This window comes from Lemur catta, chromosome 7, assembly GCF_020740605.2.
Source record: "Lemur catta isolate mLemCat1 chromosome 7, mLemCat1.pri, whole genome shotgun sequence".
Classification (NCBI taxonomy): domain Eukaryota; kingdom Metazoa; phylum Chordata; class Mammalia; order Primates; family Lemuridae; genus Lemur; species Lemur catta.
Genome location: NC_059134.1, coordinates 40,924,344 through 41,068,522, shown reverse-complemented (window position 1 = coordinate 41,068,522; position 144,179 = coordinate 40,924,344). Strand labels below are relative to the sequence as shown.

At 44.4% G+C, this 144,179-nt stretch overlaps 1 protein-coding gene across 1 annotated transcript; it reads left to right on the top strand.

Moving 5' to 3' along the window:
• The first annotated feature begins 34,670 nt into the window (after positions 1–34,670).
• On the top strand, positions 34,671–131,321 carry AMOTL1 (angiomotin like 1). Its single transcript, XM_045557099.1, has 13 exons — positions 34,671–34,968; positions 59,433–59,582; positions 63,913–64,828; positions 77,142–77,433; positions 85,037–85,181; positions 86,375–86,464; positions 106,205–106,350; positions 109,650–109,799; positions 115,178–115,368; positions 119,714–119,839; positions 120,953–121,179; positions 123,987–124,262; positions 125,385–131,321. The coding sequence occupies exons 1-13, from the start codon at positions 34,920–34,922 to the stop codon at positions 125,489–125,491; spliced, it is 2,865 nt and encodes a 954-aa protein (XP_045413055.1). The 5' UTR covers positions 34,671–34,919; the 3' UTR covers positions 125,492–131,321.
• Positions 131,322–144,179: the final 12,858 nt, after the last annotated feature.

Genomic DNA, 144,179 nt, shown 5'->3' with positions numbered 1-144,179 from the left:
GTTGACACCTGATTTTCACAGAACTCTGTTAAAAATGGAAGAATGAACTTTATGAGCCCTATTTCACACACCAGAAAAACTGATCTCCAGGGAGATAAGGTGATTTGTTCAGGGTCACTGTGTTAAGATCCCAAACCAGATGAAAACCTAGTTCTGTTGAAATGTTTATTTTCCTTTTTCTGTGCTCATCAGTGTGTCCTCGGGCATTGCACTGCCTGGATGGTAGAAATTTGTGACAAATCTTTTGTTGTGATGGCTGATTTAATCTGCATTATGTGAGGAGTTTGTAGGTATTGACTCACTTGAGTTTCTCAGCTGTAGGCATGTCAGTCTCTTTCATCCAACAAGCGTTACCTGAGGCCAAGACTGGCCACGCACTGTGCTAAAAGTGGGAATGGAAGGGTGGTTAAGACGTGACTTTGTCCTGAGGAGACCACCTTCTAATGAGAGAGTACTATCGTCCCATGGAAAAGCATTGTCCTAATGGGATATAAAAAACTGTGAGAAGCATAAAGGAAGAAGGAAATAAGTCTGCCTGGGAAGGTTTCATGGTGCAGGGGACTTCTGAGTTTGGTCTCAATGGACTGGGTTTAGAGATGAAAAGCCTGAGTTACTGAGAGTTCTGCAAAGGATCTCATAATTTTTTAACTTCCTTAGGTTTCCTAAAAATATGCTTATTGCCACAGCTCCTTAGAGAGTAGTAGCATAAATTATTTATTGGAATACTTAAAATATTAACATCAGTAAATTCCACAGTAGCTTCACAAATATTCTGCCCAGCTGGATAAGCCAATTTAAAATAATGGTTTTCAAGTTACTCAAGCTTTTCAATTCTACAAAGCTGATAAGAATTCTTGGAAACAAATAGGAAGCCGAGAATAATCATCTCAACTCTCTAAACATCAACCATTTCACATAGCGGAGGACTGTCTCTCTAGCATTTCATGTCCTTTTATTCATGTAAAGAGGTATTTTTTTCCCCACAATGGATAGTTAGAGTGTTTGTCTCTTCAAAACAAGTGTAAAATTCTTGTTGATGCCACTGAATTTTGTGAACTCAGTATCAAGAGCTCAGATGTATACTCTGATATATTTGGACTACTTAGAGGTAGAAGGAAAAAACTTTCCAAGTTTAGACATTGAAACTCATCAGAGCCAAACCCTTGGGGCAGCCCAAGAGGAGACTGCCCTCCCTTCTACTTATGACTGGGTTTTCTGGATGGCCGATACCAGGCTAGACGTAGATCCTAGACAATGGAGATCTTAGGTATTTCTGGCTGAGAAGAAAGATCATGTGACCTCTTCCCTTTCGTGCTTCAATGAGTTGTTTGGTTTGTCTTCTGGGTGTGACTAGATAGATTTACACCCTCTACTTGTGACCAAGATGGAATGTTTCTTCTGATTCCTGACTCATTGAAGAAGAAGGTCCAGATCTGCAAGGCTTGGAGAGCATCAGAACTGGGATAAAATTTTGATAGCCCTGGAAGAGCATCTTTCCCTCGAGCAGCCTTTGAAGGACAGAACAAGGGGCAAGAGGTCCTGGAACAGCTCATCAGCACTGAGGATTGTTGGTGAATATCAGTATTTTGTTAAGAATCTAAAAATGAATTGCTTGACAGAGGTGTTCACAAATACAATGGGCTACCTGGGGAGGAAGTGAGCTCCTTGTGACTGGTAGTATTTAAGTATAGGCTTGCCAGGCATATACTGGGGAGTCACTTATAAGGCAAGGGTTGAATTAAGGGCCCTAAGATCCCTTCCAACTTCTAGATTTTATTATTTGTAGGTCCTTAATTTACCCTGTGTGTGTTTCTATGCTTGCAGTTAGCATATTGTTCTATGATATATTCAGATATGTGACTCCTCCACAAGTTTGAAAACTCCTTGAAGAAAGGTAGAGACAATATTTATCCTTTTCTACTCCAAGAATTTAGCACAGTGTCTAGAGTGTAGGAGACACCAAGTAAATATTTATCAAATGAATGAGTGAATTCATTTTGTATATCTATCTATATATATTAATATTTATGTGTATCCTGATTATAGTGTCAGTTATCAGCAAGTAAACTTGCTTGCTGTGATGGTGTTCATATTCCTTAGAACCAAGGATTGCTTGAATACCTGAATGTTGGAATATGCCACCTGATTGCCCAAACATGGCACTTCTGGTTAATGAATTCCCTCTCTAACGATGGACCCATATAATGGTAGTTAAAGCAGAGTCAATGCATGACCAGGGTTTTTCTGAATTTGTGTTTTTACATCAAGTTCACAGTGCCAGAAATGGCCTTAGAAGTGGCAGTTAGAGGTCCAGATGTAACTTGGCTGTATTAGGTGTTCCTGTGGGTAATCAGGAGTATAGTTTCATCCCAAGCTTGGGAAGGAGGCAGGTGTGTGAGGGGCAGGGACTCCAGTGGCATGGCTGGGCAGAGAGGCAAGTATGCAAGCCGAGGTGGGAGCATAGGTGGGGGAATCTCAGCAAGTTAGACTGGATGAGGAGGTCAGAATGGGGCCAGGAAGCAGGGGCAGATAGGGTGTGGTTTGAGGTTGGAGAAATTGGCAAAGAAGCAGAGGAGGTGAGTGAGGTTGTAAGAAGAATATTTTTCAAAGTGACATGTTAAGCTGAGATATACTTGTGCCAAACACCATGATTCATTCATATATTCATTCACTCAACAAATCTATATTGAGTGCTTACCTTGTGACAGCGCTGTGCAAAAGCTAGGGATACAAATACAAATAAGGTAGGATCTCTGCTCTCAAATGCATGAACTATGAACTAAACTCTATAGACATATTAACAGACAATTGCAATACAGGGTGATCAGTGCTATGGCGGGTTAAGCACAGGGAGCCTATGGAAGCCACTGGGGAACACATAAACAAGTCTAAGATGAGATATGAAGGATAAGTTGTATTAATAGTTAGAAAAGTGAGGAGGGTGGGCAGAAAGAACAATCTCTCTAGAACTCTAGGAATGGCTGAATATACAAAAGACCAAAGAAGGGAGCTTATTCAGGGATTGCAAATACCTTGTAATAGTTGGGCCTTATATGCCATGTTAAGTAGTCCAGGCTTTTTCCTGGGAACAATGAATCACTGGAGCATTTTAATCCAAGAGTGACATGATCAGATTTGTGCTTTAGAAATACTATCACAAAGTAAATTGTGGAAAACTGGGCTGTAGGAAAGGAAGACCAGCGAGGTACTGAAGCTGTTACAGTGTCTCAATAAGAGATGATGGTGACTCCACAAAGGCTGACACAATGAAAACAGAAGCAGATGGATGCTTGAGACATTTGAAAGTTTGAATGGACAGAGCTTAGTGAACAATTAGATGGGAGTTGTAATCAATCAAGGATGGCCAGGTTTCTGGCTTGGGCAGCTAGGTGGATGGCTCACTCTAGAGGCAGACTGGCAAGAGAGGAGGATGTGTCAGTTTCAGGAGATCTCTGGTCTGGGGGAGCCAGAGAGCAAAACCTCCTTAAGTCCAAAGGATCAATTCAGATGGCCTTTCTCACGCCACTCTGTCAGGGTAGGCAAATCTCCTTTGGGAGCTTAATGATATCTAATACTTGGCTAGGGTCCTCACCCAGACTGGTCATCATCACTTATTCATCCATTCAATCAACCAATATGTGTTAAATGCCAATTATATATTCACAGTGTCCCAGGATTCCATAGACCCAGCGTCCATCTATGCAGGTAGTTTAGTTCTAAAAAAGTGATTCTCAAAGTCAGAATTATAACTGTTGAGTTTTCAATAATCTTTCCTATTCACCCAACCCCAACTTATCATGCATATTATTGTTTGTGCTGTCATGTGCTATTTCCACATTTCCTGTTCCCATGGTTGTATTACTTTTTTTTTTCATTAAATTCCCATGGTTGCATTTAATTTTAGTTTCCTGTTCATGGGCTTAGTCTTTGATAGAGTTTTGACTTGGATAGAGGTTAAAGACTTTGTAGAAAATCCTGAATAAGTTGTTTTATATGGCCTGGAGCCTAAAAACTATTTTCTAGACTCCAGAGTTTCCTGAGCAACTCTGGGGCTTCCTGTAACTCAAGAGATCGTTTCAGTAACAGATGCGATTGATCAAATTCTTCCTTGCAGTACTTGTGTTTGATGCAACTTCATTTCACTTTTGGTGCTTGGCTTTCTCAATCTGAGGTGTGAAATTCAAGCACTGGAGAAACCAGCAGGGGTTGAGGTTGAAGTTAATAAAACACTCAACTGAGCCAACTACATAGTTCAGATTAATAAAATAAAATGCATGGATGCAAGAGCCTAACCTCACACATGAAGAAGACAATCATCTCGCAAATCTGTTTCGGGGGGTGGGCAGGGGTGCCTAGGCCATTGATCCAAGAGGGATGGGGAATCTACACTGAAAATCACTTGTCAATTAATCAGTAAAGCCTATGTTTGTCAAACAAAGCTCTTAGAATCTCTAACTCACTTTTCAAGGATACTGCAAAGACTAATGAAATGATTTTTAATTATCAGTCTTTTGTAAATAAATAGTGCTTTTTAAGATGTAGTATTAGTGTTGTTATTTCATAATCAATAAAGATATAAAATGTTGCATATTTAGTTCAGTTGATTAAATGATGATGCTAGTGTGATTATGGCCCAGGGTTGAGTTTCTACTCCAGATATATTTTTAGTTTTGCACAGGGAACATGTCTTGTTCAATGGCAGACTCCCTCTTGGCCCAATCAGCCACTTCTCATGTTTTGATGCTGATGTCTAAGTTGACTAATGGATAAATAAATGGAGCTTCCTCACTCCACTGACATGGGTGTATAGGGTGCTTTTGTATGTAAAAGCATAATATCATAGGCTGCAAGTCTTAGAAGTCTAAACAGGTCTTTGACATCTAGTCCTAATTCTTTCATTTAAAGTTGGGAAAATTAAGCCCAGAGAAAGTAAGCAGCTTGCCCAAAGTCACCCAGTTAGTGCCAGAGTCAGTGCCCAAATCTGGATTTATTGATAAGTCCAATGTTCTCACTATCACATTGTGTTACATTTACTCTGGTCTAGGATTCCCTTCTAAAACTTCTGGATTAAACACAGATCTCTAGTGAGCTAGTACCCAAGGCATCCACTACAATCTTTGGAACCTCCTGGTATTTCATTAGAGCTTTTTGTTTGTTGCAACTCCTATGAGTACCACACTTCTCTAGGCAGACAGCCAAAAAGCAACAAGTCAATTTGCTTTGTCTGCAGTGCAGCAGGCAGCTCAAGAACCTGCAGGGCAACTGTGAACAGGATTCTAGAGACCAAATCAAGCCAGCTGGTCTGATTACAGCAAATGATAATTGGTGCCCATCCTAATTAGGGTGACAGGATTTCTGCCATGGTGGATGTCCCACTTGCTGCATTCACAGATGTGGTGAATCAGTCATGTTCAATTATTCAATGACTTTCATTTGAGGATCTGCTACAGGAAGAGTGTTATTGAGATCACTTTATAGGGAGGGCTGCTAATAGGATCAAAAGTTTGGCCATGAGTTGTAACTAGCCCAGATACAGTTTATACATAGAGATTCCCCAGGCTGGGCTTCTCAGAGTTGGCCAGTGGAGTGAATGACCTTTTATGAATGCCTTTTATGAAAGCCTCGTGACATGTGCCTTTCTGTCATGGTTTTCAAGAGGAAATGGAAAATTGGTCTCTATGGTCCCTCTGGGCTGTGGGATTTTCTTTTAAAATAATATTATTGCATACTTTTTTTTTCAGATTGCAAAAGCAATATATATTCATTGGTGCAATAGCAGAAAATTACAAAGAAAACAGAAGTAGCAACCTCATACCCACTCAGATCATGCCCAAATCTTGACAAGCTTTGCATGCCAAAGGAACGTGATGAGCTAGAAGCTGATCACTTCCTTCAAGAAAGCGTCTCTTTCCCAAGAGAGCATCAGTAGCAATTTATATCCATTTTTTATGCTCATTATGTATTTCAGGAGATTTCATTTGATCTGCGAGCTGTACATATAAGGGACTTGCTGGAAGCATGGACCTCAGTGAAAAATGGCCTTTGGAGGATGGAACCTGGTTGTCACATGCTGGAATTCATCATTTTGCCAACACCGGAGGGGGTATGGCTGCTTTTGATGTCCCTGATACGTGTGGTACTCTTCAACTCCTGCACCTCACTATGTCAACCCAGGTGTATACTCAGTGCGTGCCCAGTGCTGTCTGTCTTTTCAAAAGCAGCCAGGTGGAGAGGAGAGAGCATGAACTTTGAAACCAGATAGACCCAGGTTCAGATCTTGAATTTACTAGGTATAAGCTATATGGCCTTGAGGAAATCTGTTGTTTCCTGGGCTCTAACATGGGAATAAGAATGCTTACTTTGCAGGGTTAAGGTAGGTATCATCAGCTGTCATTTACTGAGCCCTTGCCCTGGCCAGGTGTGAAGTTGGTCAAACATCTTCGAGCAGCTAACATGTGTGAGGCACTGTGTTCCTGCTTTGTTCATCTCGTCCCCTGTCAACAACCCTGTAAGCATTCAAGCTGAGGATAAAGCAACCAGTGGAAACAGAGTAGGTCAGCAGCCCTTCCCTTCTTTTTCTTTGTCTAATCACTTGATTAATGTGACTCAGCATTAAATGATGGGGATATTGTTAGTTTCCTGGACTGGAGCATACAAATCTAAGAACCATACCCTGATACAGAGTTCTGATCCTCTATTGGATACAGGAGTCCACTCCCTCCCCCATTCCCCAAATCTGACGGAGATCTACTTTGGTGGTAGAAGCTTGTTTTCAACACACCTGTAGCATTTCATTCAATGACCCAAGACACTCCCTCATGTACCCCATCTCTAAAATGGGGTAACTTATACAGCAACAAACATTTACAGAGCTTCTGTACTGCACCAGGGTACATCTTCCAACCAAGACTACCACACACAATTGGAGAGTCTCCAAAGAGAAGACTGGATGCAGAATGGATGCTCCAAGGGGGAAATTTGGATGCATTCTATCCCCAAATCGACTGCTGTTTGCGCCTGTGCACTGTCATACTGTTATGCTAGCCACATTTTAGAAGTCTGTAAGGCAGTGTCTCCCCCCAGCCCATGGAATAAAGGTGAACCTCCTTAGCTCAATGCACAGTCCTTCCCAATCTGACCTCTGCCTGCCTCTCAAGACTAATCTCCTGCTGCCTGTCACTGAGCTACCCCCTTCCCTCATGCTGTGTTGACCTTCCTCGGCATCCTCGAACACATCATGCTCTTATACACCTGTGAGCCTTTGCAAAGGCTGTTATTACTATCATGCCTTCTACTTGGCCAGTTCCTACTCAACTTGAAGCTTCAGCTTAAATCATCTGTTCTAAGATCTCTTCCTGCTGCTGCCTCCTACCCACTCCCATCCTGGTGTGAATGAGAGGCCCTCCTCAGTGCTGCCACAGCACCTGTAGATTCCTGTGCCACAGCACTTATCACACGGTGTTGTGATTGTCTATATCCTCAATAGCATGTGAGCTTCCTGAGCAGACATCTTGTTTTGTTCATCTTTGCATGCCTTTCACTGCAGCATGGCAAATACTTGGTGTACAACTGATGGGGGGCTAGCTGGATGGTTGGATGAATGAATGAATGAATGATGGTCAGAACCTCATCCTCTGCATATCTCTGCCTTTCTTGAGAGCCTTTTCTGGCTGTGGCAACCCACCTAGTTGCACAACTGCTTCTGGCACCAGCACATCACTTCCCCTTGCTTTCAGCACACCTATAGCATTTCATTCAATGACCCAAGGCTTGTTCACCAAAGCTTGAAGGTAGAGAAGAGGCAGGAAGTGGGTGTAGCTTGCCCATTGGGGCTTTTGTAACCTAGGCAATAGAATCATCCATCATAGAATTTTAGAACTGCAAGTAGCCTTGGGGATCACTGTAACTAAGGGGTGGCTAAAAACCACTTATTGTGACCAGCTCCATGCACTACCACATCCCTCTGCGAGTTCATCAGGTCATGTATCTACAACCTTTGCGTAAGGCTGGCCATTAGGCAGGGGAACCAGACCAGTGTCTAGATCTGCCAAAAGGGGAGGCACTGCTCTTGAGTAAGTGGTGACCTTCTGATGAGTTTAGTTCTGATGGGCAACAGATGCAGTGATATCTGGTCCCAGTCCAGATAATCAGTCTGCAAGGATGGAGATGTCCAAGCCAGAGTGTGGCAGTGTTGTGGGCAAAGCACAATCCCAAGGAATCATTGTGGCTGACATTTGAAAATCCCTGTGTGGGTGGCCGGTACTAGGGTGGTTCTCAGAGGACTGGGCTGAGATTCAGAAAAGATACAGATCCTAAGAGGGCTGAATAGGGGGCCAAAACGGGAACCTGGTGAACCTTGAAGTGGGATAAGGAAACTTGCACTCAGAACCAAGTGTGCTAACCCCGCTGTGCCAGAGCTAAGTCAGACATGGGCCAATTATAAAGAAATATTTTAAATCATTTTTTAGGTATATACTATTGCCAGATAGTACACTAAGCATTTTTGATATAGATATAGACTGTCTCAGTTAGTTCTCACAACTTCACTCTCATTTTATGAATGAAGAAACAGCCTTCAGAGGCTGAGAAACTTGTGCGTGGTCATTCAGCTCATCAATGGCGGCGTTGATATTTGAACCTAGATCTGTCCGACCCCAGCCACCGGAGGCTGCTGTCCCTCAATTCACTCTCCTACACTCCCTACTCTGCCTTTGCAGTTTAAGGCTCTGGTGGTCCGTCACAAACTTTTATTGTGGGTTATTTGATTATCACAGTAGAAAAGAAAACCAGCTCTGAGCAGGGCCAGAATATAAACAGTGCTGTCACAACATGTGCATTATCATTCAAGCCCATGCAGGACTCTGTCCACTGCTGCCTCAGCTAAGGCCTTGACCCACCTGCTTGATGTCTTTCCTTGATACTCTGGTTCCCTAGCCCACCTCTCCCCACCACTGGCTAGCCCCAGCTGCTCTATCTCTGAGGCCCAATGTGGGCCAGTTTGCAGTTCTGGTGAAGTACCAGGGAAAGTCCTGGAGGTGGCCAGGCCTGGGGGTTTTGTTCTTGGCTTCAATAGGTCCTCAGAGAATTGCATTGTCTGCCAGGAAGGTTCACTCATCCTGAGTCATAGGCCTTGAGGCAGATCCACACAACATCTGCCCTTGTGTTAGCCTCAGAGCATCTCTAGGCTGCAACTGGGGTAAAATAGCCTCCAAGAATCTGGCTGGGAAGAACCTAGGATGTCTGGGAGTGACAAGGAGTTTCTGAAGGAAAGTCCCTCTGCCACTCCTACTTCCTACTCTCCTAAAAATGCCCCTGAGGATCTGAGTTTTCAAATTTATTATACAGATCTGGAGCACATTTTCCAAACGAAATAGCATGTAGTCCCTGACATATATACCAGAAAGGGGGGCCGTATTTGGCCAGAGTCCTGTATCTGACTGTCACATTACAAGTCGATTGGACTGTTCCTCTGATTTGCCAGCCGCCATGTCCCATGTGTGGGATTTGGTGTAGGATAAGAGGCCCTTCTTAGCAAATCCATAAAATATTTTTTCTTCCTGTTATAGATGTTCTCACTCAGCTGTTTGGGAAGCCTGCTGTCATCTACTCTTCCCAGGGGACGCAACCTGCTTAAGCTCCTCATTAGGGAAGAGGCAGGAAGCCTGAAAAACATAACCTGGCAGTGTGGGCCAGGTAGATTGTAGAAATTCAGTGGTACTAGTCCCATTATGGTTATAAAAACAGGAAGGAGCAGATTTCCCCTCTAGTGCCTCTTTGGGTCAGGGAGAGTTTTAACATTGGTCAGGAAGGAAGGAGCCACTTTTTCTGAGAGCAATCTGTGCGCCAAGCATTGCCATGTATATTACTTCATTTTATTCAAACCCTCATTGAAATCTTGTGAGGTAGTTATTGTTCACTGCATCTTGCAGATGAGGAAACGGAGTCTTGGAAAGGCATGTTCACTAAGCCGAGTTATACAGCAAATGGCAGCAAAGCTCACATTCAAGCTCAGGTCTTTATACTCCAGAGCTACAGTCTGTCCATTTCTGTCTGTCAGTTTCAAAGGGCAATATTCTTCTGCATTTCCACCTTTGGTGAAGTTTGATGCTTTTTGTCTATTTCTCTTGCATACTGTGTGGTAAAGCTATAACCACAGTGGAATCTGTTGTCCATGATCTCCCGTTGGCACTTGTTTCAGTAAGTTCCATAAAGGCTATCATCCATTCCAGCCCTTTCATTTTACAGAGAAGAGCATGGTCTACGTGGGTTTACAGACTCATCCAAGATTGAAGGCAAAACTACGCCTAGAGCCCAGGCCTCTGCCTCTCCTCCCACCACCTACATGATGCCGACTGCTGAGACAATAGCTTCCTGGGAAAACGACTTTAATGTGAAAGAAGGCAGACCCCGTGCAGTCCAGAAAGACTCTATTTGCAGCTCTGAAAAGAAGCAATTCCCTCTCAGGCCTCTATCTAGGATGCTGGGGTAGAAAATGTAAGATCAGGATGGTCTCTGCATTTCAGCAGAAACTCACATTCATCCTATAGATTTTGTTTTTTAATAGTTTAGTCATAGATTTCAACAGCAGCAAATGTTTTTGCCCTTAATCTTGACACAGGGTATTTTGTTTGATTTCACTCAATAGATCCAACTGAGTATAAGTTGGAAATGTATGATTTTCCTCTGCAGGGACCTTTTCCTGTGTATATTTTTGGAATCATTCTTTATTCTGATTCATGTCCGTGTACCCCTTCTAGTAGCTTCTTGGCTCAGCCAGAGCTTATTTCCTTTGATAGGATGTTGAGTGAGGATTCTTTTAAATCTTCCTCTCTATACCATACTTGGAAAAGGAATTAGGGTGTGGGGGGCAGGGCTGGATCAATCCAATTTGTTTATGTATTTCAAAAAACACCTTGCTTTTGTCAATAGCATTTCCTGTATTGGTATTTGGATATTCTTTTTTTTAGAGAACATATTTAGCATTTTTACCAGAATGAATTCTTGGCTTCCTGTCAAAATTACTATCATTTCATCTCTTGGGTTGTATTGTTTCTGCTAAGGATAATGATTTTTTTTTCAGGTGAGATACAGTTAACTATTCCTCCAATGGAGCTCACTGCATTCTTCTAGAAGTTATAAAACAAAGCAGTTATCTGAGGCTTGATTTTCATTAAGGAAAATAAAGCAACTATGTTTTATTTCTCCCTTTTATCAAGGATTATAATGAAATGGGGTTGTGCTAAAAGGAAAGAATATTAACCCTGAGAGAACAAGAAATGCTCTTTGGGCCAATTTGGCCTGGGAGTTAATGTTGTGGCCAATTAATTGCAAATTTCTTTTTGATGAAACCTTACTGGTAGGCATGCATTTGTCCTTGGTGTCATTGTTGACTTGTCCTCAGAGGTACAAACAAGAGACAAGGATAACAGAACACAGTCATGCCTTGGTCCCACTCCACCCTCCTAAATCAGTCCTGCCCACGCTCCCCAGGGAGCAGAGGGGAAGAGGGGCGGGCATTGCTTCTCCACTCTGTTCTGTTGTTAACTAGCAGAGGGCCTCCAGGAGACAGAAGGCTACCTGCAGAGAAGATGAGCAAAGGGCAATGCCAGGGAAGAGAGGAAGGCAGAGGGATGACTCAGCCCACTTCTTTCTGTCTTTCATGCTTGCAATTGGTGACCTTCCCAGGAGCTGGGGATGGGAAGGCCATGCACAGATGCTAGTGGGCTCTGGCTACCACCCTAACTTGTTTTCATGGCATTCGTGTAGCTCTTCCTTGCAAAGAGAATTGATAGCATACCTTGGCTGGAAAAAACTTCTCTCCATGTGGCATTTAACCCTTTACCCATCGCTTGGAGGAAGAAGCATATCTGTGTGGGACTCCATCTCTTCCGCTTCTCTACCTGACCAAGTGGCTGTCTAAGCCCTGAGGGGCCCCAGATTCAGAGCAGCCTATAAAGGCCTCTCCTCCAAATAGAGCCTGCAGTCAATGCACCCTGCCATCTCTGCAGCAGAGGGTGGCCAGGGGCTGATGGCAGTCCCAGATTGCTGCAGGTCATGCTCCCAGCCCATAGCTGGAGTCCTTGCACACTAAGCAGGAGATCAGTGATGGGCACTGTGCTAAGGATGTTTCTTCTAGCTACCCCAAAACCATTTAGAGTGTGCTATTAGCTCTAGAAATGCAGCTAAGAATTCCTTTGAATCCAGAGTGATGTCCAATGTTGCAATACAGCCATACATCATTTACTGATAAATGAAGATGCTGAGTTTTCCAGATGACTGAAGAAGAACCCTTTAAAAATGTACAAAAATGTACATTTTGTTTAAAATTTTACTGTTTTCTAATAATTGATATGATCTTTTTTTCTGTGACTTTTTAATACACTCTCTTGTCCTACTAAACAGGAAATAGTCATACCCCAGCTTACAATTGGGAGTGGAGCAAAATTTCATTTATAATTTTTTTGCTTTTGACTTGGAATCCATAACAACATATCCAGTTCGTTTAAACAATTCATATGCACATTTAGATATGCCTACAAAAATCTCCACTAGGACACCCAAGAAGTTGTGGATGGTGTTTCAGTTTGGGGATGGAGATTAGGATAGGGCAGGAAAGGAACTCAGTTTATACCCATCCATACTGTTTTTTCCTTTACTCAAACATACCTTATTTGCTTATATAATAAAAATAAATTTAAAACATTTAGAATAATATAAAGAAAGAAAGAATATTAAAGCTAAGAGTTGGACTCCCACCCAGACTAGCTTCCAAAAGCCCATTCATCTCATGATGCGTTGGAGCAATAGTAACAGTGGCCATTAGACACCAGCCCCTGTGTAATCTGTTTCTGTGGAAAACCTCACCCTGAGCCCCAGTAATATTTCCTTTTTGCTGCTTCCTCCCCACATATCCCACCCTCTAATAAATCAGCTGCCCTAGAAACAGGAGCAGGGACTCCCCCTTGCTGTCTGCAGAGGCCATGGCAGCAGGATGGCCACTCTCCACTTGGCGCAGTAAAAAGAGAGGAGTCCAGAATGTTCTCGCCCTTTATGTGGGAGGAAAATGAGCATTTATTAAGTACCCACTGTGTGCCAGACACCATGCCTGGTCTGTCTCATACCTTGCCTATTTTGTTCTCCCAACAATACAATAAGTATTAGTGTCAGGAAACTGAGGCTCTGAGAGGGTTACTAACATCCCTGAGAAATTGCCCCAATACCAACTGACAAAGCTGAGATGCTAACTTACAAACTTGTGTGCTGTCCACTGTAACTCAGTGACCTCCCCAACAGCAGAACCATTTCTTTAAAAGAGGCCTATAAAAGTCAAGAGTGGATAGGCACTTTGGACACTGCCCTGAGATTCAATAAGGTCTTGTGTCATGGAGTCCCTTATCAGAGGGCACCGGTCACCTCTGTATCTTCAGTGCCCACACAATGCCAGAAACATGGTCAATTCCCAATAAATGCTTGTTTGATTAACAGGAAACATTGTTCACATTGGTCTGCTTCCTAAGATAGAAAATTGAAATCATGTATTTTAGAAAACTTTCAACAGCAAATGTTGAAACAAGAGAAATGTTCTCTCATTAACCCTCAGTTGATTAGGAAATTCAAATACCTAAAGAGCTGTAAGGAAAGTTCCTGGCTTACAAGTCATCCATTTACACAAACAAATTGAAGGAGAGGGAGTCCCATGTGAGTTAGAATAGTTTGGCAGGCTCCAGAACATAACCACCCTTTGGAACACTGGCAACACTCTTCATAGGGGTGAACCTGTTGCCGGCTTCATATAACCAACTTTCAAGCCAGCTTTTATAACACAAACTAAATGTCATAGACAATGAACATTCCCCTAATTTAAACATACTCTGTGGTTAGTATTTTCTTTCAGAAACTCAAGGTTGTTGAAAGAAAGAAAAGAACCCATTTGTGTCAGCTGTGAAGGAGCATGGCATCCAACAATAACTAACATTTATTTGACTTTTATAATGTGACAGTCTCTTTTCTAGGAGCTCTAAATGCATTAGTTTATTGCACTCTCACCACAACCATGTGTTAGCTGTGATTATTATCTCCATTTTCACACAAAACTAAGGCTGGCAGAAATTAAGATACTAGCTAGTGTGGGAGCTCATATTAGAACCCAGGTCTGGCTGATCCCAAAGCCCTCTACAGACTTTTTCTTTTGGAACACAAAGGCTATTTGCTTTTTGATATGATAGGAAACTGGAGGAGACATTCTGCAGACTGTCCATCTGTGCCCATCCACTCACAGGATCGGGGGCCAAGAGCTGCTGTTAGGACAAGGAACTGACATTGCAATTGGCAATGGTAAGGCCTTTCTTGACCTGAACAAGAGCTACTTTGACAGAGTGAGGTAGAAACCCGTTTGGACTGCTTGGAAGAGTGAAAGGAAGAATGGGCATTAGCAGTGTAGACAATCCTTTCAATGAAATTTGTCATAAAAGGCAGCTGAGGATTTGTGTCATGGCTGGAGAGATGTGGAGTCAAGGAAGGATTTTTTTAAAAACACAGGAACATGGTAGGATGTCTGTATACTGATGGGAGTGATGTAGGATGGAGGAAAATATTAATCTAGGTGGGAAGGAGGAAAAGCCACATGAATGGGATCTGATCTATAATGCAAGCCATAATGGCCTTAGATGGCTCATCCATAGAGCAGGATAGAGAATAAAGCAGGCAAATGTAGAGTAATTTCTGGGCTGCACTAAAGTCCACTTGATTTTAGCGGTTATGAATCAAAAATAAAACCAGACAGCATAATTTTGTGCTTTTCCAATCATGTTTAGCTGTGTGTAGGCAGAGAGAAGATGGAGAATTAGATTTTTACAGGTAAATAGTATGAAAACAGTGTGGGACATGGATTTGAGGGTATATGTAAGAGAGAAATGATAACAATGAACCTGGAAGCCAGGGTGCATAAGAAAGGAAGGGAGGTCATGAGGAGAGTGACAGACAGAGAAAGGGTCAGGATAAGTCAGTTAGGGTCAAGGAGACATTGCATTAAAATAACAGAGGGAATAGGCTGGGAAAGTAGGAGGTGGTGGTTGGAGAGTAGAATGCTTGACATTGACACTATGGACTGTGGGAGCAGGGGCTGGGATGGTCGGAGCAGGTCAAGGAAGGGAGAGGATGTGGAGGAGTTGAGAGACCAGAGTGTGAGAAGAATCCACTATGTAGATAGAGAAAAACCAAGAATTATCACAGGAATGACACTGGAGGGAAGTGACAGTGAATCCGGTGCTGTTATCTTCAAGGAAAGAGGTGGAATAACCCAAAGGTCTGTAGATGGCCGAAATAAGCAGAGGTGGCAAGTGACATGGCCTGTTATTTTCAAGGAAAGTCAGGTTTTGGTCAGAGCAAGAAATCAAAAGAAATATTCAGAGAGGAAGCTGAGGATACAGGGGATTTTGCTGGTGATGAACCATGAGTTCCAGAGGACAAATGAGAAGATTCTAGAAGGTGGGAGGAGATGGAGTGATGTGTGCAAACATTGACCCAAGCAAATTCAATTCTTGGATTTCAGAGCTCAGATTATCAGGAGCAGGAAGAAAGAAGAAGCTGGAGAGATAGGCTAAGCAGCTCAAGAATGGCTGCGTTGGTGGGGAAGGACAGCCCCACCCCTGCTTCCCTGGGCTCTGTGAGCAATGCTGGCTAAAGTGGCTTCTTTCTGTCCTCTGGGGTGATTTATAAACCAAAAGCTGACAGTGGAAAAGCCAGAGATGGCTGAGTGTTTACAGGATGAGAGCACATTGGCACAGATCTGGGGCCTTAGGCTGCTGCAGCTGGTGCTTTGATCCCTTTGAGACAATAGAAGGTCCCCCAGGAGGCTGTCCAGGCTCTTGACCCTCCAGCAGCCAGTCCTCCAAGGACGAAAAAGGGACAACCATTTCTGTGCTTCCTCCTGCCTTCCCCAGACCCCTCTTTGGGTCATCAGCTCTGGGGCTTTCTCTCTGGAGAACATTCAAAAGCCCAGGGCCCTCCCAGGCAGAGAATTCACAGTCAGTCCTGGGAGGAAAATACATAACACATCTGCCCAAGTTATTAAGGCCACTGACCCAAGAGAGGGAGATTTCCACAATGTGACATTAATTACTTTAGGACTTACAGCTCTCAGAGCATAACTACTGTCTCTACATTCTGTAATTGAAAGCAGTTGATCTTTTATAGAGTAGACGGAGCACTGCTTTACTGCCCTCCCCTCCCTTCCCCGCCCAAGCCCCTCAGTTTCCCTATCTGTGAAATGGAGATCATTTACCTTGATTAGTTGAACCAGGTGGTCTCTTAGGAGGAGGAAATGGTGTTTGGACTGGAGTTAGAATTCAGGTTCAAAAAGGAGAGGCCTGAGGGCATTTGAAGCTCCTCCCTTGCTGCAATTCAAGCTCTGAAAAATCTCCTCACAAGAAGCCACAGAACAAACGATTTCCCAAGCACTGGAGGAGGGCGGACGTAATACAAAAGAGCAGGGAATCGTTTGAGAACTGGTTATGCTCTAATTTTTAAGAAATGGGCAAAGGGGCTGAGGAAGCGGGAGGACACCCTCCCTTCCCGAGTTGGGAGGCGGCGCGCGCGCCGCTGCGGAGCGTGACGGCCACGGTCGCCTAGCAACGGGCGGGGATGCGCGCGGGGTCCGGGCCGGGTGGGCGCGCGGGAGCTCGCCGCCGCCGCCGCGCGCCCTCGGGCCTCCGGGACCGCGGGAAAACTTTGCGGCTTCTCGGCGCTGGGGCGTCGGCTCTAGGCCGGGCGGACGGAGCCGTGCGCCCGGCGGGCTGAAGGCAGACGATGCTGTCGCCGCCCGGCGCGCCCCGCCCGGGGAGCCGCGGGGTCGCACCCGGGGAAAGTTGGCGCGCATCTGCCCGCGCCTGGAAGACGCTAGGTCCCTGGGCCGAATTGCCCCCCAAGTTTCTTTGGCAATTTCTTACCCCCAGTGGGTCAGGCCGCCTGAATCTCGTGTGGCCCCCGGTTCATGGATTCTGATCGCTGGGAGAGAGAAACCCGCGCTTTTCTAAGGAACCTGCGCTTTAATTGATGCTTAGTCGATTCGCCCTGAATGGTTGCGATTCTATTTTTGTCTTTTCCTCTTCTCCCAGATAGTGAGTTTGTGGAAGCCTCTCCCGCATCCTATGGCCCAGAGGAGTTAGGTAAGTCTGCCCCTTTTGTCTTTTTTTTTGGTCGGAATTGAGAACCACGCTAAGACGAAATCAACAAGACGGGTAAAGAAAAGGGGCCCGGGGGCGCTTCCCGGGCGGCCTGCGTGCTCCCTTCGCGGCGAGCACCGGCGCGTGTGCTTGGGAGTGGTGGGAAGTGTCCGACGTGGTGTGTGTGTGTGTCCAGGTCAATGGTGCTGCCCCGAGAATTGTGGCACAGCAAACTTCCAGACCTGGGGCTTCTGGCAGCAACCTGAACTCATACTACCTGGAAGGACACAGCGGTGGCTCGTTCTATCTTGCCAAGTACTGTGCAGGATAAGGATGTCATGTGGGTACTCCTTAACCTGAATTTAATGAAGTCAAGGGCCAAAACTCGCGGTGTAATCATTAAGCTACAGGACCTGGGAGCTGTTTCCCTCCTTGGTTTCTATTCCTCATTTGGCCTGTAGGTGTCTCGGAGTAGGACATTCCATCCTCACGCCTGTCGCTGTAAGTGGAGAGACGTGGTGGGTGAACGCAGACACTTGTCAGAGACAGACTTCCTTGTGTCAAGAGAAGGAAGTTCGAACGGTCAGGACCCCTCTAAGTCTTCCTGCTACCCATTTTCACTTGGTGGCTTAGTGGCTGGGTTCTTTTCTTCCTTCCTTTCCCCCACCCGCTCTCAGTGTTAGTTTAGCTGCTAGCAATCTGAGCTGTCAAGTCTGTCCTTGCTGTTCTTTTATCACCAACCTCAAAATCTTGCCTTCCTACCATAAAAGGATTTTTTTATGATGTAAGTTGACAGTAAAGGAGAAGGGAAATTGTCCACAAACAGCAGTTTGAAAATGTATATCTGTAATAACATTTGGCTTTGGGCACCTTGTTTCTGGTCAGCCTCTTGTCCTGGGTTGTATGTCCTCACCAAGTCCCACGGGACCTGAAGTAAAATTCTACCACCACAATGACTTTCATTCATTTCTATGAGCCAAGCACCCAAAATAAATGAATTCTGGCATTCTGAGGCAGGGAAGAGTACCTTGTTTTATTCAGAGGATGTATTTCTGACAAGTTGTGAGGCAGTCACATCTCTGTAAATGGAATCATAAATTGAATGCATGAGCAAAACTAGCTTTTAAAGACACTGTGGTGAATCTTTTTATGAAATGAAAATGACATGTAAACCATAGCTTTGCATGTAGTGATTTATTAAGAGGGCAGGTAGTTGGCGATCTGCTCCATGCGTGTATAATTGTGTATTAATGACATTGGCATTGACACCCCACAGTGTGACAGAAGCTATTTGGTCCTCTTAAATTAGAGATAAGCATAAGCAATGGCAGGATGATCACTGCTTGCTCTGAGAAACCCAACTGTGTACTAAATCGTTTGCATTCACGAAATGATCTACGTACCAGAAAAGCCCAGGTGTTTGGCCCTCTTTGATCTCCTTATCTCCCTCTGGGATTTGCAGACTGGACTGCACAGCTGAAGCACTGATAGATAGGGGGATCCTTTCAAATTATCTGCAGAGAAAAGAGAGCAATCTTTTCTCTCTTCAGCTCCCCTACGAGAAAAGCCCACTTTCTCATGGGGAGATTAGAGTGTATGTGTTAGTCCATTTGGGCTGGGCTGCTATAACAAAAGCACCATAGACTGGGTAGTTTATAAACAAAAGAAATTTATTTCTCACAAATTCTGGAGGCTGAGAAGTCCAAGATCAAGACACCAGCAGACTCAGTGTATGATGAGGGCCTGCTTCCTGGTTCATGAACGACTGCCTTCTTACTTTGTCCTCACATGGCAGAAGAGGCAAGGCAGCTCTCTGGGGTCTCTTTTATAAGGGCATTACTTAGATTATGATTATGACCTAATCACCTCCCAAAGACCCCACCTCCAAATACCATCACATTCAGGATTAGGTTTCAACATATGAATTTTGGGGGGGAGAGATAAATATTCAGTCCATAGCAGTATAATAGGAACCGGGGAGCTCCCTCCTGGTCTCTGAGTTTGCAGGGTGATAGAGAAAATATTAATAAAACAGAAGCCCGAGAGTCTGAGAACAGGGTCTAGCCCTCACTCTGTTCCAGCTTCTTTAGTAGACATGTTAACTAGCCTCAGTTTTCTTATCTGCAAAAAGCTGGGAGTGTGACAGGTGATGCCTAAGGTGTCTTCCAGTTCCAGCCTCACCTCGTAAGATGCTGTGAGGGTCCTTAAGCCAAAGAAAGCCCGTAGACTTTGGGTATTCATTGTTTATATTCATGTACCATGCTCTTTGGGTACATGGTGCTGCCAAAGGGTTTTTCTTTCTCTGACAGAGCAGCTCTTTGGATCAGACTGCATTGTTTCCATGCTATTCAGGTCAAAGAGGGAACTGTCATTTTACCCTTGCAAAGAGTCATGATGGTTTTTGGTGCTTTTCTTAGACACACAGCAGGAAAAATGCCTCTTATAGCAGTGGATGAGCTTGTCAAACAGCCATTCTTTCTGGAGCCCAGATGAGCACAGGTTCATATAAGAACAGGGAAGTTAAAGAAAAACTGTTTCTCCACTTACAACACTTCTGACATCCAGTGTGTGGGTTTTCAACGCCAAGAAATTCTCCAGGTCTTTGCAGACACTAACTGGGTATCTTACCATTTAATTAAATTCTCACAATACCCAGAGTTAATGCAGACCCCAAACCTCATCCCACAAGACTACTCATCATTTCAGATGCCAGCTGCCAGGTCCCCACGTAACTCACACTTCTGTCTGACTTGGCTACAAATCGAGGTTTTCCACAACCCTCTTTTTCATTTCTATAATTGCTATAATGGCTCACAGAACTCAGGGAAACACTTTACTTATGTTTACCAGCTTATCATAAAGGATATTATAAAGAATACAAATAAACAGCCAGATGAACATGTATACAGAGTGAGGTCTGGAAGTGTCCCGAGCATAGGAACTTCTGTCCTTGTGGAGTTGGGGTGCACTACCCTCCTGGCATGTGGGGGATGGGTGGGTTCATAAACCCAGGAAACTCTCCATACTCCCTCATTTAGGATTTTTATGGATGCTCCATTATGTAGGCATGATTGATTGACTCATTGGCCATTGGTGATTAGCTGAATCCCCAGTCCCTTTCCCCTCTCCAGAGGTCAGATGGGGGCACAGCGGAAAGAGTAGACGTGGGGGCTGAAAGTTCCAACCCTCTAATAACATGGTTGGTTCCTCTGGCAACCAACCCTCATCCTGAAGCTATCTAAGGACTTTCAGCCACCAGTCATCCCTTAACATAAATTCAGGTAAGGTTGAAAGGGACTTGTTATGAATAAAGAAAGATGCTCCTGTCACCTCTATCACTTGAGAAATTCCAAGGTTTTAGGAGTTCTGTGCCAAGAGCCAGGGATGAAGACCAATATATTCTTTATTATATCACAGCATCAGTGGATATAGTAAATGGTGTATGTAAAGTCCTAATACCATGTATTGAAGGTGCTTGGAAATCAGGAAGTGCTTTTATTTTATTATTTTATTATCATTATTTATTCGAAAAGCATTGATTCCCCATGCTTGAAGGATGGAGTAGATTTTATCAATTGTCCCACCTAGTAACCAAAGCTATTTTCATTTCTGGAAACTTTCTACAACTTTCCTAGTCTCCAAAAACTGTCAGGGATAGTAATCAGGTCAATTGAATTATTTAGTGATTTGTCCCTGGAACAGCTTGTGGAATGGTTTTCCATCTGAGGTTTTTGGTGATAGTGCCACTATTTTCTTGCCTTATGATTGGCAGTCTGTTCTGCCTCTAAATTTTCATATCAGCCTCCAAATAAATTAGAACTGGCTCCTTGGGGAACCTATTCTCAGTGTTGCAGCAAGGTCATATAACAGAATTAAGTCACCAAAAAAAGAGATTTTTGAAAAGGCAGTAGGAAGGTGTGTATCTCTGGATGAATGCTGTATTGAAGGTGGCCATGGTGGAGACTGAAGAAATATGCCTTCTCTCCTGGGGTGGTGGTTCCATTTTCTGAGGAGGCAAAGTCCATACCTTTCCATAGCCTTTTTGTAGTTCTCTCCATAGGTAGAAGTCCTGGCCATCTAAAGGAGTTAGAAAGAGGACATTGAGAGCTTCATGAACCCAGATGTAGCCATGTCTGCCCCTGGATAATAACCTTTACTGACTCTCCTCTACCTGGAGGATAGATATTTGGTTTGACATAGGAGGACCTCCGTGACCTGCATCACCCCCACCCACTGTGACCTTCTAGTTATACTATATGTCTAAATTCAGCTCTGTTCCCTCTGCCTGCATGCCCTTCCTCCTCCCCCTCCCTTTCTCTCCTCGCCAGCTCTTACTCATCCTTCAACTCAAAGTCCATGTGTCATATCCACCAAGGTTTTAAACCTTGGTGACACATTAGAACCAGGAGGAGCTTTTAAAATTTCTGAGACCAGGTCCCAACCCTGAACGATTACATCAGAATCCCTGGGATATGGGGGATCCCAGCATCAGTGTTGGTTTTTTTTAAAAAATTACATCTCAAGTGATTCCAATGTGCAGCCAAGGTTGTGAACCCCTACACTGAATTGTGGCCACCTCATTCTTCTTTGTAAATCTAGCAGCCAGCACAGTGCTCAGGACACATAAGTCTTCAGCAAATGCTTGTTGAATGAGTGAGTGAGGGAGTCACCCCTGAGAACCTTTATTTTTTCACAGTTGTATATCTTTAAGATTAGCCTCTCTGTGTGTCGTAACAGCGCCTTGGGGATTGGATCCTTTGACCCATGACCTGTATCTATCTCCTTTTTTCAGTCCTTGGGCTTATCCAGTTTATTTTCTATCTCTATTAAGAATTAAGGTTTTAAAACTTCAATTTTTAAACTTTAGTTTTTTTGTATAAAAACAATATGTACTTATTTTAGGAAATCTGGACATAAGAAAGAATGGGGGAAAACCCACTCTGACCATCCCAAAGCAGACTGATTCCCTGTTTCTTTAACTTTTCCTAATTTGTTGGCCCTTGAGATTGCTTGACCCTCTGGAATGCCTCAGTGAACTCTCTCTGCTCAGACCCTGTGAACTGCCCTCTGGGGGCCGGAAGAGGAGTGTCTCAAGAGAACAGCATTCTTGGAAGCCACCAGTGCCAACTCTCCCTGAGGGCCAATATAGGATGAGAAAGGGTTTTCTTGTGCTATTCTTGCCTTCTTCATTCAGGCAGGATGTATGGGTCTTATTAGAACACATGATAACAATTGTGCAACTTCTTTAAAATAATGTTTGCCAGTCCCCCCTCCTAAACTATGGGAAGAGATTGCAGCTCTGGATAATAAAGTTTATGCCTTAGTCATTATAGGCTAAATCCCAATGTCAGTAGCTTAACACAGTGAAGGCTTGTGTTTTTGCTTGCATTGTAGTTTAGTGTTGTGTTGTCAGAGGGCTCTGCTTCATGTAGTCATTGAAGACCCCAAGCTGCTTCTGTCCCCTGGCTTTGCCATCTTCTGGGGACTCAGATTCTTCCACTGGATGCTTTGCATCCATTTGGCAGACAAATGAGTCAGGTGAGCAAGGAAGAAAGTCTGTTCAACCTTGGCTGTCTCAGCCTGGAGGCAAAATATTCACTTTCCCTCATATTCCAGACATGAGAACTAGTCCCATAGCCTTGCCCAGATGAAAGGGGGCTGGGAAGTACAGTCTGTTTATGTGCTGGGAAGAAGAGAACATGTACATTGATGATCACTGTCAGTCTCTCCCAGACATATTTCTCTTGTTGCCAAAACCACCATGGCTGAGCCTCATTTTTGGTCAGTTAGGTGCTTGGTCTTCATATTACTTAGGATACAGGTTGGGCTGTTATAACAAAGGCCAAAATGACAGTTACTTAAACAACATATAAGTTAATTTCTCTTTCACTTAGAGCACAAGCGGTCTGGCTCTGAGCTGGTGGCTTCGTGGTGCTGTCTCCTCAAATGTGGTTTCCATGCAATGACCTAAGGCGGCTGTTTCAGCTTCCACCATCGCATCCACATTCCGGGCCATAGGAAAGGGAGAAAGAGAGTAGAGGGCACAGCCTGAAAGCTTCATGTATTTAACAGGGTTCACTTACATTCCCTTGGCCTGAATTTTAGTCAGATAGCTACACGTAGTTCCAAGAAGGCTGGGCAATTTGCGTGGGGGTTGGATGGAGCCTGTTACCAGAAGAGTGGTTGGGTAGGGAGCAGGGAGAAAGGTGCTGGATGACTAGTAACCTGTTTAGCAAGTTATAGAATGCATGTCTTAGTGGTTAAGAGCATGAACTGGAGTCACGTTGTGTGGGTTTGAATTTTAGCTCTACTTCTTACTTGCTTTACAACCAGGCTGGAGTGCAGTGGCATGATCATAGCTCACTGCAGCCTCAAATTTCTGGGCTTAAGTGATCCTCCTGCCTCATCCTCCTGAGTAGCTGGGACTACAGATGTGTACTACCATGCCCAGATAATTTTTTAAATTTATTTTGTGTAGAGACAAGGTCTCTCTATGTTGCTCAGGCTGGTCTTGAACTCCCAGCCTCAAGTGATCCTCCTGCCTTGTCCTCCCAAATTGCTGGGATTATAGGTATGAGCCACCACCCCCAGCCTGAAGTCTTGTTTTAAGGCTATCCTCAAATTTTGTATCGAGGAATCCTCAAGCAGCGCTTACTTGCATGCACAGAGTCAGTTCTGGATGCTCCAGCCTCTTGTCAGGGGAGCTGGAATTCACATCCACCTTATTGAGGTTGGTGGACGCTGCGATAACTGCTCCACGTCCTCCCCTCTCCAGAAAGCAGCGGCTATTCAACACTGGCCTTCATTGCTGCTGCTCTTCTCCCTTCCACCAGAACCTGGAGGCTTGGCCTTCACTTGCTGAGAGCCTGACTTGTTTCCCAGAGTCGCCGGGATGAGGACACCATGCTCCTGTGTACTCCTGCAGCCTCAGAGTGGGCCCAGCTCCTTCTAATTACTACACAGTTGGGTTGGCTACCTGCCTAGCTCTGAGCCAGCCTCCAACCTGCCAAGGGTGTTCACTCCACCCCAGATCTCTCCAGCCCATAGAATCCTATCTGTCCTGCCATCCTCCTCCTCAGTCCCTGAACACAGCTTCTGAGAGGGAGGGAGTTTTCACAACTCAGTTTGCCTTTTTCTCAGGATGATTGATCGTGGAAAATTCAATTCCCTTCACAGGAAACCTCACCCTACCATAGGGGTGTGGTCTGGCCTCCTGCTTCAACAAAGCAGTCACAGAGTATCAACACTGTTATGGTTCCTTCAATCTGGGTAACTCAGTCTTTTCCATGATTGATCTTGTTGGGCACATTGGCTCATTTGATCCTCAAAACAACTCAGTGAAGCAGATGGAATTATTTTCGTTTTATAGAGGTTAAATTATCTGCCCAATGTCACACAGCTAGTTAGAGGCAAAGCTTAGATTCAACATATAATCTTTGGCTCCAGAGCCAATCTCAGTTTCCTGGGAAGGGAAGTTGCCCTCCTGCTAGGGAGATTCCCTTGTGGGTTGCATAAAATAACATATGTAAAACTATCTACCACAAGGCCTGGCAGTACAGCATTCAGTACATATTTGTTGAACAAATAAATGAGTGGTAGGTGCTCAAAGCTACATGCACACACACACACACACACATACACAGACATATATATGTGTGTGTGTGTGTGTATATTTCCTTCTTTAGACTATCAAATAATGGTCAATGTGTTCCAAAGGAATTTTTCATAATGGTGTCTGCAGCCACCACCATAAAACTTCCCATGGTTTCTTTCATTTACTTCTTGCTTTTTCTGCTCTGTATTGCAGCACAAAGTCCTGGGACATGAAACCTCTCACGGTTTCCTGATAGTGCTGATGCTATTTCTAGAGGAAACTAAACCTTGGCATCAACACAATTTGGGGCTGGGCTGGAGAAGAATCTGAAAGCACAAGTGAGGGCAGGTGGACTCAGATTTGGGTGTCAAATTGATCACCGCTGGCCTAATACTTGTTTTCAAAGTGATACTACACATTGTCCAGAAGGTGAAGTCTTATTTTAGGGTACTCTAATTGGAAGAGAGAATGGAGTAGGAAGGGGAAAATGACAATAAATTCTGAGCCAAATACTTTGGCTAAAAAAAGAAAAAAGAGCAAGGGTAGGAGATAGGGAATAATGGGATAAAATGCACACACATAGAGGAAAATGGAAAGGCCATTTTGCTTGCCAAAGAGGCGTTTCTACTAGAAATAAATAGAACTGTAGCCAGTTTTTCCTGAAAATTAAACACAAGTGTGACTTCGTGTTAGAAATGATGACATTTCATCAACTGTTGAACACTACGGGAGTCTAAAGAGTGCATAAATAACCAGTGTGATCTGTTCAAGGACACTATGACTGTGGTTTCTGGGACACATTCTGACTGGAGGATCATTCTGGAATATGTCCTGTTTGTTTTTGTTTCTCCTACACTCCTCAAATCAGTTTTGCCCAGTGTAGGCACATTGAATTGATTTGATTTCATTTGTTTACTAGACCTCCCTGTCCCTCCCCCATCTCTGCCTCTGTCTGTTGCCCTAGGTCCATCCCTTGCCTTCTTCTTCCTCTTGCTCTCTCCTTCATTGTTCCATCTTAAGTTGGAATATGGACAGAAAAGGCAGTGTTTGCCTTCCTAGGGCCCTCTGCCAGAAAATGGAACAGGTCAAATTCTAAAAAGGGATAAAAAAAAAAGAATGTTCCTTGCCAAAATGGGGAAACAGATGTTCAGGGATGGTTTTGCTCTCTCTCACTGCCTGCTGCCTGCTGCAATATGCCCCTTACAGGATTGCTAGATATGGACATTCATCACTGGCACACGTGTGGTTATTTTAATGTCAAATATGTATATATATTTATTTTTGCTTAATTATCCTCTCTCTGTGACCTTTGTACCCCCAAATCCAGAGTTGGCAAGATTACTGACTACCTGGTAGCAAGATTTATTTTCAGCCTCTTTTCAGAGGGTTTTTTTAAAAGCCTACTAGGAAGAATGGACACTGTGGCTACTTTCAAGTCACTGTATTACAGTAAACAGTTTATGGAAACTGTAGGTTCTTAAGAAAATGCAGAAGGGTCCTGTGGGTGCAGAAGCTAGTCTGGAATGAACCCTGTGGAAAGTACAGGGTTTGAGAGGTGGCGCTAAATGATGCTCTAGTATCTGGATTTGTAAATCTGCCAGGGCTGCTTTGTTTCTGTCTCCCAAAGGTTTGCTGTTCGCTATCTGTGGACCATAAAGAAATGTCCATTATTGTTCTTGCAGTTGGCCAGTCCGAGGGCTTAGACTTTCTACTCCTTTTTAAAAAAGATTTTCCTTTTGGCTCTAAAAACCATTTTCTCCCCAAACTCAAAGGGGGACTTCAGACTCTGAATATGTGCTGTGAACTAAGGAGCATGGCAGGCAGTTTTTTGTCCCTGATAGACCCTTGTATGGGTTAACTTCAGGTGACCACCTGCTACCTCCACCTCCAGTGGTCCCCTTGCCATCTTGTAGGAGGGTGATTACAATCAAAGGAATTAGCACATCTAAAGCATTTAGAACAGTGCCTGACAAATGGCCAGCATTTAATAAATATTATTCTCATTCTAATGCTTTCCTTTTTTCCTGCCTTCCTTCCCCAACTTCCCTCATCACTCTCAAATCTGGTGTCTTTCCCTGAAGCCCATGTCGTTTCTCCTCCCTTACACTGTTTCTCTGCAGACATTGAAAGACTAGAAAAGGAAAAAGGAAATCAACTACAAAAGTGCAAAGCCAGAGCCACCACAAGCCCACATAAGTGCCATTGAGCAAATTTCCAAGAGGATAAAGAGCAGAAACAGTGTTCGCAGCTTAGTGAGTAGAATGCAAGCTAGATTTTAGCTTGCCACCCCTCCCCTGTTCACTCCCTCAGCCCAGCACTCTTGTGCAGTGAACAAGCTACACAACTGAACATGGTAGCCCTGATTCCCCACTCCCAGTGTTCTCATCTATATTTCTTCCTTTTTCTGGAAGCTCTTTCAGTGTTGTGTAAATACGAAAAATTTTCCTTTGAATAATTCTTTTAAAATAAAATTTCCCCCAATTATTTACATGACGGGGTTTATTTTTTCCAAATTCTGACCTTCTGAATAAAAACTATGTCTAAAACTTGAAATATTTATGCCAATAATTAACCAAAATTTATTTACTTCAGTTAAAAGGCATTGTTATATGCATTATAATAAAAGAGCTAATATTTATTGAGTGTTTTCCGTGTATTATGTATCTTGCTAAGAACTTTATGTCAATCATCTCAAAACAATCTTGTGAGACAGGCACTATTATTTCCCTCATTTTACAGATGGAGAACTGAAGCTTGGACAAGTTCTATAACTTGCCAATTCCCTCCTGGTAAGTGGTTGAACCTGGGCTTGAACCTAGCCCTGTTCTTCTCTACTGCTAGGATTCTTAACAACCATCCTCAATTCCAGAACAAGTCACTAGAACCGAAACTCCTGATTCTCGGTGGCAGATTCTCGGCAGACCCATAATTTTCAATGAGGACTATGTGAGTACAAAGCCTGACCCATTCACAATACTGCCTACAACTTGCCACACACTGCAAGCTGGGCTCAGGGATACAGGATGAATGAGACACAGTCCTTCCCTCAAAGAACTGGTAACCTAACAGGGAGAGAGAGACCCATTAACAGAAAAATTTACAACGTGAAGCTCTGGCTCCTTCAGACCAATACGCATTTCCTGACTGTATGACCTTGGACAGGTTATCTAACTTGAATGGGCTTCAGTTTCTTCATCTGTGATGTAAGAATGAAAATACCTACTTCATGGGGTTATTGAGAGGGATTAAATGAGATAATATACCTAAAGTGCTTAGCACATAGTTAGCACTCCACGAGTGATTGTAATTATTGTTTTTATTATGATGACTGCAAGCGGGGCCCCAGAGAAGAGGAACCTGACTCAGTCCTGGAGGTCAAGGGGAGGCCAGGCGGGCTTCCTGGATGAGATCAAAGAGCAAAGGTATAGAGCATGAACGGCATCATGTATGCCTTCAAACAGCTGGTGGCAGCTGTCGTGAGCTCCTCCTCTAGGGTCCATGCAACCGCATACTGAATAATACAGTGCATATCCATGAAGCTGAATCTTTTCTCCCATACGAGCCTGGATTTAGCATGGAAATTCTACAGAGTGGGACTGAAACCTCATTATCTCCTTCCATAAATGTAGTCCATGTGATGGTGCCTCACAGAGTCGGTCTTACTCTTAAAAGGCCCTTAAATTTGGCTCAGTGGGATTCAGTGGGACAAAGCTGTTACAGCATGCTCACTTGCATTTCACTCCTTTTCCCATTATTATCATTATTGCTTTTTACTGCTAGCAGCTTCTTGTAGCTGACATTCCACACTGCTTACCAAATGAGAGACTGAGGGATCCTCTAAAGCAGCTTTAGGGATGTAACCCAGTGTAGGTAGGTAGGTATTTGCCAGATGTAGCACATAAAAAGACAGGATGCCCAGTTAAATTTGAATTTCAGATAAACAACAAATGATTTTTTAGTGTAAATATGCAATATCTGGGGCATACTATAATCGAAAAAATGTTGCTTATCTGAAATTCAAATCCACCTGGTATCACGTGTTTTATCTGGCAGCCCTGGGTGTAGGAGCAACATCTAGGGATACTCTGGTTTTTGCATTCGAGTTTAGCTTACTCTCCTAGGTGTGATACAACATGGCTCAGTTCTGTGTCACCAGGTATTCAAGCTGCACCTGACTCCACTTAGGTGCTTATATCAATGAGACTAGATTGCTGACGGATTTATTATTTTATCACCTCAATTAGAAAATGAATGCTGGAAATTAACCCTTCCTACAGTAGAAATCCTAAACAACTTCAAAGATTTGATGTGTGTTTCATTTTGTATAATATGTAAACACAGAATAGTTCTTCCTCCTGGATTGGTTCCATGGCTTCTGGGGTCTGGAATTTAAGGTTTTGGTTTTTTTCCATTTTCTCTCTTAACAGAAGCTCATGTCTGATCTACTCCATTTTGCTGTTTTGGAGAGGCAGAGCATCTTCGTGTCCTCATAGGAGTGAACACCCAATGCCATCCTCCTGATGCATGGTCTCTCAGCCTCTGCTAGGACATCTCCTGAGGATGTGCTATGTGTATGGGGGAGGGGTTCCTATTTTCTGAGAAAATGTGGTCTATTTTTATACAGTGATCATTATGATAAAGATTTCTTTGTAGGGAGCTGAAACTTGACTTCCTGTTTCTTTCACCCAGTTGTCCATATTTTGCCTTCTAGAGCTTTCAAACATTTTTTTTTACTGTTACCCAACATAAGGACACATTTTACATTTAGACCCATACATACAAATACAACTATAACTAAACTAAACAGAAGTTTCATGAAATAGAAATTTCCCTCATTAGATGGGCTGCATCTAGTATTTTCTACTGTTTTATTTCATTTATTTAAAATGCTGGTCATATGGGTGATGGGCACACTTATAACTTTGACTTAAGCTGTACAAAAGCAATTCATGTAACCAAAACGTTTGTACCCCCATAATAATCTGAAATAAAAAAATGCTGGTCATTTAAATTTTTTATTTAAATGTTTTAATTGGCACATAATAATTGTACATATTTATGGAGTACATAGTGATGTTGTGATACATATAATGTATAGTGATCAGATCAGGGTAATTACCCTATTCATCATCTCAAACATTTATCAGTTCTTTGTGTTGGGAACATTCAATATCCTCTTTCTAGCTATTTGAACCTATATATTACTGTTAACTATGGTCACCCTGCGCTGCTATAGAACACTAGAACTTTTGCTAGTCATGACCTGTTGAATTGATTTCATGATCCACTAATGGGTTGCCAACTATCATTTGAAAAACACTGCTTTGAGTGTTATAGAGAAAATACAGAATAAGACTGTTCCTCCTTTCTTTCTGAAAGATCTTGAAATATTTGAAGATTGTTATTATATCTTAATCTTCTCTTCTCCATGCTAGGTATGATCCAGTTTCTCTGTCTATTCCTATCCTGCTCAACATCTTCTGAGTGCTTTCTAGTTGAGGAACGTTTCACTTACAACCCGACACTAGAACTGAGCATGTGATCTCACATGTATCTTGACCAATACTTGGCATGGTGGGATCATCAGACCCTTTGATCTCAGTCCCTTGCCTGAGTTGATTTCAATCCATTAATTAATACCCAGTGGGTATGGTTATTTAATTATTTGTTAATTTACCTAAAATACCTAACCTAGCCCATTTTTTCCACTGTTTTTGTCTATTAGAGTATCTTGAGATATTTTCCCTATTTGTAGGCTCAAATCAAGATGCTCATTATTCGCATTTCCTGGATCTATCCAAAACTCAAGAAATACAAACAAAAAGAAACTATGTGTCTATCACAGGCTAGCACAGGAATAATAATAAAGAATAACTCCTCTAAAATGACCACATAGTAAGAAACTGGCTAATAAGTTAATAATAATAGTTACTATTTATGGAGCACATGTTGCTTGCTAAGTAAGCACTGTACTAAGCTTTGTAGGCAATCAACTTATGAATTTCTCACAACCATGTGAGGTAGATATTATGGTAACCACTACTTATGAAAAGAGGAAAAACTGAGCATTTATTTAGCCAAAATCATATAATTAGTAAGCAGCGGGGTAGGGGGGAGTTGATCCCAGGCCTATCTGACTCCTAAGCCTATGTTTGACAATGTTTAACTGCCTCCCACAGAGAAGATACCATTCTGGTGGTTTAAAAAGAGAGAATGTCTGTAACATGCCTAGCATAGTACTTATGTGGGGAATAATCGATCTTACTCTCGCCCATAAGGAAAGGGAAGAACTTAGTAGCACGTTCAGGTCACTAACAGCTCCCAGGAGTCTGTGAAAACTGTCTAGATCTAGCACTAACCACACTGGGGTCAGGCCTCAGAGTGCATTCCAGTAAGGCAGTAAGGGGAGTTCTGCAGCTTCTCTCTTGGACAGGTGAGATGGGAGGCGACATAAAACAGTGGCTAAGAGCAAGAGATCTGCAAAAACAGGCTAGGACCCTGGCTTTGTCACTTACCAGCCATGTGGTCTGGGGTAATTCACACAACCTTGCCTCAGCTCTTTTCCTCTAGTGTACACTAGATATGGATAATGATACCTACCATACTGATGAAACAAGGTAATACACGAAATCATCTGGTACAGAGGAGACACTCCATACATGCTAGTTCAGGACAGAAAGCTGGATTTGGATCATTTTGTGCCTACAATATCACTTGCCTGTTCCCTTGTTTAGATATGGATTCTGAGTGCATAGAAATATGGGTCCCCAAATATCCTAAACCAGTGGTCTTCAAAGTGTAGTCCATGGACAAGCAGCATCAGCATCATCTGGGAACTTGTTGGACCACACCCAGACCTACTAAATCAGAAACTCTGGAGTGGGGCCTAGTAATCTGGGTTTTAACAAGCCCTACAGGTGATTCTGATTCAGCTAAAGCTTAAAAACCACTGCCCTGATAGCACTGAGGATTCTGGGTCCTGTTTCCAATAGGACTCAGTTGAAAACTCCAGAGAGACTTCATCTTTTGAGTAGGTATAGTGACCAAATACATAGACTTTGTAGTTTACTTTTAGCTTGTTTCTGTTTAATCCTTTTACTATTATTTATCCCAAATTGGTTATTTTCTGATGTTCCTTTTCTCTCCTCTGTTTACTTTGAAACCCATATTGTATATATTGTATATTATAAAGGCTGAATAGAAAAAGGACCACTACCAGACACCCAGGTAAAAGTAATCGGTAAAATTCCTAAAGAACTCTTCCTGGGCCATCCCTCAATTCTCAGTGTAGGACACCTGCAGGTACTGTACTTTCTTTGCCTCCTTTAAGATCCTTGCAAGCTGTGCCTAGCACTTCATTGGCAGTCTAAGAATCTGTAGCATTTAAAACTTCCTCTGGCTTTCATGCCTTTAAACTTCCCCAGCTCTTCTAGTTCTCTAGCCACTTCCTCTTCTTCTTCCTTCTTTCCCTACGTTTCAGTTGTGGGCATTCTCCAAGTGAATTGATCTTCATGGCTTCATCTCTTTCCCTACAACTCTGTCCTCGACTTCTCACCCAGGCCCTTGTTCTTTATTTCGTCTTTCTTAAAAGGACAGTAAGTCACTCAGCATCTTTTTCAAACCAGTTCCTCCTCTCAACTCTGCTTCATCTATTGTTGTTTCAACAACCTGTTCTTCTAAGAATGCCACATTCTTCCTATATCCCAGGCTCAAAATGTGGGTTAACTTGATTACTTTGTTCTTTTCCCCAGGATAGTCAACCGGTCGATGAAAAGTAAAATTTTGCTTCAAAGATTGAATATTTTTCTTCATGGGATTTGGTATTTTCAAAGACATAGTATCTCTCTTTCTTTCCATCTCCTTTATCGCAACCTCACATGTCATTGCTTTCTGCAACTATCCCAGATCTTCTCTTGAAATAATGATAGCAAATATATGTTGAGTACTTATATGCATTGTGTTAAGCATTTTACATTTGTTACTTTATTCAATCTTTACAACCATCCTGTGAGGCTTGGTGCTATTTTCATCATCTTGCAAGGGAAAATACTGAGGTTTAGAGGAATTAGGTGAGTTGGCCAACGTCACACAGATAGTGAGAGGCTGAGCTCTGATTCAGACCATGCCTGTTTTGTTCTAGAGCTGATGCTTGTTACTGGTAAATTCTGCTTCCTCCTTAGAATATGGTTGGTATCTAAGTAGAGGGGCAATTAGTAAATGTAAGTTTCCTTTTTCCATCCATTACTTCTTCCCTACTCTATACTAAATTCATACAATTGCTAGGTGAATCAGTGAATCAGTGGTCCTCTCCCTGCCTGTGGGATACCTTCTCAACTCCTAATTTGCAATTTGGGGCTTACAACAAGTAATAGAAAGCACAGGATGGCAGAAGTTGATTTGTCCCCTGGCTTTGCTACTAAACTTGTTCTGTAACATTGAATAAGGCATTCAACAGCTTGGCCTGAGCTTCCTCATCTGCCAAGTGAAAGGTTTGGTTGGTAATTTCTTCAATTCTGTACATTTTTGTGATGTCATTATTCTGCTTTCCCTTGTTTTCTCCTTTCTAGTAAAAACCCTTCCCTCCATTTATACATTCTTCCCAAGTACCCAGACCTTGTCTGCTCCCTCTTGGCTTCTACCACTGCTTGGTCAGTGCTGCCTTTTCCTCTTCCCACCGTGTCTTAGCCCCACCACCCTTCCAGGCTCTTTCTCCTGCCTAAAGTTAGTCCTTCTCTCTACCTTTTTCAGACACCTCCATGCTTGGATCTCCTGCCTTGTTGCTCTCCTGTTTTCTGTTCATACATCTTGTCTTCTCAGATAACAAATCCATGAAGGGCTGGTTAGCTGCTCTAAGTTTCTTTTGTGTACTATTAAGTACTAGCGTAGGTGACTTTAAATGGAGTACGTTTATATTATAAGCAATTGTTAAATGACAGCCTTTGGGCTTTATCTTGAGACCAGAGGGTCAGTCAAGGAATCAGAATACATGAATCAGGACAGAATTGACTGGAGGGGTAAAACTGCTGGCAGACTAGTTAGGGAATTGCCACAATCCAGAGAAGAGCCCTTGAAGGCCTGGCCTAGTGAGAAGGTAAAGAGAGAGGAGAGGCTTGGTTAGAGCTGACTGTCTCACTAACATCGTGGGCAGCGAGCGACCTCCTCTCCTATGAGGGGCAGAGCCCACCAGAAAGCCAGGCAGAGGTGCTATGGGGCAGGTTCTGGCATCCCAGATCAGGGCTCCAGAGGGCGATGACTATAACCCAGCATAATGGGGGGCGGGGGGAATGAGGAGGGTTACTTAGCACAGCCTGATTTAAGAGGTGGGGCAGAATCAGCAACATTTCCCCCCCTACTTTCTTTGCCCCTACTCAGTCGGATAACGGCATGGGGGTTTGTAGCCAGAGGATGCACGGTTCTCTGAACACATTTACTATCTAAGGCTGTAAGGTCTGTTTTGGCCCTTCTGCTTGTTAACGGAGGACAGAGTAGCAGTTTGTCGCCCAATCCCAGTGCCTGATGCAGGCATGGGGCCTGGGGAATGCTGAGAAAAGTGTGGCCACTTTCCACTTGGAAATTCCACTTAAGAAAAAAACCCATCCTAAGCAGAACCTAACCTGGACTTTGAGGCAGATACGGAAACAGATTTCAGCCGTGATTGGCATGGTGGGAAGGAAGACTAAGTCGAAGGAAGAACTGGTGAGTCTGAAATTAATTACAACGCGGCAAGGGACAAGCAAGGGAGGCCGTCGCCCTTCTAAGTCTCGGGGAGACACGTCAGCTCGAGCTCGGGCAGTTTCAGCCTGGCAGTCTGGCGGCCCGGGGAGGGGCGGCGGGTGGCTGTGGACGGGCTCTAGGGCCCAGCGGCCGGGCGCCGGGGCGGGGGTGGAGTGTAGGGTTACAGTGACGAGCCCGGCGACCCTCTCGGGCCGGCGCGCGGGGAGCGGGGAGCGCGGGCGGCGGCGGGAGCGCGCGGGACGCTCTAGGACCCAGCAGCAGTTGTCGGGTTTGGAGCTGGAGGTGAAGCCCTGGCATTTCTCTCCTTCCTGTGTAAATGGGGCTGATCGTCGGGCGCCACTTCCCCGCGCTGCCCCACGCCATGCCCAGCGCGCTGCCCGGCGGCCGCCTTTCCCCAGCCGCGGGACTGAACTAGCCATGGTCGCCTCATGTGGAGGGCAAAGCTACGCCGGGGAACTTGTGAGCCTGCGGTGAAAGGTAACCAGCCCCGGGTCAGGGAGCAGGGAGGGCGCCTCCGAGTCTCCCCCGCGAAGGACCCAGCTCTCCGGTGCTCCCTTGCCCTCTACTGCTCAGGGCAGGGGGCACCTCCTGGGGGCCCGGCGCTGACATCCCGGATTGTTTGTTTGTTTTTTTTTTTTTTTAAAGTGGGTTCCCGTGCCACCGTTTGCTGCCTGCGGGCTGGGCCTCAGCGCCGCGCCGCCCCGCGCCCCCCTGGAGACTGGGAAGTTGTGTTCCCGGGGTGCGGGTCCCGGGGAGCCAGCGCGCCCCGACGCGGGGGCAGGCCTATCCCGAGAGCGCTGCCATATGGCTGGACTCTCCGAGACGCGCCCGCGCACGGTCTCCGAGCGAGGGAGAGGGCGGAAGGGGGTGTCCGGTGGCTGCTTCCCTCGGCGCAGGACAAAGGCGCGCGCGCTGACCCGCCGGACGGGCTCCGGCGCTCGGGGCTGGACCCTTCCTGTGCGCGGGACGGGCTCGGCTCTGCAGGGCGGGGGCAGTGAAGGGGTCGCGCCCCGGACCTCGAGGCTCGGATTGCGTTAGCTGCTGCTCCTTCTTTGTTCTCCCCAGACAAGTTTCTTTGACAAACCGGGGAGTTAGATCCAGCTCTCCCTTGCCTGTTAGTGCTGCCTTGAAAAGAATCTGGTTTCAGGGGAAAAAAATTTAAACTTTCCAAGTGGAACTGGTTTTTCTTGGAATGTGACATTTGTGGCAGGAGGGAGATTGGCACGTCGGGCCGATGACAGCCGAGCGGAGCCGGGGCCCTGCGCCGGGGCAGGGGCCGAGCGTGCCCCATGGGCAGCCGGGCTGGAGGACAAGGCGGCAGAACAGACTAGCCCTGGCGCGCACCTCGAGGGCCTCCGCCACCTGGACCGAGCTCGCGGCGACGTTTCCAAGTTTCCCTCCTCAGAACCCCAGGCCGAGAATCCCGGTTCCTTGCGCAGCGTCCTCGCCTCGCCTCGCCCTACTCTTTTTGTATCTTAATTGGTGACTGGGAAGACATGCCTTTTCCATTTTTGTTTGACTGTTTTTGCCTTTTTGGCTTTGATGTTGGTTTTCTGTCTCCAAGTGGCAAACCCTTTTTAGCCCGTCTAGTGTGTGGATCGCTTGGACTGGTGCTTCGGTAAACCAGGGCCCTGATCCTGCAGCTTTGCCGTTTGGACCCAACATTTTATCCCTTGGTCTCTTAGCTCCCTTGCTCTGTGCAGTCACGGTTGCCCATTTTCTTCTTTTGAGACATGTTAGGAGAATCGAGACTGTTGTACTGCTTATAAAAGTCGTTGGTAGTGGTGGGAGTAGCTGGTCACCAGAGCCGCTATTGATACCTCGAAGATGCTTTTTGGCTACCCAAAACGATAACGTGTTAACTTGCTCATTATACACGAATAAAACCAAAATAGAGAGATATTAATAGCTACAATTCCAGAAAAATTCCTCTCTTTTCAGGAAGCAGAAAGTTAGGACTTGAAACGTTAAACAGTCATGGCTCCCTGCTTCCAAAACTGGCCTGTGGGTCACTGCCAAACTGGCTAAGGTTTCCCCTGGCTGCCTACCACTCCTGGACCCGGGCAGCTGGGAAGTCAGGCCCAGGTGGACGATTAAGGATCCCTCTAGATTGCAGATTCTCCCTCTAGATTGGGAGTCTAGAGCAATGTGAAATTTGCTTCTAGCAGGGTGATCCCAGCATTATATTGTGTCTACTATGAACGCTCTTTATGAGAATAATGTGGGAAGAATACTTAAATACATTTTGAACTGTTTTGAGGGGAAGTCAGAGGTCGGAAAGCACTGATTTCAACAGAATGAAGGATAGCACTGATTTGACCACAATGAAAAAGTGAGTAAGATACAGAAGGCTTTAGACAGCCTCTACTCTTCCTCATGGATGGTAGGGGTGGGGAGGGTCGGTGGAGGGAGGAGGATATTGACTTCCTGGATGGGACACTTTTGCTTTTGTGTGATGCATTTTTCGAGGTAAATAGGGAAACCTTTGTAAACCTCTCCCTTCTTTTCAAAATGCACAGGAATCTTCGTCTTTTAGGTTCTGTTCAGATGGTGGAGGATGGAGAATACTAATGTACTGAAGGGTATGTGGAGATCAAAGCATTTAAAAATACATCTTTTCATGGAAGCTAATGGAGGACTTTCAGTTTAAATGAGATTTTAAAGTGCTATCGTTAAGAAAAGCACATGAATGCAGAAATGTGAGTGATTTTATAGGAAGGCACTCTACTGATTAGACTTGAGAGCGTCTGCCCTTGGCCAGATAGTCTGGAGGCTTCTGTGGGTAGAGCTCTGCTTTTTTTGATGTCTACCCCTGTGGAGAAGTGGGGACCCAGGGCCTAGGGGAGAGATGGCTGAACTAATTGAAATGAGACAGTAGTCTGGCTGGTGAGAGTTCTGCTGAAAAGTGCAGCCTCTAGGTACAGTGCTACAGTTCTTCATAGTAATTTGTGAAAATGCTTTGAAAATGATAAAACACTATATAATGTAAGACTTTTTAAAAAATAATTAATGACGTAAAACAAGGGAATTGCTAGTGAAAATTGTAAAAATTAGATTTTGGGGGCCAATAAATTAAAAAGAAGTAACTATGTTAGACCTGTTAATATTTCTGATATGCAAAATTCTCCCAAAGTAACTTTTTTTTTTGGGGGGTGTGGCTATCTGCATTTTAAATGCATATGAAAGCAGCTCAGGTCAGGAAATTCTGCAGTGTTTTGAATAATTTTTCTTCCTATTTTTCCATTAATATTGGTAGGCTCTTATGACCCAGAATTCAATAGGTAATAGAATCCTTAAAAAGCACGGGGTAGCGTGGAGATCAAGTAAAAGGACATATTTGATTACAAGATTTGTTGGAAATAGTCTGAGGTTGTTAAGGGTTTGTTTTTTTTTTTTGTGGTTATTTTTGTTTGGTGATTTTTTTTTTTTAAATTTTATTTTGTTGGTTTGACTTTGTTTTGCCTTGGAGGAGAGGCACAATGTAAATCTTGGCCATTGTGAGTAGGTCAGTACTCAACTGGCTGGAAGGAAGCCACTCCTGCTCCTGGGCTTATGAGTTGGCACCAGGCCGAGGTCTTCTCTAACTTGTAAGGCCCTTGACTCCACCCTCATGGCCAGGCCTTGTGAAACCTTAGGGTATATTCATTTTGGACGCTTGAGAACGGAACTCCTGGACTCCCAAAGTGGCTCACACATCAGACATTTTTTCCCTTTTAGGAGAGGGTAGGAGAGTAGCTCTAAGGTGTTGGAAATGCATCCCTGTTAAGACTCTGGAGAACTGGATTTAACTTTTTAAAAACAAAGTCATGGTCCTATAGAATGTGTTTAAATCTGTGTTTGGGACCTTACCGGCCAATATTGCAGCTATATACTTCTTTTTTGTTTTTTGGGTTTTTTTTTTTTTAACTTTTTATTTTGAAATGATCATAGCTTCATAGGAAGTTGCAAAAATAGTAGAGAGGTCTTGTGTACCCTTCACCCAATTTCCCCCATTGGTAACATCTCACATAACCATAGTACAATAGCAGAACCACAAAACTGACGTTGTTTTAGTCCACAGAACGTATTCACATTTCACTGGTTTCGCATGCACACGTTTGTATTTCTACATGTATACTTCTATGCAGTTATTTCACGTGTAGGTTCAGGTAACCTCCACCATAATCAAGATACAGAACTATTCCATCATTTCAAGGCTCTCTCTTGTGCTACCCCTGTATAGTTGTACCTATTCTCTTTTTCCCACCTTCTTCTACCTTGTTCCTAAACTCTAGTAACCACTACTCTATTTACCATCTCTATAATTTTGTCATTTTGAGAATGTTACACAAATAAAATCATATAGTATGTGACTTTTTGAGATTGGCTTTTCACTCAGCATTATGCCCTTGAGATCCATCCAAATTTTTGCTCATCTGAATAGTTTGTTCCCTTTTTTGCTGAGTAGTATTATATGGTATGGATGTACCATGGTTTGTTTAACCATTCACCTATTGGAGAACATCTGGATTTTTTTTAGTTTGACTATTACGCATAAAAGTGCTGTAAACATTTGTATACAGGTTTTTGTGTGAATTTAAGTTTTCATTTCTCTGAGATAAATGCCCAAGATTGATTGCTTGTGTGTAGTTTTTTAAAGAAATTGCCAAACTGTTTTTTAGAATGGCTACACCATATTACATTCCTACCAGCAACATATGAAAGATCAGTTTTTCTACATCCTCACCAGCATTTGGTGTTGTCACTATTTTTTATTTTAGTTGTCCTAATAGGTGTTCTAATCTTATTGTGGTTTTAATATGCATTTACCCTAATAGCTAATGATGTTGAACATCTTTTTATGTGTTTATTTGCTATCCATGCTATCCTCTTTGATGAAATGTCCATTCATGCCTTTTGTCCATTTTCTAACTGGATTATTTATTTTACTGTTGAACTTCAAGATTTCTTTATATAGTCTAGATACAAGTGCTTTGTCAGATATATGTCAGATATATTTTTCTCAGGATATAGCTTGTCTTTTTATCCTTTTACCAGGATCTTTTGCAGAACAAAAGTTTTTAATTTTGATAAAGTCAGGTTTATTGATTTTTTTTCTTTGTGGGTTATGCTTTTGGTGTCATATCTAAGAACATTTTGCCTAGGCCTATGTCCCAAAGATTTTCTCCTATGTTTTCTTCTAAAAGTTTTATAGTTTCAAATTTTATTTTTCAACTCTAGTTCACTTTTATTCCTGTTAAGAATTTATATGTCTTGCAGTTGTTCTTATGGGCCATCTATTATGTGTTGAATATGTAGTGCTCTGGAAATGTAAGATGAACTATCGGGCATAGTTCCCACTTTCAAGGGCTCACAGGTTAGTGGGGGAGCATATGGGCCTTACCATGTGTTGAGTACTAAGATAGAGACATGTGTGATGGGCTTTAGGAGCTCTGAGCAGAGAGGGCTTGCTTTGGTCTAGGTGGTCAGGGAGGGCTTCCCTGGGCATGTTGCCCAGGCATGGTGGGAATAAAATTGGTCCTTGCCTTTGATCCCATTTTTGGATACCTTTATTGTCATGAATTCTTCATTGTGGGCTACTCTGATTCTTTAGCATTTGCTGAAGGACTTGGGGTAAACTGAGTGGTTGAGGGCTTTTTGAATGGCATGTGGCACAATAGCTTAAAAGAAGGTAGAAAGACAGTGCTCAAAATCAGTAACAAAGTGTGAATGAAGTTGAATAGACTGAGCTTTAGAATAGACATTAAAATGAAAAAGAAGGTAATATTTTAGATTGTTTAAGAACTACAGATAGCTCTGGTTTGCTTCCTCTGCCTCCTTGCTGTGTGACCTCAGGGAGTTTTACATGCTAAAGCTTTGGGTACAATGAGGACAATAGCAGTTCTTACTGCAGGGAGCTGCATGAGGGTAAAATGAAGTAGTGCATACAGTGCTGGGCACACTGAGAGCATTCAGTGAATGCCTGCTGCCGTTATTATTAGTAACACAGCAGAGCGGTAAATCATTTTATAATGTTGTATGTATTCTCCAATATCTACCTCTTTTCTCTGAGAACCTGGAATCCCCATTCTGCCTCACAGAAGCTTACCTTTTCAGTTGGGAGCACTGTATCATGTACCAAATATTACTTATTGAATGATATTAGAAGCTAGGGTGCTCTATTCACAATCTAGTACTGTCTATAAAATATACATTTTTCCCATCTATAAAATCAAAATTTTCTGAGTAAAGAGTGATTTCCTCTCTGCCCCTGAGCACAGGAGGTGGGGGAAGTGAGTTGGCTATGGTCAGGCTAGCTCAGAGTTTATGGTGCTTGTTACCCTAGGTACAGTAAGTCAGGGCTGATGTCACCAGGCTGTGTCCCAAATTTTATAACTGGCAACTCTGTTTCCTTTTCCTTAATGGTCATGCCGTTTGTTTCCCAGAGGAAGCTGATTGGGCCTTAGATGTAGAATTCTAGGGCAGTGGCTCTCCAGTGTGGGTGAGCACCCGAACCATCTGGAGGGATTGTTAAAAACACAGACTGCTGGGCCCCACTCCTAGAGAGTCTCTGTTTCAGTAGGTCTTGGGTGGGGCCTGGGACTTTGCATTTTTAACAAGTTACAAGTGATGCTGATGCTGTTGGTCCTCAGATCATGTTTTGAGAATCACTATTTTAGAGCATAGTCCTCTTTAAATTGGACCTAACCTGAGATGCTTACCCTTTGGAACAGAGTCTGTTCATCTTCAAATGATTGAGTTTGAAATAGATTGATTTCTAAGGTTATTAGTTGATGTCTATAACTATATTCTCTTCTCTAATCACTCTTCTGTGCCTTACTCCTTCCCAACCACGACTTTTCTTTCTCTCAGCTGTTTCTCAATACTTGGAAGACATGTGAAGTTTGGGTATATGGCTACCACATACAACCCATATTGCCTTGGGGCAGTCACTTAGCCTCTGTAAGATAAGTGTATTTACAAAATATTTATACTCTAAGGTTATCGTGGGGCTTAAACATGATACTGCATGAGAAAGGGCATTATAAAAGATAAGGCATGGTGCAAAATTTTTTTTATTGTTTTGTGCACCCTTGATATGTCTTTGGAGACTGGGGGTGGCTGCCTGCCCTGATACTAAGTTTCATCGCTACTGGGAGTGCTTGGTAACGATTGCATAGACATCTGCAGGGATGTTGTGGAGAAGCTTCCTCCAATGGGTAGATGATTGAGCTAGGGTCCTTCTAAACTGAGGTGTTTTGGAGGTACATTGATATGTAGTTGCAGTAATTACCAAAGGAGAGCTCAATGCTGGAAAATTGCTTGAGCAGATGCTGGAATATTAAGAGATTCGGGTTTCTCGCAATGGAGAAATATAATTCCATGAAATTTTTTTCTGGCAATTTAGGACAGATGTGGTCTGGCCCCCATCTAGTTTTTAAAGTTCCAGACCTATACTATTCATAGTAACCACTAGCCACTGGTAGCAATTTAAATTAATGAAAATGAAGTAAAACTGAAAATTCGTGTTCTCAGTCATACAAGCCACAATTCAACTGCTTAGTAGCCATTTCCATCATTGTAGCAATTTATGTTGTGCAGTGTTGTTCTACAGCGAGATTAGCTCTGTTTGGTGGCAACACCACTTGGCTTCAGGTGATAGGACAGGAGCACAATTTTGAATGAAATGTACCACTTCTCCCTTGGAAGTCTGGTCTGGTGTGCTCATTGGGATTGCTCTGTCAACTTGAACTTCACTTTGCCTCTTCTATTTTTGGAGGCTCGTTTCATTTGGAAGGTGGGTCGGCATGGCATCTGGGTTATGCCAGGGGCAGAGCTTACCAGGCTGTTATCAAGTGATGTTTACTGTTTCTAGGGATGTTCTGTTCATGGGATTCTCCCAGTAATCTGGTCCTTGACAAGAAGCAAATAGAAATGCCTGGGTGGAGTTAGGACTAAGAGGTCCTTCTGGATAGGATCATCCAAGGCCAGCCTGGCCTCCTCCACCTCGGGCCTGTTCCACTGTTGAACTGGCCTTTGTCGACCAGAGGCAGGGGCTGGCCGCTGTTCTCTATTCAGCGTTTGGGCTTGCCCAGATACCATTCCACTGCATCATCCCAACTGTTGTCTCCTTTGAAAGCATTCTGTAAATTGTAAAGTTCATTTCCTTGCCCTTCTTACATCTAGTCAGTCGCCAGATCCTTGCAGATGACCTCCAAAATACTTCTTGCATACTTTCCCTTCCTTTGCATGTCTCTACAACCCAGCTAGTTTACAGGCTCATTACCTGTCTCCCGGTTATTGTGAGAGCCGCCCATATAACAGGTCTTCCCACTTCTGTTCTCTCACACCTCTTCTGATCTATTCTGTCCTTCCTTTTTTCCCTCCTTCCTCCCGCCTTTCCTCCACCCTTCTCAGAACAGGCCAAGCCAGACAGAGATGATAGCTATCTTGTCTTCCAGGCTTCCTTAGCTTCCATTGTATGAGGTGGGGCTTTGCACACACCCTTTGGCCACATGCCAGGGAGGAAGCATCTCAGTTCAGCTGCTGCTTCTCAGCTGTGAGGGTTCCTCTGGGTGGTGTGGCCCAGGAATGTGACCCCTGAAAGCAGGTGTGAGGCATGCCTTTTCCTTCCTGTATTTTGAAGGGCTCTGAGAACCAAGTTGCAAGTGAGACTCCTCTAATCAGGGGGACTTGGGGAAAGGAGAGGATATGAAATTCTTTGGCAAGTCCCTGTTTCCTTAGGGACTGGCCCTTAAATATCACTGCAATTAGGTTGATTGTTCATCCTGGTGATGTGGGAAAAGGTTGAAAGATAAAAGGTCAGGCAAAGAGACTAGGAAATGTGCTTTTTTGGAATTATGGAAACTAGGAGATGTAGTACTTAATGCACAGCATTAAATTCATTGCCAAAAAACACATGTAAAACCAATCTCGTTTCTGAAAAGAGAAATGGTCTAATGGTCTCTTATCTAGAAGAGTCAAAGAAAATGCCTTCTGAAGTCACAATAAGCTTAAATTAAGACACCTGAGAAAGCAATTTAAAAAGCCTCACAAAACCATTTTCACAAACCTTAAAGATAAAAGAGGGTGTCAGGTTTGTTTAAAGGAGTAGGTTTGTTAAAGGACATAACCCTGTCAGGCGTATCTTCCCATGGCATTGACTGGCCCAGCAGATCAAAAATGAGGGGTGAGTGGCATGAAAAGTCGTGTATAAATTCACCTTAGCTGACTTTTAGATTTGCTCCTGTAAAACAGTCATCAAAACATTAAGAATATAGAGTCTAAAAGGTCTACTCCAAGACATGTATTACCTTAGCCCTGTGTTGAGACATAAAATGTTCTCAAATTCTGAAGTTTCGTACCTTCGACTTTCTCCAAAATAAATACCAGGGATTTGGAGGAAAAAATGGAAATAAATACAAATATTTATATTTTAATGGCATTTATTAAATGACTAAGATCACTTTATTAGTTTAGGAACACAAGACAGGTTATGTATAATAAAGTTTGTTCATAAAATAAACAGATTTTCTACTATTTAGTAGTTTAGGCAGCAGTCACAAATATGCTAATTGAATTTACTTTGAATATTTTCACTTTCTCTTACAGAGGAAGGTACGTGCTGGACATTAGGAGGATGATATTTCTTATTTTGGACAGAATATAAACTAGGTGAAAATTTGTATAAGCACTCACTCCTCTATTAATATCTGTTGAATGAATAACCCTGGACTATATAAGTCAATACTGAGGGGGAGAGTTTGATGAAGACACAATAAAAAAGATAGCTCAGCCATCTGATATTTGAGGGTATGTCATGTGCCAAGAACTGGACTAGGTGTGGGGTGTGTGTCCTTTGCTCCCATGGAACTTATATTCTAAAAGGAACATAATGTAGTAAGATTTTAGAAAACAGAAGGCAAATGAACCTGGTTTATTCCACTCTGAGAAGAGAAGGCCAAGAAACGATTTATAACTGCCTTTCAAGTATTTTATCTTCGTGTTGAAGATAAATAATATTTGTCAATTAAGAGGAAATGGGCTTGAATTGCAGATGTCATGACTTCTAGAAGCATGGAAAAGCTCCCTGCTGGGGAGGGTGGCTGAATATTGATTGGAGGGTACAGAGGGCATAGATACAACCAAGGAATTAATAGAAGTATGGGGCGTCTCATTCTATAACTCTCTTTAAGTGTGACATACGTGGTCCTTTCTGATGATGGGAGAGGGCCTAATGGGCTGGCCGTGATTTGCTCTTTGGATACCATTTTCTGATTTCAGTGATTATCTGTGGAGCTTCATGGTTAAGACTTCAGAGCTAGAAACTTGTATTCACATCCCACCTGTGCCTCTCACTAGCTTTATCATCTTGGGCAAATTACTTACCCTCTCTGTTAAGTATATTATCCTCATATGTTAAATAGGGATAATAATAACACCCACCTCAAAAGATTGTTATAAGGATTATATGTGAGGTACAAGAGCAGTGTCTGACACATTAGGAGAGTTATGTGTTAGCTATTGTTCTTGCAGTTACTATTGCAGAATTTTTTTATGCTTACAGATTTCTGTGAGTCTGGACTTCAAGCAGGGGACAGTGGAGATAGGCTGTCTCTGCTCCATCATGCCAGGGGCCTTGGGGAGAAGAAAGCTGGGTACATGGGTGATTTGGGACTGCATTCACGTGCCTGGCACCTGGGCTGGCATGACTTGAAGGCTGGATTTACAGACCGGAGTGCCAAGAAGTTGTCTTTCCATGGGCTTGGCTTCCTCACAGAATCGGGCTAGTCAGAATCCTCCATGGTGGCTCTGGGCTCCAGATGTGGGCATTTCAGCAAACTGCACAGCAGCTGCATTGGCTTTTATGATCTAGTCTTAGAAGTCACACAGAGTCACTTCTGTCATTCTCTGTTGGGCAACAGACTTAGGAGCCTGCCTAAATTCAAGGAGGTATACCCTTTTTTCTATAGGCCTGTCATAGAGTTTACAGACATGTATTAAACTGCTATAGTCATCATCATCATCATGTTATCATCATTAGAAAGAGAAAATATTAAAAATTTAGCACACAATAAATCCTCAGCTATTTGGACAGCCTGGAAACTGCAGTGTTCTGGAAATGTGAATTTTCTGTGGTGGAAGGTAAATATTTTTGGTGGTAGTTTTTCTGCAAGATTGATCCCTTCCCCACTCCCTCACCTTCTGCCTTTCGTAACCTTTTCCTGATGGTTCAGATCATCATTATAAATACCAGTTAATGTGATACGTTGTTTGTATTGGCTGTGGAGAGAGGCATACAGGTAAAACAAATATGTCCTGATAGTATATAAACAACATAGTTTCTTTCAAGAGGATGCTTTGCTATCCTTAATTAAGGTTATGAATCCAAAGTAGACTAACTGAAGGTACAAAATGATGATAAAATTAGGATAAAAGTGCATTTTTATGCTCTATGAGCAAGTAGTAATGGGTGATACACTTGAAAGCCATATGTTGATGACATTTTCTATTCCTTAAAGATATTGTTCTATGAGCGCCCTGGACACTTGCCGGGTATAACTTCATCAGCAACCACAGAATACAATAGAATCTCCAGAAATGTTATTTATGTTCTGGTCACATTGATTCAGACTTTTTTTTTTAAGGAAAATTATTGTAAATCAATTTTGAAAACTTCGACTTGGAAGAATTATTCAGTTATCTGTGCACAGGATATTAGAGAAAATGTTACAATGGGTCTCCAACTCAACTGGTACATCATATGCCTTGAAGTGAGGTCAGACTTTTTTGTGTTATATTATCATCTTCTCAGCTAGACCATTGCAAGACCCACTGCTTTGGGGATGAAAATAGGCTTTAAATCGCCATGTATGTTATGATCCTGAAGGAGTAGCCTTTCTCCCATTTTTGGTGGTAAAGAGTCAGTTTTTCACATGTCAGTGAAAGGGACAGATCACTGCAGTGGATGCAAAGAAGAGATTTGAAGTTTCCACCTTGACCTCTGTCCTATTCTACCACAGATAAAATGAAAGAGAAGTTATGGAACAAAGGTGCCAGGGAGAGGTCTTTTCTTCTTATTTATAATTCTCAGTTACAGAGGGCAAATCTGCCCCCTCCCCCCAGTAACTACCCTGTTGTCACTCTGAAGGTGAAGCCTCCTAGGCAGCCGAGGGGTATTCAGCTTAGACCCTGGTTTCTGATACCTTCTCCAGGGCACCTAGCCCTAGACTTACATGCCAAAGTGGCCAGATAAGAGGGCTTTGAAGAGCCTTTGGATAATACCATGCATTCTTTTATTTTTTCTTTGATAGTAGGACCACAATATTAAGCTTACTTTCAAAGTAATTGGGTATTTTAGGTCTTCTCTCATCCCAAGTTCTTGGAAAGTTGAAAATGTAATTTTAGTCTAGTTTGTCAGTCAAATAATCTGACCTAGAAGAAACTCTAAAAGCCTTCATCTCTGATCTGCTTACCACCTTGCTGCTGTTTTAGAAAGCGTACTATTCATCATCTCTTGAAAGTGAACTTTACAGTGGTGATACCTGTTCTACTTTCCTCTTTTCATAAAAAGAAACTAAAATTTACTGAGCACTTACTATGTGCTGAAATACTCTTTATAGCCCTTTCTCTTGTCTCAATTAATCTTCCTAATGGCCCTATGTAGTAAGTCCTATTATTACCTTCATTTGCCAATAAGGTAATGGGCACCAAGTAATTAAATCATTTGCTCAAGTTCACATAGCTAATCAGTGATACAGCCAGGATTCTTACCACATTGTTTAAAAAGCAGATTTGCCAAATGAAAACAAAAAGCATGGCATATCCTTCATTCCCACTTAGTGGATTTTTTCTCCTCTTTTTTGTTCTTTAAATCTTTCTAATACCCTGATCTTTTGGCTTGACAGCATCATTCACTTTCCTCTTCAGTCATCATGTCTTAACATCCTTCCTTGCCTTTGTCCAGGGATCACCTGCCTTCCTGCTGGGCAAGTTATTACAGTCTCTTTTCTCCTTACCTCCTAACGGTAATCTCATGGAACCTTTTTTTCTTTTCCTGGTGAAATAATCATTGTTAATTTATCTTCCTTCTTATAAAAATTCCTCGAGGGCAAGAAGGTGCTTTCATGTGCAGGTGTTTTCTGGGTGGGTGCCCATCTCTCTTGGGATACGTTTTCTTTAACCGGCAGGTGTCCATTCACCTGACAAATAGAGTTCAAGCAGTGCATTATATCAAAGGGCCTCTGAATGTCTTCTTCAGGTTTCACTGACTTCCAGGGGCTGTGGGCATCTTCCTTTGCCTGTGCAGGGAGATAACTCATACTCAGTTATAACTGGTTTTCAGCATTTTCATTTTAAAGTTCTTAAATGTCACGTCTTTTGGACTTTCTCCCATGGAAGAGGCTGTGTAATGTACAACAGTGTTTCTCAAAGTGTGGTCTGTGGAACCCTGCAGGGTCCTTGAGACCTAAAAACTGTCTTCACAGTAATGCTAAGACAGATTCTCACCTTTTTGATATTTGCACTGATGGTGCAAAAGCAACAACGGGTAAGAATATGGGTGACTTAGCATGAATCAAGACAGTGGCGCTAGACTGGGCGAGTAGTCAATTACACATTCACAATTAAAAAAAGCCCTTTTCACTTAAGAATGTTCTAGCTGAAGTAGTGTAAATGATTAATTATATTAAATCTCAAACCTTGAGTATGTCTTTTTAATATCCTGTGTGAAGAAATGGGAAGATACATAAAGTGCTACTACTGTAAAATGGAGAAAATCCCTTATGTGATTGAGTTGTGAGATAAATATTAAACTAGCTGCTTTTTTCATGGAAAGCCATATTTACTTGAAAGAACAACGGACAAACTGGTTATTCTGACTTGGGTATTTGGTAGATGTTTTCTCAAAAATGAATGAAGGGAACCTGTCACTTCAAGAAAAACAACTAATTGCTGAGTTTGATAAAACTCAAGCTTTCAAGTAAAAATTGGATTTTGGAATTTTTAAAAACTTGTTGCCACTGTGAACTTGTGAGCTTGACAGCTTTTCAATACATAGAAGATTTTTCTGATGATCAAGATCTATGGTATATTACTAAATGTGATTTTGTTGATATATATACTTGACATGTTTCAATGTATGGAAGATCTGCATAATTAAATGAACCATTATTTTCCAAATGACCAATGTCTCATACCTAGGACTGTCTTGCCATGGCAGGTACTCAGTGTCATATGTCTTTGTGGAATGAATGGACAAATGAATTAGTGAATAATGCTGCTTTTTTCGGCTAATCAAATTCACAAATCCACGATCCTTTGCAACTCATAGGAGTTACAAAGAACCTAAATACTATTGCAAGTACCTACGTGTTTTAAAATATCATTTAAATCCTGTGGAATGCTTTGCAGCAGTAAAAATTGAGTTTGCGTGTCAGCCTTATGGCCGTGAGCTGTGTGACCCAGGGCATGGCATTCCTGTTTTTGTTTAGGTACAAAGGAGATAATGAAACCTAATTCTCAGGGATGTGAGGATTACCTGAGATAATGTTTATATCATGTCATGCTCAGTAATATTACTTTCTATGTCTTCCTTCCCTGTGATTAGATAGTTACTTGTCTTACATGGACTCCTTGGCTGTAGTTGGCCACTATAACCAACTAATGTGTAGTTCACATTAACTCACTTAAATCCTCGTAACTCTCTGAGGATTATCCCTCATTCTTAGCCGAGGATTTGAGTTGCAGATTTATCAAGCATTTATGTATAGTGTGCTAGGCATTTTCACAGGCTTTATCTCATCATGTTATTGAATTAGATTTTTTTTTTGTATAATCATTTTGCTACTGTATCTTTGTAATAGTATTTTAGATGTAACTGAAATACCCATATTCCCATACCTGGTTATTCAGGTTAGCAGTTATAAAATACAGGGCACTAAAATAATTGACTTCAAATCTGAATTTATTAAAAAGTAATAAATTACATGAAGGATTCTTCACTTTACTAAAGGAGTTAATGCAGGTTGGTTGGTTGGTTGGTTAATTTTATAGAGAACTTAAGTCTCCTTTACTTATTCATCATTATTTGGATTTATTAAATCCAGCACATTTTGTACTTAAAACGTAATTGATTTACAGAGTTTCAGTTTACCACAGCTTTGCAGGAGTGCATGTGTTTGTTGTATAAGAGCTTATATGGTAGAAGAAGTACAAGCTTCCCAGACCTGACTGCATTCAAATTGTCTGTGAAGGATGGTCAACAAACTTCATTTCTGGTCTATAGTAGTGGTGAGGCCATTATTGCAGGTCTGACATGGGGACTTGGAGGTGACACTTTTAACAAGCTCCATGAGTGGTTCTGACACACTGAGGGTTTGGGTTCATCGTTAAAGAGGAAGCACCATGATGAAAATAGTATGTGGCCAGATGGAAAAGATGGAGAAGGGTGGTTTCGTCAGTTGTCTTGGTGTTCTGGTGATTGGCAAGGAGTATGCTGTGATTCCCCTAAGCTGTTGTAAAAAATTACACACATAAAATAGTTCTGGATCCTTCTCTGCCGAATCCATGTAGGGAAGGAAACTTTCCCAGTATGTTTCCCCTTTATCCACAAGCAAGAGCATTTTATTAAAACTCCCCTAATTTTAGTGTAAGAAATTAGGTGGGGAGAAAGGACATAGAATTAGTTTGCATTATTGAGGGGTCTTTGGAGGGCAGAATGGTGTAAAAAGAGCTTTGCTGAGGGAGGGGCTGTTCTGCCACCTGGTTGTGTGACTCTGGGCATTACTTAACTCTGTGACCCTCAGTATCTCTACCAACAAAATGGGAATAGGGTGGTGATAATTAAATAATATAATTTTTATAACATCTCTTCACTAATAGGCTTTCAGTAAATGGTAGCTCTTATTGTTATTAGCTAAGGAGATCCTTTTATTACTAAAGGGATGTTTAGTTTCATGGGGAATATTGGTTGCTTTAAATTAGGTAGTTCATTCATGAGCCTGTACTGACTTATGAGCTGGGTTGAGTGTGATTAGAAGCCGTGTACTTGCCTTGTGAGAGAGTCTCAGACCTTGTGGGATGCTGCTGCCTCACAGACATCCCAGTGTCGCCAGCTGCAACAACACACTCTAACAGGATCCGAAAAGCTGGAGGAATTTGGTGGGAGGCAGGAAATGTCTGAACTGCTCCTCTCTTAGTGGAGGTGAGAGAGGGAGCTTTGAGGAGCATAATTACGCGGACATACTGTCATTTTATGTCTGGGGTTTATTTTAAAGCTTTCCATCCTGTTTGTTTTCCTTTGTTCAAAAAAATATTAAGTGCTTACTGTCTGCATGCATATTCAAGCAACGGAGCTTGTACGTTAGCAATACTTGTTCCCTCAGTGGGAACACAGTGTGTCCCAGAGCCACCCAAAAGAATACTTTTGTGGTCTCAAGACACTTACTTCTAGAAAGGTATGAACAAACAGGTTATAATTAAAGATTATTTAAGTTTCAGTAATATTTATTATTAAAAGTTATCTGAGGAAAAGAATCTGTGGAGTCCAGGTACTTTTAGTCTTTTTGTTTTAGGTAAGTGAAACACCAACTATATCATCATAAAACATGAATTGTAATGTTAATATGTACAATTTGAGTCAAGATATTTAAGTAGCCTTTGGATTTTATGTTGAAATCCAAATTTAAGAATTACTTTCTCTTTGCAGATAAAGTCCTTTTATTATGGATACTCTCACTGCATACTCACTGTGACTCTGTGTGGTAGGAAGGACTGGGAACATTCCTTTTTTTTTTTTTTAATGGTAAGTGAGTGGAGAGATCTCCTGCCTCTGCTCCAGCACCGAGACCTGTGGAGGAAGCCTGAGAAGAGGTTCCATGTAGGGCACAGCCCCACAGGCTCAGGGCTGCCTGCTGGGGATGAGCGGGAGGATAGAGCGCCCTTCTCTAAAATGTGAGTTTGTGCTCAAGGGACAAAATCCCTGCGAGGTTGTTACTTCTAACATCACATACAAAGCCCTTCTGGGATTGGAGCTTGTAACTAACCTTTTTTAGGTTTTTTTTCTACCCAGTAACTTTTACCTTGGTTTCTTGAGTAGTTCCAAAGAGACCTTATAAAAGACTTACCTTTGAGCTAATTTCTATAGTACTAAGAATACATTTATAGCTAGTTATTTTTAAATGTATCTTTAATTTGTGTGTATATATATATATATACATATACATATCCAGCTAATATATTTATTGAGTCCCCACTATGTAGTAGAAACTCTTAGGTACTGCGAACATATGCAGATGACTCATTTATTCAGTAAGTATGTGTTGAGTACTTGCTGTGATCTGATTTCTGCTGGTGACTGGAGATACAAAGGTGAATAAAACATGGTCTCTGCTGTTATAAAGTTACAAGTTAAATGGGCGGAGAAAAAACTAAGCTAAATACATAGGCAGTTTAATGCATTGTGGCATCAGTATGCCTAAGGTTGTGGGAACACAGAGTAGCATATGAAAATCTGGGGGAGGAGGGGAAGATGACTCCCTGAAGGAAGCGGCCCCAGAGTAGAGCTTCAGAAGACCTTTCAATAGTCAGAGTGTGTATTTCAACGTTTGGTATGTGCCACAGTAAGAGTTTCATAGACTCATAAGGGTAGAAAGGCCCTCCAGATGAAGAAAAACCTTGCAGAACGGCAATTATTTTTCTAGGGTTTGTGCAAAGGATGGTTGGGGCAATATACACGAGTTACTATGATTCAAGGCAGATAGTGCTAAGTCTGTGGTACTAAGATACAAACAAAATGCTGTGATAGAACGAGGGTCAGAATAATTAATTTTTTAAAAATATAAGTCTCTCTATTAGAGATTGTTGATGGTAAGCAGCACAAAGTGACTTTGGCTAACTTAAGCAAAAGAGGAATTTATTGGAAATACGAGGTCTGTCCGGAAGGTATCTAGCCATGTAATATGAAAAATAGAGACATTTATTGAAGAAGATACAAGATACAAGAAACATTGTACACAGGACAATGAGGCCTCAATCCCCTTCAAAGTAGGCACCTTGGGACCTCACACAGTTCTCCCAGCATCTCTTAACCTGACCCATACACGTTCAGCATTCTCATGTGTTCTGTTTGTTGCAGGCCTTCTAGAACGTGGATCACTTTCAACAGATTTGCGACCGCCTTTGGAATGTTTGTGCCACACTTTTATTAGTGCTGCTCTCATTGCATTTTCCCCAGAAGCCTTCTGAATCATTTGAATAGTTTCCACAGAGGAATGTTCAAGTTTAACGCAAAATTTGATGCAGATTTGTTGCTCTACTCGCTCAGTCTTTTTGAATGCATTGGCCACGCAGTACACATGCTCGTACTCAATGGCCTCTAGTGCCCCGCAGACTAGTACAGTGAAGTTGTCATTGTTCACACATGCGCCTTACAGTCCACTCTCCATGGCTGCCAAGTTATGCAGATGTATAAAACCATTCTTGTTAGATTAACAATGGCTGGATACTTTCTGGATAGACCTCATATATTGAGCAGCTCACAAATTGATGGGAAGGCTCAGAAAATGGGCAGGATCCTAAGCAAAGATACACCGGGAACACAGCCAGGGATTTGCTGCTTGTTTCCTTAGCATGAGGTCACCATGGAAACCACTGCTACTCCTGGACTCCTGGTGATAGTGCTACTATGGATAATTTATCAGCCCCCTTTTGTCTTGAATCTTCCTGAATCTTCCTCAAGATTCAGTCAATATCCAGTTGACTGAGCCTAGGTCATCCTAACTGCTGGAACAGGGAAGGGACCCTCTGGCTTTTGTAGTGGAAGGTAAAACCTGCCCCCAAGACTTACACAGTGTGTCCAGTGTTCCCTAGCATTGAAAGTATTTACCTAGGTGATTGCTTAGCAGGAAAAGCATGTGGTAAGTAGTTGGAAGTTAAACCACCTAATCTCTAATTTATTTTTCAGTTCTATAGTGTTACAAAAATGATGTACTAATGCTTCTAACTTCTCTCCCCTCCTCCCAATAAATAACTGGATTCTGGGTCTGCACATGTAGCTTCATCTTCCTTATCCATAGCTAAGCTACACTGATCTCTTTATTCCTTAAAGAGGTGAAACACTTCTGTGACTCAGTCCGATGTTTCTGCTTTTCTCATGCTGGACTGATCTTCTCTCACTATCACCCTCTCTCCTCCTCCAGTTCAGCTCACATGTCTTTCTCTTTGTCATCGCTGTTCCATATCCCTTCCTTCAGTCAACAGGTACTAACAAATTACCCCTGGGCCTCCAAAGCATTATGTCCCTTTAAGAGAGCACTTTCTCAGCAATGGCAGTGAAATTTGGGTAGTTGTGTTCATGTTGCGCTCTGGAACCAAATCATAATATCCTAGTGGCAAGGACCATCTTACTCATTTCTTGATATTTATAGCTCCTATCACTGTGTTCTCTTGAACTCAATTGTTACTTTAAAGGTTAAGCATATGTTCTACATTTTAGTTCACACTGATAATATCTCAGAGATATTTCTGAGTAAGCATTATAAAGTTAAACTTTGGACAAGTTCAAAGTTACTCATCACACATCCCACGTTGAGAAAGTCTAAATTAAACAGCTATTGGTGTATGGATTTCCCTTGTTTCTAAAATAGATGTATTGGTCCAGGGATTATAATTCAAGTTTGATGCCCATTTGGAAGACCATACCGTGTAGGGTTTGGGAATCTGGGAAACCCCTCCTCCCAACTCCTTACCCTAAATCTGGGGTTTCAAATAATGATTCCTTGGGGAAAAGAGAGTAAGAAAACATATTCCAGTGTGTGCTTTTGGTTTAGTGGTGGAGATTCCTGTTTCCTTTTTTAAACTGTGTGTGTTTTGTGCAGGTGTTTGTAGAGGAGGGTATCATTGCCTGTCTATGCTTTACCCCGGTTTCAGGTACCTGGACTGTGGATTGGCTAATCCAAATAAGCTGGCTTGTTTTCACATGGGGAGTCATGAACAGACTAGAACTGATTTTTCAGGTACTGGTCATAGGGTTTCCAGGCCCCTTCTAAACATTGTTTCCAGGGCATCTATCTCCCTGAGCACAGTATTCCACTCCCTAGAAAAACCGAGTTCTGCCAGAATCAAAAGGCTTGATTGCTTCCATTTAACTTTGAGGCTGCTGGCACACTCAGCAAATTCCTTAGCTCTTTCAAAGGAAAGGTAGAAGCCACAGAATTGTTTGTTGCTGTGGTTAAAATTTCTATTGTAAAGTTACAGGAGGCTATCCTAATCTAGACAGTGAAATTGTTTTTAAATGCATTAGGAGGTTTTGGCTTACATGTAGCTGGCAGAAAGTTTTGCTCTTTGGTGACATAACACCTGGACGTTGTTTTGCAGTTAGTGGTGTCTTTGAGGAATGGGTGTCTGACCTGCAGACCTCAAAGCACCGGTATGAGCTACAAAGTAGGTGCTCCCTCCTCTTGGGGAGCTGAAAGGTCCAGGAATTATCTGGAACTTTCAGAGATTGGCTTTGAAGGGATCTTTGACTTTTTCTTTAAACTCTTACTTGGTAGTGAGACTATTCCAGAGAATAATGCCATGTTCTTGCCATCAGTCAGCAAGTAGTGAGAGGACATACACTTACATAGTGCGTACTTGTAGAAATTAGCAAGTACACGGTATGGTGCCTGCCTTCAAAGGGCTTATGTCTTTACCAGGACAATGACACCAGCCTAGTAGCTATATGAAAGCTGCTATATTAAATACTAGGCAGTTGAAGTTCAAGTGCCAAGTTTTGTGTGCTCAGGTCATAATTGTGGTGGCAGTTGAGGGAAGGGAGGCCGGTGTGTGTGAGGGGGCAGTGGGCATTGTAGAGGAGGTAAATTGAAGAGATTAATACCTTTACTGGGATGAACGTTAAAGTAGTTGGGGCTGTGTGCAAAGCCAGAGGATGACACTTGGAGAATGATGATGCCATGTTCAGGGGATACTGGGGTGCTGAGGGGACCAGCAAGGCTATGGACAGCTAAGGGGGGTGCGGAGCTGATTACAGATGCCTTGATAAATACACAAACTCCAGCCCTGAAGTTACAGCCCAAATGGCTGTGTGTGAGGGAGTGGCATTCTGGAAGTGGAACTTCAGGACGGAGGTTTCCCAGTTGTGTGTGTTGGATGATAGTGGGGTGACGGTTTCATATCCTCCAGGATTTAAACCTAAAGGAGCTTTCTGAGCCTGTTATATGGCCTGTGGACAGATGCGTGAGCTGATCGTTGGGAATTAGTGTTCCAGTGGCAGGTGAAGCAGAGGAACAGCTCACCAGGGTTCCTTGTTGTGCCTCTTGCCTCCTCAGACAGCTCACTTCATTTTACCTTAATTCATTTTGCCTTCAACAATGAGGCCTTTTGTTATTGCCACTACTAAGGAAGGAAAAAAAATCTTGTTCAGGGTCATGTTACCTAAAGGCCCCTGGACAGTTACAAAGAGAGTAATGCATGCAACCCTAATGGGGAAGAAGTTTTCAGTGCTTCAGAAGCAAGCCCACCGCAGTCACGCTTAGAGAGAGAGAAGCAAAGGAGTCTTCTGGTGACAGATGACATAGAGATTATGTAAAGAAAAAGGAACCATTCATGGTGAAATGGGTCATAGTTGATATACAGCAGAAATGTCGAACACTTAAACTAGCATTTTAGAATTTCACTCTTGGCTGAGTGCAGCATCTTTATATTTCTTCCAGGGTAGGGCCCTGGGGGCTGCATTTGCCTCTCCCCAGCAAGAGACTTCCTGGAGAGCTGACTCCTTCCCTGACCTTAGCTTGTTTTCCATGGCTTTTGCCACGTTCCCCATGCAGGCTAAAGCTGAGTGAGTGGTAATCCTTAGACAAGGTTCTGATCTGAAAGAAGACAGTTGCCCGCTAAGTCCAGAGGGCCCCGTTTGGGAATAGTCTCTATGACGCCCCTACAGGCGACTACACTGTACATGTTACACACTGTTGAGCCAGCAGAGACGTTGACAGGCCGTGGGCCCCCTTGAAAACTGGCACGGTTACTTATTAGCCCCTGGGCCCGAGCCAGGCCCTGCAGGGCCTTTCTGGGTGGTGGTGGTGGTATCTGGGAGCCGTCTGTGGTTTCTCACAGCTCTTGCTCCCGTGTGTGAATGCCTAACAAAGAAAACAGCATTCCCCCTCATGCCAAAGGTTCCTTTCAGTTCCTCATTTCAGATATCCTTGACTCTTTCTGTTAGGTCATGGGCCCTGCATTTTGCCTAAGAAAAGAGACTCAATTTGTGCTACAGGAGTTCCCAGGGAAGACAGTGAACTACAATAGGTGAACAAGGATTAAGTACACATAGGATGGGATGGGGCCTCTCTTAGATTTTTGCTGTATGGCCCAGGACTCCGGTGCAGCCTTTGTGAAGCACACAGTGAGAAAACTAATGGTTAACGTGATTCCTTCAGGCTGTGTCTCTGCTGGGATAGCTTCCCTGGCTGTCTCCTAGCTTTAGTGGGGCGGGTGGTACCTGGGCCCGTCTGTCTGCAGGAGCCGTTCTTGTCATCTGCTCAGCTGTCCTGCCGTTATTCAGCACTGAGGGTGGTGGGCAGCAGTGGGAATGGGACTCAGTGACCGTGTGGGTCCCCAAGTGTGTGTGTGGAAAAAGCAGACGTCCTAAGTGACCATTGCTATGTAGTTGGGCATCCTGTCCTTCAGTCCGGATGGGGGTGTGTGTCTGTGTGTGGATGTGAAGTATTTCAGTTCCTTCATAATATGGAGGGGAAAATGGTGAAAGGCGGCATATCTTTGGTGTCCTCTGTGCTCAGGGCCCTCTTTAGGTACTGCCCTCCGTGTGCAGTGTTCTGTGGCTCTTGAACCTACTCTCAGGTGGCAGCCCGTGGGCTAAGGTGTGGAACAGTAACTCACACCAGTGTTGTAGCAACTGTGAATGGCTTAGTGCAGGGGTCCGTACCGAACTCCATACTGAAAACACACACACACACACACACACACACACACACCCCTACATCTCCTTTATATGCATACACAAATATATACATACATATCTTTTCCTTAGTTGGGTCTCAATTTTATTAGCAGTTTACTTTGTTATCATTTAACATTTTTAGTCGTGTGACTGGGTGGTATTACCCAGAGTTTGTAATATGCTGGCACATGCTATTCCTGACTCAGTATCTATTTTAAGAAATCACAACACTTTTGTTGATTGAACCATATGGGCTCTCCACTCTTCTCTTATTCTGATTTGGTGGGGATGGAGGTGAAGGAACAGAAAGGTGTTTTGTGGTGTGTTTTTGTTTTGTTTTGTTTTGTTTGTGCCTATGTGTGCTGTTCTCCCTCTAGCTTAGTGCACTTTTGGCTGCACATTGGAATCGTTTGTAGAGCCGTATGAAATACAGATGCCTTGGTCCTATCTCCAGAGGTTCTTATTGAATAGATCTGGGTGAGGCCTGTTCTAGGTGAGTACTGGGAGCTTAAGATTCCCAGGTGATTCTTGTGTGCGACCAAGGTTGCACCTTGCACCTCTCTAGTTTTCCACCACGTTCCACCTGCCTGAAAGTAGAAGCCAGGTCAGGACTTGCTTTTGGACTGAGGCCATCTATGATGCCTAATTTTAGCCCTAGACTTTTAGATTCATAGATGTAGAGAATGAGGGCCAGAAAGGGGCTGAGTTTCTTTCAGGGTAGTCCCTGCAGGTGGGCCAGAAAGGGAAGGCTTGACTGGTCCTGTCTTATTCGCCAGAACTGTAGTTCTAGACTGATCTTCCTACAATGTGCCATTCGTGTTCAGTTTATATTCATCTTTAAGGTGACAGTCACAACCATATTTATTTTAAATTTACAGATCAATATCCTAGTTGTCAAAATCTTTTTTCTCTCTAGTCCAAATGTGCCTGTGACACATGTGAGCACACATGCAAATACTATTTCACGTGTTGAGGTACATTCCCATCTAATGGCCTTTTAGTATAATTAATTTAGTCACTTCTACTAGCTTTGGCCTTGTGGGAAGTGGGTATATAACAAACCTAGCCAGAAATTTCAAATTACCCTTTTGAAGAGATTGCTGAAAAACATTATTTTTCTTCTAATGCAGTTATCTTTGGGGCGAGGATTTTAATAAAAAGAAAAATTGTATGACTCTTTCCCCAGAGTAAACTAAGTTACTTTAGTGAAAAAAAGCCTTCAGGTTGGTGCCCATGCAGAGAAATCAGTGCAGAGAGGGAAAACAGCCTGGGCCTATCCTGCTGAATGTTCCCACGGATGTTGTATGTGCGGTATCAGTGTTATTGTGGTGGTATCTCATGTTCAGTGACTGAAGGAGTGAGTACGATGTCACGTTTAATTGGAACAGGAAGCACACTCTGGTTTGTGTGTGAAGCAGATAAACTGGAGTTGAAAGGCCAGTGCTTGGCAGAGGACCAGAACCCATAGCCCCAGCTCCATGCTGCAACATGAGACTCTAGAAGCCTTTAAAGGGGGCGAGTGCTCTGTCCTGCGCTGGGACATTCGCTTGCTAACACATGGTCTGGCGAAATGACCACCCCTCTCGGTATCTCTTATGTATTTTAGAGACAGCTGCTCTTCCCACTATAGTTTTCCTTCTCTGGCCTCCCCACCTCCCTCCTTTCTATCTCCACCTTGACCGCTCCTGACTTTGTGACGCATTCACCCTCAGAGGACTTGACTTTGACTGGTGGTGCCTGTGCTGCCCTTGGAACCGGTTGCGTGAAAGCATTCGTGCCTTCTCTCAGCGTGTCTCGAAGATTGTTATGTTGATTTCATGGGTCATTTTGGTGGGTGGCTGGACTTGTGATAATTCTGAATAGTAACTTAGGAATTTTATGAATCAAAAAGACAGAGCTGCCACTGCCAGTGGAGATGTGGGCGAATGCCTCCTGGGCTCCTGTGAGTCACGCAGGAAGGAGGAGGGCTTTGTTGGCACTCATGTTCCCTTTGCTTTCTCTCCCCCAGGGCTCCCGCCTGTCTGTTACAGCCCCAGTAGTCCTGGCCAGATTTCAGAAGACCCCAACTACTTTCCCCCAGACTTTCAGCTCTATTCTGGGAGGTATGAGGCATCTGCTTTGACAGTGGAGGCAAACAGCAGCATCAGGGAAAAAGTTGGTAAGTCCTTTTACTGGCACTTGTGTTGGAAAAGCAAAATGATCTTATACTTCTCATTTTTAGCTCTTTTGCGTGCTTCAGATTTTTCTGTATTCTCATCTTGTTTTAAAAATCAGCATATTGGATTATTGGTTGTTTCTTTGTTGATAGGTACCTTATTTTTAATTATGTGGTGCTATAGTGTTAACAGACTATTTTACTCTACTGTGTGATTCTTAGAGAGTCATACCTAAGTATGTAAGAACTTAAGAATTATACCATTTTCCCCATATTTTTTCTCTATCTAATTCCTAAATGCTTTTTCCTACCCTTTCTCAGAATCTTTCATTTCCTTTTTCTTTCTCTGCTCTTATTTTTATCTCTTTTGGCAAATAATTCAGGAGTTCAGAAGAAATAATTCAAAACTAAAGTAGGGAAGGAACTGTCTCCTTTGTAAGAACTTCCTATCTATTTCTGAGGGCTTTTGAGACTGGTAAAACTATGAGGTTATCTTTAAAACCACTTTAGGGAAGGATGTCATGGTTCTTGCCAAATGTGCTTATAACTCATTTTTCTCTTACTTCAGTGAAAAAGAAGTTCAATAGTTTTCATGCTTGTTGAGATCCAGTCCTTTATTATTCATCCAAATACATCATTTTCCTTTGGAAATATATTTTTATTTGAACTTTTATTCAAGTATTATTTAAAAATCTTTATTCTTACTTGAATGTGCTTGTTGCAGTAAGCCTTTCAGATCAGTTACCCTCAGGGTAAGGACGATACCCTCTTTACTCTCATAACCCAGCACCTAGTCCAGTGCCTGAAATACGGTATGTTTGCAGTAAATACCTGTAAAAGGAATGAGTGGACCAATCCACAGTCTAACCCACAATGATCTCTCTCCTTGGGTTGTTCATTGTTTATTACAATTATTTGGCAATTCATCTTCTGTGGACTTTTAATAATCTGTTTCTATTGTTTAAAACTTTTTATTGTTGAACTTGGGTTTATATCTCAGTTATAGTGTACATTCTCTGAAGTGAAAGGGTAAGTGTGAATTTACTTTACGTGTGTTCCTATGAGGTAGCTATGAAGTATCCCCATTTTTCAGAGGAGTGAGGTTCCGAGAAGCCACAAAGGTGAGATTTTGCAGGGGGTGGGGGTGACGGGGGATCCATATGATCAAAGTTGACCTTCAGGAACCAGTCTATAAAATTTTTAAATTTCCTCAGCAATCATGTCCTGAACGCCTTCTGTGGCATTCTGTCAGGGCAGGGTTCTAGGTACTGAGGAGACAGCACATGGGTACAGCGACAAAACTCTGTCCCCTGGGACTGAATCTGGTAGAGCAAGAGAGGTAGTCAGTCCAGTAGGGATTGAAAGGACAAGAGGCCAGAGACAAGAGATTTTGGGAGGGAATTTGGGACATGTAAGCAGCTGGTAAGGAGGACCAGGCCCTGCAGAGTGGCTGAGGGTGTGGGAGAAGGGACTGATGGGGAGCATGTTGGTGCAGAAACTAGGGCTTGGATCCAATTTCTAACTATCACAAATGTGAAATTTCTTAATGAAAATTAGGGGACCAACACAGAGTTGCAGTGTTTTGCTATTGCAAGGACACTAAACATGTCATCTGCTGTTATATACCTTTTTTCATATTTTAATATAAAAAAAGTAAGAGGGATGTAATCCTTGACAGTCCCCAAAAAAGATAGTTGTAAACCTTCTAATGGCACATGTCTATGTATGTACACATGTGGAAGTATTAATATACATATGTGTATATATCTTATAAGCATATCACATCACCTTCATTTTTCTCATTTCACTGTGGGCTCAGACAAACCAGCTTGACAGTTGATTAAATGTGGGGAGTGAAGGAGAAAAAAGGTCAAAAGTGAATATGAAATTTCTATCTGGATGACTCATGTGATGAGGATGCCATTTATAGGGAAAATAATATGTACTTGGGGAAGAAAGACTTTTTGGAAAATGATTGTGCTCCTATGTGAATATAAAACCACAGAGCCATCAAGGCATGAAACTGTACACCTGAAGGCTGCCTAGAGATGATCTAGTCCAGCTCCATTAATTTATGGTTGAGGATATTGGGGCTCAGGGAAAGTAAGTGATTTGCACAAGGTCATGCCCGTAGTAAGTGGTAGAATTTTTACTCTCACAATGCTATGTAATATCCTTAATGCACTACTTAATAGTGATTTGCACAAGGTCATGCCTGTAGTAAGTGGTAGAATGTTTATTCTCACAATGCTATGTAATATCCTTAATGCACTACTTAATAGTACTATTGTAAAATGGGCTAAGTGTTACATTTCATGAAGCTCATGTAGGTATTCTTTTACTTTTAAATGTCTGAGCCCCCATTACTTGCAGGCATTGGGCTTTGTGCTGGGGCAATCCAGATGAGAAGACATGATCATTGTCTTTAAGGAGTCTCAAGTCTTGTGTAAATAATAATTGCCATCTACTATTGCTCCAATAGAGATATATACAAATGGAGTAGGGGCATTGGAGAAGGAGGGATCAAGTCTGCTGGGCTGCAGCAGGAAAGTTTTTACTCAGAAGGTAGCTCTGGAGCTATGACTTGAAGCATGTCTAAGAATTTCCCAAGAGATATGGTGAGATGCAGATTTCTAGGCAGACGGAAGAATGCAATCAAAGATCTAGGAGCTAGAGAGAGCTAGCATGTCTTGGAAACTATATATACTTATGTATTGCTGGAGCTTAAATTCCAAGGGGTTGCCAGTAGGGGCTGGGGGCGGCATGAAATGTTGCTAGAAAGGTGGGCAGTACCTGCTACACCATGTAATAGAATGTCAGTTTCATCCTGTAATTGATCATTGAGGAATTTTGTACAGAAGAGTGACATAACATGATTAGATTTTCCTCGTGGAACAATCTTTCAAGGTAGTATGGAAGACAGATTGGGGTCCGAGGGGTGGGTTTAGAAGTGTGAATGAGACTAGGGAATGAGTCAGGGAAATAGATAAGGAGGCTGTTGGAATGGCCTGGGTACGAAACACCAAGGGCTTGTAACATTGTGGAAGAAAACAGATTTGGTGTCAGATCCTGGCTCTGCCTCTTCTTCCTCTGTGGCCTCTGTGATTTACCCTCTCTGAACTTCTCTCCCATCTGTAAACTGGGGGAATTAATATCTGCCTCTTAGGATTGTATGTGGAATAAATGAAATAACACCTGGAGAGAATTCAGTATAATACCTGGCACATCTATATATGCATTTAAGGGATTCTTGTGGTTATATTGTGATTATTAATGAGGAACTTGGGGGCTGGCACAGGAATAAGAAAGAGGGTTGGCAGAGATGTTGGGAAAGTAGAATTGACAGGCAGTGACTGACTGGATGTTGGGGGTAAGGGAGAGGAAGGAATTTTGGAAAACTCCCAGGTCTCTGGCTTGACAGAAAGTAGACGAGGTAGGGGATGCTGGCATTGGGGTGGGTGGGTAAGCACTGGGGGCGAGGAAGATATGTTGAGCTAGAAGGACTCAGGGGCCTTCAGTTGGTAGTGGTAGATATGTGGGCCATGAGTCAGTAGTTGGAGATGAGGGTGGGTGTGGTGGTGCAGGGAGATTCTGTTTCATGGCGGTGGAAGAGCACATACTACAGAGCTGTGGGAAACACCAGGATTTGAGGGCCAGGTGAGAGAAGGGAGCCAGAGAAGGCGTGTACAGAGAAGAGCCAGAACCAAGAGGAGGGGTGACCTGGAGGCTGAGGCAGGACAGCATTTCAAGAAGAGGGTGAGTAGCCACATCCATAGCTTCAGAAAGATTAGGTATGAAACCTGAGAGCTGGAAAATTCTCATCGGATTTGGTTACTGATCAGAGCAGTGGGGAGGGCAGTGGATGGAGCATTTGGGAAGCAGAGACGGCAAGCGTAGGGTGCTTACAGAGGACAACTGGAAGAGAAGGAAAGGAGAGATACATGTGGCAGTTAGAGTTATATGGGAGGGCCAAGAAAAGGTGGTTTCTTTTTGTTCGATTTTGGTTTTCACCTGTATTTTTTTTAAGATGGAAAGACTTGGGTATGTTTATGTGACAAAGAAAAGCGACCAATGGGGAGAGTAAAGGAAAGGCAGGGGTTGAAGGCTGGAGCAAAGTTTAGGAGGAAGCAGGAGGAGAGGGAGAGGGAGTAGAGTCACTCTGAGTTGGAGAAGCACGTCCAGGAGACGTTGCCTGGCCAGTGAAGGTGATGGTGTATTTGGAGTCTTGTCTTTAAAGGCTACTGTAGTTAGAAGGTTAATCATCCGCTACATACTCAGATACATGTCTCCTGTGGAACAGCCTAATAGCTCTTTCCTTATGTTTCTCTTTTAGCTGAGGATCCTCTTCGTAACTTCCACTCCCCAAACTTCCTGAGGATCTCAGAGGTGGAAATGAGAGGTTCCGAGGATGCAGCAGCTGGCACAGTATTGCAGCGGCTGATCCAGGAACAACTGCGCTATGGCACCCCGACCGAGAACATGAACTTGCTGGCCATTCAGCACCAGGCCACAGGGAGTGCAGGACCAGCCCACCCGACAAACAACTTTTCTTCCACGGAAAACCTCACTCAAGAAGACCCACAAATGGTCTACCAGTCGGCACGCCAGGAACCGCAGGGTCAAGAACACCAGGTGGACAATACGGTGATGGAGAAACAGGTCCGGTCCACACAGCCTCAGCAGAACAATGAGGAACTGCCCACTTACGAGGAGGCTAAAGCCCAGTCACAGTTCTTCAGGGGGCAGCAGCAGCAGCAGCAGGGAGCAGTGGGCCACGGTTACTACATGGCTGGGGGCACCAGTCAGAAGTCCCGGACGGAGGGGAGGCCCACGGTGAACCGTGCCAACAGTGGACAGGTGCACAAGGACGAGGCGCTGAAAGAACTGAAGCAGGGCCATGTCCGCTCGCTCAGTGAGAGGATCATGCAGCTGTCACTGGAGAGGAATGGTGCTAAGCAACACCTCCCTGGCTCAGGGAATGGGAAGGGCTTCAAAGCGGGAGGTGGACCCTCCCCGGCCCAGTCTGCAGGTAAAGTGCTGGACCCTCGAGGCCCTCCACCCGAGTACCCCTTCAAGACCAAGCAAATGATGTCCCCAGTCAGCAAGACCCAGGAGCATGGACTTTTCTATAGTGACCAGCACCCTGGGATGCTTCATGAGATGGTCAAGCCTTACCCTGCACCTCAGCCTGCGAGAACAGAAGTGGCCGTCCTGCGGTACCAGCCACCCCCAGAGTACGGGGTAACGAGGTGAGTATCAGGCCTAGAGGTTTAACTCAGCTTTTCAAAATTCAGCAAGTCGTGTTATCAGCACTTACTATTTTCAGGGCATGTTAGGTTTTTGTCATCAGGCTTTTTTTTTTTCTTATGTGTAATATTTATTAAGCCACTTTTTAAAGCCAAAATATGTGGAGTGAAACAGAGTAGAGGGCAATCAGGGATTTTCTCCAAACGTAACAGAGGGCGGTTGGGGATTATGAGTGTAGGGGAGGAACCTCAGTTGTTAGCCGTCCTTGGGAGCTCTGCCTAGTGGCCTGGCAAAGTAGCAATTTTCCTCTGGCTTTGTGGAGAGCATCCAAACTCCTGGAACGTATTATTACCAAGGGATTTTATAGTCTTTTTCATTGTAGATTTTAAAGGAAAATGTAGTCTGAATGCTAGGACTGTAGAAATCACATAGTCCCACCCCTCATTCAACAGATGAGCAACTGAAGTCTGCAGAGATTAATAAATTTCCCTAGCACACAAGTCTGAGGCAGCAGGGGGGCTAGACACATATCCTGACATCAAAATCTTTCACTCCCTTGCACTAATTCCCCCTACAGCCTTCACATGGATTCTTCTGGCTGATTGATGGATCCAGCAGCACGTACCGAGTGTATACTCCACTCTGCAACCCTGTTCCAGGTGCAGAGATAAAGATATGATCCCTGCTCTCAGGGACCTTATTGCATTGTCTCAGGGGAAACCAGCAAGTAAACAGATCACTACTGTTCAACATGCTGTCTTAGGATAGAAGTGTGCAGAGTGCTAGGGAAACAGACAAGAGAGCATGACTCACAGCTGGAGGGATTGGGGAGAGCTTCCCAGAGGAGGTAACATTTGAGTTGGGTCTTGAAGGATAAGTAAGAGTTGTGGGTAGAGATGAAGTAGGATGAACTGTGCAGAGGGAGGGCTGTTTCTCAGAGCGGCTACGAACGAAGGCTTGTCTGGAACAATGCAGTGATGCAGAGCACTGGTGTGTCAGGGTGTGCTGGGAAGTGGCGGAGGGTGTGTTCGCACTGGGAGGTTGAGACTAGTTGGTGAAGGTCTCTGAGCACCATGCTAAGGAGCTTGGAATGTGTCCATAAGCAACTGGGAAAGGCAGTGTTTTGGGGTAGGGACTGGATGTTGACATCTAACAGCTGACTTCAGTGGCAGCACACGATGAGCTCGAGGAAAGGGCGACGAAGGCCATGAGGACCTGCAGGGACACTCTCACTAGTCCAGACGAGAATGGGTGAAGCTTGGGCAGTGAGCATCGAGGAGCATAATATGTTTAGAGAGGCAGGGAAAAAGAATTGACAGGATTTAGTGATCGGTTAGATATGGAAGTTGAGGAACAGGGCATCTGGAAATAAGGCAATTAAAAATCAAACTCTCAGGAGAGAAGTTGGGTCTGAAGATCACACTTTAGGAGTCCCCGGTGTTTAGATGTCACTGACCTTGTGCAGGGGGAGCAGGGAGCATGCGCAGAGAAGACAAGTGGCCACTGCCTGTTATTGGATATGTCATTCTCATGGAGGGCTTTATTTATCTGTCTCCAAATTGAATGAGCTAGGGTTTCCCCACGCGACCCCAGTGGCTGTGTGCAGGACATACCTTGGCTGTACATCTTCTGAAAAGGGAGTGACGGGGGCTTGGCAGAGGGAGAGCTGGCTGATCTGCCACTGACTACCCCGCGGCTGACACACTTCCCCACATTAGGCTGGGGATGCCAGCTCCAAAGCAGCATAACCAACTGTTAGACCTCAGCCAGGCAGTAGAACTCATTCTTCCTGAAGTTGGCATAATCTGACTCCACTGGGAGGCCCCAGGGGCTCTTCTTCTTTCCCTGTTATCGTTCCTAATTTCTCCAAAGGAGAAATTTTTTTTTTTTAAAGAATTTCTCCAAAGGAGAAATTTCAACTAAAAAAACTACCATATCTCTGGTATTTGCATCACGTTCATTTATTGCAGCTGTTTAAAATAACCCATGATGTTATTTCAGAATTGTACCACAGTTTGGTTTATGATATATTTTACTCTTTTTCCTTAACTCAGCCTCTAGAGCTTGATAGAGGGGAAACTATCCCCAAATGAAGTCTCTGTCCTCTGTTTCGTTTTACTGTTTGTGAAACAGCAGTGCATACAATGGATCTCTTTGCCTTTTGTCACTTGGCAATAGGTGTGATATGAGGTGGGAGAAACAGTCAGGGGAGTGGGGAACACTTTTTGGAGGTCTCCTCAGTTATTTGTGGAAAGTGTCACTTGTCTCAAAGTTATGACGTTAGAGAAGAGAAGCAATGTGTGAGGGATTTGAGCTGACTGCCAGGCTTAGGAGCCAGGCTGACATGACACCTCAGATGTCTCAGGAGATGTAACAGACAGGCCGTTGAGGCTGGGCTTGAGTGCCACAAGGGCCCTTTGTGAGCCTGGCCATGGCCGCCAGCCTGGCTCCAGCGGTGCAGCCCTGGCTAACTGGGTAAACAACGTTGCATCCACACCAGCCCTGCTTAGACACATGTACGCAGCCTGAACTCCAAGGGTTGGACCTGAAACTCAACAGTGTGTGATGTTCAACTTACTTGTCGCCCAGGAGACAAGCAGGGCTCCTTTTAATTTCACTAACATATTCCCTTGTGCTTAAAGGGTTATCTGTTTGTCACTGATAGTGATGGCTTAGAAAGCTGCAGGCTTTTGGGTACAGACCGTTGCATATACCATTGCGTAGAGTCCTGGGCTAGAAGAAGAGACCTCTAACTGAGATCACAGAGTCTGTGATCCTGGCTGATGCTGCACACATGGGCTTAGTAGGGAAGCAATGTTCAGTGGTTTGGTCCAATCCATGACACTGTTGGGACTTCACTCCTTTTTGCCTAGAGACAGAAAGGTCCAAAGAGACAAGTGATAGAACCTATGAAAGGAGTAAGAATTGGGATTTGTTTTTATTTTTATTTTTTAAAGAATTGGGTTTTCTTGCCATCGTTCCTGACTTACAAATTCTCTCACCTGCTCTGATGTGCTAAAGATGGATATGTCTAGTAGGTGATTGATTATAAAGCCCTTCAGGCTCCTTTCATGGAAACGCCCTTGGAGAGGCCCTAGCCAAGGCCTGGTTTCCTTGCACCACCGTGGCCTGTGTCACAGACAGGCTCCTATGGCTGGTGGGGATGGGGGTCTGCAGGGAATATGTGCTGGCCAGGGTTGAAAGCTCTGGTTTTTCCCTTCTTCCATTTTAGTTTTTCCTCAGCTTAAAAGTAGAAATGGAAAGGAATAAGAACAAGATGGGAATTAGATAGGTTGTTATTATGGAGAATTCTCCCAGCCCCCGAAAGCCAAGCATTTGGATATTAATTCTGCCTCACTTTGAGGCAACAGAGCACTTTCAGAAGTAGTAACTTGGCTTATGCAATCTGCACTCCTCATGGAAATGAATGCATGAATGAATACTGGTGGGTGATCTGATTTTTATCAAAGCAATTTGGAGTAAATTAGTCAAGATGTATATTTGTTTTCCAAAGACAACTGTCCATATTTCAAAAATTGGGAAACTAAAGATGCTAAAAAAAATTACTTATTATATCCTACTTTCCTAATATAACCACTTACATTTTTCTTGTACAAATTAATTTTTCACATTATAATCATAAATTATATTTAGTTAGCCTGTGCTCTGCTCACTTCTGTTTTCTTCAGAAGGACCAGAATTGTGGTTATATATTCCAGACTCTAGGAGGAAAGCCCTCTGCATGCACCTTTTTCTCTGGATGTACTGGAAGACTGTAGAAGCAAATTTAACCTTGCTGACAGCTCTGGGGTGTGGGCTTTAGTTTGTCATTTGGTTTGCTTTCATTTGGAGGTGAGGACTGGGTGGAGGGTGTGTGTCTTTCAGACATTTTTAGCAGAACGTTTTAGCTATGGAAGATGATAAATAATGAATTTAAGGCTAATGTGCATGTTTTAGGCAGTATCATCTTGGGAAAAGACTAAGAATGACTCGTGTGGCTGAGTCTCTGAGCCTGTGCATTCGCTTTTTGGCCCTTTGTCTTGGTTCAATCTTGTCTGTTCAGCACAGGTTTTTGATTTACTAGCTCCCTGAAAGCAGAGAGAAGAGTGGTAACTGTTTGTTAATATATTGTTTATCTATGAATATATTAATATTAATTTGATTTTTGGTGTATAGATATACTTTTATACTTTGTAAAAGCATGAAATGGTAGTGTTTGGCCCAGCCCTTCTGTCTTAGGCTGATAAAAACATCTTATAAGATGATGTCAGGAAGCTGTGGATTTCTCTCCAAGCGCAGGCTTCTCACTTTGTGTCACAGGCCAGTCATCGGCACAACCTTCCTTCTCGTCAGGGTAGAGGACCTGCAGTGCCCTGCATTAACTGAGGGAGCCTGTTCCCAAAATTGAAATTGAAATCAAGGGAGCCTGTTTCCTTAAAAAATGCACTATGCATTTTCTCCCATAAAACCTCCTGATTTTGTTTTATTTAGGATAGAGTCAAAGATACTGACTGGGAACATGCTAACTGACAATGCAGGGAGGAGAGATTGCCCAAGAACACCTGTGGCAAATTAAAGATAACATGTGCCCTGAAGGAACCCACATCAGCCCTGCAGTGCACCTAGAGTACAGTTTAAAACATGAACAAACTTGAAGATATGTGCTAAATAACAGGTCTTAATCCTGGTGGGCTCTGTGTTCGGAATGTGCCATATTACAAGAAAGAAGGTTTGGTGGTCCCATCTTACTTTGACTTGGAAATGGCTGGAGGAGGGAGGAACATTTGGGGACTAAGTATATGTTTCTGGAATGGGGAATTATGATTTGCAGTTTATATGGTTGTGAAAATGAATTGCTTTGGGGAATGAAAAGGTAAGCCAAACCCGGCTATTGGATTAAAAACTATGCATTGCACTTAACAAAAATGAGGCCACAGAGCTTTATTTAAATGCCACCAGCTAAACGTGTGTTTTAAATACCAGCATTGGAACTCAGGAGTTTCTACAGTTTTTAGGCTGAATTATGGCTGGTTGAGCCAAGTAAAATGCCCTGTGTGTCCCGAGAAACATCTCTGCAGCATGGGAATTTCAAGAAGCTAGGGTCAAGTTCAGGTTACTTTCTCAGAAAACATAACACAATTGCAGCTGTAGTGCATTAAATGAGTGACTTCTCTAAACAGGAAGATTATCTATATCAACCCTGCATAGCAATTGTTTTGATCTTAGTTTACCCAGGAGTCGAGTCTTAATTTTAACATTTATGAGACTTATGCTGCATGTCCAAAGGGGTCCAGATGGGGAGTTCCATGGGTTTGGGAAAAGAAGATTCCAGGGAGTTTGAGTTCTGGCTGTTCCATCTTGTAGCAAATTGCATACGTTCTCAGAGCCTAAGTTTCCTTATCTGCAACCTGTTATAGCTAATTTTTCCAAAATCTGATTTTCTTCCTTACATAAATAAAACATGTTCTAAAACATTTAGAAATATAGGTAACTCCCATTCTACCCCACCCCCAAAAAGGAGGAAAATAGAAATTACCTTCTCATTGTTAAACACTCTGTTGTTCACTATGTTGCTTCAAGGATCAGAAAATTATGAGAAAATACTGTAAGCTGCAAAGTTTCAGGGTGTCATAAGTATGAGGCATTTTTATGAGTGAGAAGTATTCAAATTGAACCTTTTCCCAGCCAAGAAGCCCTTCATTATTGCATCTCCCTTAAAATTTTATTTTACTTTTTTCTGACTATTAAAATAACAATGCTTACTTTTAAAATTTATGTTTTCCATTTTTCTATAATGTTACATGTATTACTTAGATAGTGAATTTTTTAAATAGCTGTGCATGTTCACGTATAAAATGTATTAATAACAGAAAAGTATGAAGAATAGAAAAAACATCCCTAGTACCATCACTGGCAGACAGGCAGCCTTCACTTGTGTTCATAGTTCCTTCCAGTCTTCATTCTATGTGTTGTTTTTTACACAGATGAAATCCTAACACATATCATAGCTTGAGAAATTAAAAAAAAAAAATTTCCCTTAGGGGAAAAGCTTGTGGAACTGAATTGTTAATACAGATAAACTGGAAAAAATTATTTTGATTTTTATTTCTCTGCTAATAAGTTTGCACTGGAAAATGTGTATTTAGCCGCTTTCATTTCCTCTTGACCATATCCTTCGTCTATTTGCCCATTGATTTTTCTTTTCCTATCATGTTTTGCAAAATTTTTTCAAATGAGCAATTTTTATTCAATATTAGCCTGAGAGCCTAATTGTAGATAAACATAGAATTTAATCTATTGAATATAGCTTGCTGATCACAGTGAAGGATCTGGAACCACAGGGTGGGAACAGCCTGTGTTTGCATGAATTGCTTTACTGCTCCCTGAATTCTGGAGTCGGCTTTCCAAAATGAGGCCCTTGTACATGTGCTGTGGTCTAAGGCAGCACTGTCCAACAGAAATATAGTATGAGCCACATGTCTCATTTAAAATTTTTTAGTCACCACATTTTAAAAAGTTAAAGAAACAGATGAAATTAATATTAAAGCCTATTTCAGCTAACACATTTTAAAACATTTTAAAAACACATTTTAGTTAGCCCATTATATCCAAAATATTATCATCTCAACAGGTAATCAATATAAAAACTATTACTAAGCTATTTTACATTTATTGTGCTAAGTCTTCAAATTCTGCTGTCTTATATCTCAGTTTGGACTAGCTGCGTTTCAGGTGCTCAGTAGCCACCTGTGGCTAGTGGCTACTGTTTCGGACAGTGCGGGACAAGGAGTGAGAAAGTGTGTCGGAGAGAGAGTGCCCTGACATCACCCTGGAACTGCGCTGTGGGTCTGCATTGCATTACGTGCTGGAGTGTGCCGTGGTTCCTCCGGAGGCTTTGGGAGCAGGGGCTGCGATTCCTACCACAGAGTTTTGAAGAAGAAGGGGAGACCCAAGGGTGGTGCTTCTTGCCTTTCTTCTGACACCCGTTAGCAAGCAGTGTGTGGTGACAACGGAGGCTAGCAGTTACTAAGTGCTTTCCTAAAGACAGACACTAGGCATACCCTCTCATTTAATTCTCACAACCGCTCTGTGAGGTAGGTATTATTATTATTACCATTTAGGTGAAGAAGAGGTTAAAAACTTGTTCATGGTTACATGGCTAAAGAAGCAGAGCTGGAATTCAACCCTAAGGCAAAAAAACAAAGAGACCCCATGTTAAGGAACATGGCCAGGAACCCTGGTGAGGTAGGAGTATGGTGGGCTTAAGGCCCATTTTTTGCTTTGTATAGACTGTGAGATCAGTAGTTTGTCATGTGTGTCCTCTGAGCCTTAATTTGCATATTTATAAAATAGGATAGTATTATATATGGAATGAAAGCAGTGAATGCCCAAGCTTGTGGGAATTAAATGACACAGTAGATGTAAAGTACTATTTCTTCAATGCACATTTATTTACGGAATAATGTAAAAACGTAAGTTTATTTACGAAGGCTTGTTGTGTAAGACTGTTGATTAGGTATCACTGATGACCTGATTTCCCCACTCCAAATAACATCATTACTCCAGTTTGAGCTGTACTCTGTGACCCCAAATACATGAGAAGAAGGGCAGTGGCATGGGGCTGTGTTATTATATTGGCAACTTCATGATTTGAGAGTCTACCTGCATATCCAGAACAAATGTCAATGCCAGAGATCTCTTCCTTAATACAATGTTGAAGGTTTATCTATTCTTGGAAAATTCGTCAAGCAAATATGATCTGCCTTACTCTTGAGCTTAGGTACTAAATCAATGGGTGAAAATTTATTCGGTGCCAGCTCAGTATATACTAAGTCACAATTTTCTATCCCTAGAAAACTTGCATGCTAATGATTAGGCAAAATTAGGGAGAAAGGACACATGTATGAAATATTAAGTATTATAATATTATATTTAAATAAAAATTCAGGAGAACAAGTAATATAAAGCCAGTGGTGGTAGGTTGTCAGGAGGGTGATTCAGGTAGTAAGTAAGTAAGAGGAAAGAAATGGATGCCAATTCTAGGAGCTGAGCTCTGCACAGCATGGTCCTGAACATTCACAGTGGAGGGCCAGCCTGTGAGGCTATTTTATCTCTTCAGTACGGCTGTTTAAATCCTGTAATTCCTGTTTTCCATACATAACCGTGACCTTGGGGAGAAGAGGCTCCTTCAGCTCTACTCGAATATATTTAAATAACTGGTTGGCTCGGTGGCAGATGGAGAAAGGTCACTTCCTGTGTGTTCCAAGGCTCATTTGGTTCCTTGAGAAAGAAGTAGGACCTGTTATTTGACCTCCGGAACCTATATTTTCTCATGAAAGTAGGGATAATGGAGCCTGCCTCTGTTTTTTGTGAGGATTCAGCAAGGTGATGACAGTGCCTGGCAGAGAGCATAGCCCCTCAGTAAATGTTAGTTGAGTGCTCTCTGTAGACAAGACATTAACTATGAAACGATTATGTTGAATGTAAGTTATAGTCCAAGGAAAACAACTCAGAAGCAGGTGTCTAGCCCTGCTGCTTACCCTGAGGCTGCTTGAACCTACAGAAAGTTCTGGTGCTTTTGTGTTTGGGTGTGGTTAGTGGATATGATGGTGGCTCAGGCTGAGCCACAGGAAGGTGTTAGAAACCCAGGAGCACGGGACCAACGGCCGGCTGCCTCCCCTCCCTGCTCTCACCCGTGGGGGAAGTCGTGAGCTCCAGGGACTCTGGAAATGGACAGTCCAGGCTTGAATCTCTTCCATGGTCCTATTGTCTTTGTTTTATATTTTGCAAGTTACCATTCTGTGCCTTGTTTTCCTTGTTTAAATGGACTAATAATATCTGTTTTATAAAAGTCAAAATGAGACGGTGCACATAGTAGCAGATGCCACAGTGGCTGGAATGTAAAAAGTGCTCAATAAATGTTAGCCATATCAGAAGAAATTTACTGGGCTTCTCATGAATGCACAGTGCTCAGCTCTATATTAGGGGCCGTAGGATATGATGATAATAATTATATTAATGGTGATAACAACTAACATTTGTCCAGTGCTTACTATGTATCAGACTTTATACTAACTCCTTAAATTCTTTAACAACTGTCTAAGTGGCATTATGATCCCAGGAAACTGAGACACAGGCTGCTTACTTGCGCTCTGATTTTACGACCTAATAGAGGAAATAGGCTCACAGATAGACAATTATATAGCATGGAATTCTCTTCGCAAGAAGTTTCTCAGTAACTGTTGTCTCCCATCTCCTCTCTTTCACTTTCCTTTGTGTCCTCATTACTAGGAAGTATTCATGCTAACGGTGGCCCATCAATACATCAGCTTTGCAGGCTGAGGATAGGCTGCTGTGTTGCACTGGTATGATTTTGTATGAAATTGTCCTGTTCTCTCCCGACACTCTTTGCCCCTTCGCACTAAGCACAGATCTGCTTATACAGACCTTTGAGCCCACCAGCCCCAGCTGGCTGAGTGGTGGGGCCAAGGAGTAGACGTTTGCTCTCCTTCCTGCATATCATCTATCGTAATGTGGTGTTTATTAGCATGGATGTGAAGAGAGTTGTTTGTGAGGCCAGTGCTCCCTGTGTGATAGAAGACTTATCATTTTGAAAAAGCCCATTCTTTTCTGTCCCTTAAACATACTTTTCTTGCATCCTCACTTAGGTAAGTAGCCACCGACACTGATGACTTAGGCTGGCATCGAGAAAGCACTATCACCTGATTTTTGCCTCCTCTTGGTTTTCCTTGTAACATAGCAGAAAAGATGACTGAGACAATAAGCCCATCATTGACTGTAAGTGACTTAAAAATCCCAGAGTTAAAGAAATGGTAAGAGGAGGAAGCTGCGGATTCATCTGTGCTCACCTCCACCTCTAGGAGACAAGCCGACTTTCTCCCTGGCACTGAGTGAAGTGTGAAGGGATGCTCAGGAGCTGGGATGGGGGTCTGCCTTTGAATCAAAGGCACTGGTGTAATTTGTGGTATTTTGGCTCTTGCCAAGGTAACCTCCTTCCATGAAAAATGTATTGTAGGATTTAGCCAGCCTGCAGCAAGCACTAATTCAGTGACAGATCTGTGGTGTTTAGGGTCCATACCTGGTAGGCATTCCTGTGACCTGGGGTGGAAGCTGGGCATTGTGAATTTCACTTTTGTGGTGGAGTTGGACTGACTTGTACATACAGGCCAACACATATATTCACACACACACCAGTGTGGAAGGGGCACAAATTCATCAAAATGCAGAAATGTTCTGTGTACAAAGAGATGGCCAGGGAGTTATGCAGAAGGTGTGTGGAGAAAAGGAGGAGCGATGGTTTATATCTCCCCCCAGACAGTGTTCCCTTCTGAAACTGGAGGATGGAACGTGAAACTCATTCACAGAATAAAGAATGGCACTGAGCACCATGGTTCTGCACCTTGCCTGGGGAACTTCGGTCTCCGTTATTTTAACATAAAAGGGAAGGAAAGGGAAGGGGCTTCTATATTGAAGGCATAGGAAGTCCAGCTGGGAAGTAGCTCCTGAGCCCAGGTGGAGTGCTTTGATGTTAGTTACCAAGCAAGGGCTGAGGTTGCTCTGTTAGGATCTGCTGGGCTTATTCTGGGGTCATCTTTATGAAGGGGTCCACGTAGGAAGGGCTGAGTTGACCCTTGTCAAATTTTCTTTTAGAGTTTGTCATTTAGCTGCCAGGAGTTGGCATTCAGAGGAATTCTGGCTATGAGATATGCTTACCAAATGAGAGATATAGAGGCGGACAGGCTCCAAAAACATTTCAGCAAATATGCTTGAGAGAAAAATAAAAGGCTAGGCGACATACCTGAAAAAACGGGGCTACCTCTGAGAACTCTGGCTGTGGGTAGCCACAGGTTCTGGAAGGTGACACATGTAACTGGGACTGATAGAAGTGGCTGGCTCTCCAGAGGGCTCAGCCCTTGGATACAGAATGTTGAAGATTTAGGGTTGGTGCTAATTCTTAGGACCTCTAGGTCCTAGATTAAGACCTAACAGTCGAGGAGGCCATCAGGAAAACTAGTTTCCCAAGTCTCTGCAGAAGAGAGGCAGCTGCGGTTGGAGAACTAACAGCAAGGCTATGTTTGCTCTTTATACCTGTAAGCGTTGTTGTTAGGAGCCCTTGGCTTAGGTTGACAGAAAATACGGTGATTCTCAGGACACAGGTTAACAGAATAGCAAGGAGTGAATTGTTAGGAGGGGGGACTGGGGATGGAAATTCGTGGTTTCAGAAACAGGAGCTAATACCGGGAATTTGAGCCATCAGGGGACACTTCTATGTGTCCTCTTCAATATGGATAAAATTAGACCTGTGATCTCCAGACCTCCCTGACCCCTGCAAAACAAAACACAAGTCAGATTCTCCCCTAGGACTTCCCATTTCATTAAATGGTACCCCTATCCATTTGTGTAGAGCCCAAAATCTAGGAGTAATTTTTATTTTCCTTGCTTCCTGTCTCCCCATACATGATACATGCAAAACAAATCCCAAATCCCCGAGTGTTTCTCTTTTGCTTCTGCCCTGTGGTCAGTTCTCACCTGGGCCACACCTGGGCCTCCTGGCTGGGCTCCACGTGTCCCCTCCTGCCACCATCCCTTCCTGCCACCATCACTGCATTCTCTGCATACCCCAAGAGCAAAGGCAGCTCCTCCCCTGGCCTCTGTGTATGTTTTAAGGGGAAGTCTGGCCGTGGCTCACAGAGACCCTTGCCCATGGCTCCAGTCTCGTCTTGCACTGCTGTGTGCCGGGTACTTTATACCCAGCTCGCTTCCTTCCCCTTGCTCAGGCCAGTGCTAAGTCATGCTGTGGGCTCTGGGTGCTGGCTGCCTCCCCTCCCTGGAAAACTCCTTTCCCCCACTTCTTCACCTCCTCTGTCCAAACCACGGGTTCCTTCTTGTCTGACGTCAGCTCAAACCTCTGCTTCTCAGAGACTCCTTCCCTGACCTCTCGGCAGGAAGTAGCCACTCAGTGATTCCCCTTTGCATCACTCCGCTTTATTCTTTGCAGAGTACTCGTTACTTTTTGATACTTGGCTTTGTCTGTTTATTGTTGGAGGGCTTGCCTGCTTCTCTCCCCTAGAATGTAAGCTTCTCAGAGCAGGGGCCAGGTCTGTCTTGTTCGCTGTTTCCCCAGTAGCCAGAACGGTGCTGAATCAGAGGGGAGCACAGGGAACACTGGGCATTGGGAAATGTATTGGTGACCTCTGGCCACGAAGCCATCGGCGGTGCCAGTATTGGTGGGGCTTCCTTCCTGTGCCCACCACTTCCCCTGGATCTGATTGCTGGTCTTCTGTTGCCCTGCAGCCGCCCATGCCAACTTCCGTTCCCGGCGACGGTGCAGCAGCACAGCCCGGTATCCTCCCAGACCTCCTCCATCAGCGGGCCGCTGCACTCCGTCTCCCTGCCGCTCCCACTGCCGATGACCCTGGCCGCCCCACAGCCCCCACCGGCCGCCTCCCCCAGCCAGCAGCTTGGGCCAGATGCCTTTGCGATTGTGGAGCGAGCCCAGCAAATGGTGGAGATACTAACAGAGGAGAACCGGGTGCTTCACCAGGAACTTCAGGGTTACTACGACAATGCTGATAAGCTCCACAAGGTGCGTGACTCCCTGGGGTAATGGGCGGGAGAAAGTCTTCTGGAAGGAGCAGAATTCTTGACCTGGTCATGTGGGGTTGATTTGCTCACTTACTTGCCAACATTTAACTAGGCCCGTTTTATGCCAGGCACTGTGCAAGACTTTAGGGAGACAAAAATAAGTATGACCCAGTGCCTGCCTTGGAGGAGCTTACTCTCCGGAAGGCGAGAGAGTTGCCTAAGCTGGCACCTGCAGTGGAGTGTGAAGGAGCCACAGTAGGTACAGCGGAGGTAGCCTTTGATCGGAGACTCAGAGGCTAAGTAGGATTTCCCCAGGTGGACAAGTGTGGAAGAGGGAACCCCGAGAGTTAACACAGAGGAATGAATCGACAGCCATCAATTTTTCCTTTAAATCTGAAAGTCTCAGACAGGCATGTTTCTGTGTTTGTTTCATTAGCTGGTCTCTGCCAAAAAGCCGTGTTGCCTCATGCTAGAGGGTCAAGAATACAAGTGACTATGTGCTTTCCATGCACTTGCGACTGGGGGTGGGGGTGCTGAGTGATTCTAGCCTGTGTAGTGATTGTGCGAATGTTAGAATAGATGGCAGCTGCAATCTTAGGGATTTATGGTAAGAGCCAAAGTAAATAGGAGAACACCCAGCAAGAGTAAACTGTTGCCAGGCAGCGATTTCGTGATGACCCACAAGTCAGCATCTGATGTATTGCAGGTAGGTTTGAAGAGGGGATGGGGCAAAGGTAATAGGATATTTTAGGGCAAGAGAGCCAGAGGGCACTCAAGTTTCCTTTCTGGGGGCAAGGAAGCATGCATGGTAGTAGTGATCTTGTGAGAGTCTAAGTGTCTACCTCTGTCCTTGCAATAAGAGGTCTTTCTAAAGAGAAGAGGTAGGAATATAAACCCTACCTCACTATAAGAGCGTTGTCACTGTGGCTCCATATGGCAATTAATGCTCTTGGCTGGCCCATTTGGTGTTCACTATTTAGTATTGATTTCATACGTAAAGCTGGTCTTTTTGCTGGTCAGGGTTTCAGAGTAGTCGGCCCGTCTCACATCCTGAGGGCTGACCGAGAAAACAGCAATGGATTTGATGGTGCAAATGTTCACAGACATGTGCCCCAGCATGTTTGTGCGGAGCTTCCACTAAAAGGGTCCGGAGCTCCCTGGAGTCAAGACCAGACTTGGCTTAGGGAGTTCTGGCTGCCTTTATTGGAGGAAAAAAATGAGAGCCAGAAACAAGCAGGGGCTGCCTGAAGATTGCATCCCCACTCCCACTCGCACCCTTAGAAGTTGGGAAATGGGCATGTTGTCTCCAGGGGTTGGGCCTGCATGTCATTGCACAGGCCCAAGCTTGCCTCTGACACCTCCCGGGGCAGCTTGTTTCTCGGTATGGTCTGAAAATTGGGAAGAGCTGACTCAGCACTTCCTGGGAAACAAGCAATTTCTTTCTCCTCCCCTAATGAAGCTCTGGGCCAGACATGTCCAGTAGCTGCGCAGACCCACCTGAGGGCAGAGTGTGGTGCTGGGTGTTTTCCCATGGATGTTTATGAAGAGTTACATGGACAGTGCAGAAATTGGGACGTCTTCTTGTTATTCTTCGTTGACTGCTTTATTAATATATACTTTTTATGGACCCATAACATACAGCTCTTTCTTGATTTTGATGCACATTTCCATTTTGAAAAACCAAATGACTTACTCTCCTAGTAACTTGATTTGCCTGCACAGAAGATGATTCTTAAAATTTGTGGCCAAAAGGATTTTGATGGCTTCTGAAAAGGGAAACAAATCAAAAACTGTTTTCCTTCTGGAACCCAAAACTCCTTCAGTCCCTTGAATATTATAAATGGTTCTGCAAATATAGGAGGTCCTCACTTAACGTCATCAATAGGTTCTTAGAAACCTATTGTTATGTTATAATGTTGTTACATTGATGAGGAAAATAATATGCGTCATAAAAAAACAATTTTTTTCTCATTAATGTTATCACAAAATGACACTGAAAGAGGACCTGCTGTATATTGTTTCTTTTAAAGTTGACGTTTCCAAGAACCTACCGATGATGTTACATGAGGACTTACTGTACTACATTTCATTGATCTGTCATGGATGTCAAACCAGAATTGTAATTTAAAACTTAAACTTTGATGGATACCTGCCATGATCATCATTAGTTCTATAGCTGTCCTCAAGAACTAGGACCAAGAGACAGAAGAATTGCATGAACTTTGTGGCATAACATTTTGTGCCTTGTGTTCCCAGGATCATCCTGGTGTCCCATACCTTTCCTCACCACTGACCTTTCTGCTCAGTGTTCTTAGCAGCTATTTGAACCTTAGATCTGGGGAGAGGGTGGCTGGATGAGGTGACAACCTTGCTTCTCAGAAATAATAGCTACCAGTTGCCCTGGCATGGATTTGACCCCTGCTTTGGGTGGGCCTACTGTGCTATGATGTAGGATGTGACCACAGTGTGCCCACAGTGTCATCCCATCTGGGATCCTCAGAGCATGGAGAGCACTTTGGCCCTTGCAGAGATTGCACTGTAAGGACAGAACCAAAAATAGATGAATTTTTAATTGCAGAGCTTAGCCTGCACATACCGTGCCAGGAACACAGCAGAAAAGAATGATTAAATTCAGAGATTGCCAAATCCCAGTGTAGATATGAAGACCTCGTTTCCAAAGAGGCGCAAGGTAGTGATTATCACTGTTAATGTTGGAATGATGGTCGAGGACCCCCAGAAAGAGCTGTTGTTTTTTAGTCTTTCCTTTTGGTAACTCATTTTGCTGCTTTTTCCTCCCAGTTTCCCTGAAACTTAATTAATGGATGGAGTTTTCACCAGGACCAGACTGTGGGCTGTCGAGTGGGTTGGCCTCAGAAGCCATCAGGGAGTAGATGGACATTTCAAGGGAAAGGGCCAATCATTTATGGTTACCCCAGGCTTGCTTTAGTGAAGACCCTCTTTTATGAGTAAAATAACAGTGGCTTTGATCAGGCAATCTGTGGCTTGGACAGCCCGCCTTTCTTTGGTCCTGTGTGTCCCTGAGATGTACATGTGAAGGTGTTCAAGAAAAAAGCCAGTATCTGGAGCTAGGAATGGCTGAGATTTTCTCAGGTCCTTCTCTGCTCATTTGCTTTTTGGCAACAGTGCCAGTGGCAGTCATGTAGGGCTTTCTGCTTTGCTCACGTAGTTCTGTTTCTGGGACATTGAGTGCATCTCTGTGATTGCAGGGAGAGCTCCCTGACACCTGGGCTGGAAGGGAGAAGGGGAGTTGTGAAGGCAAACCTGATGTTCCCTTCTGCACCATACTCAGAGTCTGGATGGGCCCCAAAAATTTTTCCCTCAGAGCCAGCCTGTCCAACTTTCCTTCATCTTTAACAATTGTCACAGGGTGCTTAAGACGTTCTGGACATGGAGGATACGAAGAAGAAGGTGTGCTTCTCACTCTGAAGGCGTTTGCAATCAGAAATAAAAGAGCTTTAGACTTAAAATTCTTAAATGAGTCTAGTCCAACTTTCTACCCCTTAGGAATCCTTGCTTTATGTCTCTGATAGGAGGTCATTTATTTTTTACTTGAACGCTTCCAGAGAACAGCAGCTCACTACTGGGTATACTATAATCCTAAAAAATGTAGTTAGGTGAGTTTTCCTTATGTTGAATCAAAATCTGCCTCTCTTTAACTCCCTACGTGTAGTCATAGCTCTGCCCTCTGTAACCACACTATCTTAGTCCATTTTGTGTTGCAATAACAAAATATCTGAGACTGAGGAATTTATACAGAAAAGTGGGAGATTTAGCTCTCAGTTCTGCAGGCTGGGACATTCCAGAAGCACGAGGCCAGCATCTGCTCGTGAGGAAGCAAAACCCAAAGGGTGTGTCCCGCTTTACCACATACATCCCACTCTCAGGGAGCTGATCCATTCCCTCGAGAACTAATCTAGTCTCACAAGAGCAAGAACTCACTCAAGCCATTCATGAGGGGGCCACCCCCATGACTCAGACACCTCCCACTGGGCCCCACCTCTCACACCACCCTGGGGATCCGATTTCAACATGAGATTTGGACAAGCCACATGCATGACACATTAATCTTTCTTTACCATTACAGCTGTCATTTCTCACAGGAAATAAAGGCCCGCCCTTCCTCTCTCCATACCGTCTAAGCACATAGCTGTATACCAATTCCGGATTGTTTTAGCCTTTGAGATAGTGAATTACACCACGATAGGGATCCTGAAGTTGTCTTTTACAATGTGCAGAGGGAAGTTCTTTTACGGAAAGGAAAGAACCCATGATCAGGTATAGTTTATTGGTATCCAAGTCTCTCTTTAGGGTTATACATTTAAAGATTAATTAATTAGTCGGGGCACAATTCTAGGGCAGTAAGAGCTATTTCTACCCTCGAGGAGTTAATAGTCAAATCAGACACACAAAATGCATGTGCACATCAGAATTCCAGTGAGGTAAATAAAGCAGATAAAAATACTATAAAATCAGATCCGGGGAAGGTTCCTGTGGGTGGTGCAGTTAAGGAAGGCTTCCTAGTTGTCCTGGGCTTAAAGGATGAGCACCATTGTCATGGTGGACACCTCAAGGGTTTGTGGTACTTTCAGCTTCCTTAGTGACCAGGGGATGCCCTGTGGTCTTGAAGGGGACTTTTCCTGTGGCATGCCCAGCTGTCTGAAAACAAAGGCCACCTTTGATAGATAAAATTACCATAGAAATGGTGGTGGGTTTTGGAGGTATCTCCTTTGAAAACACAATTAAAAGGAAGGAACATAACGTGGTAAAACTGTGAACAGGATTTAGGACATGCTGTTCTCTGTGCTGCCACATTACCAACAATTGACGGTGCCTTTGGAAGAAGCAGAAAGGCCTTGTTGAAATGAGGGGACTGTGGAAGAACCAACTCTGGTATAAGGAGGCCCTTGGGAAAATAACATGGTACCAAAAGGAGCCGTGGTGTTCTCGGCTCAGCCTGGTTGGCTGTTGCTAAGCAGGAGCCCCAGCACTCTCCAGCCCCTCAGCTGGCCTCCTCTCAGATACGTGGTGGCTCCATTGTAACCTCCAGGGCCACTGACCACAGTGTCTCTCTCTTCTTTTACGTTTTTGGTTCCACAGCTCCTATGGCTCTACTGGCTTCAGTTTTTCTCCCTGGTTCTTGTGCCCTGCCACCCGTCGGCATGAATGCCCCCATCCTTGGCCCTCCAGTCTCCTGTTGATCTCCCTAAGTGGTCTCCACTTCGTGACTTCTTCTGTCTTCTTTGTGCTGATGACACCATGGCCATTTTCCTGACTTTCAGACCTGCGTCTCCACCTGCTAACTGAAAATCTTTGCCAATGTGCGCTGCAGGTTCCTCAAACTTGGTTTCTCCAAAATCAGACTGGTTTTCTTTCTTGGACAAACCTGTTTCTCTTGTAATCATTTATCTCGGTCAGGTCTCATCACCCCATCTTCAGGTGTCACTGTCTATGTTGTCTTTGCTTTCTCTCTCCCTTACTGTTCAAACCGAGTCACCAAGACCTGCTGATTCTGCTCTTTAGTGTCTTCAGAATTTGTCTTTTTAGTTGTCTTAGTTCACGCCCTTGTCATCTGTCATTGAGCTATCTACATTAGCTTCTTAGCTGAACTTGTATTCTCCTACCTTCTCTCCCCATCTCCACCTTCCAACCTCTTTAGTTTTATCTCTTTGAAAACTCCGATAAGGTCATGCCACCCGTCTGCTTATAACTCTCCCCTCCCCAGTGCCTTCAACCTCGCATAATCCTGCCTTGCCCGCAAAATCAAGTCCTTCCTTTTGGCCCTGGCTCCTGCCCCTTCTGCCTTGCCCTCGTGCCTGGACCACCTGTCCTGTCAAAGGCACGCACTCACTTTCATGGCCCGTGTCTTGGCTCCTGCCCTGTCTTCTGCATAGAATGCCAAAGCCTTTGACCTTTTCTTTTCTGCCTGGCAAATATCTGTTCATTCTTCAAGACTCATTTTAAATTGTATTTTCTCTGTAATCTTTTTTAAAGAAACTTCTCCTCACCCCTGCAAAATTAATTACTTTATCTCTAGGCTGTCACTGCATTTCACCATCATACCCCTCACCACATTGCAGTGTAGAAGTGTATGTGTCTGGGTACAGGCCAGCTTAGACTCTCAGCTCCTAAGGGCCAGGAATAGCCTTCCTTATTTCTGTATCCCTGGCACCCGGAAGAGTATCTGACACATTAAGCGAACGATGAATATCTGTTAGGATGATTTTTATAGGAATCTTGTCAGGAACTTTTCTGATCTGGGCAACTGGGGTTCAGAAAAGAGGGTGCCTGGCTCGTGGTGACATCACTCTCCTGTGGAGAACGTTGAAAACATGACTCTGTTCTCTTGGTGCCCAGTGAGGGGTGCTAGTGCTCTGAACCCCTCGACTCTCCTTCTGATTCCAACTTCAGCATCAGCCCCGTGTTTGTAGGACTCTCACCCAGTCATACCTTTTCTCCTACATTTGTGTTACACAACAATACAGTGGGATTTATTGATATCTACTTCAAAAGCATACTGTTATATTAGACTCCTGTTACAACAGTTTTAGTGTGCTGTAGATTTAACGCTCCTCCCATTAAAGTTTTTGATTTAATGAAATACAAAAAAATAATAGTTTTGATCCCTTATCTATCAATTCCTGCATATAAAGAGGTTTTCTAGGCTGGGCGCGGTGGCTCACGCCTGTAATCCTAGCACTCTGGGAGGCCAAGGCGGGAGGATCCCTTGAGCTCAGGTGTTCGAGATCAGCCTGAGCAAGAGCGAGACCCCGTCTCTACTAAAAATAGAAAGAAATTATCTGGAAAACTAAAAATATATATAGAAAAAAATTAGTCAGGCATGGTGGCACATGCCTGTTGTCCCAGCTACTCGGGAGGCTGAGGCAGGAGGATCACTTAAGCCCAGGAGTTTGAGGTTGCTGTGAGCTAGGCTGACGCCACGGCACTCTAGCCTGGGCAACAGAGTGAGACTCTGTCTCAAAAAAAAAAAAAAGAAAAAGAGGTTTTCTATGATACATTTGTTTACAGTTAGGTACAAATTCATTAATCTTTTATATAGATAACTTAAAGACAGAGGGCTAAACACACTGAGTAATGAAGCTTTTCTTTGAGTGGATTTTATTCATATGTTCCTTTGGGGGCAGAGTGGGTCTCTGGAAAGAGCACTGTACTTGCTGTCTGGAAATTTGGGTTCTAGTCATAGTCCTGTAGTTTTTTTGTACTTTCATATTTTCCTTATGTTAACTGGGAATAATCATAATAGCTATAAATTGCGTACAAAATAGAAGAGATTTAAGTTATGTTTAGATTCACACCTTTCTAATATCGGTACAGAGGGACTTTTACAAGGTGACATCAGATGGTCCAGCCAGACTTGTGAGCCTGTAATTTTCGGGATCATAATGTAGCCCATAAAGGGCAGATGAAGGAGTGAAATTGATTACATGATTTGGTAGGCATCAAACATGAGATGCAGAAAGGTTGCATTGAAGATACAGCCTTTACACTTGGAATGTCTATGAATCAGTCTAAGACACCTGCCTGCATGTCAAAAGTCCCATTGTAATGCCAGTTCTTCCTTTTAGTTTGAAAAAGAACTTCAGAGAATTTCAGAAGCCTATGAGAGTCTGGTCAAGTCCACCACCAAACGTGAGTCGCTGGACAAGGCGATGAGAAACAAACTGGAAGGCGAGATTAGAAGACTTCATGATTTCAACAGAGACCTCCGAGGCACGCCAAGTTCTATTCATGTTTTCTCTGCCCCAAACTACCCTTGTAGCTAACAGCATGACTTTGGGGCCAGGTTGCTTTGCTGCAGGTGCTATTCTACCTATGTTAGATGATATTGTAAAGTCCAACCATCTGGGAGGAGGAGAGGCACTTAAAGAGCAGAACTGTTCTTTTCTGCCTTGTAAGTTGTAGGTTGCAGCATTGAGCCTTAGAAGTGACAATTATACATGAGTCCATGGAAGCAAGGGAGTCTGTGCAGCTCCTTCTTGCTTTAAAAGTACTCAACAGTGACTCATGACTGAAAAGACCAATGTTGGGTGCACAACGCTTTCTGCATCAGGCTGAATCATTTGGTGGCACTGTTTGAAAGGCAGCTTGGTAGCTGTAGCATAGAAGACAGAGCTAGACATATGTTTTTCTTGGGGGGAAAAACCACCCAGTTGTGAAAAGAGTAGACATACATATTCGCTGAAAGATAGGAGCCACCTGCTACCAGACCTTGGCAGCCTCCAGTGTGCACGATGATTTAACCTATAACATTTTACTTGGCTTTCAGCCAGGGCATTTTTCAGTTGCCTCATGTGTCAAAACACTCAAATGTACTGATACCCCCCAGTAGCTACATCTCACCTGTTCTATTGTCATAAACCCTTTTCTGTTGGATGTCATACACGTCCAATAAATATTTGTTGTGCTGGATTATTTAATTGAATAAATGAAGATTTACCAAGTAGGTTGAGCAAACATAGAACTCACCGTGTACCATCTTCATCCATTAGGCCATTTTGACCTTTTTTTTGGTATTTATTTTTAGCTTTTTGATTCCAAGATAACAGATAGCTGTCATTGCCTAAATATAGAGCTGACAGTCAGGGTTAGACTAGGGCTGGGTTTGAGGCCAAGGGGACTAACCTGCTTTGTGAGGATGTCAAGTCAGAGGTGTGGGGCCTTGGAGACAGAAAGGCAGTTGTCCCTATTGGCATTAGATTGCATGAAGATACAGTGTGGCATCTGACGGCTTTGCTTTTGGTATTTTGGAATATTAGTTCTTGTTCTTCCCCGAGTTGTTCAGTTTTGGGCTCCTGCCTGAGCATCTCTTCATACCCACCCCTTGGCACCCATTCCATTTCTTGGTTGGATGACAACTTAAATCCGTATGCATTTCTTTCTAATCGCTTCCTCTTTATTCGTAGATCGACTGGAGACTGCCAACAGGCAGCTGTCCAGCAGGGCCTACGACGGGCATGAAGACAAAGCTGCCGAGGGGCATCATGCTCCCCAGAGTGAGTCTCCACACTTGTTTGTCCCAGAGTGGGTATGTCTGAAAACCGGGGCCTCAGGGAAGACTCATGTCAGTTTTAAGGAGGTGTTGTGCTGTTTGCCTTTTGTTTGTTAATTTAGCATACAACCTGTTGGCCTCTCATGAGGCCCTCCTGGGCCTGCCAGAGACAAAGCTGCAGTTGGTACATGCTGTTTTAGTAATGTTGATTCTGTTCTTCTGACCTATAGTTTCTCTGTGTCTCTCTGTAATATCCCAAGGAGTAGCAACATTACAGCATGTCCTGGGGCGTGCTCCTTCAAATAGTCAACGCTCTGTTTCTCCAGGAAAGGGAAGGGGGATTTGGTTCGCGCTGGCAGGTTTTGTGCCGTGCAGGTTGTGGACTTCTAGACTGGCAGTCCCTTGCCGGTGTGCAAGCCTTCTAACCGATCACATTATGTATCTCCACGGGTGATGCTCATTTCCAAAAGCCACTGAGCCCATTTTCAGCTAGGAATAATGAACAGTGGCTTTGTAAGCCTCAACTTACTGGGAGGACATTTTATGCATTTTACCAGAGGCAAATGATAGAATCAAATGGGTTTTGAGAAACCACTGGTCAAGGTTTGAATTCCCACAAATTCATTGCACAAGACAGAAATTTAAAAATCCAATAAAAAATGTTTTTAAGCTGTCTAGAAAATTGAATTCATGCCTGTGGCATAATTCTCAAAAAACATTATGAGTAGTGCTCACAAAGTAAAGACAATTCAAAATAACAAAATAATGTATTCATGCATAACCATCTGTCTGATGGTGGTGGTTTTCTGATGAGTGGGTCCCTCAGTGCAGTCCTACATTTTAAAAACTGGAACATAATTGGTTAAATTTTCTAATTTCCAGTGCTGTTTGGTTGGATTTGACCCCCTATGTTTCCCTGCAATTTACTCATAATTGCATTTCAGTTATTAGTCCAAGCTTCATTTTTTAAGTTCTGTTTTTGGCAAATGGACACTAATACTGTCTAGAGTTTTTGGCTCAGATTCCTTTGTCATCTTCTAGTAGGTGATTGGCATATGTTCCAGATTCACATAAAAAGCTATGTCAGAAATTTGAATTACTTGCTTTTCTAACAAAACAGCTCTCTTCTTATGGGTGCAGTAAATTTACCATCTCATCTGAGCTTACATCTGACAGAGGGGTCATCTGGACTGTTTGCATTTAGGATCATGGCACATTCCTTCTAGGTGACCACATGGCTAGGCAGAGTAAGTGTTTTCAGCAGGTATGTCAGCAATGCCAGTTGTGTACACTCTGCGATACTCTGCCTTCTTGTCAGGGGATATAATTTGATCACTTAGTTCAGGGAAAAATGCAAAAGCAGTCATTTTCACCTGAAGGGCTTTTATTCTGGCCTCCCAGCCCAGGCTGGTGCTGATGAATAGTAGGGTTTGGTGTTGTGTGAGCTCAGAAATCTTCCTGAAGACTTTAACCTTCTAGCTCAAAGCTGAAACATCAATAATCAGGCAAAGAGGCCCTTCTAGCTTTACAGGGAATGATTTGTTCTGTGCAAACATGCTCCACTGTGTTCCAAAGCCACAAACAAGAGAGACCAGAGGCATTTTTCAACTGCTTAGAGGTATCTCGGTACTGATGTGTAATGTAATTAAATCTAGGCAGGGCATTGAAGAAGGTTTAGTAATGGTGAAATCTAATCAATTTTCCTAATCTTTACGGGACACTTTGTGCCTTCTTCACAGGTTTATAATTATTTGCAATAATTTTTTTCTCTCCTGCTGTGGCCAAAGGATGGACTCAAGATGTTATTTCAAATTCATAGGTATTTTTTTTAGTGAGTTGTAAGAACTCTTTGAATATTAAGTAAATTCACATGTCCCACACCATATATGTTGCAGATGTTTTCTCCAGTTGTTTTTAATCTTTGATTTTGGTGTCTTTATCTTAGAGAAGATGTTTTTAAGTAACCATATTTATGCCTTCTAGCTTTTATGTCATGCTTAGAAACACTTTTTTACTCCCCAAGATTATAATACTATTCACCAGTTTTCTTCAAATACGATTTCATTGTTTACAAGGTTTATATTTTGGAAGCTAGCCTGGAAGACAGAGTAGAAGAGAAATTCATAAGGAACTAACCTAGAGGCAAGGAGACTAGTTAGCAGGTATTTCGGTACAGTGTCTGGGCAGGAGATGTAGAGGTCTTGAACTAAGACAGTAGAAGGCAGTGATGAAGAATAGAGGGACAGGCAAACACGTGATGAATCAGTAGGACTTGGGGACCACTTGAATTACAGCGGTGGGGGAAAGGGATGTGATTAGAGCTACTAGATGGATGGTCGCCCTTTACCAATAAAATGCAGGAGGAGCAGGTTGGGATTGTAATGAGTTAAGTTCTGAGCGTGCTGAGTCAGCTTCCACTGTGGTCCGTAGCTCAGTGAGCAGGTATAACAGTAGGTGCAGAGATCCCCAGAAGGCTAGGTGGGTGGCTCTCTCTGTCAGGCTTTCATTTTAGCATGTGCATACAGAATGGCAGGCATGAATTACCACCTCTCTTCATAGTTATTAATGTGTTCTATTATCATGTATTCATTCAGAAACCCTATTCTTAGAATAAATTTCAAACCCTAATGATCACAATTATAAATATTACTCACTCAAAAGGAGCCATCCTTTTCAAATGAGTCTTTGGGGATTCTAGCACTTGGTTAAGAGAAAGGCAAGACAGCATGGCGATAGTAGTGACATCTCTGGATAATACATACCAAGGAGCTAAGGCTAGGCTGTGAAGCTCCTGCCAGCCACCTTGGCAACGGGAAAGTTGCAGAAAGGGGAAAGTAGAGAATGACACTCAGCTTTTGTGCTATGTGTTGACATTGAAGCTAGGAGTCCGAGTCTAAGAACACTCAAGCAACTCTTGCAGTACGAGGGGTAGGTGGGTCTTGAAAGCTGTCACAGTTAATGGAAGGAGGAGGTCCTTCCTGGCTAGTTTTTAAATTTCCCTTCTGCCCAAGGTAGTTTTCTTTTAAAAACTGAACTGTGCTGGTAGGATTGCAAACTAGTACAACTTCTGTGGAAAGTAATATGGAGATACCTCAAAGAGCTACAAGTAGAACTACCATTTGATCCAGCAATCCCATCACTGGATATCTACCCAAAGGAAAAAAAGACATCTGCACTCGAATGTTTATAGCAGCACAATTCACAATTACAAAGATATGGAAACAATCCAAGTGCCCATCAATACATGAGTGGATTAGTAAAATGTGGTATATGTATACCATGGAGTACTACTCAGCCACAAAAAACAATGGTGATCTAGCACCTCTTATATTATCCTGGATAGAGCTGGAGCCCATTCTACTAAGTGAGGTATCACAAGAATGGAAAAACAAGGACCACATGTACTCACCATCAAATTGGTATTAACTGACTTAACTGACCAGCACTTAAGTGCACGTTTAGTAGTAACATTCATCAGGTGTAGGGCAGGTGTGAGTGGGGAGGAGGCTATGGGTATATGTACACCTAATGGGTGCAGTGCACACCACTTTAAGCTCTGACTTGAGTAGGGCAAAGGCAATATATGTAACCTAAGTATTTGTACCCTCATAATATGCTGAAACAAAAAAAAATTAAAAATTGAAAAAAAAAACTGAACTGTGTTCTTAAGTTGGAGCCTGATGAAGGCCTTGGTGGTGGACTGCCTGGGTAGTTACCACTTGGTTCTAAAGATTGAAATGGACATTAAACAGGTCTATTGTGTTCTTCCCAGTCATGAGTTTCGTCTGTATTAAAAATCTTGGGGAATTAAGTGCTTAAATGTTTGATGACCTTGAGGAAATTTTTCTCCCTGTCACCTCATGGTTTTATGCCATTCTCTTTGTAAGAATTCAGCATTGTGTTTGTTCATATATTTTCTGGTCTTGCTTGTTTGTTTTTTCAAATGTTTTTATAGCTTATAGGATGGTGATGTCAAAACCAAATTACTCCTGAAAACCAGGGACTCTAGCCAACTCCTGTTTGGTCTGGCTGTGAGAAAATGAGGCTTCTTTGTCCTGTAACTTAACTGAGGTTCCTGTTTTTCCCATTCATTTATTTATCTCACACACACTCACACACACACACACACACACACACACACACACAGAGGTAAGTTAATGTCTGCTAAAGGCAGAGAAAGCCCCTGGGAATGTCTCCTAGCATTCTTAGTGGTGTCTTCTTAGTGAAACTTTTTAAAAACTATTTCTTTCTGAAAACTGATAACTCTGCAGAACTTGCATCAGCTTTAGGCCAGAAAGCCAAAAATAAAATATTAGATGTGAGGAAACTAGACTGGTAAAGATGAAATTTCATTTTATTGGGGTTTTTAAATAGATGTGTCAGAGCCTTGTTATGCTCTTGGATGGAGTGGGAGCTGATTAGCTCTGACATGTGTGTGTTATTCCTGGAGAAAACCAAATCATGTTGAAAGGATACACAAGAACTTCTCTCCACCTCTTTGGGATTTTGTAGGCACTTGGTTAAACTTAAGTTTATGTAGGTTAGATTCTGGCTTTTAAATGGTGTGCCTGTCTAAGAAAAAAAGATTTCTTGGGTGTTCAGGGATTTGTTTAAAACAACATATTGATGAGTAATGGGTGTAAATGAGTCAGAATTGTATGGATTTGATTTCCCTCAAAATTCTTGTAGATTTAAAAGTTAACAGAAAAAATGTGTGGGACCACACTATTTTAAAAATAATAATTTGCCATTTTCAGTGTATATTGTAATCATCATCTTACCTTGAATCTTACTTTAGATACTTTAGTTTAGAACATAAAAGAGACTAAAATAATTGCCTACATTCCCTCTGGTTTTTGTATTTCTATAAGGTCTTGTGTGACCCACAGAGTAGAAATTACAATGACATAAACATTTATTCTGTTGACCCACTTAGAGCACGAGGAGATTATTCTGAATCCTCATTGGGTTTCATTACATCAAATGTTGTGGGTTTCTGTCAGGCATCATTAGGAAGGAGAGCTAGATGTTGTCACACACGGGTGCACGGGTTCACCTCCCCTGTGGGCCTCGCAGTGCGTGTAGCTCCTCCTGACCCTGGGCTCCTCAGTGCGCAGCTCCTGTTGACAGCACTTGCTCTGCATCCTGTATGGTCATGATTGTTCACGTGACTCTCTCCCCTGGAGATGGGAGAACCATAGGCATTTTTACTAGTATTCATCCCACCCCCCACAACACACCTTGCATCTTTATGTGCCTGGCACTCGCTCAGTGTTTATTGAAAGAATAAATAAAAGTAGAAAGTCCTAGTAACAATGGACTTGAAATTATCCTTATGCAGCATCAATGTCAGGATGCTCTTTTTAACTCAATGTCTCCAGTGATGTTTCGAGATACCCCGGGTTATCCTTTGTTATTTTAAGGCATTAGGTCAAATTATTAAATGAACTACTATCAGAATAGAAGCAATTTAAAAATACCCGAATTTCTTTTTTTGCCTTCCTTCTTCCCTCCTGCCTTTTTTCAAGTAGAAGAATATCCAGATAAAGAAAATCTTTTGTTATTAGAAACAGTAGGATTTCTCAAGAAAGTTGACATTAATTAATTAGTATAGTCCATGTTTGGTTCCCTGAACTCCTTCTCATTGGTTTTGCTGTAGGTATGTTGGAGGTGAGAACTGGCTGTGGTATAAAGAGGTTTTTGTAGCAGCTGGCCAGGTGCTCACACTGACCAGTCCCTAGACCAGGGTTGGACACCACAGATCAGTGCCGTGGGCACTGATGGGAAGGAGTTGTCCAAGAAGCCTGCCAAGGTGACATCATTTTGATCAAGAAATTTATCTTGCCCTAAATTAACTGATCCTCCTGTAAAGATAACCTTTATATTTAATAGGACTTTTATGCAATTCCAAAAATTGTAATTTTTATAGGTGGAGGCTCCAGCAAATAGTCTTGGATCAACTGCAACATCTTCTAATTCCTGATTATCTCATTAACATGCTCAGCGACCTGAAGTTAGATGCTTAATTTGCCTGCACCTCCATTTCCTTTAAAGAAATAAAAGAATAAATCTCCTACTTTAGCCAACAGAGCCGATAGATAACCAGTGATAGGAAATGTGAACAAGAGTTTATAAAATACATTTATTCTGCAACACTTCTCCCTGCCTTCTTGCATCTATTTTAGCACTCACCTTCTCTGGAAGGACCTGCCAACTTTCAGGGTGGGGGAATGGGCTGTGTTCCCAAAGAATGCCTGTGTGGTTTACTGAGCCTGGCTGAATTTGGAAAGCAGAGCATGCAAGTGCTTAAGCCCACTTGATCAGCCTTGACAGGCAGCGCTGAGATATTCCAAGCTTGCATGACAACCAGAAGCACACACAGTCTAGTCTGCAGGGCATCTGTTTATGTTCAATCAAATCTTCTCCCTGAGTGTGAAAATTAATGTTACTCCATTTAGGCTCAAATTAGGCTTTGATTTTCCGTGCTTTAAGAATGGAGCTGATTGAAGAACTGTCTCTTGGTCGTGTGTTGATGTCTGGTCTCTAACAACTGAACATGGGTTATGATTTTCACATTGTTGGTTTTAAAATTATTTATTTGCTTGGCTTTCCTCTTATAAGGCTGAAAAATCAAGCACATTAAACTTTTGTACAGTCCACATTCCTTTCACTGCATCCTAGATAAACAAACTGACAATCTTACTGAAACCCATTTGCATTTTACATGGCATCGGGGAACCCTCACAAGTCAGAACCAGGATATCCACGTTCAGGCCTCAGCCTAAATGGCAGTTGCTTAGGGAAGACTTCCTGAGATCGGGGTGGGGAACCTGCAGCCTTGGGCCCACATGTGGACCTCGGGATCCTTTTGGCTGAATCCAAATTTTACAGAACAAATCCTTTTAATAAAGCACCGTGTGCTTTTTCCTTTGTAAATAGTCATCACAACTGTAAATAAGTAACTGTTTGGATAATCATTTTCTGTCTTCCCCCACTAAATGGTATATACCGTAAGGAGAGAGGCTCTGTCTGTCATGGGGAGAGGCTCTGTCTGTCATCCTCACATTGTAGTCCCAACTCATTGCATTTCCAGAACCTGGCACAGTGCCTGGCACCTAGAGGCATTTAATAAATATTTGCTGGACATTGAATGAAATAATGATCATTCTCATTTATTCAAACAAACAGTTACAGGCTACCTACTATGAACTAGCTGTGTTCTAGGCCACAAGTCAGCAAACTCTTTCTGTTAAGGGCCAGATGGTAAATATTTCAGGCTTTGAGGGTTGCAACTACTCAGCGCTGTCCCTGTAGCCCAAAAGCCACAATAGATGATCCATAAACAAATGGGCATGGCTATGTTCCAATAAAACCTTATTTACAAAAACAGGCTGCTGGCTAGATTTGGCCTGCAGGTCGTACTTTGCTGAACACAGTTCCAGGCACTAGTCATGCAAGGGGAAGAAGAAGAAGGAACTCCAACAAAAGGAGAAAATATTGAAGGAGGATGCAAAATAAAGAACTTCCAAAGTGTTCCCTAGATCTTACTTTATAAATTGCTTTAATTTATAAATTAGGATATAATTGTTATTTTCTTTCTTAATCCCATATCGAGGGAGCATGATTATTATCATTTTAGAAAAACTGAGAAAACTGAGACACAGAAATGCAGTCACAGATCTTAGTTACCCAGTGAAGATTCAGAGTTAGCTAATGATGGAGCCAGAGCTAGACAAGACTAGCCCTGTGTGTAGCCATGATGATGGCTAATCGCCTGGATTGTGAGTTCTTGGCCTGCCTCTCCCAGTGGTGCCATGAATTCCTACCATTAAGAGATGAGGTCTGCAGATCTGGATATCAGGTCTGGAGAGTACCTTAAAGGTTACCAGCAATGGATGTATCCTCTGAACCACAGCTCAGTAAGTGGCCATCTGATGGCTGCTATGAGTGACCGTGTCTTCTAAGACTACAGATCTGCCAGTTAGAAGTTTCTCCCCAGGTGGAGTTGTGGGTCTGCTCCCTGGTTTCTATCTTTCAGGTTCTGGTCAGGCCAGCCTGGGTGTGATCATTTAACAATTGTAACAGCTGCCAACACTAATGGAGCATTACTGTGAGCCAAGCACTATGCTAAGCTTCTGTAGGTACATTGTCGCTTTTAATCCTCCAGGCCACCCTTGCGGGTAGGTGTTGCAGGTATTTTACACATGAGGTCACTGAGGCACAAGAGGTAAAGTAACTTGTCCACAGTCAAGTTACATGGCTGGTAAGTGGAGCAGACAGGTTTCGAAACCACATCGTAACAGTTTCTGGGGCCCAAACCCATACAAAACTGCCATGGAGAAACTCCCTTCTGTGGACCAGAGGAGATGTTGGAATGTGAGAGGTTGCAGTGTTGGATTCCCAGTGATTTTAGAGCTTGTTAGTGTAGCATCCATTTTTTACAGAGAAGAAACTGCAACCAAGAGGGATCAAGTGTTTAATAGCTAAGGCATGACTATTAATAGGATTGGGACGTCCTTTATCTTATTTTTTCCTTTCCAAAAGGGCAATTCTGTCTGCTCTGGGGTTGACTGAAGATTTCACATTTTTATCCTGAGAAGACTCCTGGGTGGTAAATGAACAAAATTCTTATGCTAGAAGTCTTATTTGGTTGCAAATTATTTAGCCCAGTACTGTGATTTGATACTAATGTCTTCAGATCCTCTCAAGTGAGTTCCAATGACTGGAATTATTAATAACATTCTGTGTGTCTGACTTCCACATCTATCTTTGAACTAGAGCCAATTATGATAGAAGGCCTTGTTTGATAATCCAGTATACCCTCTTCAGATACCACTCCCCCAGATTTATTTTGTTGAGATCAGAATAGAGCTTAGAGTCTAAAAAAAAAGTTTTCTCAAAATGCCTGTGAAATCAAACCTTTTATTCTCTGGATGACAAAAATAAAATATGCAGAATACAGTGAGTAACTCTGTGGTATGGTTTCTTACAATTAGGTTTTGAAACTATTTTTAGTTCACGAATTATAGTGAGAGCCTACAGCTGTATCTTAATGGAATCAGAGAACTTTGAGGGGATAAAGTGTTTAAGTCCAGAAAATTTGGTCTTAGACCATTAAAAATAAGCTTGCATCTGTTACTAATTTTCTTTTTGCTTACAAAGACTGTGGTTTGATAGAAAGAAGAGAAAAAAAGGATCTATTCAAAGCATGTTACAGAAATGACAATGGGGAGGGGTTGCAGAGGTGAAAGGAAGGGAGAAAATAGAATTGCAGGCAACACGTTTCTCCTCCCTGATATATCCTAGTATAAAACACTTCTTGCCCCAGATATAAAATTTTTCCCAGCATAAACTTCTATCTTTGGCGTAGGCTTTGGTGTTAAGCCATATCTGCCATTCAAAGGGGCCATTTAAAAAAGTTTTATATATTACATATTATAGTAATGCTTTAATGTCTTAATTATTAAATGTTATGTGTATACCTTATTAAAATACAGGTATACACATATCATATTATATATACCTGTATTTGTTTTAATTGAGATATTATTTACATATAATGAAACTTACACATTTATGTGTACAGTTTGATGAAATGTAACAATCGTCACAATCAAGATATAAAATGTATATAGCCAGCATGGCTCTCCCTCTCCTGTCTGAGTGAGCTGGCACTCCCCACCAGTATCTGTCTGCTTATGTTCACACTTTAGTACCTGCAGATCATTGCTATTTATATAATATTATGTCCAGATTCTATGGTGGTTTTCTGTGTGAGGAGCCAAATTGTCTGGTAGGGTCTTACTCTGTCGTACCTGGAATTAGAAGTGTCTGTTGTTTATCTTTTTATATTAAAAATGAGAGATGGCAATAGAGCACTTCTGTTGTGGTTATAGAAAGCTTAAGTCTTCAGGTTTGGTTGATAATTGATTCATGAATATGTGTATAGTCAAAACCAAACGCCCTGTGCATCCTATATTTATGTGGCATTATTCATTTGTCATTATGCTGTCAGCAGTGATGTAGAAGTAGCAGTACATTTTTATTTCAAGTAAAACGGAATAAAGTGGAAGGTTGAACAGTACATTTGGAAGCTGAGCCAGATGAATGAGTGTCTAGTCAATCAATCAAGTTTGCAAACAACATATGTAATAAACTTAGGTGGGTAAGAAAAAAACCTGTGAATTATGCCAAAATGTGTAAGCACAATTTCTAGAAATAAAATACAATATGAAGAATGACTAGCTTAGAGAAAATTATATTTAAGAGACCTTTCACAGGTATTCAAATAAATGTTTTACCGAATCATATCTGATATCTCTTCATGCTTCAAATTCATGGTGGAGCCTGAATATCAAAAAGCAATAGATAAATCATATAAAGTAACAAAAATAGAGTAAGTATGTTAAGACCAAAATGTGTTGTTTTCCTAATTAAACCAGTAGAAGATTTTGTGGTTAGGCTTTATGATTTTCTAGTGATAAGTATTTGAAAACTATTTTAAAGAGTGAGTTTGAATTTGATCATGTATCAACAGCATCCTCTTATTCAATAAGCTGTTGCCTAAACTTGCCCTATCTCTTCACATATCAAACACTTCAGTTATCTTAGATCCTTAAAATCCTGCAAAGATGGAAGGGTTTAAACACACTGTGAAGTAAGCCCCGTAGGAAGGAGTAGACAGACACACATAAGATGCTGGACCCGGAGTACAAGGCAGATACAATAAGGACTCGATAGAGTACTAGCTACTTGCCACCCTCCCCTGCAAAAAAAGGTAGTGAGGGGAGAGGCCTGTAGCCTTTAGGGTGGGCCTTGAAAATCAATTAGTATTTTAGAGGAATTTTGCTGCGTAGTACTGTGTAAATGGGAAAAGTTTTATTTTTCTTTTAGACTTGAGGAACTAAATATGAATAAATCTATCACACTTCAGGCCTTACGTCATTTTCTCATAATGAGCCATCTATCCAAAAGATTTCTTCCCCACATTTTAATAACAGCCTTTTCCACGAATCTTTGTCTCTTTTTGTGATGACTGAACCAGTGGCTTTCCAACTCAACTCTTGTTCAAAAAGAAAGCTTACTTGGAAGCCCTATTTGTGAAACGCACAACAGCTGAAGAGATGTCTGTCTGAGACATCTTCAGAACTCCCCTCCTTCCTGCTTACCCTAATGTCCCTTCTGTCCCCTCCCCCTTCCTTCTCTCTTTCCCAGGGCTCTGCAGAACAGAGTTTGGTTTGAACTACTGTTCTTAGTTTTCCTTATTACAGAAGTCATTGAAAAACTCGTCACTGTCTCAGCCATTTAAAACAAGCCCTGTGTTTGTTAATAGACGTACTTAACCGCCCACGCACAACCTATGTCTCCAGTTGCCTGGCGGAACCATGGCCATGTGCACCTCAGTACAGGGGCAGCACAGAGCTGAAGACCCTTCCCTGAAGTAACAAGTTTCCTTACCCAAGAAACCTGATCAGCAGATTTTAAAAAGACAACAAAAAATCAAACCAGTTGCTAATAAGGTCAGCATTGTATTATTCTTTTTTAAAAATTATTATGGGTACATGGTAGTTGTCTGTCTTTATAGGGTACATGTGATGTTTTGATCGGGCATACAATATAAGTTAGTCAAATCAGGATAACTGGGGTATCCATCACCTCAGGCATTTAACATTTCTTTGTGTTAGGAACATTCCAATTTCACTCTTCTAGTTATTGTAAAGTATACCATAACCTATTGTTGATTATAGTCACTTTGTTGTGCTGTCATTTATTGTTCATTCTAACTAGCTAATTATATTTTTGCACCTATTAACCATCCTCACGGTATCTCCCACTCCCCACTATCCTTGCTGGCCTCTGTAACCATCGTCTACTCTTGGTCTCCATGAGATGAATTGTTGTAGTATTTAGCTCCCACATATGAGTGAGAACATGCAAGATTTGTCTTTCTGTGCTTGGCTTATTTCACTTAACATAATGTTCTCCAGTTCCATCCATGTTGTTGCAAATGGCAGGATTTCATTCTTTTTGTGGCTATGTAATATACCATTGTGTATATGGCCAACAATTGCTTTACCCATTCATCCACTGATGAACATTTAGGTTGATTCCAAATCTTGGCTATTGTGAATAGTACTGCAGTAAACATGGGAGTGCAGATATCTTTTCACTGTACTGAATTACTTTTCAATTCGGGAATTAATGTGTAGCTTTAAAAAGTAGACCATCTTTCATGTTGTTTTGTGTCACGTAAGCCTCATGTGAATAGATCACTCTTATATGATGTAAACAGTGCTCTTTTTGGATTGTATTTTGGGGGTCTCTTTCTGGGTTCATCCGTTTGACTCTCAAACTGGGATGAGGAGGTGTGGGCAGATGTTAAGAAGGGGCCCCTGAGTGTGGAATATCTTTGAGGCAGAATGAATCTAAATAGCTTTGTAGATAGTGAAATAAATGAAATACCTTCCTATTATCTTTCCATTCCCACAACCTCAGGGAAAAGAAATTAAGAAATTACTTTTGGTGTCAACAAGGACTTCGATGTCCCTTGGAATAGAATTCTCTCCAACATCTGTTGAATATTATAAGATACAATGCCAGGGAACTTGGGGCTGAGGAGTCCTTGAGGAAGAAGAAACAGGAGGGGAAATATTAGTAGAGGATAATGTGACAGGCAAGTATTTGGATGTCTTCTAATAAGAGGAGTTTATTTTAGCAACACTTTGGAGAAGTTTCTAGTTGCCACAATTGATACCATTGGTGCTGATCAGCATCATCCTAAACAGGAGAAAGGGAGTAGAAGTGTAAAGAAAAAAGAGAGGGTGTCCTAGTGATCTTTTCATTACAAAAAGAAAAATCCACTTGAGCTAGCTTAAGCACAAGTAAGAGGACTGTGTATTGAGTATGTGTAAGTGTGTACTGGAGCCCACGTGCAGGGAGTGCAGGCTGGCCTCCCAAGGGTTAGGGGCCAGGCCTGAAAAATCTGTGAGAATCAGGTATAGTCTGTGTTTGTCTGCATGGATCTGTTTCCCTCTCTCTTTCTTGCCATAGTTTGTCTTCCACCTTTCTAGATGCATCTCCTTGGTTCCTTGTTCTCTACAGTGTGGCTTTCTGTTTCTCCCAACCACATGCCAGAATCTGGCTGCCCAGCCTGAGCTAGGTTGCCCATTTGTGCCAGTATTACCACCTCTCCCAGGTTCCCACTTGCAAATTCCCAAATGAGAGACTCTGACTGGACTAGCCTGGGTCGAGTGGCCCTTCAGGTCTCATCAGCTCTCAGATAGGAGTCACTGGTGAGTAGCAGTGGATGAGAAGTGTTTTTAAGTGCAGACGTGGCTGCTTGCCAGAACTTATTCCTGTGGATGGATGGTTGTAGAAGATGGCTCTTGGGAATGGGGCATTGGCTGAGTGGATACCATGAAAGTTTTCTACTTTATAGAGAATTCCAGGTTAAGAAGCATTTGCCTCTTGCACGCCTTCTCCAAGTGAACATTCAGGGCTGGGCAAGGGGCTTGGGTGAGGTGCACAGAGGGCCTGGGCACTGTTGGACATGTCTCCCCTCCACCTCTCTACCCAGCCTCTCCTCTGCCTGTGGCCTTTTCTCTGGCACTGTCCTTTAAGCACTCTTCTTTCAGAGAGTCCCAGAGACTGTACTCCTAAAATCAGCCATTCACTGAAGGTTTGTTGGATTGTGCCTACCTCCTCTTCCTTCCTTAACTCTGTTCCCACCACCCCCTCTTCCCACATCCAAGGCAACCAGACCCTTCCTTGAGAAGTTCCAGGAAGACACCTGACTGTCCAGAAGCAGGTGCCAACTGGGCCAGTTGTGCATCATTATGGGAGAATTCGGAGCTTGAGCAGAATTAACTTGGTGTATTTTTATGCCTTTACACACACACACATGCACACACACATGTGCACACACCAGGATAGATCTAAACCCCAAAATCTAGTCTGTTTAGGGTCAAACCTTGGTTCTAGCTGATAAAGAAGAACACTGTCTTAGTCCATTTTCTGCTGCTATAGCAATACCACAGATGAGGTAATTTATGAGCAATAGAAGTGTATTTGTCAGAAGATGAGCTATGAGTTAAAAAAGAAACAAATACAGAAGTTCATTTGGTTCACAGTTCTAGAGGCTGGGACGTCCAGGAGTATGGTACCAGCATTTGGCAAGGGCCTCATGCTGCATAATTTCTTGGTGGAAGGGCAGAGGGTGGAAGTGAACCCATGAGACAGAGATTCAGACAGAACTCATTCTTTTATGAAGAGCCCACTTCCATGATAACTAACCTACTCCTGTGATAACACCATTAATTCATTCATAAGGGTGGAGCACTCATGGCCTAATTGCCTCTTAAAAGCTCACCTTTTAATACTATTACAATGGAGATTAAGTTTCTAACACATGAAATTTGGGGGACACATTCAAACCATAGCAAACACCCATGTTTTACCTACCAAGCACTCCAGTGGCTTTAGTCACCCCTTGGTGAAGCTGGCAGTAGTTGGACTTCTCCATCTCTCCAGCTATAGTGGGGCTTAGGGAAAAACTCAGAGAAACCCTAGAAATTAATTCCTACCTAAGAAGGGCTGCATTACAGGTTTGCTGTCCTCACGAGCTCCAACCGTAAGTGGGAGCACTGAATTAAAAAATCACAACACAGCACTGGGTGCCCTGACACTTCCACTGACTGACGCCACACATAAACCCCACCCTCAGAATTATTAACAGAAGTTCCTAGGGCCCAGCATCCTGTGGTTCAGGCAGCAGTTAAGCTTAGCGCTCAAATAGTAATCATAGAAACGGTTTCAACAGGCTGTCTACTTTGAACCTTACCCAGAACTGGCAAAGGAGAAGGGTAAGATGGGAACGGAGCATCTTCGAGCTATTGGGCCCAGTTCCAGTTTCCATACACTTCCGCTCTTTCCCCAAGCAAGGGAGACTAACCCATGGGTAGGGGCGCAAGTGGGACTACTGTTTGGCTTTGTGCAAGTATCCTAGCTTGTTTTCCTTCAGTTTTCTCATTTGTCAAATGGAGCTGAGGTGAGGATTAAATGAGGTTCTGTTGTAGAGCTCTTGGCACAGCGGTTGGGACATGTTAAGTCCCCAGGAATATATGTGAGCTTTTGTTGACATTTATCAAGTTATCTATTAAGTACCAAAGCCCATGGTAGGCATTTTACCGAGTCATTTTAATCCTCAACAACAATCCTGCAAAATCAATCTTGATAGTTTCATTTGAGGAGATGGAATCTCAGGGAAGTCAAATCACGTGTCCAAGGTGAACTGCTATGTGCATGAAGGTGCCAGAATCAAACCAGGTCGGCCTGCCCACAAAGCCTGTGCCATCTCTGTGGTTTCAAGAGTAAACAGTATGTGAGCAGACATCCTTCTGTGTAAATGGGACCAAAGCCATCAGGCTAAACAACTCCCTACTCCACGCAGTATAGGGTAATTCATATCCACTGAGTAAACAGACCATTCTGGGCAAGAATTCCCTTGTGTCAACTTGCCTGTTCTAGGAATTCTCAGTATATACGTTGGAGCCCAACCAAAAATTCAGCGTGAGTCTTGTCTTTCTTGAAATCCCCCCTAAGGGGCTTAGCTAATAATAAACTAAAGGACTTTCCCATGAGGTGGTTGCATCCACGGGACTCTCCCTTATATCTCCCAAAGGATGACTTTTTGGAATGATTCTGCTACACCTCAGAGTCCCATATCTCCAAGGAGTCAGGGAGCATAGCTAACCCCCATCACAGGCTCACTGCCTTGATACCTGCCTTCCGCCCCATAGTCTGAATGAGCTCTCCCTGCTTTGTTCTCGTGGTACCCCTGCAAGCGTCTGTGAGAGCACCGTGTCACGTTGCCTTTGCTCGTGTCCTTGCCTGTCTTCCCACCAGAGGGAGAGCAGAATGCTACGTCCTACTCACCTTGGAGCCCTAGAATTTATCACACTTCCTGGAACAACAGTAATAACTACAGTGTTATCATAGTTAATATTAAGTAAGTACTTACTGTATGCCTTTTGAAGTAGGTACTGTTGTGATACTTTAAAGGCAAAGAAGCTGAAACACAAAGAAGTTTGTTTGCTTCCATAGTCACAAAACCATAAGTGGTAGAGCTGGATATGAACCCAGGCAATTTGATTCTAGAACCATGCTTTTAACCAGTACTCTGTAATGCCTCCATGTAGTAGATGCTTAATTAATTAATATTTGTAAATGGATACACATGTAAATGTAATTACTGTGTTTTGAGAAGTATAACATGACCTATGACATATTAAATCTGTGCCATAATGAGCTATGTTGTAATGAGGTTCTTCTATTATTCAGCTTCTATTATTCTGTAGTTCATCTCTGTGCATGTTTGCACAGGGGAGGCAGTATAGTGATATATTGTGAACATGTGTTAGATAGAAAAGCAACTTCTGTCTCTACCATTGGTGAGCCTCACTTCTGTGGGCAAGTTACTTATCCTTTCTTAGTGTCATTTTTCTCAACTGGAAAGTAGGAATTATACCTACTACCTCATATAATAAACTTAGAGTAAATGAAATAATTACAGGAATTGAACATTCCTGTAACACAGTACTCATTCAAAAAACATGAGCAGATATTGTTATTACTATTGTCATAAACGTTGTTTTTAAAACTTTATTACCTAGAGCACTACTTCCTATCAGTGGACAAGGAGTCCTGAGCCAGTGTGAGTGATACTGAATAATATTGCTGCAGCCTGAAGTCTAAAGTCACCAAACTCAGGACAGAGATGTTTTGACCCATGAATTTCAGAGATCTGCAAAACATTCCAGAACTAATGCAGCCTTCATCCAATATCCACATCTGTGTCTTATAGTGTACACTGTGTGGTTCAGGAAGACTGGGTGGAGGAGGGAGCCAGGGGTGTTCATGTCAGTACTGGCCATCTGGTGAGCAGTGGTTTCTAGGTGAGCAGCCAGTTCAAAGGTTGGGTGGACAGGTGTATAACAAAGGCTGCTAGGAGATCATGAGAATACTGAATACCTAATAGCTAATAAGAGCTATGATATATTGTTCAGTTGGCATTGAACTCAGCACACACTAGAGACTCATTCGTTCATTCAACATTTTTGAGCCAGGCACTCTTATAAGCTCAGGGAATCAATAATGACCCAAACAGACAAAGTTCGGAATAAGCAGGTCCTTTTAGATTTTATATGCATCATCTCCATTCACAGAGTCATTGTAGCAACACTGTGATGTAGATAATATCATTTCCATTTGATAGATGAGGGGGCGAGGCTCAGAGAGGTTATACCTTGCCTAAGACTTCATAATTGGAAAGTGGTGAACCCAAGGTTTGAATCTAGGTCTTTGTGTTGCTAAAGTCCGTTCTTTAGCCGCAATGCGATACTGCCTATCAAGGAAATAGCAAATGCTGGGATCCTGTGTGTGTGTGTGTGTGTGTGTGTGTGTGTGTGTGTGTCAGAGGGGAGGGGCATGTGTTAATTCAGAATTCTATCTAAGTAGCTGTCACTGTGACATAGCAGTAATTGTGATCGTCATCGATTGGCAAAACACAAGGCGCTTTGGTTGTGATTTCTGTTCTTGAGCTCAGTCTATCATTTTATTGCTTCAGATCAAAATAAATATGTACTTGGCTGCCCTCAACAGAGAGAAGAACTTTTATACTTAGGCTGATAACTAGGTAGGAGCTCTGAGACCTAGTGGCTCATTCCTAGGCATGCCTGCTTCGGAACTCCTGGACAAGGAGCCTGAACAGTGCCAGCGGGCACCTGCCTGTGGAGATGGTGTCCAAACCCAGGGAGCTTGTGCTCAGACTTTATTCAGAAAAAGTGGAATGCTGTGGTCCCTCCAGGGCTGGGGGAGCTGGTGGCAGGCGTAGCTAGTGGGCTGGTGACTCCTTTGTTTAGGGGTCCTGCCTGCCTCTTTTCCATGGATTGGGAAGGAAGTTTCAGAGGCAGCATTTCACATGCCACAGAAAGAAAGAAGGGACAGGGTAATTGGTCACTGAAGTGGGGCATAAAGAGCCCAAAAGTACTGCTCTGCTGTGGATCAGGATCTTGGTGACCTCATTTTGTTTCTAGAGGATGCCATTGTTTCTATGAAGCACAGTCACTTCTTAGCTTTACAAGTCTGCTCCTTCAATCTGTCAGTTCAGAAGCTGTTCCATTGCTCTCTGATTCCATCGACATAATTCCACAGTGCAAAGGTTGTGCTGTCAAGTGGGAAGGACTTTGTAGTGGGACATCAGGAGACCCGGATTCTAGCTTTGGCTCTGCCCCAGCTTGCGGGGGGACCCTGGACAAGTGCCTTCGCTCCTCTGGGCTTTCCTCTTCACACGCATGAAGCCAAAGGAGGAGAACTGGATGTTGATGTTTCCTACGATCCCTTCTGGCTCTAAAGTTGTGAGATTGCCATCTGATACTTGTGGCCTTATGGTGTCCTCTTAATTTTCACACTCTGCATTCCAAACCGCATTTTCTGCCCCTTTAGTGCATCATTCTTCCTATTGCTTCAAAGCCCATAGTGCTGGTTTTTAATGTCTGATAGCTCTTTGTTAAATTAGTGAATAACTATAGGAGGAAATAATGAATGAATGCAACCACTGTCAACATGCTAGTGTCACTTCCAGACTTGGGTTCTCCGTGTTTCAGTGTGGGTTGCTGGGAGGCTGGAGCATTGAATCCTTTCTAACCACCATTGCCACTGCTGCTGTTACAATTCTCTGCCTCATTTTCTATAAATACGAGACAGTGTGCATATGATTTTATAACCTTTTCTCAATAATGAAGATTTTTTTATATGTCACTAACAGTCTCTTCTTTAATATTAATGGCTGCATCCTTTTCTCTTGCAGAGTTGACAGTAGTTTGATTAAGCAGTCCCTTACCCTTATACATAACATTTGTTCAACTTTTCCCATATGATAAGCGACATATCTAAATATTCTAATTTATTTTAAAAAGACAATGCTTTTGTAACAGGAAAAATGTTTTCAACAAGAAACACCCATCCCATGGCACTATCTGTCTACCCTGCCTGTTAAGCTAAAATGGTAGAGAAGTCTGTGTAGGAAGGTGATCCAGTGACTCAGGACACGCCAGCTTGGCTGACCACACGTGGAAACTCAGTGATCACCATCAGTTACGTTGCATTGAGTGAGAGGAAAGCAGTTTTCCTAAATCCAAAGCATTGCCCCTTTCCCGTCTGGAATAGGACTAGGGGAAAATGTGGGGCCGGGGCATATGGGAAGAGGATCCAGCCAGAGACTGGAGGCCTGGGCTTGACGCTCCTCTCTGCTGTCTGGCCCCAGGCGAAGAGCTTACCTCTCTGGACCTTGGTTTATCTTTTCCATGCATAGGAGTATTAGTAGTATTGTTAATATTACAGGCTTGGAAGATGGAAGCAGGGAGGTTGTGAGCATAAAATGAAATAGTAGGTATAAGATTAATTGGAAGCTTGAAAGTCAGTGTTGTAGAGAAGCATGTTGTTGAGAGCATGGGGTCACTAGTTCTTTGTGTCCTACCCCTGTCTGACGTATCTATAGTTAACAGTGGTTTTGAGAAAATCCTTACCGTATCCACCACCACTGTTAAGTGGGAGCAAAAGCAGCAATTCAATCCTCTACTATTTGCATGGCTTTTTATTTTTAATCCTTGCCAGATGTAGACTGGCAGTGAGCCCAGAGAGTGAGCACTTTCAGATAGAGGTAGTTTTGTTCTTGTCTCTCTTCCAGACAAAGAATTTTTGAAGGAAAAGGAGAAGTTAGAAATGGAGCTGGCAGCAGTGCGGACTGCGAGTGAGGACCATCGGAGACACATCGAGATCCTGGACCAGGCTCTGAGCAATGCCCAGGCCAGGGTCATCAAGCTGGAAGAGGAGGTGAGACCAGGCAGTGGGGCTTGGGGGTGGGGGCAGAGCCCACTGGGCCTCCACATGCTTTTCCTAACCCAGCTGCTTTAATCAGAGCCAATTCCAAGGAGTCGAAACAGGGGAGGGATGTGGGAAATCTCCCAAATAAAAATGAATAAAAACAGACTTCATCTACCCCAGAGCCAGGCGAAGTATGCAAGGCACACATGAGTGCCATCAGCAAAGGGCTCGCCCTCAGTTTGAAGCCCGGCCTGCGGCTCCCTGCTTGGCAGGTGTCCAGGGCTGGAAATAAATGGAAGGACTGGAGACCACGGGTGCCCGCAGAGAAAGAGACTAACAATCTTTAAAAAATAGTTCCAATGCTGTGTTCTCAATTGTGTAGAAAAAGGCGCAGAAGTCTTCTGGTGGGGGTGGCGTGGAGTTGGTGTTCAGCAGGTCTGCCTCCAATTTCCAGAAGTTGGCTCAGCCGTGCAGTGATCCCCCCATCCAGGAAATTGTGATTCCACTCGAGCATTTTGGGTTTAGTAGTTTCTGATGAAATCAACCCTTTTTATGTTTTATGAGGTGGACTTTCCTGTTAAGCCTGACTGAGGAATTAGAATGATCATTTCTGAGGCCCAGGCTAGGGGTTCTCGGCTGTAGATGCCGGGCAGACAGGAGCCTGCTGCCTGCACCTCCCAGCTTCCTGGGGTGGCGGCAGGTGCCTCTCTTTTGGGGGCTGAAGAAGCTTAACTGAGATAGTGTACATAAAGTACTTAGCTTGGTACTTGGCACACAGAAAGCAGTACTGTTATTAATCCAACTGTTGTCCCTTCAGAAAACATCTCCTGGTGCTGGGTAACTCGGATGTCTCAGCAAACTTCAACTGCAAGGATAAAGCCACTAAAGAGGAAGATTGTTAAGTAACAAAGACATTGCCCGTTAGAAGCCTTTTAAACCCTGCAAGTTCTGTGTAGAAACTGCAACTTTAATATTAGCTTGAGGATGCAGCCCCACAGTACTTTCCTTGTCACCACTAAGGAACAAAAAGGTCCACCACAGAAAGCGACCTCAGCCCCTAAAGACAGGAGGTCCCTCTGAGTCTGGGAGGCCAAGGCTCCTCAGCATTGTTGTCGCTGAAACCACTTACTGAGCTGGCACCTCCATGTGTGCGATGGAGAATTATGATTTTTAAAATCTTTTAGTTTTAATATTTCTATTAAAGTAAAAATGAGTTGTGAGCTCCTTGAAGACAAGTTCTTTACAATCACCATTATGGGTCTTTTCTTGACATTTTGTATAAAATTTTTGGTTGGTTGCATGTAGCCTCACCAAAATGCCTCATGTGTCTGGCTTCCAGTGTCACTCCTTGTTCTTACTAAAGTTTCTTTTGACGGCCTTAATTCAGTTCAGACGCTGAGTGCCTCCCATAATTTGCCATGGTGGCCAGGAACAGACTCTAGAGCCAGACGGCTGTAAATGAGAACCCTGGCTCCGTGACCAATCAGCTGTGTGACCTTGAGCAAGTCACTTAACCTTGAAGAGTTTTCTCATCTCTTAAATGGAGATAATACAGGACTTGACCTCTTACTGTTATTGGAAGGATTAAATGAGATGCTACATATAAAGCACAATGCTTGGCATGGTAGTGCTCTGAGAATGTTGGCTGACATCATTACTCTTATTAATCCTCCTCATCGTGATATACACCTTGCTAGACTTAAGGTTAATACAAAGGTAAAGGAGACAGATTCATGCCTTTAAGGATCTTGCAGTTTTTAGGGGTAATACTAATTCATTCATTTAACAAATTCTATTGGATGCAGGACACTATTCCAGGCATTGGGGACGTACTGTTCACTCTGCCCAGCAGGGACCAAAATAGATAAATTTTGTGGTGCTTATGTTCTGGTGGCTACACACTCAGAAAACTGGATACAGTGGAGGATATAGTAAGTGGTGGATGAACAGCATAACACAAAATATTTGATCAGATGACACTTCTAAGAAACATAGAAACCCGCCTTTGGGTCCTGAAGTCTGTTGAATTGAGCAATCAGAGGGCCAGATGAAATCCGGTTCTAATAGCAGATAGAGAAAAATCTGGAAAGTTGCTGCCCCCTCCTTGAAAGGTCAGAAGCGTCTCCATTTGAGTCCAGTGGCTTCAGGTAGGACCGGACATAGGCGTAACTCACGGCAGTGCTGCCTGCTAAGTCAGAAACCGCACTTAGCAGCAAGCTCTCAAATCACCAGCATGTTCCAACTTGCCAGTGTAAGTATGGGCTGGACTCAAGACTGAATCACCTGCAAGGCATCTGCACACCCAGGTGCAGAATGACAGGAAATAGCATCTGGTGTCTTCTCACCCAGGACCAGAGAGCAAGTAAATGCCTCGGCCAGATTTTTGGCACCAGCCAATTCCCAGAAAGTTAGAAATGTGCCCAGGATTTATGAACATGGGCCAAACTCCTAATTGGAAGAAAACAAAGTCTGAGGGTAAAAGTTTGAAGTTGCTCAGGATTCTAAATCCATACCTGGTGTGACATTTACATGAATTGTTTTAGCTTTAATTTCCATCTCCTCAGTTATTGTGCTGTTTGAGTGTTCATTATGCCCTTCCTGTCTCTTCAGGGCTGCCAACTGCTCATCTATGAGGGACTTTGAAATCTTATGGAGAAAGTTACTCCATAAATATCTATATTAAGAAATTTTTATATTTATTCAAATATACACAAATGGGTACACATGCATGTATACATTCATACATACTTTATTAAAGGAGTAATTTATGGTTATTATAGAAAATTTGAAAAATACAGAAAAGAATAAAAAAGTTGTTTTGTCATACAGATAAACATGATTAATGTTTTAAGTATTTCCTTCCAGTCTTTGGTTCATGGATAACTAGGTAGATAGGTAGGCAGACAGAGGTTGTGATAATGTTGTATATATATGTTGGTTCTGGATTTTTCATTTAACATTATAGAATAAACATTTCTTCATGATATTAAAAACTCTTTATTAACCTCATTTCCAGTGCCTGTGAATGCAGCAATTAAGCACTGAGCTCAAAGCTGTGCAAATTACCAAAGACAGGTGCCCCAGTGAGGTCTTCCATTCCAAACATCTGAGCCATTTGAGGTGTAGCTGACAGCCTCTGTGTAAATCTTTTCTGTCCCAGCACACCTGCGGAATAGAAGTAGGGTGGTGGAAGGTACATGCACCTGTGGTTTAAGTAGGATCCCCAGGTAATCTGACCCCCACCTCCACCCCAGCTTTGAGGATCACTGGTCTAAATTCTGTGCTATTTTCTACTCTTCTCGACTCAGTTACGAGAGAAGCAAGCCTATGTGGAGAAAGTCGAGAAGCTGCAGCAGGCCCTGACCCAGCTACAGTCTGCGTGTGAGAAGCGGGAGCAGATGGAGCGCAGGCTGCGGACCTGGCTGGAAAGGGAGCTGGATGCACTGAGAACGCAGCAGGTGAGGGTCTGGGCCTGGGCTGGCAGAGGAGTCAGATGCGTTCATTCAGCAGACGTGTGGGGCATCCACCGAGGGCCAGGCACTGTGGTCTGCACAGAGGATGCAGAGGGAAACAAGAACTCCTGTCCTCAGTGAACCCCACAGTGACCAGACCAGTGGAGGAGTTGGGCTGTCCACTCACTGTGGAGTAACAGACGTCCTCACTGAGAGAAAATAGTCACTGACTTGGGGCTGGGGAGGGGGGAGTACGGATTAGCCACTTCACAGAGGAGGCCTTTTGAGCAGGCCTTTGAAAGCTGAGTTTCTTGGGCAGTCAGGAGCAAGAACATCAGCGGTGGAGGGAGCGTATGTGTAGGGGAGAGGACTGTGAAACAGCATGGCAGGTCCAGGGTGGCGGGGTGCAGCTAGCTAGGGGAGGACGCCAAGGGGAGGATGCCAAGGAGGTGGCTGGTGAGAAGGCAAAGGCCAGTTGGTGGAGGGCATTTGGTCAAGTTGAGAGGTGGGGCTTTCTCCTGGGGTCTACGGAGCACCAGCTGCTGGGAGATGTTTAAGCTGGAGAGAATATGGTGCAAGGGATCGGGGAAGTGCCTCTGGTGGTGTCAGGGGACCGTCGGAGGGTGGATGTTGAAGTCAGAAGCCAGCCTGAAGGCTGTCAGAGCAGTCTCGGGTGTCATGACACTGGGAACCCAGGGAGGATTGGAGGCAAGAGCTAAAAGGGAGTGAAATTAGCAGGACATGATGGTTAGTGGATTTTCAGAGGTAAAGGAGAGGAAGGAGTTCAGGACCATCCCCAGAAAATAATATTAGTCATAAGCTCCTATCCCTTCTGCCTTTCCTTGTCTGCTGATGATGTAGCTCAGCTGTGAGTCAGCACAGAGCAAAGCACCCCAGGGGCCATGTGTGCCACACAAGCGGGAGGAAGACTGGTCAAAGGCTCCTGGCTCCAGGCAGCCTGTCCATCATCAGCCAGCGTGCTGGGCAGAGCCCCTTATGTGGCTGATGAAGGGTGTGCTCTAAATTAGGATACCAAGGAGACGCTAGGCAGCGCTCCATGGAATTATCTACCGGATAGGGCATAGTGGCTGTGGTTGAAACACTTGAAAACACTTGAAGGCATGCACCCGGGCCAGCTCAGCCCTCTTGCAGGGCAGGCCCATGCAGTTCCCTCTGGGTGTGTGCACTTGGCTGGGGAAGGAGGTATTAGCGAGATTGCCCAGAAAACTAAGAAACCCACCCCAGCCTCCCACCATGTTGGCATAGTTGATAGCTCGTAAGGAAGGGTGGGTCTGTCTCTGGACTTCTGATATTTACAATCCGTGCCACATACTCTAGCACTGGAGTTACGTGCTTCAGCTGTTCTCTGTCACTCAGTTCTCGAGATCTTAGCTTTCTCAACTTGCGGGCAGGGCTTCCTTGGTTCCAGGTACAGTGCTGGCACAAGCAGACACTTACAAGTCTTTGGCTGACCAAATGGCCACATCTCAATTCTTAGAGTAAAAAAGAATGTTCTTTTCCAGTTACTATGCCATCCACACCCTACAGTTAGATTACTTGTCGTTGGCCGGTCTGTTTTGAGATCTGTGAAACCAGACTCAATTCCATTACCCTTGTTGCATATCAAGAAGAAGAAACATGAGATTAGAATTATTTGAAAAATATCTTAATTGCCACAGAGGACAGTTCACCGTATGCACACTCAGACCCATGCACACTCACCCACATTTTTTTCCTCAGACGGGCAAAAGCAACATTCCTGCCCTGCATGAAGGCTGCTGACACATTTGTGCACCAGTGGAGGACAGAACTTTCAGAGTTGAGGCTCTCCAGGGAAATTCCTCTGCTTGCATTTTGGATTTGTCTTTGGGAGCCGATAGCAGGCCCAGCTGTGTATGGCTGACATGAGACTGAAGAGGGAGAGAGTCCCTAGAGTTAAATGGAACTGTGACGCTTAGCATCTCCTTAAAAATAGTATTACACTTTGGTTTTCTTGTTTTTTAAATGAGAACATTAATCCATCGCCTGTGATGTGAAATACACTCAGGGATTTTCCTGTTGCTCTACGTATTCATCAAAAAGATAACTCCAGGTTGAGTACAAGTTATCCGAAATGCTTGGGACCAGAAGTGTTTGGATTTTGGATTTTTGGATTTGGGATCCTCAACCTGTATTTCTGTATTTTTTTTCTTTAATACTTGTTTATTTTCTAATTTTACCAGTGAGCACATATGATCTTATAGCCAGAAAAGGAAAACATGTTATTACAAAAAAAATGCACCCCCAAAATCTTGAGTTTTTCACTAGCTCCATATGACAGATACTATACTATAAAGGATAAAGTCTGGTCAAATGCGTGTCTGGAGCATGTGGGCTGCTGGGGGAGGCAGCTTGGCCTGCCTCACCAAGGACAGAGTCGTCTGAGGAACTTGACCTCTCAGGGAAAGGGTGTCTGGGGCCTCTCCGATGTCCTCCCCTTCATTCACCCTCGGGCAGCTCATGTGTGTGCCTGCCCCTTCTTGGCACAGACATGGGTAGCCCCGGGAAAGGCTTCCACAGGCCAAGCCCTTCCCTGTTCCCCTGTGTCAAAGAGGCATTTATCTGACCCCTTTAGAAAGCACGCTGAGGTCACACTATCACAAGGCCCCTGGTCATCTCTACCCTCAACAAAACAGTAAGACTAACCACACTGCCTTGTCACTTCCCACAGGGCGTTATTCTTTGAGAGAGTAACTTAGAGAACTTGTTGAATCACCCAATGCAAAGGCTCAGCCCATAGACTGAGGCCAGGACACAGCTGAGCCTGTTCCTCTAGCTCCCTCCAACACAGAGTCCCTGGGTGAGGTGTCCTGGACCCTTAGCAGGGTGGGTACACTGGGGATGAGCAGAGTGGCATAGAATCGTGTACTTACTCGGAGCATGGGCTCTAGGGTTAACCAACCAGGGCTGAATCCTGCCTCCTCCTACAAGAAAAGCAGCCTTGGGTAAGTAATCTTTCCAAGCCTCCACTTCTGGTCTGGAAAGTGAGGCAGATAAATTATACTTATCTCATACTTGTAACTACAAACAAGAAAGTCTGCACAAAGTGCTTATCAGGGCACCTTGCGCTTAGCAATTTACTAAGGAAAAATAGCTCTCATTGCTGTTCATATTCCCATCATTCCCTGCAGAGTCATTTGAAGGCTTAGGGCATTCTTGATACCCTCTCCCCAGTTCTGGCCTTACCCCCACTATTCCAGTCCCACTGGAAAAAATGTTGAAAGAAGTGTGGCTGATTAAAGAGGAGGGCGGGGAGAGAAAGATAGGTCAGGACAGTAGAACTAGCAGAAAAGAGAAGCTCGCAATGAACAATTCCTGTTATTATAAGTAACCTCTCTACCATGGGAGGTGAAGTAGTACTTCAGCATCACTGGAAGCTGGGAGAGAAGTGAAAGAGAAATAAAGATAAAAGAGGGAGGGGAATTTACATTTTTAAGAACTCACAATTTCATCTTCTTTACAGACAGCTCAAAGTAATTTTCACATCTTACTCAGAAGAGAGAAGGTTCTTGAGCCATGTTCTTGAAAACGAAAATGAGGCACAGGGAAGTTAAGGGGCCAGCCATGTAGCTGATGAGGACACTCCTCCCATGTGAACACACTGAGTGCAGAGATGTTGTCTGTTGTGCTCACTGTTGCATCCCCGACACACGGTACATGCTCGGTGAATGCTGGTTGACTCGCTAGCTGAGTGGGTGACAGAGGCTGCCTACTTGCCCCTCAATCTGTTTTTCTGGCTAGCACACTTGCCCGTTAGACCATGCTGCCTCTGTACCCTTGAATGCTGACATTCACGCATTTGTTTAAATAACTCTTAATGACCTGAATTAGGGGAGCTGTGAAGAGTTGTCATGATCTCATGTGAGGTCAAGAGGATTCTGCAAAAATAAGCCAGCTGAGATGGTAACAGAAGGGATTTAGATAGAAACTGACAAGCATAGATGGCAGCTTAGTGAGGCCGTGGGAGCTTTTTCTTGGAAAGTTTCTAAAAATAGGGGAGCTTCTCATCTCGGTGGACTGGTTCATTTGTCCTCCTGCCTGAGTCCGGGTGCATGGCCAGATGGGGTCGGTGACTTGCTGTATAGGTCAGGTGAGGACAGGCAAGTGCTTTACACTGTGTTCTTACTTAAATGTTGGTCACTGGCAAGCTTCCACTTGCTAGAATAATTTATATTTGTAGCTATAAAAAATTGAATAGAAACATATGGTTTACAAAAAGCCCATAGGCCCGTTGTTCTCTCTGGTAGGACTAGGTTCCATTAGTGCAGCTCAAATGCCCAGCTGTTGCTGTGGATAATTCCTCGATCCTTTTCTTAATCTAGGGCATTATGTGGTTCTGGGTATAGCGTTCACATGCCTCTCACCTTGCACCCAGCTCTGCATTTTAAATTTGCAATCGCTGGAAGACAAGAGGGGAATGTGCATCTAGGGGACGTAGAATAACTGGGATGAAATCATTCTCCCCTCAGGTGCGAAGGAGCCTGGTCACGCTAGGACTGGGCCCCTCGCCCTGAGACCCCGGCATGACCTGTCTCCGCTGCTGGTCTGAAGTCAGAACCTCCTCAAAACCCTATCGTCCTTTATGCCATACTCTTTAGAGGAATTAGTGTCCCTGAGTTAAAGAAAAAAACCTAAAGTGTGAATATCTCAGTTTGTGACCAATCCAGACAACAACTGCTTTTTTTCTCTTACTGATGAAAAGGGCTGAAAAGTGAGCTTGTCTTGCATTAGATGTCTTCCACTTTCATAGGCATAATCTAATTTAATTCTCATTCTCAGGCCAGAATGGGGTGAGTATTAATACCTCCTTTCCCAGACTGCAGCTAAGGAGCATGCAAGTTAGGGCATCTCCCTCTTCTTTTGCCTTTCCATTTTGTCCCCCAGCCTTAGGGGAAACAAACAACTGGAATCACTTCCTTGAATTCTGGAGAAAGTGTCCTAGGCCAGGAGGCCAAGACTGTCTTTAGGTATAAATCAACTGCAAGACATTGTCATGCAGATGCCTTGAGCTGTGGAGCCAGGCAGACCCTGACCCTACTACTGATTAGCTGACAGACATCAATGTTTTCTTTTAACCTCTCTAAAACTTAGTTTCTCATCCATAAAAGTGTCTGTTTTGCAGAGCTCTGTAAGAATCAAATGTGCTAGAGGAGTTTGGGGGTGAAGTAGCTTGGTGTTAGGACCCCCTGAGTTTGGCTCCATACCTTGCAGAGAGGGAGCAAGGGCGTGAGGATGGCGTGTGAGTTGCTGCAGGAGCTGGGGGGCCATGTGTGTGCTGTGTGGGCAGCTGTGCAGACAGGGTTGATGTGGTTTTGAGCATCAAGATGCTATTTCTGCTCCCCTAGAAACATGGAAATGGCCAGCCAGCCAGCATGCCAGAGTACAACGCTCCGGCCCTCATGGAACTTGTGAGGGAGAAGGAGGAGCGGATCCTGGCCCTGGAGGCCGACATGACCAAGTGGGAGCAGAAGTACCTGGAGGAGAGCACCATCCGACACTTCGCCATGAACGCCGCAGCCACCGCTGCAGCCGAGAGGTGAGGTGGCAGAACCCTGGTGGTCATAAAGGCACAGTTGGAAAAGAAATCAAAACAAAATAAACAGGGTGTCTAGAGAGGTCCAGAGGCCGCCCAGGGAGTGAGGTCAGCTGAAAATGATTTTTCAATGGCTGTACTGCTAGTCAGAGAGCAAGGTGGTGCAGCATTTCTGGAGGGAATTGGTAATATGGACCTTCCCCTTGGTTCCAAAATTCTAGTTCTAGACATTTATCTGAAGGAAATCATTATATAAGTGCCTGAAGATTTATGTCTGAGGATGTTTGTCTCAGTGTTGTTGAAAATACTAATACACTTAAAACAGCCCAGAGTCCAACAAAGGCAATCCAATTTAAAGCACATGCATACAGTGGAATGCTATGTGATTGTTAAGAATGATGTTGTGGAAGTTTTTACCTCTTTTGCCTAACTTTCTTTTTGTAGGTACACAGCGTTATCTTTCCCCTAAAAAGTAGCTCAAAATGCATAGTAACTCACAAAAATAACTCACAAACATTCTGTGAAAATATTAATATATTGTTTCTGAATGAGCAAGGTAGTTTCCTTTTGACCTTTGGTTGCTGGATCTCACTCAGGTGCAAAATTTAGGGTCAGGTAGGATTCTCAAATGTCAAAGGAACAACCAGAAAACTGGACTTCTTGATAAATAAGAGGTATAATTATACCATTTAGGGTGGTAGGACATGAACCAAGTGAGAGGAGAATAAGCCAAGGGTGCCACTAGTCCTGTAGCAGTTCCACATGGCCTTGGGAAGGGTTATTTCCTTAGTGAGTACAAGCAGGCCTGTTGGGCAGAGAGGGAATGCTTTGTAAGGTGTGTATGGGCTCTCAGGTTCATTACTCAGCTAGGAAAGAATCACCAGCAGCACGCCCAGGTGTTAGCTCTAGGAACTGCAGAAAGAGTGGGCCCCTGTGCTGGGCGCCATGGCACTCTTGCACCTAGGAAGACCTGCAGACCCAGGTGGAAAATAATCATTTTGGAATCATTTTCTAGTGCTCACATGTCGCTTACGTATGTCTATGCTGTGAGGGGAAACTGGCCACAGTAGTCATTTGAGCGAGACTTCGGGAGCAGGAATAGACGCTTGAGATGGGTGTGTTGTGGCAAAGCCTCGGAGCTGCAGGGTGGGAGTTGGAGGGAAGTTGCAGCCTCCAGTTCCGTCCCTGCACTGTTTGGGTGGTAACAGGGGTGGCCTTTGGAACATTGGTTGATTTTTTTTTACATAATTGAAATGTTTTCATTTTCAGTTTTTTGTTTTCTAAGTTAATAACTAGATCACCTCTCTATCCTGGAGAGGAGAACAGACCATCATAAAGTTCCAGAGAGATTTGGCCTTCTTTGCCAGATCTGGTCTAATGCATCGCTGTCCGTAACCGCCCTGGGAGTTTCCTTGCTCCGTGTGACTTTAATGGAAAGAACACTGCTTAGGGAGGCAAGACACCTACACCCAAGGCTCCTCCCTCTGTCGCTGGCTGTGGGTGTGTGATCCCGGACGAGCCCTTCTGAGTGTCACTTACCTCACATGTGAAATGGAAATGATACTTCTTGATGGATTAAGAGCTGGGAACCTGACCACCTGCCTCTGGCTGAGGACACTAAAACCCCAATAGCAATGTAAATGTGTTACCTCGGTGGGAGGACACAGGAGCGTCCATGTGTCATTGTTGTTTCAACTTCCATTGGTTTATCAGATTGGATGTCTGTTTGGGCTCCCAGGCCCTGTGGGATGAATGGGCCTGGAATGTAAAATCAGAAGAGGGGGATGGGCAGGTCTGAAGCACAGACCCTGTGGTGGGCCCAGGAGAGGGTGGGGGGAGTAGAACCAGGCAGACCCCAGCACAGTCACCTGCTCACACAATTCTAGGCCCAGCCTTGCTCTTCATCCTTCATGCAAGGGGAAATGGCTCTTGCCCCCGAGAATAGGAGTTCCACGGGATTTACCCAGTCATGTTGTTCCCGTTCTCGGCCCTTTCTGGAGTCCTGGATGGATGCCTGCGGTCCCTTTCCATCATCCCTCCCCTTCGCCGCTTCTTTGCTTCTACATATATTTATTGAGCATCTAACAATTCTATGGGAAACCACCCTTCTCTTTAACTGTCCCACAATCTGGGAGTGGGGGACAAATAGGTGCAAAAAAGCTCAGATGTTTGGCTCCAGTCTAAACATTCTTCTCAGAGAAAACCTCTGTAATTTCAGCATTGCTTTTCTGTGGATAGTAAGAGAAAAAAGGAAAATGAAGCATTTTTAAGAAAGGTTGGAATTTTGAGCTCTTACTGTTTAGATGCTAAATGGCTGCAGATAAATTGGTAAAAATGACTATTTCCAGCCATTAGTTTTGTGACTTCTCAGCCACAGATGCATACTTCACATTTATAAGCAATGATTTTTAAACAAAGAAAATAATTTTTGCACACCAGCTGGTTTTGCCATCTTTATGCAGCTTGATGCTGTTAATCAGTGTTTAGAGATTGAGATTATTTTTTATGTGTGGGGAAGGTTTTAAAACTTTTTACAAATTTCAAAGCAGTGTATTTTTTTTTCAGATTTTTGTCTGTTTGCTAAGTTGTTTTCATCTAATTGTATATGCCATCCTTATTTGCAGTATAAACATGAATTTTTAAATTTGTCTCCGAGGCCATGTGAATTCTCCAGAAGTAAATTGGTTGAAAACGTTTCTAGCCTCTAATTACTGTATTGATTATTTTTTGTGCCCTATAGGTTGAATTTATAATTTTTTAAATATGTTGAAAGCATTTTGCTTTGCTTTCTACATCATTTGGCTATTTTGATGCATCTTCAGCCACAGTTTGTACTTTTTTGTGCCATGTTCTCACATATGCCCTCTGGCCCATTTATTTTATCTTTGTGCATTTGAGGCCTTCTTCATAAACACATATGAAACTTCCAGGAGTGTCGAGTGATGGTTAGGGGCACGTAAGGGCATGGACTTTAGAGTCGTAAATGTCTAGGTTTGAATCCATTTCCACCATTCACTAACTGGGTGCTCTTGGAAAAGTCACCTAACTCTGGTGTCTTCGTCTGTAAGCTGAGGATAATAATACCTGCTGCACAAGTTGTGAGAATCAAACTTGTTCTGCCCAATCCCTGCGTGAAATCAATGCCCATTGATTGATAGCTGTTGTTAAAAGGGGTGAAAGAAGGGCCTCGTTTTTTGCTGTTATGGGATGTTCTAGAAAAGAGCTTTAAGGTTTTCAATATGATTATAGCATTGGAATATGAAGTTAAAGAGATGGAAATATTTAGCTACATCATGTCTTACTAACTTAGTACTCACATGATCAGAGGCATTATTGTACCTTTCATCTTGAGATATGCTTCTCTCATTCACATGGCACAGTTATCTTATTTTTACTAATCATTGTTAGTTAGGAGTAATTAAATTGATAAAACCAGAGGCAGCAATAGCTATCTTTGGTCAGTTACTTTCACTCGACAGCTGCTTGCAGGTAACCTGCTCTTTACCTATGTCTGCTCCTCCCCTCGCTGTACCCACCTTGACGGGACTTGTCCAGGACAGAGTGTCTGTTGTCTTCATCTTTCTGCCCTGGGACCCAGCATGTTTGTTACACTGAACTAACCTGAATCCTAGGCAGGGGCCCATAAAACAAGAAGGGAGGCAGAATGTAAATGTGAAGGAAGACTTCGGGTTGGAGCCGCGCTGTCTGGGAGACCAGTCTCAGTTTCAAGTATTTGCTGAGCCCACATTGTACTGTAAAATACCGAGATAGGTGCTAGATGGGTGATAAATAGAAATAAAACTTTAACTCTGATTAGAAAAGTGAGATAAGACAAGTATGAAAAAGTACAAGCAAGGAAACATCAGCAAATATATTAATGATAGTAGTATCCATGTCAGTAGATGAAATCTGTAGGTGCCTGATTGACATAGTCATAACATGCCACATAGCTTAATACACAATGCTGTCAGTAGAAGGGGCAGGGGATTTTGATTTTTGAATTTTATTTTGTGTTCCTTAGATACTGTCTTAATTCTGTCAAGTTTAGGAAGAGAATTGGCCAGGATCTAGGAGGGGACATGTAGGTGAAGGAGTCTGCAGAGAGATATTTTTAGCCTTGTGCCCCGTGGTTGCCTCTCCACGGGCATTGGTACCATTCTCAGTATCAACGTCGGATGAGATTGAAAACTGAGCTGGGGAAATGGGGAGAGGGCTTTTATGAACCAGTAGGCAGTGTGGAGCAGATCTCTGTTCCAGCACGGGCACCAGCCTCTCCGTTCTGAGTCTGTGTGCGATGAAACAAAGCAAGAAGTCTTCCCTCGATCCAATGCATGTCCTGTGTTGCCAGGGACACCACGATCATCAACCACTCTCGGAATGGCAGCTACGGGGAGAGCTCGCTGGAGGCCCACATCTGGCAGGAGGAGGAGGAGGTGGCACAGGCCAACAGGAGGTGTCAGGACATGGAGTACACGTAAGGGACAGCCACGTGCAGTCACTTGTCCCCAGGCCTTGAGGGGTCCCACCAGCCCACATCTGCACTCACACTCCAGCCCTTCCAGAGGGGACTGCATCTCTGTCCTGCTCTGAACGGCTGTGAGCTTGAAGTCTCCAAAAACTCTCCTCCCCACACTCTGCCATGGAGAAAAAGGAAAGGCTCAAAGCTAAGCAAGCGGTTCCACTCGGCAACAGGACTGGTGCCAGAGGTCTCTGGGGGAAACTGCATGTCCGATGCAGGTTTTAAGATGGAGGCTGAGTCTATGACAGAAGAATTTAGATGCCCGTGTTATTTCTGGGTGTCTGTCTCTACAACCTTCCAGACGGTGTGAGCTGGAAAGGAGAAACAGATCGTATTCCAAGGTTCAGAGTTTTTAAACCAGGATTTATATGTTCCAGCCAAAAATAAAGAACTTAGCTAATGCACTCTTCTGATGGGCTACATAAGATTTCCAGCAGGTTTTTTTGACATAATAAAAGTAGCCTGCCCTCCTTGACCACCCGATGGCCTGTGGAGCCCTGGGAGCCCTGAGCCTCTTGTTTTGCAGATGTGATGACAGGGCTGCGTAGCTGAGCCATGGACAGGCTCAGGGAGTGGCTATCAGAGTTGCAAAAAGAACTGAGATATTTGCAGGTTCTTACTTTTGGCCATAGGAGGTGGGGTGGGGGAGGAATTATTGTCTTGCAGAGAACCTGCTCATCTTTTTGTTTTTTTCTTAGACAGTAGAGAAATTGGCTTTAGTTGAAAGCTCACCCTGTTTCTATGCTTCCCCTATCACCCTCCTAATACTAGACCTTGTAAGTGTGGTCCCTGGGCCCACCCTGGTCCAGGAAGTCCTAGCAGATGGCCACGGCCATCCTAACTACCTCCCAGGAGTCCAGAGTCTCCTGAGGTGCCAGAGAAGGTGCACCCCTTTGTTCTGCTAGGAAAGATCCATCTTAGGCAATTTGGAGATTGTAAGTGCGAGACTTGCACAGCACTCGACGCTCCTGACTTAATCAAAGTCCTGGGTCAGCCCGGGAGAGATGTTTCGAGCTTTTCTAACCAAATGGATTTTTATTAAGTGTTTGGTTTGGTTTGGTTTTACAGTATTAAAAATCTCCATGCCAAAATCATAGAGAAGGATGCCATGATCAAGGTCCTCCAGCAGCGATCCCGTAAAGATGCTGGGAAGACGGACACCTCCAGCCTGCGGCCTGCCCGCTCTGTCCCGTCCATCGCGGCGGCCACGGGGACACACTCGCGCCAGACCTCTCTTACCAGCAGCCAGTTGGCCGAAGAGAAGAAGGAAGAGAAGACCTGGAAGGGGAGCATAGGTGAGCCCCACGCCCCGTCAGACTAGTGTCTGAAAGGCAAGGCCACCCTTCCTGCCACTTGTGGGACACAGAAGTATCATTGAGTATCTCCTCCTCTCGGTTTCCTCATCTGTAAAATGGAGAGGAAAGTCCACCATACTTCGGTTGTGGGAATTCACTGAGCTATGTGGAAATACTGTGTGAATTCTAAAGGTTACACCACTGCGGTCGCTGTTAGCTGTGGGGTGACTCATCCTAATTAGCATCTATTATTGTTGAAAGTTGAGGTGACCGTTATAACACAGAATGGTCTGGTGGGAAAACCTGGAGACATAAGGCCTCAGAACGTGGCTCTGCCCCAGGCCGGTTACATGCAGGCTCCACCTCTGCTTCCGTGTCTGGGAGAGGAGGGCGGTGTTTGCCTGCTGTACCCCGTGGGCCGTGGCGGCCAAATGAGACAAGGGGGAGCAGATGTGAGAAGTGCTCCCCAGCAGAAGGGACGCTGGGGTGGGTTTTGCTGGCTACACAGGCAGAGTTCTGAGGAGGGTCTGCAAGTGTGGCCTTAGCCAGGAGTGGGTGTCCTGGGGCGAGGCCGGGGCTCGCCCGCCTGGAGAGGAAGCAGCGTTGTTCCCACACACACGTCCTCCGCACCCTTCCCCTGCACTCGGCCCTTCTTTGATGCAGTTCCCCGGGTCAGCGTGTGTTTTTGTTTCTCTGTGGAACCCAGAGCCAGTTTTCCTCAGCACGGGACCCCAGAGGAGCCTGGCTGCTTTGTGCCAAAGGGGATAAGAGCTTCCATATGAACCCAAAAGAGCTGAGGGGATCAGAGGCTCCCAGCCTGAATCTCCGTTTGAAGTCCCTCCGCTGGTGGCTTCAGCAGCCCCTGGCCTCAAAGGAAATGCACTTCAAAGAGGACGTTCGTGGACAGCAGCTGAGATCATCAAAGACCATCCCGAGAACGCAGTTAGAGAGCAGGGAGGCGGTGCTCAGACAGGCCCGGTTAAGGAGTTTAAAATTTGCCTGGCTCCCACGGAACCCTCCCTGGGAGAAGCCCGTTTGTGACATCCAGCCAGGCAGGCGTCTCTCTGGTGTCTGCATCCGTATCCCCCAGGATTCGGCGTGTCTAAACCGGGCTTGGGGGCTTGAGGGCCGCGGTCTGGAGGCCGACTGGCGAGTTCTCTGCGCTGCTATTCCTCCTCTGTGCTGTCCTGGGTGTCCGCGTGGCACAGCCAGGGAGGGGCCGGGCAGCGGCACACATTCATGGGCCCCCGCGCGGCTCCCCACGTCTTCTCACTGTCTCCTGCCTGATGGGCTCTGGAAGGACGTGGCGGTAACAGCGTATACCTTCCTGATCGCCCAGGGGCTCCCAGGAGAGCTGGCTGGCTAGCAGTGTATTCCACCTGTCACCCGCCTCAAGCACACCCTGTCAGACTCTGCAGTTTCAGCAGGTGGGGTGATGGGGAGGAAAGAACATGGGTTGGACTCCAAGTCAGGCACAGCTGGGTTTGAAACCTATTTCTGCTACTTCTTAGCTGTGAGATGTGAATGTCCCCAAGCTTCCGTTTCCTTCTGTGTAAGACGGAGGATAAGACCTACCTCCGAGGAACGCTGTGAAATATAAAGTAAGATGATGTGCGAAGCACCTGGGCAAAGACCTCTGCTGCCCACAGCGTGGTCCCTGGACCGGCAGCATGGCCCTCACCTGGGAGCTTGTTAGAAAGGCAGAATCCCAGGCTCAACTCACCGGATCATGTCTTCCTTTTAAACATATAGCTGAGTAGTTGGTATGCACGTTGCGTTTTAAGAAGCACTGCTCTAGACGCACCGAATTGCCGTGGGTTATGAGTGGGCGCCTTGAAACAGCCCTGGTGAGGATGCTTCGTGAACTGCTGGCTAGCTAACAAGATAAGCAAACAGATACTTGATTGTGCTTACCACCTCTCTGTAGGCTAGCGTTCTGGAGCGCTGGCACTTCCCTGAATGTGTGCTGTACTTAAAAATAAAAAAGCCACTGTCCTGTCCGGCTTTGCAGGAAGGCTTGGAGAAAAATGGACAGCTCTGCACACCATGCTGCCCTTTTCCGTAGCCAGCACGCCCTCTTCTCCACCCCAGCCTTGCTACTCGTGGGGAAGAAGGGGAGGGCTGAGCGGCCTTTCCCAGGATCCCAGGTGGCTTCCTGTTTCTTGTGGGCTACAGATCTCCACTGCAGAGATCTCTTTTATAGGCTAATATAAACAACCCAGTGGTTGCCCCTACCAGGAAGCATATTTGACTTTGACCCTGGGCCTGTGGAAGACCATCCATTCATTACCAAGAGTGGGGTGGGATTATGAACTATGCAGAAGAGCAGCAGGCCAGTGGGAACATGTCCAGGACCAGGGAGGCCTTGTAGTTCTTCTTAAGCACACAGCCACTGCTTCAGGCCAGCCCTCCTGGGCCGCATTAGGGTTAGCAAGCAGGGTCTCTAGAAAGCCTGGCAGGAACCTGCCCACCCCTCCTGCCCTGGCTATGAGGCACCTCTTCTCTGTTCTTTCATACCACCCTGTGAATAATTTTATGCTACAATTTATCGCATTGTATTATAACCAGTTTACTTGACAACTTCTCCACCCTCCAAAAAAAAAAACAACCAAACTGATTTTTTAGGGAGAGGACTAGGTCTTTTGTTTTTTTATTCTCTCATTGTTTGTCGTTTCTATCAGGCACATAATTAGTGCTTATTAAATGCTTGGAGAATGAAACAATCCTCAGTCAAGAAAGAAGGAAAGGGTCTCCAAGACTAGCTTTTAATAAAAGAATATCATTGAAAAGCTGTCCTCTGCCCTCAGGGCTGCTGCTGGGGAAGGAGCAGCACGAGCACGCCTCTGCACCCCTGCTGCCACCCTCGTCTGCCTCGGCACTGTCGCCTGCAGCCTCCACCACGGCGGCCAGCAGTGCCCACGCCAAGACAGGCAGCAAGGACAGCAGCACACAGACGGACAAAAGCGCGGAACTCTTCTGGCCCAGTGTGGCCTCCCTCCCCACCCGAGGCCGGCTGAGCACGGCCCCTTCCAACAGCCCTGTCCTGAAACACCCAGCGGCCAAAGGCACCGCGGAGAAACTGGGTATGTGGTCCCCACCTCCTTTACACCCCTGGAAACCACGGATCTGCCCGGCCTGAGAGAGAGGGGTGTTTGGTTGAGCTGGAGAGGGAACAGGAGCACCAGTCAGCCCTCACTTTATGGGTTTATTTTAATGATTATGGTTATCCTAGTGCACTTGGGCTATGTGTGCTCCTTCTTCTTATGGAAATGAAACGTGTGTAGACACCCTTCGTTTATTGCCATTTAAAATAAGTACATCGCTTGAGTCTACCATGGTAATGCATGCTTTATAACTAACCCTTTTCCAGAAGGGATGAAAATGGACCCCCTAAGGGATGGCAGGGAATTAGTGCCTCCAAGTGTGTCTGGGAGCTAGTAGTAGGCACTGGACATCACGGGCATCCGGTTCATAGACGTTGCTTTAAGACATTGGCTTGCCAAGGATTTGGGCCTCAGTGGAGGACGTCCTGATTGAAAGAGAAAGTGGATTTAACTGCAGAGTCTGTTAACCTATGGAACAGCACTTGGGCCGGGACTAATGAATTGTTTAAAATATTTAAGAGAAGGCAGCTTGGGAGATGTGAGCTTTGCAATGAGTCCAGAAGTGTCCAGGGGAAGAATAGACTTGACCTTGGACTGATCATAGTCATGGAGCCAGCCCTTTACAGGAATTCTTTTGAGGAAGTTGGGGCTATTCAGGGCATAAGTTAGCTGTTTCCTCTAAGGGGGCTTTTTATTTTCACCTTTCAAAACAGACAAGTAAATACAGTGTTGTCATTTTTTAGAGTTGTAATTCTTAGGATGCACTTTTCTAAGTAAGGCAGAGAACATGTAAAAAATGCCTGGCTCAGAGTGTGCACGTGATAGTTTTGAGTAGAGGGACAGTGGGTATGAGGGGCTCCCACAAAAAGGCCCAGTGTCATCATCACCCACTTAATCCTCTTCCATCACCATCCTGGTTTTTATCTGTGTCTGAATCCTGGGCCAGTCATTCCATGTTTTCCCACTGTGGGTCGGATGAGCTGGCCTTGTGAGGATCCTGGGTGAGTGGTAGGTTTGAAATGAGTCCATTTTAGAGAGAGTTTGTCAAACCCACGACCCCCCTAAATAATGGGCTGGTTATGTTCCCTCTTTATCTGGCAGAGAACTCTCCTGGCCACGGGAAGTCACCTGACCACAGAGGCCGTGTCAGCAGCTTGCTGCACAAGCCCGAGTTCCCGGATGGAGAGATGATGGAAGTTCTCATCTAACGCCACCATCCCTGCGGAACGTCACAACAGAACATTGACAAACAAGGAAAGTGGCAGAGAGGGAGAAGAAAGATCGAGAAGGTTGTGGTTGAGAAATCAGGAATGATTTGAAATGATAAAGATTTCAGATTAGTAAGAACACTTTTTATAAATGTTAAAAACAAAAACAGGAGACCTACATGACTGAAGATGGAAGAGAATGCTATGGATTTTTCTTACATACGGTGGGAGAGAGAAGATACATGTAGGTTTGGAAACAAAGTTAAGAAGAAATAGGAAATGGAATTTTTCATTGTACAGAAAATGTATCTCGTGGGGAGGTTCTGTGTACCCCCATTTTCTGGTTATAAACAGATAAATCTGAACACGGATCTTCCTTGAAATACTCCCATTCTCCTTGCTTCTTAGCATGTTTGGTTTAAGAAGAACCTCCTAGAAATCTTTAGAGCCCATCTTGGCGTAATGCAATATAACCTGTGCCATCCGTGGGTGTCCTGTAAGTGTGTGTGGGTGTGGCAGTGAGAAGAAACATCCAGGGGTGATGAGGAATTTGAAAGGTGGCCTTCACTTGATTACCTGTTTGGTTTGGATTTTCAGGAGATTATTGGGCTTCTTAGCATTTCTGGATTCTGCAGTACTTTCTAAACAGGATGGAAGCATTATGATCTTAGCCCTTATCCTCCCTGACTTCTCTGAGTTCATGTCCATCTCTACTTTACTCTCTTTAATTTTACTTTTTTTGTTCCTTCTATTTATTTCTTTTTAATAGACATGGCAGCCTTCCTCAGGTGTGGGATTTATGAGAGCATTATCGGCACTGTCAGCATTCCTGCTGTTTATAGTCCCCAGTAGGACAAAGCCGCACGCTGGCTTCCTGGCTACTTCTTCCACCTTTGCATGGTTGGGCTGCAGCTGTTAACGTCATTGTGACTGTGAACTGGGTAAGCTTTGAGGAGGCAGAAGATTCCCTGGGTCACTGTGACATCTTGGATTAAGATCATGGCACTGGTTTTTTTCTGTCTCACATCAGCTTTCTTATAAGGAGCTTGGTATTTCCACCCCATGGCTCTGTTGGGGAAGATTTTTCAGGACAGCACTCCAGGAAACAGATGACAGTTTACCAACAGTTGTCTTGGTGGCATCCAGCATCTCACCAGGCACCCTTGTACCTGTCTTGTCTTGTGGCTCACGAGCATATTGGCCACTCCTCCCGCCCCCTTGCACTCCTCTGGTTGCTGCTGATGAGAGTTTCGTGACATCAGCGTGTCTCTGTCGTGAACTTGCTTTGTAACCTAACAGGCTGGCATATATACAGTGTGGTCAGGTTTTTCAAGATTTCAGTTCTGGTGCAACTTGGACAACAAAGTGAGGCAGAAATGCCACGGAAAAGAGCCAGGAGTGAGTTAGGTAGCCGGCCTCTTGAACCTTTGCTGTGACGTTTCACGTACAACCCTTCAGACGCTGGCTCCCTTTACAAATCTAGGACTTGGTGGATTAGAAAAGGAAAGCTAATCAGGCCATCAGGTAGATGCTTTGGTACCCGAGCAGACCCCACAGGGCCCTGATATTTTCCTCCCACCAGGTCAGCTGGGTCTGTGTATGTGTGTTTTCCCTTTCCTCATGCTTTCTCAGGGGAAGAACAAAAAAAGCCCCCGGTCTGACATGCCTCCAGGTACCTCCTAAGTGAAACACTGGAGACAGCGCCCCTTGGGAAACTTTGCTCAGGTAGCTTGTTTTAGGACTGGTTTTGCCGCAGAACCTGAGCACAGTTACAGCCTCCCAGACTGAGGTGACAGAGGGAGGACAAGAGGTGTAGGCTGGAGAAGGGAGAGGAAATCGGAGGCTTTGGCCAGACAGGCCTCTGCGCCATCCGGTGTGGCAGAGTCAGCGGGACTGACCCTCTCCCGCTCTGGGCTTTGTGCTGCCTCCTCCAGTCTCACGTTGCGCACCACAGTAGTGCTGCACAGACTGGGAAACTGAGGCAGCTCCAAGGGGCGGAGCGATGAGCTTACCCACGCCCTGGGGTGTGGGAAGAGGCACGGGACTGCCTTGTCAGTGGGGAGGATGTGGGTGGGGAGATGGCAGGGGGGTCCCACCCCAACCTCTGCTCCCCATCACTTGTCATGGGGATCAGGTTCAGGTGATGGCAAGCAATTCTCTCCAGGACATTTTGAACTCAGTTTATGTTAGGGATGGACCAGAAAGGAAAGTGTCTAGAGACAGAAAGGTAAGTCAACTCCGCCAGCCCCCACTGCCACATCTGGGCCACCCGAAACTTGGGCTGTCTCCCCAGACGTGGGTAAGAGCAAAAGCCCAGCCAGCTTCCCCCGAAGTCTGGCCTTCATGCCCCAGACACCTCCTGGGCACACGCAGGCAGGTGCTCGTCTGCTCTCCGCGGGCCCCTGGAACTGCCAAGCGTTTCAATTGTCAGACTACAAATGGACACGTCACCATTTTTCAGGGCTGCTGTGCTGTGGCCTGTTGTCAATATTTTGTTCTCCTAACCTACCAAGGCTCTTCCTTCAGAAAGGGATCTCTGGCTTTAAAATGTCTTCCCTTAACAGGAGATTTCCTGCCAAGCCAGGCCCTCAAGGCTCATCGTCAGAGCTTTCCTGAGGCCCAGCTTACACGTAGGAAGAAGGGACTGCATATATGGAGTGCCCGCTCTGAGTTCTGGGCAGTGTATAATACCTTATCACATTTGATTTTGCTAGCTGTATTTCCTAGTGCCAACTGTATGTGAGCACTGTGGGAAAACCTCTTGCTTGAATTAGTCCTCAAACCACCTGAGGTGTGGGGGGCGAACTGGGGCTCAGGGAGGTTAAGTCCCTTCCTGAAGCCTCACAGCCAGGAGAAGCTGGGAGTTAATACAAGGGTTTGGAAGGGGAGCTGGGCCAGACCCTGGCTGAACAGCCTCTAAGACGAGGTGCCCCACCCTGGCCCTCTCCGTCCCCCATCGGTGATGTGTGTGCACAGGCACACACACGTGCATTCACACATGCACACTCACAGCTGTCACACCTCTTAGGGCCTAAGAAATAGGACTAACCCCGGAACTCCTAGAGTTGCCTATAAACACCAGGCATAGATGGAAATTGTGGTGTTCCGTTATAAGCACAGCTACAAAATATACCTAAAAAATACCTCTGCATTCATTGTCCAGAGGCCTAGACTTCTTCAAACCTTCCGGTAGCTTCTGATGATGGAACTTGAGGTTCTTGGCTCAGGGTGAAGGGTAGAGGCTTGGGTTTTGTGTGAAGGCATGCCAGGGTATCCTTGAAGGGGCTACCTGGCAGCTTCTGTGTGCTGCCTGCGTACTAGATGGAATTTGAGAAGTTGGAGTGTAGTCCGATGCTAGAGTTTCATGCAGTACATGGTTCTGCACAGAAGAACTACTACTGTCTGGTGGTCCATATAGCTAAGCTGCCAGGAAAAAACATTACTTTCCAAAATTTTCAGAGCATGTGCAGGACACTTAGCATTCTCTTCTTTCAGCATGTTTTCTGTTTTCCAGAGGCTGGCAGTGATGACAGTATGGAGTTAACCAAGCATGCAGGGCAGGGCTTTGGTGGTAGGGCAGGGAGTGATGGGGCCCTTCTGGCTTCAGTCCTGCATGGGTTGCTTTTTGGAACTCATGTAGGAGCTTGACTTCACGAGGCTTGCAGTGGGTGCAGAAAATTCAGTGGTTCTGTTGCTCAGGGAGGAGACTGTGAGAATGTCCCTTGCATCTCTGCCATCTCTACTGTCTTCCCAGCCAGTCATTACTGCTACCTGTTCTCACCTGGGTTTGCATCCTCATCATGCAGCGGCTGAGACTCTTTCATGCCAGCTGCTGATGGAGGGGGAAATCCTCCCTCCCCAGCAGCCTCTCAGTCCCAGAGACTTATGTGAGCACAGACATCAGGTGAGGTGGGGCACCTAGGGGACAGTGAAGAAGAGGTTGGGAGGTTGCAACATTTCGAGGCAGGGAGTTCACACTTAGACTGCAGGGAGCTATGCTGAGCAGAGATGTGTTTTGCAAAACCAAAGTCTTGCTCCGTGTCCACACCGGAGCAAGTGGAGCATGTTTCTGGGTATTCTCTGAATGATTTTGCACTCTGAAGCAAAGGACTACCTTGGCCATAGTAGGTGGGGTCCGAGAAATGTTCTTAAGTGGCAAAGGCTTTAAGTAGCCAGAGAGTGTCCGGCCCACAACTGACATCCCCACATCCCAAAACCTGAGGCTGCCATGGTACAGGCTTTATGAATGTTTTCTTTTCTTTTTGTTAAATAAGTAATGTATTTAAAATGTCTTCATTCGATGTGAGGATTGTTTAATGGGTTTGCTTCTGATGTGTGGCTCCATGGGAGATAGGCAGAGTAATTAAGAAGTTACCAGAAGCAGGTCAGCTGGGAACATGCACAGGTTAGCATTTCAGTGAGCGAATTTCTTCTGGAATGAATGAGCAATTTTTTTCTCTTTCTTTTAGGTAGTATACCCTTTTCCCATTTAGTAATTTAATGGTATATAAAGACATGTGTATATGTAAGTGTATACATATGAGGTATGACTAGAGGGTTATGTGTGGGATTTCTTTTCTTAATATACAGAAGATCTAAGTGTTTCATCTCAACCCACCTTCTTTAAAAGGTATCCCTTTAGGACATCATATACTGATTTACTGCAGCACTGCCCAAGTAAAACTATTTTGTGAATTCCTCTATTGGAATGGCCTTTGGTGCCTGACAGGTTGCTTTGATTATCCTTAGAGATGAGAAATCTTCATCCTTTGAGGATGGATTTAAGTTCTGGAAATAATCTCAAGTTCTTTATAGCACAGTTCGATGAATAAAGATGGCAGTTAAGGTAAGTCGCACCATTTTTGGTTCTTAAAAAAAAATTCCTAAGAAGTTTCTTAGAATGAGTCTTTGGACTCAGAGCCTCTTTGAGTGACCACTTCAAGGGAGGACAGTACTCATTAGTACACGTAACTCCTAGTGGATTCGTTTTTAAAAATCTGTTCTCTTGCCATGCCTCGTATGTGTCCACACCGCTGCATACACTACAGATGGAAGTGCATATTCATTAGTATAGACATCTGGTAGGTATTCTGTAAAACCGTGTTATACTTAGGTGCATGTTATTGTCATGTTATGCTGTGACTGAGGTGTTCCTTTGCCATGAAACTTTGCTTCTTCATAGAATTGCAGTCCTGTTCTCTATACAATGAAGTGCATATACAGCATTTTCTTAGATCAGCTCCTGAAGTTCTGATGCCCAGTGTTGTGTTTACATGTGATTCTGCCTAGGATTCTGTTCACACGTAGACATCTGTAAGTATTTATTACAAAACAGAATGTAAGCAAATATATCCACAGTGGTTTTATTTAAATCAAGGTGTTTTGCCCCTGCGAGGAGGGACACAGAGCCTCCTCAACGAGGCACTTACAGAATCTGTGTAAAATTCTGTGAAACAAGGGCAGGCGCGGGCACCTGATTGCAGCCAAAACTCACAGCCGCTCCTGTCACCTGCTAGTGGCGCCGCTCCCTCTGCCTGCTGTGTGTGTGCGTCGCTTAGTGGCAGTGTGCAGTGGGCTGTGTCCTTCCCAGGCGACCCTGGGATCTGGGTGTAACATTTTGGCGTCTCCATATTGCCAGTGTGTATTGAGGGGTGGTGTACAGAGCTGTACAGCCAGATGGGCCTGTGTACAGAGTGGGGGGAGTGCAAAAACACGCGTGTCCCCCACAGCAGGTAGCGATGCTGTTGGTCAGCCAAAGATTTTCCTATTCTTTGCTGCTTAAACTTGTGCCTTAATATTGTATATAATAAATGGATAAAATGACAAAATGGCTCTTCTTTCCCTCTGGCTTGCTCTTTTCTTCCCCAGAGAAGTTATATATCAGGTACTCGGCAAGCATTCATCCCCTTTCACTGCGGGGGGCAGTTCTGCTTCCAGAGGCTGTGAGCTCCCCGCTTGCGGGCCCCACACCCACACCAGCACTCGGCTCTGGACCCCCAGGAGGAAATGAGTCATCTGGAGTGCTGGAGCTTGCGGCCCCCTGCACTCCCAGCTTCCCCAGACAAGGAAGGAAAGAGGAAACACAGGGAGACTGTGAGCCCGGGGAAGACAGTGTCCACTTTGGGGGTTCCTCAGTTCAGAGCCCACCAATGACCACTGTAAACTGAACTTCGTCTCAGGACTTCACCCAAGCCTGGACCTTGGAGTCAGACATGCCTCTGCGCCCCAGGATGGATGGACGTGGGATGTTAGCTGCTTTCTTAGTGTCTCCGGGTCACAGGAGGAAAAAGAGGGCTCTCGTAAAAAGGAGACACATGGTCACTTGGTGAGATTCAGGGCAGGGGCCGAGTGACTAAAGCAGAACCGAATGAATCTCCTGGGAGTCCCCAAGTGAAGGCTCCTCCCATGGAGCCTGTGACCCTGAGATCACCGTGTTGAGGAGGGCATGGTGCCCTCTGTTCATTCCCTGGTCATGGCTTTTCCAAGAGAAGGCTCCCCTCCCCCGCCCCTGGCCCTCGCATGGGAAGAGCTTCCCAGATGTGAGCTCTGGGCGAGTGTGAAGGATGCATCTCCAGGCCCCCAGTAATCCCTAGTGTGACTTACGTGCATTATCTCCTTCAGTCCTCACAACCTAGTCATCGTTCCCACTTTAAAGTTCAGGAAACTGAGGCTCAAACAACTTTGGGCAAGTAACCTGTGAAAGATGGCAGGGTGGGGCCTCGAACCCAGGTCCGCCTGACTCAGAGCCTGCACTTGCATGTGAAAGGTGGGCGGGCACGGGGGAGGGAGGAGAGCTCAAGCTCCATCTGCCTGGCATCCTGTCTATGCTGCCTTCAAAAGAGTCCTCTGCAGGGAGCCCCGTCTCTGCATGTGCGTGAGCCTTTGCAGCTCCCCAGCCTCCACCTCTCAGGGTCACCCCGGGAAGGCGGCTGGAGGACCACGTTTGCAGTTAGGGCTTGGGTGAGCACCCCTCCGAGATCCCCCTCCACCTCCACCATCTCTGCCCTGAGCCAGCACACATCTCTCGTGCCAGGCGCCCCCAAGTCCTGGCCTCTCTCTTGGCCCCTCTTGCCCCCCAGGAGAGAACTTGATGCCAGCAGTTCTGTGCGGTCATTCCCAGTGGGTCACATCTTTGTGCCCTGAGGGAACACTGGCCTCTGTCCTGAGGTCCTGGGGCCTCGAGAGCCGCAAGAGACAACAGTGCCGTTCAAATTGCTCAGCTCCTCGCTGTCAGGAGGTAGGTGGCAATGGGAAACACATTGAGAGCTGTGAAATTGCTGTCTTAAAAAAAGTCTGTGTTGTCAAAATAAAAGGAATTTCTGTCATTAAAGAATGTTGTTATTGGTGTTGTTTCTGTCGCCTTTTCATCAAGCCTGACAGCGCATCTCTGATGCGCTTCCTTTTATCTGCCCCCGTTCCTGCCGGGCAGACGTCCCAGTACCAAACCCAGGGGAGCCCAAGCTCTTTCCTCTCTCGATGAATCTGTCGCCCTCAAAATTCTTCTCTTTTGATCATATGTGTCTCCCAACATATATATATGTGTATCCCAATATATAGTCACATGTATGATTTTTTTAACTGAACCTGGAGCTTACGGGAGGCCCTCCACAGCTGATGTGGGGTTCTACCAAAGACTGACTCTTCATAGTTCTTAGAGACTCATAATGTGTATACAGGTAATATGAGCATCATGCACTACATTACTGAGTAGTTTGGGGTATAATATGAATTATAGTCCTATTGTTAGGAACTAACAATGCCTTTATGTCCTCATCGGTTTTGCCCTTCTGCATGTTTGAGGGAGGCAGGACCTAACTCCTACTAAGTTGGCTTTGGAATAGTATTTCATCCTGAGAACCCCAGAGGGGGGTATTACCATACAGTGTTACCCCAGCATTGCTGATGGGAAACAGGCTCAAGAGAAGTGAAGTGCACACTTGAGTTCTGTAGAGAACCCAGATCTGCTCATTTCTAAAGTCACGTTCTTCTCTCTGTGCACTGTGCACTGTATTGTAGCCTTCAGCTTCAGGTTTTTTTTTTTTTTAAGTGTTTGCTTGTTTTTGTTTTTAATGGTTCTAAACAGAATTGGTGGGCAAATGACTAATTGGGAAAAAAAAACATTATTGAGGGTCTTTTGGGAAATGCATTTCCAGCAGAAGGCACACACCGGACAGAGGCTGGATCGACAGCTCTGGTCTGTCTGAGATGTAGGCTTAATGTCTACCTGCGGGACTTTGTTTATTAACACAGGGCACACCTGGGAGGCAGCATGGGGCAGAAGTGGCCCAAAGGCCAAGCTGTCTCAGTTCTGCTCTGGGGCTGGGGTCCTGCTCTTGTTTTTCCTCAGGCACATCATGAGCCCCCAGAATGCATGTGGTCCGGAGATGCAGAGTGTAAAACGGATGTGGCTTTTTCTCAGTCAGATGAAACTCTTGATGGTCCCCAGTGGGCATCTATATAGAGATTTCCCAATCACCTGAGACTTGGTGCCCTCCCTGCCACATTTGTGGCTCTGCTTCTGTTCCATCCCCTCAGTCGCCTGTGCCTGTCCACACCGTCCTGCCATGCTGCTTCCATACTCCCATTCTCTCCATCCTCGTGGCCTTAGTTCACGACCTCATCTTTCACTTGGGCAACTACCGTAGCTTCCTACCCGTCATCTCATCCCACTCTGTCCTTGACACAGACACCAGAGAAACAAGAGTAATAAGGACACTTATCTATTGTCATTAAGTACCCAACACTCCTGTGAATGTTTCCTATATTAGGACGTTGAATTCTTACACTCACTCTCTGAGACCAGCACTATTATTATAGCCCCATTGTGCTGATGGAGAAACCAAGAGGCAGAGAAGTTGAGTCTCTTGCCCAAAGTCCTGGAGCTCGTATGTGGCAGGGCTGGGGGTCTGGGTGCAGGCCGACTGGCTCCAGAGCCTCTGACCACACTGCTCTTCCCTCAGGCCTCTGAAGACATGACTGAAGACATCACTCCCTAAGGGAAACCCCAACCAGTTATCAGCCCCTATGGCTTTCCGGATAAAGCAGTGACATATCTGCCCTGCAAAGTCTGACCCCAGCCCAGCTCCCCAGGCTGGTCTCTCTCCACCTCCCCTCCCACCCCTGCCTGCAAGCTGCTCTGAAACTGCACTGTGTCCAGAATCTGCTTATGCATTTCCACTTCTGCCCCTGCCTGCAGGGTCCCTGGGCCTGGAATGCCCTCCTGTCTATCTGTCAAACCTATCTCATTCTCCAAGGTGAGGCTCAAACATCACTTCCCTCGGGAAGGTGTTCCAGGTCACCAGGGTCAAAATCAATTGCTTCTCTTCCATTACTAGCTGAGTCACCTGGAGAAAGTTGTTTAACTTCTCTAAACTTCTCATTTGTAAGATGATGTGGAGCAGGTACCACGTCTGTACTCTCACTGATGTGAATTCAGGCACCTAGTACAGTTAGGTGCCTGTGTATTTGCTCACCGACTAAGTCAACCTTAAGGATTTAATGAGAGAAAGGTTGTCATGTGCCTAGCACATAGTAGGCCCTCCACAAATGACAGTGCCGTACATCACAACATCTGCCCCAGGCTGCCTCCTGTTGCAGTGAACTACGTACACCAGCATCTGTCACTTCGTCTGTCTCGGGTGGGAACCGTGGCTCATACCCAGAGTAGATGCTCATTAAAAGTTGAACTGACTGTGAATTATCCCCAAGCTTCCTGTTGCATATGTTCAGTGACTGTTGTCAGGGAAACTGGAAGAGAAGATCCTAAAGTAAAATTATATTTAAAAATCATTATGCAAGTAATGTACATTTGTTTTTAAACTAACCAAATGATACAGAAGTACACAAAACAGAAGACACTCCCTCCTCTAAGTCCCTATTCGTAGCCATTGTTAACAGATTGGAGAATTTCCTTCTAGACTTCTCTACAGATACGTACAACCAAATAGATAGAGATATGTGGCTATGTATGAATGAATATTAATTTAAAAAATAAGATCATATTAGTCGTACACCTTGCTTTTTTCATTCAATGATAGATCCTAGGCAGATTTCTCTGCCAGCATATATAGATCGATCTGATCGTCGTTTGTGGCTGTACAGTGTTCCTTGGTAAGGACGAGGGGCGCTTACTGGAATCCAGTGTGCTTCTCTGCGGCCTCCCAGCTCCCCACAGCACACGTCCAGCAGTCAAGGGAAAGCTAAGGGCAGGGAAGCTGGAGACGTTTTGTTTCTCTCCTAAGAAAGAGGCCAAAGCTTGCAAAATATAAGATGGCCCTGGCCAAATGCTGGCCGACTTCCTCCAGTGCGTCACAGCGTTTCCATTTGCCTGTCCAAACTCTAATTGGTGACTGTCATGATGACATTGGGATCCCAAGGACTCAGCAGCGCCATGGCCCCAGCTGATGGCTCAGCCCAGTCTGGCCTGGCATGCCCTGTCCCTGCCCAGAAAACCTCTGTTGGCTCTCTCACTGAAGGCTGATTTTCCATCCAATCTCTTACCCTTTGGCTTAGAGAAGAACACATTTTCCTGGCATAATGCAACTCAGCCGTAGTCCTGTCTGACTTTGTTCAGTGATGTTGATGACATCGATCCTTCCCTGGTCCCTGGCACTGTCATTTTACAGCGAGTCTATCAGATTTTTACAAATATTTAGCTTTAGGAATAGCCTGTGAAAAGAAGCCCAGTTTATAATTCACCCATCAAGTCACTACTGAAAATTAATGATGGGCCCCGCAGGCTCCAGGTCCTGGGGGGAGCCAGAGGGTAGATTGCTGAGGTGATCTGCCCCGAAGGGAAGGGAGGAGCAGGGAAGTGAACTGATCCCCAACTGTGTGCCAAGAATTTTACGGCAACCATGGCATCTGGTCCTCACAACAGCAAGGACAGTGAGATTCACAGAGGTTAAGCAGATCAGGGTAGCATTTGAGCCTAAGCGTGGGTGACTCTAAAAGTCAAGACTCTCCCACTATATATACATGCAGCTTCCATGTTCAAGTCTGAGGTCGCAAGACAAGCACAGAAACCAATTTGCTACTTGTTGGGGGGTGTACATCAGGGCCCCTGGACATATTAAGCCCCTGCCAGCCACCCTCGGCATTTATTTGTGTGTGTGCGACAGCCCCCAGTCCCGGGGCAGCGGTGTGGACAAGCTGCCTGATTGAGAGCAGACAGCCCCCACCAGAGCTTGCGTGTCTCACTGCCGGGACACATTTAGAGAGCCCAGACAATTCTTCCCCTCCTTCTGCTATCTCTGAGAGCTCACTGCCACCAGCAGGGACCATCTGCTGTCCTATCCCAGCCTTTCAAGAAGAACCACTGAAAGGGGACCCACAAAGGAGCCCGTGGTGTCCCCTTGTCCCCTGCCCTCCTCTCCTGCTGCTCTGTTCACTTTCTCAACCCAATTAACCTCTGGAAGGGGGTTAGTTGGAGACAGTAATAATACCTTGTACCTTACATTTTAAAATAAATTTAGTGTCAATACTTTGTACCTGGATAAATAAATAATACCTCTTCCAGTTCTTTCCTCTGTCATATCACTGCTCCTCTCTACAGAATCACAAACTCGGGCTTGGGCACATGGTACAGCTTGCCAGCTATGTGCAGCTGAGGTTGGAGATCAGTAACAAACAGAAGCATTAAGCAGAAACTGCAAAGCCAGCCACTTCTCAAGTCTTAGGTGCCTCTGAGTCAAGGCCATCCGACTGTTCTGGAGGGGAAGGTGAGAGCCTATGCATTGGGCCTCTGGTAGCCAGCAAACAAAAACGCCACGTTCCACATCTGTTTCCCGTGGACTAACAGTGTGCATTCCATCAGTGGCCAATAAATGTGACATCTCTATTTAGCAATATCCCTGACCTGTGCAGAATCCCCTTCTAAAGAGCCTAAATATGTTTTTATGCTATTGACACTGCCTGGAGAAACAGCGAGGGTCAGCAGTCATGATTCATTTTTACACAGCTGGGAGAAACGAGAACAGAGAGCTTGAGCGCTTTCTTAAGGTCATGGTGAAAGGCCAGCAGAGCCAATTAGAGGCAGCAGACTCTTGTTGCTTTTGGGGCAGAGTGGCCCTCTGTGCTCATGCTGTGTGGGTGTCGGGGCTTTTCAGAGCCCTGCACCCCGCCCTGCACCCCACCCTGCTTGCTGATCAGTAAAGCTGAGAAGTGATGGGCTTGGTCTGGCTCAGCCAGGAAGTCACCTCAGAAGAGCTTCATGTTCTTACTTGTATGTCTAAGAGCCAGTAGCTTCCACAAAGCCTTCGTTCAGAACTGGGGAGTCGGGATTTCCCCCAGTGGCAGAGCCAGGAAGGTTGGGGCCAGTATTGTGAGATCACAGCAAAAATGCTCGGGGACTCTTTCTTTGGCAGCCTTGAAATGCTTTGACCTTATAGCATGGCTGAGATGAGAATGTCCACGGCAGCAAGGTGGCAGATGACAACAGACAAGGGGACCTTTTCCAAGGATAACAGAGCTGATGGTAGATGCAGGTCCCTTTTGCTTTTGAGACGCAGGGCTGGAGAGACACCGCCCATCACAGTCTGATCAGTAAAGGTCTGTTGGGACCACGCGGAGCAGCTGGTTCTTTAGGAGTCTCAGTATCTGAGAATGTGCACAGCATCATAGACAACTCAGAATTTATACAATTCACACCGAGAAATGCATTTAAATGTAACACACATACACGTTAGTTCAACCTCCTCTTAATGTGTTAGATGAAGTGTGCAAAGATGGATAAGATGCTGTGCCTGACCCCCGACAAGCTCAGAGTCTGGGTGAAAAACCAAAAAGGTCCACAGTACAGTGTACAGTGTCAGACTCATGGGTTGTAGAGATTGTCCTGTTGGTCTAAAGCAGTGGGGAAATATAATGGAAAAGCAGGTGACTGTTGAATTGGACTTGGATGAGTGAGAAGGGGAACAGGGCTGAGGCTGCAGGGCAGAGGGAACAGCGTGTACAGAGGCATTTATTTTGCTCACAACTCTGCAATTTGGGCAGGGCTTGGTGGGGGTAGTTCACCTCTGCTCAGCCCCACGGGGGTGGGTCAAAGCCGGGGGGCTAGAACAGTGGGGAGCCCTGGGGCAGCTCCATCTCTTTGAGGGCAGTCTCTGGAGCGGCAGTGCCAGGATAGCTGGACTTCCTGCATGGTGGCTCAGTGTGTTGGAGGCACACGTTTAGGGAGAGAGTGTGTGCCGGACAGAAGCCACACGTCCTTTCATGACCTGGCCTCCGAAGTCACGCAGCATCGCTTCTACCACATCTATTGTCAAGGCCGTCACAAAGCCCTGCCTGGGTTCAAGTGGGGAGAGTGAGGGGACAGACGTCATCTCCTGCTGTGAAAATGGCAAGGCTCTAGAAGAGCACAAAGGACCAGAAATACTGCTGTGCCCGCTGTGGAAAATAAAGTCTGCCACAGTGGGTGCCAACTGTATGCCAGATGCAGTATCAGAAGTTTGACATGCGTTTTCTCATTTTATTCTCCCCCTACCTGTGAGGTAGGCATCGTCCTCCCCATCTTATATTAACATATCAGGAAACTGAGGCTTGCAGATGGTAAGTGGCCTGCCTGAGTCACAGGATGGGAAGCGGAGAGCTCCACTCCATGCAAGCCCCACAGCCAGCGCCCCCTCCCCTCTTGCTGCAGCCACCTCGGCCTGGGAAAGGAAAGCTCAGAGACAGATGGCCCCAGACAGTGGTCACCTTTCAGAAGGGAGGAGGATTGATGGGCTGTATAGGAGGTTGAATCAACATATCCTGCTGACCAACTGAATTCCTGCTGTATCTGCAGCAGATGAGCTATCAGACAGACTTGTTCCGTGGTAGCCTTTGCAAAGCCTGCAAATCCACTCCCCATCTTCACAGTAGGGACTTACAGCTGACAGTTACGGATCACTTACCAAGGGCCAGGCTTTGTGCTAAGCACATTACCTACATTATCTAATCTAATATTCATAATAACCTTGTGAGATAAGTATTATTACTATCACTGCTGTTAGGCTTAAGGACATTAATTAAAGTCACGAGAATGTCTCCCAAGGGGCCTACGTACTCCTATGAAATTCTTTCGGCATGAATTGATGGCCTCCCTCTCAGCACAGCACCAGTCATGAAATGGTTGAGAAGGTCCCACTCTGGAGTCAGACTGATAGAGTAAGAAACTAGCCGTGTGAAGGCCGGGCGCCGTGGCTCTCGCCTGTAATCCTAGCACTCTGGGAAGCTGAGGCGGGAGGATCGCTCAAGGTCAGGAGTTCGAGACCAGCCTGAGCAAGAGCGAGACCCCGTCTCTACTAAAAATAGAAATAAATTAGCTGGACAACTAAAAAACATATAGAAAAAATTAGCCGGGCATGGTGGCGCATGCCTGTAGTCCCAGTACTCGGGAGGCTGAGGCAGTAGGATCGCTTGAGCCCAGGAGTTAGAGGTTGCTGTGAGCTAGGCTGATGCCACGGCACTCTAGCCCAGGCAACAGAGGGAGACTCTGTCTCAAAACAAAAAAAAAGGAAAAGAAAAGAAAAGAGACTAGCTGTGTGAGCTTGGGCAAGTCACTTAACCTTTCAGTGTTCTCATCTACAAAATGGGGATAACAGCTCCCTTCTCACAGAGGTTCCCATGCGGAGTCTGAGCCCAGCCTGCACAGACCCTGGCACAGAGAGTGCCCTTGATCCATGTCAGCTGTTGTTACTAGCCAGGAGCTGGTGCCAGCGGCTCCTTGGGGTGGACTCTCAGCCCATGAGTTCTCATGGTTCAGCAATCTGCATTGTTCTCCACCGAGAGCCAGGCAGCAACTTGTTGACGCTCGCCTTGTTGAGGTGGAGGTGGGGTAAGTCTGCCCAGGCACACACAAAGGATAAGCCAACCAATGAAACGGGGAATGAGGTCAGGATGTAGGAGGAGGAATTTGCAGACATACTACAGCTTCATGGACACTGGAAAGTGCAGAGAGCCAGTCCCAAACCCAGGGGTGCGACCAGGGCATTGAGTCAGGCCCCACCCCTGTGTCCTGTGCAGATGGGGACCCTGGATTTAAGCGTACGTGCTTTTGCTTAGCAAAGGAGCTATAGACAAAGACGCGGGCGCCATTTTTAATTCTCAGTGTCTTCCCATTTACAACCTTCATCATTAGCAAGCCCACTCTTCTTTTAGGAGGAAAAGAGGTAGAGGCGCAGCCTAGCAGGGACCTGTTGAGACTTTGAATTAGGCCTTTTTTTCTTTTAAAACCAACTGGGACTCTGTCCAGAGTCTTCTGTCACAGGGAGAAGTGTCCTGCGTAGAGGGTCGTCCTGTTGCTGATGAAACTACATGGAGAGGGAAGACCAGCAGGCAAGTGCCTCCGAGGAATCAGCCCACGGCCAGAATGAAGGGAGGGCTGGAGCTCTGTAGAAGGGCTTTTCAGACTTCATGAAAGCTTTTATTTGCACTTTTGGAAGAGCGAACAGGGAGCCAAGACCCCAGAGCTCCAGGGTGTACCCACCATCGTCGTGCCACTGCCTGGGTGCCCGGCACCCCTCCCCTCTCCTCTGGGACTCTAACCACACAGTCAGCCCAGGAGCTGCTGTCTTCTTACAGCCCACACCTCCGGTTTGCTGCTGTCTTCATTGTTCCCCTCCTCCTTAGCACAGTGGGGACAGGTGTCCATGTTGGACCATCCAGGCAGAAAGTCCCCAACCGACATCCTCTCCATACAGTATTGTTCAGCTTGACCCAGGTGGCAGTCCTTCTCTGGTAGAAGAGCCGGGGTCAGCTGGTGGACAGGTACCCAGCTTTATGGAAGCAGGTCTGAGAGACAATGTAGCCAAGAGAAGCAGAGAGGAGAGACTGGGGGCAGCCTGGCTGTGTTCCTGCCATGGTTCCCATTGTCCCTGGCCCAGGTGCGCTCCCGTCCTTCTGGTGATTTGGTTATGTGAACCAATCCCTCTCTCCTTTCGCCTTAACTAATGAGCTGGGTTGCTCTCAGTGCCAGAGGCGTCCTGAGTAAGGCAAGCACATGGAGGGCGCCTGAGTCAGCTGAGGCAGGTTCCGTGTCCTACAATACAGACAATTAGAGAATACGTGTCACGTGCTCATCCCTGAGGCTTCTATTAACCTTCCTTCCGAACATTTCAACACGGGCTGTTGCGTGCGGTCACTGTGGACTCCTAGCCAAGGTCTGCTGAGGTAACACTGCAGTGGCTCCAAGGGTGTGAATGTCCCTCCTCTCTTTCTGCGTCATCAGTTCTACAGGCTTTCTTCTCAGCTAGATCTGCTTTCTGTTCCTTTCCTTCCTGTCTCTCCTCCTTTCCCCCTTCCCTTCCCTTTTAGGAAAGATAAAACAAACCAACATTAAAGAGTAGAGATACACCTGGCTTCAAAACCCCGCCTTCCTGACAGGTGGCCATGAGCTTCCCGAGGTTCTGGTGACAAGGAATGATCCTTTACTTCCCACAGTGCATCTCAAGTAGGAGCGTTACAGAACTTCTGTTTATACACAGCTTTCAAAGAGCACATCAAGTTTCTGCTCTGAAAAATCTCTGTCGCTCCTTATTATCTCCTTTGAACTTCACTGGCATCTCCGTCAGTTCAGTACATCATGATGTGGGCTTTCTGCCTTTCTGACAGTTGTTTGCTTATCTTCTTTTCCTTTTAGTTGACATGTAATAATTGTACATATTTATGGGATACAGAGTGATATTTCAATACATGTCTTCACTGTGTAGTGATCAAATCAGGGTAATTAGCATATCCATCACCTCAAACATTTATCATTTTCTTTTTTGTGTTGGGAACATGCAAGATCCTCTCCTAGCTTTTTGAAAATACAGAATAAATTATTGTTAACTATTCACCCTACAGTGCTACTAGAATGTATTCCTCCTATCTAGCTGTGCTTTTGGATCTGTCAACCAACCTGTTCTTTCACTTTCCAGCCTCTATAACTACAATTTTACTCTTCTACGAATTCAGCTTTCTTTCCCCCTACAAAACATTTAAAAGTACTTTCTTTTTTGTTTTTTGTTTTTTTTTTTTTTGCTTTTTTTTGAAACAGAGTCTCACTTTGTTGCCCGGGCTAGAGTGAGTGCCGTGACATCAGCCTAGCTCACAGCAACCTCAAACTCCTGGGCTCAAGCGATCCTCCTGCCTCAGCCTCCCGAGTAGCTGGGACTACAGGCATGTGCCACCATGCCTGACTAATTTTTTCTATATATATTTTTAGTTGTCCAGATAATTTATTTCTATTTTTAGTAGAGACAGGGGTCTCGCTCAGGCTGGTCTCAAACTCCTGACCTCGAGCGATCCACCCGCCTTGGCCTCCCAGAGGGCTAGGATTACAGGCGTGAGCCACCGCGCCTGGCCAAAAGTACTTTCTTTTGACTGTTGACTCAATATATACGTCTTCTTGGTATTCTTCTAGGTGCGAGGGGGCGCCAGTGTGGATTCTTCCCTGGAACAGTGCGGTCACGTGGATTCCAGTCTGCTCCCTGTACTAGGCTCAGGGCCTGTGAGGGCTGTGGGCTCTTCTGCAGTCAGGACTGCGGGTGTCCGCGGTGGGAATGTGTACTGCTGGGGACCTGCTGCCTGCATTTTCCCCACAGCGGGTGTCCCTCTGGGCTCCATGCTGATCCTGGCTGGGCTGTTTTACTTCCCTCTCTATGCTGCCATCTTGACTTGCCATGCCTCAGGGGGTCTTGTCACTTCATTGTGGAATTCCAATGTTCTTCATTAGTTGCTCTATTTGAGGCGGGTTTATATATTTGTTGTTTTGGTCCTTCTTTGAGGGGAAGGTGAGTGCTAGGTGCCTCTAGTGAGCCATCTTGATCTTGCCTGCTTGTTTTTAGTCTGTTATCATTTCCACAAGGATTCAAGGTGGCTGACAGCTAAGTACACACACAAAATGGTTAATTAAATATAAACAGGAGACCCTTGGTATTTGTGATTTAAAATCCCTAATTTTAGCTATTCTTGAATAATACTAAAGATTAGTGATGTAGAAATTTTGAAATCCCCTGAAATTTGAGCCACTCAGCCTCAGCCCTCTATTCCAGGAGACCAGACAGGCTGTATACTCTACAGTTAATAGCGGTGCAGCCTACCCCACTCCCTCCCCCAGGCCAGGGGCACACTGTAGGATGGAGCCGGCAGCATGGCCAGGGGTGCAGGCCTTTTGATCCAACTCTCCTGCCTGCCTGCACTTGTAAAGCCCCCTTCAAGGCTGTGTTGATGCCAAAGGGGACTTTGGGGGAGGGGCAGGTGTTTTGATAGGTTTCAATAAATTCTTTCTCTCTCACCCCCACCCCTAGTGTGTTTGATAGTCAGATGCAGCTTGAAAATTAGAATTTTTTAAATGACAAATCTCTATAGCCCCTCTTCCCAACCAGAAGGTTCCAAAAGCCCCCAGTCAGGGTCTGTAAATTTACCCTACTACCCTACTGTTAATGTTTCATGATGCTGGTAGAAGACATGATACTCTGGGGTCAGAGACAAAGGACTTTGATATTCATGGCACAGCAAGTAGCATAAGCACCATGTTGGCGTCAGTTTTTCATACCCCAAGTCACACAGGGCAAAGCAGGGAGCCCAGGTAGATGCTGTACGTGCAGTGGGTTTGCATCATAGCTGAAGAACACTGAGCTTAAGAAATCCACTGCTCTTACAGTGAGTGGTAAGCAAGCCTGCTCTTTGTCCACAGGGAGACATTACCTCATGCCTCAAGATTGCT

Bases quoted from the DNA above. Each gene is read 5' to 3' on its own strand.
- AMOTL1 (XM_045557099.1), top strand. From the start codon at position 34,920: ATGTGGAGGGCAAAGCTACGCCGGGGAACTTGTGAGCCTGCGGTGAAA. The intron at 59,583-63,912 runs GTAAGTCCTTTT...TTTCTCTTTTAG, and splicing joins CAGCATCAGGGAAAAAGTTG to CTGAGGATCCTCTTCGTAAC. The intron at 119,840-120,952 runs GTAAGGGACAGC...TTGGTTTTACAG, and splicing joins TGTCAGGACATGGAGTACAC to TATTAAAAATCTCCATGCCA.